Genomic DNA, 120039 nt, shown 5'->3' with positions numbered 1-120039 from the left:
TTCATTTGCATTTTGTTTTCTTTATCGCACTTACGTTTATTTGAGCTTTTAGTTGATACTTCTAAGTATCAAATAATTTTAAATTGGTAACAGCTTTTGGTGGAACGTAGATAATAAGTTTCTTTGTGACAAGAAAATAAACATGTAATTTATAGAAGCAAATGATAGAGATATCAAAAGGCCCGGCCTGGCCAGGTGGGTTAAGGCATTGGACCCGTAATCTGAGGGAGGCGGGTTTGAATCCCGGTCGCACCAAACATGCTCGCCCTTTCAGTTGTGTTGTCGTTATAATGTGTTGGTCAATCCCATTATTTGTTGGTAAAAGAGTAACTCAAAAGTTGGCGGTAGATCGTGATGACTAGCTGCCTTCCCTCCATCTAGTCTTACACTGCTAAATTAGGGATGGGTAACACAAATAGCCCTCGTGTAGCTTTACGCGAAATTCAAAAACATCAGACAACGTCTTACTTTGTGAGTAATGTGTATCAATTTATGATACTAATTTTCTTCCTTGAATATTATGAAAACTACGCTAAAACTGTGCAGGGAAGTTATGATTAAACTTTTTGTGTTATTATTTATCAAAAGTATGTAAATTTTCTTCGTTTCTTCTCTTACACTAAAATACAAACAGCCCTCCGTTTGTAGACTTTCTTTAAAGTTGTTTTCAATCGGCTTTACCGGTTATATATCATTTTCAAAACGCTCCATTTTGAAGTTGTCAGTTTTAAAAAGGTTGTTCCTACCTCGTTATTTTGAATGCCTAAGATTTCCGAAGGAACGAGGTTGCTAGCTTAGCATACGTTTGTTTGTTTGTTTGTTTTGAATTGCGTGTATAGCGAAGAGTATTATTTAGGAAAAAAAGAATCTAAGTGTTCCAGTTGATTAGTTTCTTGAGCCATCCAAACAGTAGGCAGTTGCTATTGTCATGAGAAATACGAGTTTAAGTTGTGTCGACAGAAATATAGAATATAGTATAAAGACACTATAATTTCATTGCAGAGATTACTGCTTAGGCCACGTTTGAATAATTGTGTTCAGTTTGGATGCCTTATCCGAGGAAGGACTTTGATTTGTTGGAAAAAAGTTCAAAGGAGGGCTCCTAGGATGATACTTGTGATAGAAATGTTGCTAAAGGAGGAAACTTTCTCTTGAAAAAAAAGGTTATAGGGAGTCTGAGTGAAAATTTGCTACGGATATTTATAGTATTGATGCATCATTTATTTTTGTACTAAATAAATTTCTCTGTAGGCCAATATACATGTTGCAACTGAACCATCCACTGTCTTGGGGTTTTCTTCTTCCATTTTGAGCAAACAGTTATCTAACTAATCTTTTTTTTTTTTAATCTTTTATCAGAGAGTTTCGATGTTTCTCGCTATTTGATCTAAAAATACCATAATTCTTAAACTGCGCTTTTAGTATTTTATATGCAGCTTTAAGTTCCGCCGTCAAAGAAACTCATTCCTATAATTTCCGTCACTTCGGCAAATTTAGTAAATGTTTTGTCTTTACCCGGCTCTTACATTTTACTTTAGAAACTTCCATCTAATGCGATACTCCAAATGTGTTTGATAAAGAAAACCAATACCTGGTAGTTCTCAAATGGAAAGTTGCTTAATTACGTTAAGAGTGGTACTTTTAAATGAGCAGCAAAATGAATAGACTGTTGTCGTACTTCAATCCATTTACTTTGAAATTATTTTACACTGTGCCTGATATGTTTTCTATGGAACCTCTCTGTCATAATTTGTTCATTTTTTTCTACTGGTCGATGTTGTGAACTGGTTTATTAAATTTCGTAACTTGTTGGAGTAATGGTGTGAAGAATTTTCATCGTTATAACATTAGAGATAGCACTGTTAACGGTGTTAAAGTTTAAATTCTTGAGTGCATGTAGAGATAGGCGAGGTTAGTTGATTCTTGTCTGTTAAAATTGTTATAAATTTACTGTACTTTGAACGTATAGCTCTTTTCAACATTAAGCTGTACACTTTCTGTTCTGTCTCTACTGTAATGTATACTTTTATCACAATTCTTCTGTACATTTTCTTTCACTTTCTTGTCATCTCTCTTAAATTTCAGTATTTCTTCTTTATCTTTCTTCAGTATCCTTTCGTTTCGAGTTTGGTTATTTTTCTATCTCTCACTTTGATATTCTGTTTTATTTTTATCTTCTTTTAAGTTTCTACGTATTTCTTCATGTTTTCCATTCCATTATTTTATGAATTCAATAAAATTTTTATTTTTTTCTAAACGTTTTTAACGATATTGTTCTTTTTTCGCTTCGATACGAACTTGTTCTCTTTCTGTTTCTGCTTCGATACGAGCTTATTCAAGCTCTATTTGTTTGAGTTTTAGCTGAATTGGTTAGTGGGGATAATTGAGTATTCTCTTAATACTTCCTCAGACAAACAATCATGATTGACTAGTATTTCAATAATACCATTCTTTCGTTCGTTTTTCCTCACCAATTTCTTAACCTCTAGTTTTAAAACTTTAGAAATTTCTAGTAATTCACTTTTGTTATATATTTTTCCAGTTGTTTGAGGAAGGGTGATTTGAGAAACACATGATAATCAGACACAATTATCTCTTGTTGGCACTAATAAATATGAATTGAATTATGATTTAATTTCCATTGAATTTTGTCTCTGATTCAGGTTTCAGACACAAGAACCCAATTTATTGTTTTGTATTATAATTTTAAATAGACTGAAACTGAGAGAGAATGTAATTTAGACCTAGAAATTAAATACATGTCGATATGTTTCCAATTTATGATAGTTGTTAACATACGGCTTTTTATCTTCAATACAAATATATTTCAACATACAAAAAAATAACAGTTATTTATTATAATGGTGATTATAAGTAATGATTTATATTCAAGACTTTCACAGCCTTACAAACTGAATCTTCTTTCTGGTTTGGAACTTCCATGATGTCTTATGGAGGGTTCACAGTGAGTGAGTTAATTTGGAATTGATGCCGGTACGACTCACTTTACAGACTAGCTCAGAGTTCTTCGTTTATCACACTTTGAATTGTCCATCAATGAAGGTATAGAATGTCTTCGTAAATGTACTAGTGTCTGGTGTGAATTCACTGAAATTAAACAGTTTGTAATTTTCGAAATTTATAAATGTTCTTGGTCGAATATCGGAAGGTTTCGATTAAGAGGCATTAATCACAGTTATAGCTCCCGAGTATATCGACTATAGCAAACCGGAAGTATATACTGTCTTTTGGCTCATCACTTTGGTTATATACATATATAGGCGTGAAAAGAGTTTCTCGAAATATTAGTCTGTACAACAATATTGACGATTCACCAGTGTTACGTATACACATATACTGTTGATTCTCAAACTTGAAGCAGGTAGCTTGGTATCTTTTAGCCTCCAGTAGGCCCTAACTGACTACTTTAGGATGTGTGTGTGTGTTTTCTATAGCAAAGCAACATCAGGTTATCCGCTTAGTCCACCGATGGGAATCGTACACCTGGTTTTAGCGTTGTAAATCCATAGATTTACCGCTGTACAAGCGGGATACTACTCAAAGTTAAATCCACCGATCACGATTATTTGTTCGTTCAAACAAACGATGTCAAAGGTGCACAGAGCAATTTACAACCAACTCAGAAACCTTGTGGTTCAGGCATAGCTATACTTAATTTCGAAAGTGCAGACAAGGAGGCTGTACTAGCTGCAAAATCAAATAAACTTAACTTAAGTGAGGGATTCACTATAACTCTTAACACTCCATCATTTGACATTGCGATGCGCGATTGGTAACAATACGTCTGGAGCCTACAAGTACGATTCCCATTGGTGAACTCGTAGGATAACCTGATGTGGCTTTGCTATAGAAAACACATACACACCTCCAAGAGTTGTCAGTTAGGGCCTAATGTTGGTCATCAGGCCACTCCCATGTCCATTTTTGAAACAAAATGAAAACGTTTAAAGTTGAATTTAAATTTAAAGTTGAAGATAGATATTTAAAGTATGTACAAAATAAAACATGAAATCGTACATAATATAGCAGTGAAAGATTAGAGGGAAGGTAGCTAGTCAGCAACAACTGCTACCAACTCTGGAGCTACTCTTTTAACAATGAAAAATTTGTTTGATCGTCACATTATGGTATTCCCATGACTGAAAGAGCAAGCTTGTTTGGAAGGATAGGGATTTGAATCTGCAACTGTCAGATTGCGAATCGAGCATTCTGACCATCTGGCCATGGCTGACTAAAGAAAATAACTGAAACTCAAATAAAAACTACTCAAGAACACACAAAACTATTTGAAATCAGAGAATGCCTAAACTTAGATAAAAAAAACTATTTAAAAACGGTATGTGTTTAAGGTCTTAATATATAACGTAAAATTAATGAATATGCACATCATTATACTGTGTTGTAAATCATTACATAGATGTTTTTCAGGTGCCTGGAATTTGTGTTAAAGAACGCATCATTAACGATCGGTACAACCCTGATTTGAGAAAAAAGAAAACTGCAAAAGGAAATATAATAGCTAATAAACTGTATCATTCACTATAACTTTAAGCTGGAACGTTTTCTATTTTGTCACACCCAACAGCAAAATAGATGGTGCATCATATTTGAACAGGTTTCATGTTGCTCAAAAAGGCGAGTAAGTGCTCCATTTGTTGGAAGAATTTTGTTTGTTTTTGAATTTAGTGCAAAGCTGCAAGAGGATTATCCCTAATTTAGCAGTGAAAGATTACAGGAAAGGCAGCAAGTCATCACCACCCACTGCCAAATCTTGGGCTACTCTTTTACCAATGAATAGTGGGATTGACCATTACTTTATAATGTCCTCACAGCTGAAAGGGGGAGCATTTTAGAAAACATTTTAGAAAAGGCTTTTTATTTAGTCACAAAGACTCAGCTAGCATTTTGTTCTAATTCTTGTAGCCCTTTGTGGGGGTCTTAAGTTCCCCGAAAAACAAATCAGCAAAAATAGCAAAACATTAAGAGCACACTTTTCAACTGATTATAAAAATATAATTGAACTACCATAAATATATTTTATTTTTTGATAACGTTGTGTTCCGGTCCAACTGGAAAACGTGTGATATTTTCTGTCCCCCTGTCTGTAATGACGAGAATGTCATGTTCTCGATAGCCTCCAGCTTCAGGTTGTCCTTCTGGAATTGTTATCATCGGCTCCATGGAAATCACCATTCCTGGTTCTAGGACGGTATCAATGTCCTCACGTATTTCTAATTCTGAAATAGAAAAAATATAAATACACACATACATATAACTCACAAGTTACACTGAGTTAAACACTTATTCCTCTTACTAAACTTAATTGAAGTTTCAAACGATATATTATTAACTCCATTTTGTACAATTTCATTCTGTTAATTTTTAGTTGTTCGAATGTGAATTAAACACCTATTTTTTCCAGTTTTAATTAGCATTTCTTAATTAGAAACTGAGGCGCCTTCATACGAATATCTCTTGAACGATAAATATTATAATTGAAACATGTACAGAAATATTGTAAATGCATAATTAGAAAGTGATCAATTATCGAAAGAAGAGGAATATATTTATATCTTTAGCGAATAAAATAATTTCAATCGTGTATTCCTTTCGTCTGGTATCTCTGCTGATGACGTCTTAAGTTCAGTAACAGAGCTAGTCATGTCAGCTAGAATATGTCATACAAGACAGTTACAAAACTATTTATATCAGTTATTACTAATAGCCCATTCTATAATTCTGTCCTTAACTACAAACATACTTACAAGAATATATGACCAGCAAAGAAAAACTTATCAAAGAAATATCGCCAGGCTTATTATGACGTAATGTTACACAAACTACAGATCAATAGGACATATACCTAGGATGTTGAATTGCTGGTCACCTGTGTGTGTGTGATTTTTCATAACAAAGCCACATCGGGCCACCTGCTGAGCCTACCAAGGAGAATCGATCCCCTGATCTAAGCGTTGTAAATTCGTTGACTCACCTGACGAATTTTGGTATTTGACAAAAGGCCTTGTCGACAGCGAGAATGTAACTTGCTTCACTTCAATATTTGATTTGAATTTGTTCTCTTTCAGTTCATTTACTAATTATTCTTACCACTTTGTTAACCTGTAAAGGTTGTTCCATATATACATTCTATTTATACAGTATTACTATTAACCTTCAAAGAAGAATTAATTAAATTAGAAGAAGGTCTTTGGTACTGGAAAAGGGGTATTGATGTTAACAATGAATTTACCTCACGAAACGTTCGAAGCATTTTGTAAAATGTATAGATTTGTTGTGCACAAAAAAACATATGTCTTACGAAAGTATCTGTACTCGTCTGTCTCATTCAGACTCTTAACACGTCGAAATGCAAGAAGATCGGGAGTAGTATGAAAACACTTCTGTTCATTATACATTTTATACGTTATACATGCATAACTTTTAGAATTTCTAAAGTAAATACATACAGCTTTTTCGAGTATCCCTACTATATCTGGTATTTACTTTTCTCCGCTTCCAAATGAGCAGTGTGGGGTAAAATGAATATTTTATAACTGGCGTCTAACACATAACACTGTGTCGAATCGTACTCTTTTCATGAAAGATCGTGGCATGCTCAGTTTATTCATGCTATTTAACAGTATGTTACCTTTAACTAAACAAGTCACTTGGGCGTTTTCAGACACGACGCCGTCTTTGGGATTCATCAGCTTTCACAGTAATCTAAGAGGATAAATGTTTTAGTTGAGAATAAAACGACATTAATCTAAGTAAAATAACAATCGTACTTCAGAAGCTTATATTTCAGTATTCTATGTGCGTAATCAAACTTCTACGCTATCTATTGAATGGCACTACAAGCAAAAATACAAGAAATTCACACTTTGTGTATTCAAGATTTAGGCACTTAGGACAACAACTAATCTGTTAGTATAACTTCTTTACCACAGAACATAATGTTAATTAACAGTACTCTTTCCACAACAAAAACACGATTTTCACCAGGACTGTTTGTTTGTTTTGAATTTCGCGGGCTGTCTGCGCTAATCGGTTCTAAATCAACAATGACTAGAGCGAAGGCTGCTAGTCATCCTCACCCACCGCCAATTCATGGGCTACTCGTTTACGAACCAATAGCGGAATTGACCGTCACTTTATAACGCCCCACGGCTGAAGATGAGCGCCCTAACTACCTGCCAATGCCGGACCCATTAGAACTTTACGTTAAGATTTGATTATATTTCTATTGATGTAATTTTTAAGCGTTGTACTGAGAAACCAGATTTCTTAAGAAAACAAATAAAACTAAAACAATTATTTTTTTCAAAAACGGTATCAGTTTTAATATATAAATATATTACGGTTTATATTTGTAAAACTTATGAAAATTTTGGATTCTGTGAATTAATTATTTTAGTCTAATAAATTTTCTATGACTAACAAGCATCATCTGGAAACTCACGTGCAATAATTCGTCGCAAAATTCTTTATTAGATAATATTAATATTTTCTGATGATTATTTTTCAGTTCAATATGAATACCACAATTGGAAATTAGTAACATAAACAGCAGCCCGTAAGATGGCGTATCTGTTAGCAACAATAATCAATAAATAACGCTTTTAGAATGCCCCTTCTTCGTTTCTAATTTCGTTGTGGGGATTCTAAAACATGGATTTAGTGGCATGGTTAGCAACTTCGTATTCTGGGACTCCTTCACCCAGAGCATCGACTACTGCAGCTCCCCCTAGATCCGTAATGCGAGCACCATGCTGAAATGGTATGGTTTTAACAAACCATTTTTAAAATTATCTTTAATTATGTTACAAAAATGTTACGTCTATGCGTTATTTAGGAACGTTATGTATAATTAACATTAATGTGATAGAATAGTATTGCAAGTGGGAATGTAATAATAAGAAAACTAAAATCGCAACTTTTTACAGAAGCAGAGCTATTTGTCTTCAGTCCCCACCTTTATAACTTTTATTTCTTCCGGAGACTTTATCATAAGCATCCTTTCTGTGGATTCTCCAATATCCACCAACTTGTTTAGAGGCAAAGCACTCAATAGCTTCCCATAGTTCTGAACAGAGAGATGGTCAGCCTCGTATCCAATGGTTCCTTCAACATCTTTCAGAAGATCCTTTACAGCATGAAAAGATGGATGCAGAGAAAGTTAGAGAAATAAGCCACGTTCTTAATTGACGTAAAAACAACTCCTCCAATACTCTCAGTCTCCATTTTGTTCCTCAAAAGTGTAAGTTGTCTTTGAAACTCGTTATTAGAGAAGATTGGTGTTACCTGAAAATTTAACATTAAAATTACGACATTGGAAAAATGTAAAGAATGGGTTTTACAGTACAAAATAAATACACCTGAACCGTCTCAAATTCTCGGAATCAGTTATTTGGAGACGGTATTTAAAATGTAATTCACTGCAGGCCAGTACTTTTTCTTCTCTGATTTATTCTGCTTAGTTTATAGAACTATTGTATTTGTATCGAGTTAGATATGGACCAGATTTTCTACAGTTGATGTCTGTGACTTGTCAGCGACAAATTTCAACAATAAACAATCAGCAACACAGTCACTTTTAAAAATAATATTAAAAATAGTCACAAATATATATACATGTTTGGTACACTGTATCTTTCGTCAAAGTCATTACAGACTGGTTTAATTACATTAAAGCACAATTAACAAGACGAACTATTCTTTACTTTGTTATTACAAAACAATATGAGATAATCTTACTTTGAAAATCGCAACTAACACTTTTTATGGCTAAATTTACAACTATCGTGGAGTCGTTAAATGCTATCTAATAGACAAAAGAACTGATGTTGTGGAATGGCCTGTTCAGTCACCTGATATAAATATGTTTGAAAATTTATGGACTAAGTCAAACAGATTAACGAAAGATCACAAGCCAAACACGGAAGATGAATTTTTGAAGTACTCAAAAAAGAGTGGTAGTCAACCACTCAAGAATATCTGCACCAACTCATAGAAAGCAAGTAACGGCGATGTTAAGCAGTACTGAAATTCAAGGAAGTCCCGAATAAATATTAAGTTGTGAAACTGGTTTATGCTATTTTGAGTTTCATTTCTTTGTTCGAGTATTGCAGAGAATCTTGTTTGATAAATTTGTAGGCTATTTGGAATAAAAAGATTTTAGAAACTACACCAGGTGTACAACACTTTTTATGAGAAAAATGTAACGAAAATCATGAAAAGTTCCAGGTATTTTCGAAAGCTTGTGTTAAATTAGGATTTTATTTCGTCGAGTGCGTTTTAAAAACATTTGGTTTACACGAAGTCACATTATAATTGTCCATCAGTTTTAAAATTATATATTAAAACAATTAAAATGGATATACAAAAGGTCGATATTCTGTTGATAATGAAAACTTTATCTAGAGCATTATCTATTTTTCCCTTTCTCGTCAATGTTCAGTGAGGTTAATCAGTTACTTTAGGATACAACTGATGAAAAAAATTATTTTTGTACTGTGTTATTACAATACAATCTGAGATAATGTCACTTTAACAACCACCACTTCGCACTAAACTAACAACTATTGTAATTTTGGAACTTGACAAACTGAAGATATTCGAAGTCCTGATCGCCAGTGTTAATCAATATATAATTAACCTTATTTAAGTCGGATCCTCTGAAAATTGGCCATTCCTTTAAACCTGGTACAAGACGGATTTCTCTGTTATACAGAATTAGTTCATTATCTAAATAATCAGTGTATCTAAAAAATCGGGCACGTTTTTACAATTCGGTTACTTTATCTTTTCAAATTCTCAGATGTTTCATAGAATTTTCTATTCAGTGAAAATACTCTGTCTTAGCACCAGTTTTCCCAAGTGAAATGAACAAGTTTTCTCATATTCATGTGATCCAGCTTGTTATCAGTCACATAGAGAGAGAGAATGAACTGTGAAATATTTTTTCCATTTCAAGTAAGATTCGTTTCTAACTTTCAGGGAGATGTCCAGCGCTACAAGAAACCTGAGAACTGTTTTGTCTCGAGGTCAGGTTTCCACAGGGAATGGAAGCAGCCGTTCTAAATCTGTGGTTCTGGAGAGGTTACCTAATTATGGAACGGCAGCAGAAGTGTATAAATTTCACAATGATCCTCCGAAATCAAAACCTGAAACTCAGATGGTCCAAAACCTATTGGTTTGAAATATACTGATCAAGGTTCATCAGAGACTATTCACTTATTGTGTATTACTTCTACGTGTTAAGATAATCACGAGATGAAGAAGTATTTTCGGTTAGCAAGTCGTGGATCACGAACTTAAAACAAAAATGTTTTTATCATAATTCATGAAATCAAAAAAAATATTGATTATTAGACCTACTGTACTTGTTTTAGACAAGTACATCTCTTACAGAAAGACTTAAATTTGTATGATTAGTTTTATTCATATTTAAAAAAGTATATTTAATTTATAATTTCAATGATTAGAGATTCGTTTTATATTTCGTTATAGAACCTTTACTATGATTCTAGAAAATTGATGTAAGTTCTGTACGATATACACAGCTAAGAGAAAACTATTTATTTCAGTTAAAGCTACCACAGAAAAAGTTATTGATTAGTTTTTGTGGTGATTATTGTTGGATCTTTCAAAGCAATCATACATTATAAAAATTAACATCTTGGAGATAACTGACTGGCTCACAATAAGAGTCAAAGGTTATGTATTAGCTGATACATCGAGTCATACAAGATTTTAACTCCCTTATTTAGTAAACATCCGTAAGTTGTTTGTTTGTTTTTTGGAATTTCGCACAAAGCTACTCGAGGGCTATCTGTGCTAGCCGTTCCTAATTTAGCAGTGTAAGACTAGAGGGAAGGCAGCTAGTCATCACCACCCACCGCCAACTCTTGGGCTACTCTTTTACCAACGAATAGTGGGATTGACCGTCACATTATACACCCCCACGGCTGGGAGGGCGAGCATGTTTAGCGCGGCGCGGGCGCGAAGCCGCTACCCTCGGATCACGAGTCGCACGCCTTACGCGCTCGGCCATGCCAGGCCGCCGTAAGTTCAAAAAAGAAATGGCCGAGGAAAAATCAAAGATGCTTTCGTTCCATTTATCTTGCTTACTTGGTTTTTCCACAATTATATCACGCGGATTTTTCTGAGAAAGAGGTTTTTGTAAAATAGAATACTCTGTTGAAAGGCTTGCACCAAGGATGGGTAGATCATCATTTGGCCAATCAAATCGATATTGCATCATATACAGTTTGCACTGTTGGGTCCCTTCTACAGCAGTTTACTTGTAAACGACAGTCGGTTAGTTGTATTTATAATTTTTCTCCTTGTTTTTTTTTTTAAATTATGTATAAACTAAGGTGAAGGTAACAAACTAAAAGCATATTTTCATTATACAAGGTAAATGTCATTTAGATATATGGAGAACAACACCCAGCTACTAAACATGGGTGCATATTAACAAATAGTGAGGTTAGTATTAAATTTTATTGAGCTATAAGAGCCCACATCTGCTGTTGCAGGAGGAGCACTTCTGCCTTTTAGAGAATCAATATGGATTTCTACAATTGACTTTACTTTTTAGAACATAATCTTCTAGAATTTACTTTACCTTTCAAAATGTAAATGTTAATCTCTACCACTATTTTGTTTTTACAATTTCGACGAGTTACTGAGTGCAGCTGGGTCTACGTACCCTCATTTTCCACCCTATTATATATCACAATACACACAAGCCAATATCACCCACAGTACATTTCCAAGCCAATCTTAATTTTTAAATAAAATAATAGAAGAAAGGCAGCTCGTCAACAACACACGCTGTCCAATCTAGGGGCACATTAATGTATAGAGGGATTTGACTATTACTCCTATTGCACACCCGTGGCTCCTTGTAGTTGCGAGATTAAAGGTAAGGTAATAAACATATTCGACAATTTCTTTCTAACCACGACCATATTCCTTCATTGAGATAACTCCAATTCGTATGTTTTACTACTAACGATCTTTGTGTTTTGTTTAACTGTTTCTGCAGAAGACAAGGCTGAAGAGAAGATTTTGAAAAAGCCGAGTAGTTAACTGGCTTCTGAATCTTTTCCAAAATTATTAAGGTAAATATTATATCATGTAGTCTTTGCACTGATGATCTAGGCTCTTGTTATAAGTTGATTCCTTACATTCGATATCACAGTCATTAATATCAATGGTTGGCGGAGGAATGTTAAAGATAAAACACGAAATCGAAATAAGAGTAGCCTTCAAAGAGACTATAATTTAAAGAAGCAAACAAAAAAGTACATTGAAAGGAAATATCACCCAAGAAGTTTTAAAGTAATTCTGTTAAAATTCATGATTGGTTGGAAGATTCATCAAACACCCATCAATAGTCCATGTTTCATCAGTTGAGGTATCATAAACCAATAGGTATGATGTCTCATAAACAAATTAAATAAATGGCGTTTTAAATTTTCTGTGTATTTATTAGAGTGTAACTAGTTAGGTCTAGAATGATGTCATATATCTGATCACTTTTGAACTTTAGACACATACGCGAAAACCAATAATTAGTAGCTACAAGTCTAAACTTGAGTGCATTTTTACAGCATACTTTACTTCATACTATCCTGTAATCTGTAACTCAAGTTTAACTATCCTAATAATAAAAAAGGTTTTAATTTATTTCACTTGGGAAAACTGGTGCTAAGACAGAGTATTTTCACTGGAAAGAAAATTCTATGAAACATCTGAAAATTTGAAAAGATAAAAGTAACCGAATTGTAAAGAGGTGTACTTTATTTATTATTTATTTATCACTATAAATGTTAGCGTTAAAAAATATGGGAAAAAACCCATAAACGTCGTTGAAATTTTAGGATTGGTTAATATTATCTAATCTGTTAAAACTGTCTTTAGTTTTCAAAAATTATGCTATGGTATCCTTTACTTTCTTTCTAGCGTGGACATGGTTTCGATCTGGAATCAATACAGATGGTGCTCATAACCCTGTGACATCGCGAAGAGTACAGAAGGACGACATCTTAAGTCTTAATTGTTTTCCAATGATAAATGGGTAAATATAAAATTTATAACAGGAAACCTTAAGATATTTTGTTAATGAATCGCAGTATTGTTTCTAAATTATTTTCGCCATTATACTAGAGATGTAATATATATATATATATATAACTTCTCATGGTGCTCGCATTGCGGATGTAGGTGGAGCTGCAGCGGTCGATGCTCTGGCTGAAGGGTCTCAGACAGAGACATATCGCATAAAAAGAGAAATGTAAAGACCAGCCCCACAACGAAATTAAAACGAAGAAGGGGCATTCTAAAAGCGTTATTTATTGATTATTGTTACTATCAGATACGCCATTTTACAGGCTGCTGTTTATGTTACTAATTTTCAATTGTGGTATTCATATTGAACTGAAAAATAAACATCAGAAAATATTAATATTATCTAATAAAGAATTTTGCGACGAATTATTGCACATGAAAGTTTCCGGATGATGATTGTTAGTCATAGAAAATTTATTCGACTAAAATAATTAATTTACATAATCCAAAATTTCCATAAGTTTTACAAATATAAACCGTAATGTATTTATATATTAAAACTGATACCGTTTTTAAAAAAAATAATTGTTTTAGTTTTGTTTGTTTTCTTAAGAAATCTGGTTTCTCAGTACAACGTTTAAAAATTACATCAATAGAAATATAATCAAATCTTAACGTAAAGTTCTAATGGGTCCGGCATTGGCAGGAAGTTAGGGCGCTCATCTTCAGCCGTGGGGCGTTATAAAGTGACGGTCAATTCCGCTATTGGTTCGTAAACGAGTAGCCCATGAATTGGCGGTGGGTGAGGATGACTAGCAGCCTTCGCTCTAGTCATCGCTGAATTAAAACCGATTAGCGCAGACAACCCGCGAAATTCAAAACAAACAGTCCTGGTGAAAATCGCCTTTTTGTTGTGGAAAGAGTACTGTTAATTAACATTATGTTCTGTGGTAAAGAATTAATTCTAACAGAGCAGTTATTGTCCTAAGTACCTAAATATTGAATAAACAAAGTGTGAATTTTTTGGATTTTTGCTTGTAGTGCCATTCAATAGATAGCGTTTGATTACGCACACAGAATACTGAAATATAAGCTTCTGGAATACGATTGTTATTTTACTTAGATAAGCTTTTAACGATTTTTTGCTATGTTTTTTTAAACGCATTACAGTAACATAAAGGTTGCCACGTTGTGGTAAAATATGTAATTGTACAACATACTGCCTGTCAGGTATTATACAGCGTTAGAGAGAACCTTGTTCTTTGAACATGTTTCGAATGAACACCTGAAATACTGGGAAGGTAACATGCGAGTTTACAGGAAAGGACTGGAACTGATCAAAGCTGGAAAAAGATGTTGTGACATTGCGCTTGAACTAAATAATGTATTTGCAGAAGAGGGACTGTTGGATAAAAGAACATTCGGTTACGGACACTCTTTTGGTGTTATATGTCATTACTACGGACGAGAGGAAGGTGGTAACATTTCATGTTGTGTGATACTATCGGTGAAGACAATACGAGTTTATATAAGTCATTTGTAATTCATAAAGATCTGTATATATAAATATAAATGCGATGTTCCTAAACATGATTTGACATTAGAGAAGGGGGTAGAAAAACTGAAATGTAATTAAAATATTTATTTGTTTTCACACACTTTTATTAATGTCGTTTTATTCTCAACTGAACCATTTTACCTTTTAGGTTACGTCAATCATTATGTAGATTTCAAAAGACCAAAAACTCTAACAAGTTTGAACACTTTACCAATTACATTCTTAATGACATAAAAAAAATTTGGATTTTAAATTTTAAAAACGTGTACACGTCGTGTGAGCTGTTTGTCTAGGTGACTGTGAAAGCTGATGAACCCCGAAGACGGCGTCGTATTTGGAAACGCCCAAGTGACTTGTTTAGTTAAAAGTAACATACTGTTAAATAGTATGAATAAACTGAGCATGCCACGATCTTTCATGAAAAGAGTACCATTCGACACAGTGTTATGTGTTAGACGCCAGTTATAAAATATTCATTTTACCCCACACTGCCCATTTGGTAGCGGAGAAAAGTAAATACCAGATATAGTAGGGATACTCGAGAAAACTGTATGTATTTACTTTAGAAATTCTAGAAGTTATGCATGTATAACGTAATAAATGTATAATGAACAAAAGTGTTTTCATTCTACTCCCGATCTTCTTGCATTTCGACGTGTTAAGAGTCTGAATCAGACAGATAGACGAGTACAGATACTTTCGTAAGACATCTGTTTTTTTTTTGTGCACAACAAATCTATACATTTACAAAATGCTTCGAACGTTTCGTGAGGTAAATTCATTGTTAACATGAATACCCCTTTTCCAGTACCAAAGACCTTCTTCTAATTTAATTAATTCTTCTTTGAAGGTTAATAGTAATACAGTATAAATAGAATGTATATATGGAACAACCTTTACAGGTTAACAAAGTGGTAAGAATAATTAGTAGATGAACTGAAAGAGAACAAATTCAAATAAAATATGGAAGTGAAGCAAGTTACATTCTCGCTGTCGACAAGGCCTTTTGTCAAATACCAAAATTTGTCAGATGAGCTGGGCCCACCTTTAATACAGCGGTTAAGTCTACGAATTTACAACGCTAAAATTAGGGGATCGATTCTCCTCGGTGGGCTTAGCAGGTGGCCCGATGTGGCTTTGTTATGAAAAATCACACACACACAGGTGACCCGCAATTCAACAAATAAGGTATTTGTCCTATTGATCTGTAGTTTGTGTAACATTACGTCATAATAAGACTGGCGATATTTTTTTTATAAGTCTTTCTTTGTTGGTCATATATTCTTGTAAGTATGTTTGTAGTTAAGACAGAATTATAGAATAGGCTATTAGTAATAACTGATATAAATAGTTTTGTAAGTGTCTTGTATGATATTCTAGCCGACATGACAAGCTCTGTTACTGAACTTAAGACGTCGTCAGCAGAGATACGAAACGAAAGGAACACACGATTGAAATTATTTTATTCGCAAAAGATATAAATATATTCCTCTTCTTTCGTTAATTGATCATTTTCTAATTATGCTTTCACAATATTTCTGTACATGTTTCAATTATAATATTTATCGTTCAAGAGATATTCGTATGAAGGCGCCTCAGTTTCTGATTAAGAAATGCTAATTAAAACTGGAAAAAAATAGGTGTTTAATTCACATTCGAACAACTAAAAATTAACAGAATAAAATTGTACAAAATGGAGTTAATAAATTATCGTTTGAAACTTCAATTAAGTTTAGTAAGAGGAATAAGTGTTTAACTCAGTGTAACTTGTGAGTTATATGTATGTGTGTATATATATTTTTTCTATTTCATAATTAGAAATACGTGAGGACATTGATACCGTCCTAGAACCAGGAAAGGTGATTTCCATGGAGCCGATGATAACAATTCCAGAAGGAATTAATGTTTTGCTATTTTTGCTGATTTGTTTTTCGGGGAGCTTAAGACCCCCACAAAGGGCTACAAGAATTAGAACAAAATGCTAGCTGAGTCTTTGTGACTAAATAAAAAGCCTTTTCTAAAATGTTTTCTAAAATGCTCCCCCTTTCAGCTGTGAGGACATTATAAAGTAATGGTCAATCCCACTATTCATTGGTAAAAGAGTAGCCCAAGATTTGGCAGTGGGTGGTGATGACTTGCTGCCTTCCCTCTAATCTTTCACTGCTAAATTAGGGATAATCCTCTTGCAGCTTTGCACTAAATTCAAAAACAAACAAAATTCTTCCAACAAATAGAGCACTTACTCGCCTTTTTGAGCAACATGAAACCTGTTCAAATATGATGCACCATCTATTTTGCTGTTGGGTGTGACAAAATAGAAAACGTTCCAGCTTAAAGTTATAGTGAATGATACAGTTTATTAGCTATTATATTTCCTTTTGCAGTTTTTTTTTTCTCAAATCAGGGTTGTACCGATCGTTAATGATGCGTTCTTTAACACAAATTCCAGGCACCTGAAAAACATCTATGTAATGATTTACAACACAGTATAATGATGTGCATATTCATTAATTTTACGTTATATATTAAGGCCAAAACTGGAAAAAATAGGTGTTTAATTCACATCCGAACAACTAAAAATTAACAGAATAAAATTGTTCAAAACTGAGTTGATAAAATATCGTTTGAAACTTCAATTAAGTTTAGTAAGAGGAATAAGTGTTTAACTCAGTGTAACTTGTGAGTTATATGTATGTGTGTATTTATATTTTTTCTATTTCAGCATTAGAACTACGTGAGGACCTAGAACCAGGAATGGTGATTTCCATGGAGCCGATGATAACAATTCTAGAAGGACAACCTGGAGCTGGAGGCTACCGAGAACATGACATTCTCGTCATTACACACAGGTGGACAATAAAAATATCACACATTTTCCAGTTGGACCGGAACACAACGTTATCAAAAATGATATATATTTATGGTAGTTCAATTATATTTTTATAATCAGTTGAAAAGTGTGCTCCTAATGTTTTGCTATTTTTGCTGATTTGTTTTTCGGGGAGCTGAAGACCTCCGAAAAAGGGCTACAAGATCGAAAACAAAATGCTAGCTGAGTTTTTGTGACTAAATAAAAGGTCTTTTCTAAAATGTTTTGCCTTCATAAAAGAGAAGTTTTTCCAACTTATTATGACGAAGGGTCCAGCATGGCCAGGTGGTTGAGGCACTCGACACGTAATATGAGGGTGACGGGTTCGAATCCCCGTTGTACCAAACATGCTCGCTAAATTAGGGATAATCATCTTGCAGCTTTGCACTAAATTCAAAAATAAACAAAATTCTTCCCTGAAATAGCTGGCCTGGCATGGCCAAACGCGTAAGGCGTGCGACTCGTATTTTGAGAGTCGCGGGTTCGCGCCCGCGTTGCGCTAAACATGCTCGCCCTCCCAGCCGTGGGGGTGTCTAATGTAACGGTCAATCCCACTATTCGTTGGTAAAAGAGTAGCCCAAGATTTGGCGGTGGGTGGTGATGACTAGCTGCCTTCCCTCTAGTCTTACACTGCTAAATTAGGGACGGCTAGCACAGATAGCCCTCGAGTAGCTTTGTGCGAAATTCCAAAAACAAAAAAACAAAACAAACCCTGAAATAGAGCACTTACTCGCCTTTTTCAGCAACATGAAACCTGTTCAAATATTATGCACCATCTATTTTGCTCTTGGGTGTGACAAAATAGAAAACGTTCCAGCTTAAAGTTATAGTGAATGATACAGTTTATTAGCTATTATATTTCCTTTTGCAGTTTTCTTTCTTCTCAAATCAGGGTTGTACCGATCGTTAATGATGCGCTCTTTAACACAAATTCCAGGCACCTGAAAAACATCTATGTAATGATTTACAACACAGTATAATGATGTGCATTTTCATTAATTTTACGTTATATATTAAGACCTTAAACACATACCGTTTTTAAATAGTTTTTTTTTAGTTTAGGCATTCTCTGATTTCAAATAGTTTTGTGTGTTCTTGAGTAGTTTTTATTTGAGTTTCAATTATTCTCTCTAGTCAGCCATGGCCAGGTGGTTAGGGTGCTCGACTCGCAATCTGCCAGTTGCAGATTCAAATCCCCATCCTTCCAAACAAGCTTGCTCTTTCAGTCATGGGAATACCATAATGTGACGATCAAACAAATTTTTCATTGTTAAAAGAGTAGCTCCAGAGTTGGTAGCAGTTGTTGCTGACTAGCTACCTTCCCTCTAATCTTTCACTGCTATATTATGTACGAGTGAGATAGTTTATCCTCGTGTAGGTTTGCGTGAAATTGAAAACAAACTACTATTCATTGTTTACAAGTAATTTTGTTCAGCACAAAATAATAGCACACTAATAGCACAAAAAGTTTAATCATAACTTCCCTGCACAGTTTTAGCGTAGTTTTCATAATATTCAAGTGGGAAAATTAGTATCATAAATTGATACACATTACTCACGAAGTAAGACGTTGTCTGTTGTTTTTGGATTTCGCGTAAAGCTACACGAGGGCTATCTGTTCTACCCATCGCTAATTTAGCAGTGTAAGACTAGATGGAGGGAAGGCAGCTAGTCATCACGATCTACCGCCAACTTTTGAGTTACTCTTTTACCAACAAATAATGAGATTGACCGACACATTATAACGAAATCACGGCTGAAAGGGCAAGCATGTTTGGTGCAACCGAGATTCAAATCCGCCTCCCTCAGATTACGAGTCCAATGCCTTAACCCACTTGGCCAGACCGGGCCTTCTGATATCTCTATCATTTGCTTCTATAAATTACATGTTTATTTTCTTGTCACAAAGAAACTTATTATCTACGTTCCACCAAAAGCTGTTACCAATTAAAATTATTTGATACTTAGAAGTATCAACTAAAAGTTCAAATAAACGTAAGTGCGATAAAGAAAACAAAATGCAAATGAAATACAAAAACTATCACGTTCATATTTTCTATCAACTTTTGTATATGTCACACACAGAAGAAACTAGAGGAATTTGTCACAAGTCCAAACCTCATTTTAGGACATGGCTTAACCTCCAGTTTGAGACATAATTAAGCTCCAGTTTTCAATGAGACTAAGCTCCCTTTTGTGAGGCCTGGCCTGCCCTCGTGAACAAGGCATTTGACTTGTAACCTGAGTTCGAATCCACGTCACACCAAACATGCTTATTCTTTAAGTAGTGGGGGAGTGAAAATGCGACAGTCAATCCCATTATTCGTTGGTAAAAAGAGTAGCTTAAGAGTTGGCGATAGGTGGTGATGACTAGCTGCCTTTCCTCTAGTCTTACACTGCTATGTTGAGGACGACTAGTGCAGATAGCCCTCGAGTAGGTTGGAGCGAAATTCAAAACAAAATAAAAGCAAACCCTTTCGTGAAATGTATAGCCTCTACTATGGCACAGAGCCGAGCCCCATTTTGCAGCATGCAAAATCTTTCTCAGACAGGTTACCATAGAGCAAATTGTCCAATCTTAGGGTGTTCATAACAGGGAGTAGGAGAGACGCACGTCATTTTTTTCACTAGAGGACTTTACAGTTTCTTGAAGAAACGTAATCTTGTTCTCCCAGCTGCAATCCATTCACTAACTTTAATAATTCACAAGTATGATAATTAGTTACCGGGCCTAATGTAGTTAAACATATCGCAGGTACCCGTAAGGAACTGGATTCACTAAAATACGTAGTTTGTTTACAGAAATTGCTATCGTTTTATCTAGAAACTCGATGTTTCTTTTTGTGATTCTCGTTCCAGTGCAGGCAGATTATCAACATACATAGCTGATTGCAACACTTCAACAATTTTCATCACATTATATTCAAGGTGATAACTCCCTTTATATGATCACTAAATAAGATAACATTTTACTTAACGACTCAATTCACGAAAATTATTACTGGTAACAAAACTAATCACTGAAAACACTTCGAATTTGCGCTTCTTAATTAGGTACTTTTTTTTTTTTATAAAAATTATAAATACAGACGACAAAAGCATCAACCTTTTCACAGACATCCTCTAGAGCATACAAAGCAATAGCGAATGTAGTGCCACTTTCTTGGGGAAGCCAAGGGGCTCTCAATATGTTTTGTAAAGATCGGGTAGGCTTCCGTTTTATATTGTAGGTCAGTCTGTTGAAGCTAGAAACGCCACTTAGCTTTGGCTTCATTGTGATCTTGAAGAGGCTAAGTCTAGAATTTCATATGCTCCAGAGAAAGATTATCAAGTAACGTAAGTAAATTATCTCTATTTTGGTGGTGATGACGGCACTTGTTATTCATCGTCTGCACTATGTATCCCAGCAACAATCTGTGGATGGCCTTGCACGTAGAAAACAAGTGTCTGTACTTGAACACCACCTATGAAAACATGAGTAAAGTTCGTAGCCTTGCTCATGCATTTGCCTAATGCAACATAACTGTACAGTTTCTTGTTTGTTTGTCGTTTTTCAACAAGAAGACAACCTTGTAGGCTTAAACATTTCCTCCATTCCAGGTAAAGACAGTACCTTTAAACAGTCTTTAATATTTATAAATACATAACCGTACAACTAATACACAATGAACAATTAGAACGTAGAAACCTGTATACTTTAGCAGGTGAAAAAAAAAAGGCGTATAATGAAAAAACCACATCAGACCAGAAGCATCAATTAAACTACAGTTACAAGGAAAGAAGCGACTACGTAAGTCTGCATATTGTGGAAGAATAAAAGTAAACTACATAAAATTCACGAATGTTCCTCCAGTAAAGGAAGACAACTCGTCTACAGCCTCGTCTAACATTGAAACATTTTTAACAAATGATTTTTCTATCTGCAACTAGAAACCTAGGCTTAGGATGTAAAATCTCAATTCCAGTTGGTAGCCATTTATACTCGGCTTATTATTTAGACTAACATTTAACTGTAGTTTCTATTAGTGTCCATTCTGGAATAATTCTTCTCGGCATCTTTTATATAGCTTGGGCACAGAATAAATTCCTGAACATAGATCCGTGGTTATTTTGAAACCGGTAACCTAAATTGTTTCCGTGAAAAAAAACATAAATTTAACAAAATCCTCGAATTAACTAAAACTACTTTCAAACCACACGCCCACACAAGTTTATTTCACAAGTTTCTAACATTTTTCCTTTTTGGCTATTCTTATCATACGCTTGATGACCTTAGTGTTATTTCCCCAAAGTATTACGAGATTCGTTTTCAGCCCGGTCTCTCTTTTATCGCCCATTATTAAAACACGATTCTTCTTGTCTTTCATAGAGTCCAACATCTCTCCACAACAGTCCGTCATGTTAGGGTGCTCGAATGTTGGGGCAACCAACTCCTCTTTTGCCATCAAATCTTCGTTAAAAGTCAGAATTCGTTATCTCTCACACTTCATCTTACCCTGTTGAATCCCTCGAATTCTGGTCTTGATCACTAAAGGTAAGATAACAAAGCCACGTTTTAGAAATTACCCTGAATAATTACGTACTATTAAGTACTTAGAAATGATTACAACGCGCACTAAATACGACAGCAATTTATATTCAAACAGCGAGGACCCCTTTCGTGCATGATGACAGCTTGTTCCTACTCATTATTTTAATAGTAATATTCCACATTTTTAATGTTCTCATGTACGCGCAATATAAAGTGCTATGTTATTGCTAATAATCCTAATTTTTAGGCATTCCCTAAACATGAAAATCATACGTTTCTTGTTCAATACCACGGATTTAAATTTTGTCACTGAGAAACCACTCCACTCGTTGAAATTTTTCGTTAGAAACTATTTATCCAAATTTTCACGACGTTCCATCCTCGAACTGTTGTTGTCAATGTATAAACCGAAACCGGTAGCAGTGATGATCCAACTGTTAACAAGTGCGAGACAAGTTAATAACTAACAAACACACCTTCCATAAGATCTCTTTCCCACCCTAATACATGTAAAACAACTCTTTCTATAATACTGTTAACTACACTTTTTTTTTACACTTCCACCTCCAAGGTTGACTGATCGAGAACCGAATTTTTCGTATCAAATTTATCACACAAGTGAGAGCTCGCAAGATGCGTTACTTTTAGAGAAAGACGATAGCACGTGTTTTAAGGAAACTGGTCCACTTAATTTTCTTGCTCCATAAAACTTACATATTTCATTAGTTTCGAACTTCAACTACCAAATCCAACTAGCCAGCCTCAACCGTTCAACTTATGCCAAATATTTTCTACTTTCACTGAAAAGTAACATTACCTACTGGTTTAATTTGTATTTAATGACAACATTATTAAACATATCTGAAACCGTAAATACATTTGGACTACTGACCCAATGGTGGGCAGCAGACACGAGCGCCTTAAGAACCATCATCCACTCCAAGTGGTCGGTTGTCACTCTTATAACACAACTACAATTAAAAGTGATAAGAATGTTTCGAACGCTACTTTTCAGTTAAAAAGTCCAGGACTCTCCGTGCACCTTCTTACTAAATAACAATATCTCAAGCCTCACATACTTACAGGATTAAAAAGTAAAGCTGTTGGAGTCATCTTAAAATTGTACCGCCAGTAACAAAATTTTATGAGCTACAACATTAGACGAGTATCACAAAATTGGGGATAAAAGACACGAGATTTTTGTTAAAGTGCTTTGGCTCAACTATACGTTTCCTAATACGTCAGAAGTATTTATCAAATTGAAGTCGAGGTCTTAGTTACTTCAGTTTTTGCATACGCTTATACTTGCTCTGTATTCAAGGAATACAACAATGTAAGTTCAGTTCACTGTTGTCCTCGGTTCACGATAATAGTAGACCAATGATATGAGAACTATGTCGATATTATTATTTTAATTCTTCTCTGTTTGTTTTTTGAATTTCTCACAAAGCTACTCGAGGGCTATCTGTGTTAGCCGTTCCTAATTTAGCAGTGTAAGACTTAACGGAAGGCAGCTAGTCATCACCACTCACCGCCTACTCTTGAATTACTGTTTTATCAACGAATATTGGAATTGACCCTCACGTTATAACGCCCCCACGCCTGAAAGGGCCATGCCAGGCCTAATTCTTTTCTTCCACATTTAATTCACCACTTGTTTTACAGATAGAATGGACATACAAGAGATGTATTAATCAAAACTTTAGTTTTAACTTGGTTTCAAAATATAGAAACACAAATCCTGAGAACAACATTACGTAGAAATACTGCTGATATCATAAGTACTTACCGTAGTCTGCTGCACAAAACTTGCTTAGCAGGTTTTCTAGGGTCAGAGGTTGCTTGCATCCAGCGCACCACACTGAGAGAAACAATAAATAAAACAATAATAAAGACATGCGTTTATTAAGATACTCACAACTCCAATGTCATAAACTGACATTAAGAATACTTTTTAAAATTATAAATCAAATATTACTCAACCGTTACTCATTACCAAACTTCCTGTGTTACTGTAAACGTTTATCAAGTTTTACGCCACCTGCAAATAAAATATTTTTTTAAAGTTACTTCGACGTTCAAGGTAATAAATATTTTTTACTTTTCCGAACTTTGCTTCTTTATTGAACTTAAATAATTTGTTAGACCTGGTTAATAACAATAGTATTGTACCTAGAACCAGGGATTTTCAACCAGTATTATATGAAGACTTTGGAAACGATACTGCAGGTTGTTTTTTTTAAACAATAGTAATAACAATTGCATTTAATAATTTTTCTTTCTTTCCTTTATAAAAACTACCGTAAGAGTGTTTTGTTAATTATCGCGTCAACACTGAGTGGCAATTCTCCGATTTAAAATAGGTTTTGCCGAAGGAATCTGAAACTGGTTTGTACGCAATAATTTGGTTTAGTTATGAAGCATACAAGAAGAATAGATTAAAAATCGACGATTTTGAAGAGTTCTTTTTACACTTATCAAAATTTCTTTATTTCAATTTTTCTGAACCAATGAAAATATCCTGAAATAACATTTACTTATCTCTACAATGTTTTGCTAGCAAATTCATGTAATGATGTCACGGGAAACCAAATGTTAAAATACGTTAAAAATTTGCCTTAGCTTAAGTGTGTGTGTGTGTGGAAGAAACTTTTTAGTGAGCAGCGCCACCTACCAGGAGCACTTCGCTTTGCGTCTCTTGTCTCCTTCCTTCCTCTTCTTTTGTGTCCCGGTCGTTTGGTCCTTTTCTTTTTCCTTGAACGTCGCAACGGGATCTTACTTCTAGTTAACATAATTTTGAAAAAGCTTTGAGATTCGAGAAGTCAAATTTTTTCATGGTCTTTCTGATTTTTCGAATAGCTTTATTTGCCTTATTTCATGGTGTGATCATAGTCGGAAGCAAACTGCCCTAATTTTTAAGCCCCATTGCAAGAACTCGCCCTCTAGTGTCAAGTTTTTCAATCAGTTCACCACAGCATCTAGACATGTTAGGATGTTTGAAGACAGGTGCTTTCAAATCAATTTTTGATACTGTTCCTTCTTTCATTTTGAAGATTTTCGTTTTTCTAAACCCCAACTCTTCGTTTCGTAATTTTTGAACACTTGTTTTAAAAACTAAACCGGAAAACCATTTTTAGAAAACACGTATATATAACTTTAAATTAATAAAGCTTACACTTTGTTAGAAACGACTGTAAGATACCAAGGAAACTCAAACTACAAGTTTCTTAACAAAATAACGTTGGTTAAAAAATTATTAATTTCCAAGGCATGATTTAATACAAGTTTATCACACAGGAAATTACCATAATAAAGTATATAAAATTTGGTACACAAAGAAAAAAACATTATATTTTAAGGATGAAACATTTTTCGCACAATTTAGAGATGGAACTAGACGTAGAAATAACACGAAAGGTTACCTTAACTTTATTCCATCTGTTTCTTATGAGAGAGAAATATATTTGAGCCTAATCTTAAATCTGCGTCCCTACACTGAAGGATACAATTAGGGTTTGATACACAAAAATAAATTAGCAATCGAAATGGTTTGGTTTGTTGTGAATTGAATTCGAACCTGCGACCCTCGAATTACGATTCCACGTGACCATGCCGATCGAAAATGAAAATAACTTTTAGCAAAGTTTTTAAGGAAACAGAAAACACCTTCATGGCCAGCAGATGGCAGTATATTGGGTGTGCACTCTGTGTTTTTAGCAGGAAAAAATAATAATAACAACAATGTTCGGGGAGATATTTTGTCAGTTAAAAAGGCATATTTTTACTGCATGTTCATTTGCTAAATTTCAGTAATTTCAGCCATTGTTGTTTTCTCAAGTTGGCTGTAAATTAAATATTTTCTGGAAAGTCTTGGAAAGTGACACTTTGTAAAATACAGCAATCTGTATTTAATTTGTTACACACAGCCAAGATAGAAGAATAAAATATACACGTTTATAGCTAAGACAAGAAATGTAATTTCTTGATGACGAGAAACCAACTCAAAATAAAAATGCATCTCAGAACGGCTTGTATGGGTATTAACAATTTTACCAATAAAGCAGAGAACAACGATTGACCTTTCTAGGTCATCTTCAGAAAGGTCGAAACGTTGTTCTCCGCTTTATTAATAAAAGTGGAAATTTATTTTGCAATGAGTCTGATCGGTATAATCTAATAACACGACTTTGTAATCAGTATTATAGAAACTGTATCTGATACTATCTTTTTTCAGGGTAACAAATTAACTTGCATCACAAGACAGTGGGAATCTTTTGTGGAGAAACAAAGAAGCAAATATTACAGTATCACTGGAGCAGTAGCTGGAAGGTCCACGGTAGAAGTAGTATGGGTGTTCAATTTCCCCCTCCCCAAATCAGTTTCCGCAATATTACTCCAAGTATTACACTGCAGAATATTTATAGCATTTTAGGTACACCATAAAATCTACTGATGTAAATTGCCCTTAATTCCCACCAGTTAATCAAGCAAATAATTATCATCCATTATGTAATTTGAAAGGGCAATATCCAGCGTCATTTTTTCAACCTGATGTCGTTTCACGGGAGGAAAAAAACCTCTGTCACATGATCCCCTAAAATTCAAGGAGACTGAAGGACAATGAATGTGTAAGACATCCTTTTCAGTTAATCCACTCTTCTTTAAGAAATGTGTCGACCTGTCGGAATGAAGAGAAAACAGTGGAGAACAAGAGGCACCATCCGTTAGACCAAAGTCATGACCCAATGCTAAAACATAACGCAAAGAGATGTAGTTTGTAACTTCCAAAGTTTGTGTCATTAATAGGTATATTCCATGAGGCATTAACGTTAAAAAGATGTTTACTCCTACCAACACCATCTTTTCATCACCATCATGCGATTCATATTCCAGATTGTCTTCAATTGAAGAACTACCTGTTAACTGTCAAACTCAAGGTGACCTAAGATTTTTTTTGCTTGTTTGTTTTTTCCAAAGAATACTGTCGTACATAGCATTTGTTCATTCGTTGTGTTCTTGTCACCAACTCATTTGAACTGCTGTACTCTGGGACGTTAAGAGTCCAATCTCTGTACAACGATATATCGTACAGTTGTGGCTGAAAACACAAAGTTCAGTTTCGGAAGACGGTAAACTATGAATGTAGCTGGTCTGAAACGACAAAGTTGCCATCTGTTTGTGTTACAGATAACTGTCCGTTTTGTTCAGATGTCCAATCTTTAGGGTCATTGATTTAGAAGGAGATCCACAATATGATTAATGAACTTCTGGATGAAAAAACAAGTACATTCTTCTTTAACTCATTATGTACTTTCACTTACAAATGTTACGCTTTGTAAAGACAGTCAATAAGCAGCCATTATTTTCAATCACATGACTGGTTATCAAAAATGTAAAACAATGGATCGAGGTTAGTAAGGGGTATTACGTTACGAGTATGATTCTTTTTAGATTTTTTACCCAACCGGTTTTAACCAATTTGAGCCAAGAGTTAGTTTTAATTGACTCTGGTCCTTCTGGCACTCGAGATCGGTAGTAGTGATGCAAGGTTTTGACTTTGTTTCGTTTTCCTAATGTAATAAGAGTACTCCCGGCTCCGACATTTGATAAGATCGAATAAGACTAATAAAAGGGTGTGACGACTAACAAGTCGTTTAATGAGAAAGAGAAAGGTTCGGTTAATTTCGAGGATATTTCTTTTAAATTTAAAATGTATTCTGGGAGGTAAACATTATTAAAATGAGAATAAATAAGACCTATTTTAATTTTATTTTCATTTCAAAAACCTACAGAAAATCTGGGGAAGTTCTAAAATTAAATACAAAATCCCCAAAATCTATCAGACATGAGGGTGTGGGGGGGAGGTCTTTATCTTATAGTTATAATTTCAGAAATTTAAATTTTTTTTAATCGTTTCATGCATTATAGAACGTTCAGTTTTTGACCTGCGTTTTCTTGCAACAATAAAGCCTCATAAATAGCGTGGTCATACTGTAAATCTGAGGATTCAAAGTTCGCGACCCGTTACCGCAAAGATGCGATCGGAACTTTAGGGTAGCGGGTGCGCCACAAGATTGACAGTCAAATCCTACTATTCGATTAGATACGAAATACAAGAGTTGACGACGAGTGTTGTTTACACGCTACTTTCGCTATTATCTTTCAGTTCCAAATAAAGATTTTCTATACCCGATAGCCGTTGTTTGGTTTTTTGAATTTCGCGCAAACCTGCTCGAGCTATATGCGTTAATTGTCTCTAACACAGAAATGACAGATCAAAGGGAAAGTGGCTAGTCAACATCACTCGCCACCAACTCGTAGTATACTCTCTACTAAAAATAATAGGATTTATTGTGCATTATAAAATCCCCAAGGCTGAAAGAGCGAGAATATTCGACGATGGATTTCAATCTCGCGACCGGTAGGATGACAGTCAAATCCCCTAAGTCCACTAGTCCCTGTAGCCCTTGTTTAACCGAAATAAACAAAACTCTTCACTATGCCATACAATATCATGTTATTCGACGCACATTAATTTAAAGTCTCAATCATAAAACAATAAAATATTTGACGTTATTTCATACACGAATGAAAACTTTCCTTCTATAAAATTTAACGTACGTCATTTAAAACGAATTTTAACTTAACAATAAAAGTACGTAGTCCAGCACAGGAAAAGTATATCATTAGTGTTTTACACTCCTTTTGACAAAACAACTCAAAACAATAAAAAGTCTAAACCGTTTCCCAACTTGTAACTTGGGGTCGCTACATTTTAAATGCCTATTATTTGCTCCTGTTGCTGCCCAAACCAACTTAATTTTTAAGAATTGCGTATAACATGGCAAAAATATGTTAATAATGTAAAATCTGCGAATGCATTATAAACTGCATTAGTATTAAATATAGACATGAATAAAGAAGAGCGAATCCTCAATAGCCGCGGGACTTGAAATTCTTTTGGGCAGAATTAGAGTAAAGTAGATTTTTTGGTAGCTACATTTTTTAGTCGCCAACAATACAAAACGTGGAACACATGTATGCTCAATTCAGGTTTATTACTCATCGAAATTTCTGCCAGAACACCCTCAAACTGAAAGTATTTTAGTCAGAATTAGACTAAGTTTATCTTAGAGCCATTGGGCGTGGTCACATACATGAATCGAAATATGAAATTAAATATGAAATCGGTCAGGAGTTGCCAGCTAAAAGTTTGTACTTAGAAAAATAAGATAAAAACCGTTTTACGAGTCGCTATGCCGCGGCTAAACTTCACGTTAGCGTCTTCCAATAAATAGATGAGATGTGCGTCTATACAAGTTTAAACTGTCTGATAAGGATCTGTTCTACACCGGCAGGCTTATGTTATATAGTGACACATAAGAGCATGTGAAGAAGAATTTATAACAACAAAACAAAAGTACGAAATAGTGGGCAAGAGCTTAATTCTCCGAAAGGGGACTAAAGGCCCCTTGTTTTAACTATGTGTGTTGTCGGTCAGTCAGTCAGTAAATGCTGAAGTGACGTCGCATAACATGTATTGTCGTGGGACGTTGTAAAATGTGCGCATTCTGTTAATTACAAGAATTATGCACTCTATTGGTCATAACGGCGAGACACACTAAAAGCAAGAAGTATTTTATTTTTTCTTTTATTTACTCGTAAAATAGAACACTTTCGAGGGCCCTGCGCAAGTATATCAAATGGGCACGTTCGGGATGAGTAGTGGAATAATATGGGTATGAACAAAAGTGAAGTGGAATGAGTAGTAGTGACCGAAGGAGGTAGATTATAAAAGTAAGGATTGGGCTGTCCAAAAGTTCACTAGTACTGTAATACAAAAGAAAACAAACAAAAAGATGGAAAAATGTTAATAATTAAAAAGCAAGAGAATAAAATCTGTATACTTACAAATTTGTCTCCAGTCGAAATATACTTACCAAAATCTGCTCGACAAAAATTATCAATCATGTTTTCATACGTATCTGGCTGGTTACAAGCAATACAGGGTACCGGTTCTAGATGAACAAACAAAAACATATTACATCAACTTACTTAATGCCTTCAGTACGGTTCTATTCAATACCTAACTAGTTAATACAGAAAAAAAGTTATACAGTTAAATAAAAAGTTACAAATGCCCTCAGCAGGTTAAGTGTGCGACTGTTTTCAATTTTGTTTTCCCTTATATCTTTCCTTTTATATTTTTACATAGAATCATCGCACGTGTTCTTTAACTATCAGAAATGTAATGTATCCGTTATAAACCATAAAATAAAGATTGGAACTTTGAAAGTTACCACGTCCTGTTCCTAGTTTATCACTAGCTCATTTAGCTTCTACTGAAAGGAGATCACTCATTCACTCTTCCTGAAATAATTTCGTAATGATGAAAATCTACTTAATAAACTAAATACATTAGAATCACAATAATATTCACGTCTGATTTCATTCACATAATGACGGCCGGAAGTAATATACACTAAAATCGGTAGAATCAACCATTATCAACATCTTCGGATCAAAGCAAAATACTTAAGATATTTTGTAGCTAACTTAATATACAAAAACTTGAAATGACTGGAACGCATCGATTTAGCAAGTGGAAACCATTTATCTATGACGACATTTTTAGCCGAAATCCGAGAGGTGTGCCAGCATTCGAAAAAAAGTCAATTCGCTCTTCTTCCACATATACAAAAGTCAAAGGTTTGCTAATAAACTGAACACACCGAACTAAAAAATTCGACGTTCTGAATTTTAACCTAAAGTTGTGGCTATTAGACTCTGTCTTTCAACTTGGACGTAAAGGGCAGTGTGGGTACTTTAAAACTTGGGCAATCGTCAGGTTTTAAATGACCCGAATTGAATCTCAATTACTAATCTTAGAATTTAAAGAAAGTGTGACAACAATGCAGTCTTGAGAATGGGTATCTGGTCAGTGAAGTGAAGTTGTTTTCAGTATAGAATAACGCAACTCTACAGATTTGAAGAGATGAAACTTATGCTTATTTTATACATACATACACAGAAACACACAGATACATACATATAGCATTTAATTATGTATTGTGCACCTAAAATATTAATATTTAGAACCACTTGTCGATTTTACCCAAACAGAACCTGGATTCTCGGGCGTTGTTGTTGTTGTTGTTTTTTTTAACAGCAATTTCAGATTTTCTACTCGTAGCGACCTCTACTGAGTGCTGGATATACAATATATTTAGCGTTAGCGTTTTTATTTAGTTTATTCAGAAATTTAATTATTTAATGATTTAGTTTTCATAATAGTAATGTTAAAAATTAATTATTTTTAAGTCGATGGTTATGACATTTCGTTACGTAACTCTGTTAGAGCCGCACGTTATGTATGTAGTTCAATTGTAATTTGACGTCACATTACTCGAACCTTCTGTATTTTTCTCCTTGACTTCAAGTGAGTATTGTTACATCAACGTCTAGTAGTTTGTAGAAATAAATGCTCTATTCCTTAATTGGGTGGTGTATACAGACCTAGTGAACGCAAGTCGGAAACAGTTAAGTCAGTGAGAGTAAAGGTATACTTTGTGATTGTTAGTTTAGTCGTAAAGGAGGTATTTTAAAGCAAGTTTAACACAGCTAAAGAGAATAATTTGTTTTTTCAAACGGTGTTCTAAACTAACTGTACACGCCTGTGAGGGAGTTAACAAAAATGAGAATAGAAACTTTATCGCTACTCTGTTTCTTACTATACAATCCGCCTTAACTGGATTCTAAAATAATTTTAATCAGTCTGTAATAACTTTTGACAAGAAATATCGAATCATTTAATTTTAAATACAACTGTGATGCCCTACAGTGAAAGATTTTGTACGTACGTTTGAGTTGTTTTGAACATTATTTTAAAGCAAGTTAATTGTGTGTCATCCGTTTTTTGTTCATTTCCACCAAGTCACAGGCACCTAGTTAAAAACAATCGGTTCCTACATACATTTAAAAACACACCAGACACTTGTATTAGATTAGAAAAATATTTTTAGCCAATATTTTTATGACACAAGTTGAAACACAAGCAATTAACACAGCATTACATCCACCACTATACTGGTACAGATATGTAGATGACACGGTTGCCGGATTCAAATCTACAGAACACATACTTAATTTTTTCAATCACATTAACTCTATATATCCCAACATTAACTTCACATGTGAACAGGAAGAAAGCAATCAAATATCATTTCTTAACCTCAAAATTACAAGAACTGACACACAATTCAAAACAGAAAATCACCCATACTGGACTATACATTCCTTGGGACTCAGCACATGAAACAAAACAAAAATTCAACATACTAAGAAACCAAATAAACACAGCCATAAAACTATGCTCACCAGATAAAATTAACGATGAATTAGACAAAATAAAACAATACTTCACCAACATCAATAAGTTTCCTCCACAAACCGTAGAAAACATTATACGCACACACCTAGACAGAAAGCAAAATCAACCAACTAAAGTCAATACAGCTCACGAATCAAAGAACCACGAAACCATATACTGCTGTATGCCATATATTCCTGACATCAGCAAACAAATAACCAACATTTGGCAAAAATTAGTAACAAAATATGACATTCCAGTTAATACCAAATTTTTTCAAAAACCAGGCACAAAACTGAGGTCTATACTATGTAAAAACTACACTGACAAACACCACACCAACATTATTTATAAAATACAATGTGATAACTGCCACGACATCTATATTGAGAAACAAGTAGAAAATGGAAACCAGATTCAAAGAACATAAAAAGTCACCTTCACACGTTTTCGAACACTGCAAGTCAAATAAACACAACATAACCATAGAAAACACTCAAATACTAAATAAAGAAACAAACATAAACAAACGCAAAATTAAAGAAGCCTTACTTAAACAACAACTTAAACCCAAAATAAACCAATATAAAGGAACGCCTTTATACCTATATTAATATAATAAAATAAATAAAGTTATATATTCAAACATCTAACACCGCCCTCTACATTTCGACACATAGTTACACAACCCCTTTCAAACATGTGGTCAGCTTCCGGCCAGTTACCTCTTTCTTTGTGAACCTGACGATGACCGAAGAAGGTCGAAACGTTGTTCGCTCTTCTATGTAAAATATTTTCTCAACCCAAACGAGCCGTTTTTGCATATAAATTGTGATATTTTGATGATTGTGTGTTTTTAAACTGCACATGATAGAACATTCGTCATGAACACTTGTGGTTCTACATCCCGTCTTCATTACGATTTTTTCGGAACATGTTTGTTTTACTCTGTCAACCAGCACACTATGCATGCCATGCCTTCACCCAAGATAATTTGGTTTGTTATTCATTTGGCGAAAATCTAGTAGAAGGTATCTTCGCTAGTCATCTCTAATTTAGCAGTATAAGAGAAAGCAAGAAAGGAAGCTAGTCAACCTCACTCACCGTCAACTCTTAGGATACTTTTTCTTTAACCAACGAATGCTGAATTAACACTACCGTCATCTCGGACAGTATTTGCTTGCTAGGACAAGATTTTCCAAATCCTAAGGCTGTCTCTCTGGGTAATTTTAAATTATTACCTTGTCCGACGTTTACAATAACAAAAGGTTAAAATAAGTTTTTGTTGTTGTTTTTTTAATGTCGCGCAAAACTACACGAGGGCTATTTGCGCTAGCCGTGTCTAATTTAGTAGTGTAATACTAGAGTGAAGGCAGCTAGTCAACACCACCCACCGCCAACTCTTGGGGTGCTTGTTTACCAACGAATAGTGGAGATTGACCATCACGTTATAAGCCCCCACGGCTGAAAGGGTGAGCATATTTGGTGCGATGGGAATTCGAACCTGCGACCCTCAGGTCACCTGGCCATGCCGGGTCGTAATACAAGAGTTACACTTAGTTTTACTAAAAAATGAGATAAAGACACGTACATGATTTTATATCTGGAATTAAACACGCAGTGGTGAAATAGCGTAATCAGCGTGTCAAACATTAAATTCACACCACAAACCTTACTCTTATTAAAAACCAGATTATTTCATTTCATCCTGAGTCGCTATTTTTAAAGTTAAGTAAAGCAAGAAGCTAATTGAAGCTGATGTTTGTTGTTTATTAGGAAGCTATGAATTACAGAGACGCAAAGTCATGCGATAAAAGTTAACGAAACCGAAGCAGACAGTACCGTGACTAAAAGATTTCGACACCCACAAAGTACATACACACATAGCACATAGCCCGCTTTGTTCAACAACAAACGATATATTTAATATAATTAACGTTCTGGTTAATAATTTATGATGAAACGCAGTCTGTTTGTTTTATTTTCATTCGAGCGTGTGCATTTATCCAAAATCATACTTTAACGTCAATGATAAAATATATGAAGTTACAAATCTTTCTTCTTGTAATCAAAATACATTTTAAATGTTAATTATTACCAAAATACATGGCCCAGCTGAAATCACACGACTCGTATTTCATGCTCGGTGATTAAACTTAGTTTTTTAAAGAAGTGGAACTCCGTTTTGTTGTAATAGCATAACGCTACAGAATTTTATATATGTAAAAACGGCTGGTATGGGTTGAGAATTTTTTTTTTTTATGTAGAGGAACGAACAACGTTTCCACTTTCTTCGGTCATCGTCAGGTTCACAAAGAAAGAAAGGTAACTGATCGATAGCTGACCACATGTTTGAAGGAGATTGTATAATTGAGTGTAGGAATGTAGAAGGCGTGCTTAGATGTTTCATTATATTTATTAATATAGGTATAAAGGTATAAACAAACGCAAAAGTAAAGAAGCCTTACTTATACAATAATTCAAGCCCAAAATAAACCAATACAAAAGAACACATTTATACCTATATTAATAAATACAATGAAACATCTAAGCACGCCTTCTACATTCCTACACTCAATTATACAACCCCCTTCAAACATGTGGTCAGCTATCGTTAGTTACCTCTTTCTTATTGAACCTGACGATGACCGAAGAAGGTGAAAACGTTGTTCTATCCTGTACATAAAAAATTTTTCTCAACCCATACCAGCCGTTTTTATACATGTATTTTTCTCTACAAGTGGGTTTTCTCATAATCACGGTTACAGAATTTTGTTTTCCTTTCAAACAGAAGATCAGGAAGACCGATAGTTTGAATCCACAAAAGGCAGAACGTCGTTCCGGAACGTTCTAACATGAGTTAACCCCTTTTAAGGACAAGACCCTCTTTTAAACAGTAAGTGTACATGATCGTTGTTCTTCCAACAGAAGTGCTAGCACTGTATGGGTGAGCACTCTCTCCATCCTGTGGTATAAGCTTCCTGTTAATCAACGTAGTTCGGCTCGCATCAAATAACTTTCTAGTGCGATGGATTTCAAACACGGTCACTGTCAAAAGATACAGCCGAGGGGCAAGAAACGATCGAAAAGACGTAGCTAACTTGAGACGTACGTTGTGCGAGCTATAAACACACCCATCTTACCAATGGTCGCCGAGTAGAAATCTCTGGAAAGTGGAACTTTCTATACCCCAAACCAAACAGTCTGGAATGTCACTAACCTTACAACAACACGTGCAAGTCGTCTGTATAAATTACATTTTGATCAACTGTAAGAGCATGACATACGAAAATTGTAATGGTATTTTACATTTGACTACCCCCTTCCCCGCCTTCTTCCCAGTAATATTACGTGGCTATGAACTCACCCTCAAGTAACAGCAGTGCTTCGTTCGGCTCTAAAATATACTACAAACTATTTATGACTACAGGGTTACAAAACTTGAACGAAAATATCATCAATACTGATTAATCCCGCTAAGTGTAACTGAGATTCCCCATGCAAGTCTTACAGTCTCACCGGTTAAAACTGGAATTTTTCAACCTGGATGACATCGTGTATACACATGGGCTAAGCGATTAGTTCAGAAACCTTCTTGAATTTAAGGTACAAACTGTCCCCAATTATTCAATAACTGACCAGAAACCGACAGCCAAAGGCATTCTCTCCATTTAGATTAAAATAATGGAGCTTAAATGTCACAGCTAAGAGCGTAAAGTTTATTAGCAGCATTACGTCTCGAACTCTGCACCCTCAGTTCGCAATTTGACGCTAGACCATAGTCGGCCCTCACACTCTCGTCAAAATTAGTCCTTATAGAACAGACCAGTGTTAAGATCGTACACCAGGAGAAAATACCAAGAAAAAGGAAACCATTGCAATTAAAAACAAAATCTGTGGGACTCCTGCAGGCTAAACAGTAATACATGAAGAATGCAATCAACAGTGACGGATTATCTCTCCCACCACAACGAAACAACCGCAACCAACATTGTTTGTAATTTTATTTCATCTATGAATTACCCCGAACTTTGGTTAAATACAAATTTTATAAAAAAATTCTTATTTTTGTATTAAAATTCCATGAACGTTTAATCAATGGCATAATTCAAGATTAGAATTATAGCTCTAGTTTAATTTTTCAATTAATTGAAGGAAAAAAATTTCGTTTTACAATATTTTTCACTTTTTTGGGGGTGGAGGTAGGGGATTACCAGGCAAAGATACGAATTCTCATAATTAAATAATAACTAGTTATACATGGTTATCTACAATTATGTTTCACATTTTAAAATTTAGTAATTTAATACATAAAAACTACCACTATGCAGTTTTCAGTATTTTACAGCCTTACTTAAACAGAAACTTGACATGCAAATAAGAAGAATTATAGCTGTTGGGATTTAAACCCACGATGTCCAGGTTTTTACAACCATTTAGTCCATCATGGTCGTAATGTTTAACTTTAGAACTGGTTAGAGGGCGGTTTTGTTTGCTTGTTTGTTTGTTTGTTTGGAAATTTCGCACAAAGCTACTCGAGGGCTATCTGTGCTAGCCGTCCCTAATTTAGCAGTGTAAGACTAGAGGGAAGGCAGCTAGTCATCACCACCCACCGCCAACTCTTGGGCTACTCTTTACCAACGAATAGTGGGATTGACCGTCACATTATACACCCCCACGGCTGGGAGGGCGAGCATGTTTAGCGCGCCGCGGGCGCGAACCCGCGACCCTCGGATTACGAGTTGCACGCCTTACGCGCTAGGCCATGCCGGGCCCGGTTTTGTTTGCAATAAGTTTTTTGTCTCCAACAATACTTATGTTTTATTTGTAAGTTAATACGCAATGTGTTTTAGACGAAGTAAATTTCTAACTTTATAAATTTCACGTTATTAGAGTAGCCTACTAAAATCAATTTACCTCATTATTAGAGGTACTTTATGACGTTACTATGCTAAAATCCGGGATCCGATCTCCGCAGTAGTGGAGAGAGTTTAAGCAGCCTTCAGTGGGATAAGAAAACGACAGAAAACAATACAGTAATGTCTTGAACGTTTTCGCTCCAGAACGTTATTTCTGTTTTACAGTGGGCGTGTTACATGAACATATATTAATACAACATTTCTTTAGCGGAATTTATTCAATACCTGCCGAGGCACGCCATCGGACATAGGGTATCTACCACTGTCACACCTGTCTGTCTGTCCCTGTGTGTGTGTGTGTGTGGTTTTATCTATTACTAAGATGTGCACAGTGTGTTGTAATTTTATTGTTTTGAAGAATGATTTATTAAGATTCACATGGCTCGGCATGGCCATGTGGTTAAGATGTTCGACTCGTAATCCGAGGGCAAAGGGTTCAAATTCCCCTCACACCAAACATGTTCGCCATTTCAACCGTGGGAGTGTTATAATGTGACGGTCAGCTTGTAAGATAGTAGCCCAAGTTTTGGCGTTGGGTGGTGATGTAGAAGAGTAGAAGCATAGTAGAAGAATTGGAACAGAGATGTTCCGTAGACCGTAAAATTATAATGCTCCCACGGCTGAAAAGGCAAGCATGTTTGGTGCGATGGGGATGCGAACCCGCAACCCTCAGATAACGAGTCGCACGCCTTAACACGCTTGGCCATAACGGGCTGTATACGAAAGATAAAAACTACACTATAATTGCATTTAAACACTTGGTTTGACACGTTATCTTCTGAGAACGACAGTCGCTTTCAGTTTACTGATTTAAAATTCGCTTGTCTTTCATAGCGTGATTTAACTATAGTTCGTTCGTCTCCCTTAGTTCATTAAAAATTGATCCGGTGTTTAAGACGTTCGACTCGCAGTCTGAGGGTAACCGGTTCCAATTTTCGTCACACCGAACTTCTTCGCACTATCAGCTGTTGAGATATTGTAATATGACGATTAATCCAACAAATCGTCAGTAAAGGAGCAACCCAAGGTTTTGTTTGTTTTTTGAATTTCGCGAAAAGCTACACGAGGGCTATCTCGTGTAATTTAGCAGTGTAAGACTAGAGGAAAGGTAGCTAGTCATCCCCACCCTCTGCCATCTCTTGGGCCACTCTCATACCAACGAATAGTGGGATTGACCGTGATCTTATAACGTCCCCAGGGCTGAAAGGGCGAGTATATTTGGTGAGACAGGGAATCAAACCCAAGACCCTCAGATTACGAGTCGAATGCCTTAACTGCCTGGCCACGCTGGGCCACTATATTAAGGATGGCTAGCACAGATATCGATCATGTAGTTTTGGGTGAAATTCAAAAGAAATCAAACCATGATGATTACTTGTGATTTGTGACTAATCCGTCTCACCAACTTTAAATTATAATAAAAAAATTATGATAAGAAGTAAATCCCAGGAGTTGACTTAGACCTGTTGAGATCCTATGCCAAATAGACCTCTATGCACATAAAGCAAAAATTTCAATAACCTTGTTTCAAAGTCCCTCGTAATGTAAGGTTCGGCATGGTCAGGTGGTTAAGGCACTCGACTCGTAATACGAGGGTCGCGAGTTCGAATCCCCGTCACACCAAACATGCTCGCCCTTTCAGCCGTGGTGGCGTTAAAAAGTAACGGTCAATCCCACTATACCTAGGCAGTAGGTGGTGGTGACAAGCTGCCTTTCCTCTAGCCTTACATTGCTAAATTAGGGACGGCCAGCGCAGATGGCCCTCGTGTAGCTTTGTCGCGAAATTCATAAAACAAACAAACATAATATAAGCCTGAAGTTATAGCTTATGTAGCTCGAGGGGAAGTCCCGCCATTGGTGAAGCGTGATTATAGGTTAAAACCATTATCTTATTGTAGAGATAAAGTACGTTCAAGATTTTCGTAGTATTGCTTTTTGGTATATAAATCTATATTACTTTGTAAAGTATACATTATCTTGCAGGCTGCTCAGGTTAACTTGGGAATACTTAATATACTTTGGATTGAAGAAGATGAAGGAATAAGAAAAGGATTTTCTGCGATACCGTGAACAAATTCGAAAACAACAAGTAAATTATCTCTTTATACTTTAAATAAGGAAAACTCACAAAATTCCTTTTTTTATATTAATCTTCGAATTATTCTGTTTAATTGTGTTTTGTTTTAGTGTTATTTTACTTGGAGCTGTGTGGAAAAGCTTCGAATTACAATTATAAATTAAATGTAAAATATAAATTATATCTTTGTGTTTTACTATTGTGTTTAAAGCAGCGTTACTTTCAATTTTAATACTCGTCCAATTTCTATTTTTGATAATTTAATCTCTGTTTGCATTTTAATATGTCATTAAAAATTAAAGCATGTTTCTTAATGTTGTCTTTGTTAAGCTTGGGTCATAAATTTTTAATGGAGTTCTGAATAAATAAAATATACTTTTTTCATGTATTAGGTATTCCTACCATTTTTTAAACTGTTTGTTTGTTTTGAAATTCGAATAAAGCTTCTTGAGGACTATCTCTGGTAGCCGTCCCTAATTTATATATATCCAAATATATTGGATATATAGATATTTAATTTCAAGTTCAACAATAGTGACAGATTATAGGAATGTAACTAAACAATTAAAACGTAAGAAAAGACTTTTCAAGATGTTCTGTACATGTAATTCTACAAAAATTGAAATTAAATTAAATATCTATATATCCAAAAATGTTACAAAAATACATAGGCTTTCATAGGTTGTCCTAACTTTTTAACATGACTGTATGTACTTCAAAAACAAATATTAAAACTATCTGTGACTATCTGTTTTAGTTTTATTTACTCTTGAAGCAGAACACTTTCAGAGACGCTGTGCAATACATCTACTCATATAGAAAATACATAATCTGTAAAACTCTTCTCTCAACAAATAAATCACATGCAGAAAACCGATTTCTAGCCAACATCATTGTAAACGACTCTACATTTTATTAATAATGGAAACTGTTATTAAATAGTTTTATGTCTTAATTAATACTATAAAACTGAAACTCCAAATGTTAAGAATGAGTTATAAAACCTGGTAAATCTCTACATCGACTTGTAGAAGGCTACGTATTCCAAAACCGGACCACAAAGCTTAGAAATTGACTACAAAACCTAAGAACCATTTACTTTGGCTAGCAAAGAGGCTATGTACTCCAGAAATGAACCATAAGGTCTGAAGCTATAAGTAAGTTACATGGTTTAGAAATAGCCTATATAATATAATACTGGTCTACGTAGCCTAAACGAGAATTATATATGATCTAGGAATGAGCTAAAAAATCTAGTAATGTGGATACAAAGTTTCTTTGCTTAAGATATGTATCCTAAACCACTTTTGAAAGAGAAAAATTTAGAAAAAAATTTTAGCTGACTCTTTGTGGTTAAATAAAATACCTTTTTTTAAGAGTTTTTTTTCTTCCGTTATGTCATATTATTTTAGATTTTGTCGTAAGATACGAAGAGTAGAGTTGTATCCAACTTATTATGATGATAAGCTGTTAATAAGTCTTTTTGTTAGTTTAGTAAACGCTTAGATAGATCGCACTAAAAATAAAAGAGTTACAGAAACATACTTAAATTTTAACCTTCTGTAGTCTTTGAAATTAAAATCTTTATAGCTACAAGATAAAACTTGTTGAAATATTTCAACATTAAATGTCGTTCTTTGTCCCTGTATATTTCTATTTTATTTCATATTTGTCATATAACTATTTATCTCTACTTATTTAATATATGAACATGAAACTATTAAAAGTAACAAAAATAAACATGACAATAGGTGTTACGTAAATCAGTTTAATTTGTTACTTCGTCTGTCTATCCGCTTTGTCACTTTCACTGTATTGTATAAACGAAGCATCGAAACCAATAGTTGTAATGTTAAAGATCACACGAAATCCCAGATCTTCTCCTCTTGTTTTTTCTTTTTCATGCTCTTTTTCGTTAGTCCGCTATGGAATTTATATCAAAGTTGTGTAAAAACAGTGGTTTATATCTGTTCATCGTCTTTACGAGTAGTTGCTTACGAGGGCTTACGTACAATGCTAAAACTCATCAGCTGAGTTGGTCATAATGGCTGACAGACATCTATCCAAAGTGTAACATTATATGTAGTATGAAACATTTTATTACGCGTTGATAAACATTTTTGTCCAAACAATAGGTGTAACAAGTAGTTTTTGATTTGGGTTTTGTTTAAAATTTAGCGCAAAACCAGACGAAGGCTATCTGTGCTATCTGTCAATAATTTAGCAGTGATAGATTTGAGAAGGCAGATAGTCAATACTATCCACAGTCTCTGTTTCTAATTTTTAACTACTGAATAAAGCACCCTACTTCCCTCGCCAATAAACTGACTGTAACGCTTATAACCTGTCGATGTGTTAGGGTGTGTGGAGTATTTGTGGTAAAGCACAGATTCGAACCTTTGTCCAAAGTTCCAAAATGTATAACTCTACCACAGGGTCAAGAAGAAATCAAGAAGACGAGTGTTAGAAATATAGATAATTATTGGTATGTGAATTAGAAGTATTGGTGTTGTTATCAGTTGAGAAACAGATGTAGAGATAAACTTGAGCATTAAAATACAGGATATTGTGTTTGTTAAAAAACATATAATTGCACGTTTTAGAATTAGGAATTCAGTTAAACCATCGGAACTGTAAATGGAAATATTGATAATTAATGTGGAAAACGTTCCTATGCATATATCGAAAATGATATTCATTTTTTTTCTATTACATAAGAATTGTTTACAAATCAGGAAGAAAAACAAACTCTTATTTAGACTGATTTATTGTTTCGTTTACCACAATGAACATTTGTTTATTATTATTATGTTTGAGTTCTAGAGCAATTGTAAGGTTCTCTAATCGCGATCGGTCGAGAGAAACCTAACGCGAGTGGTTGTCAATATTTTGACAAAATGTGACCTGATATCGATGAAAATAATTCACTTTAATAAAGTACATATGACGTTTTGTGAAAACCTGTATGCGATGAAGAAAATATGATATGATATTCGGAGTCAGCGTATAGGAATTAGTATATAACATGTTCAAAATTCGATACAATAATACCATCGCAGGTCTGTGTTACTATATTATAAACATTTTATGGATTGCGAAGTAGCTTTAAAACTCAATGTAAGCACTGATACAAAGAAAAATTATCAGACGAAAGAGAGGAACAAATTTACACTTTATTTAACAATTTCCCACCAATAGTATTACATTGTTGGAAGTCACTTCAAACTTGAAAATTAAAAAAAGGAAATAGGCTTATAGTTATTTTTTTAGAGCAGGTAGTCCAACCAATTTTTGACGATCATCAATATTGGCGTCACTTGATAACTCTGCATGAGATAATTTTAGTTATTGTGGTTTTACGTTGAAACGTTTTACCTTTAGATATATGACTCCAAGATAAACCTGAAAAAAATCACTTTTTTCCTTGAAATGTATTTGCTCACTTTAATCACTAAGCCCTTAAGGCACAGAACACTTTAGTTGGTAGAAGATGGCATCTATTTAAATAAATGTCAATATGTCTGTTTATCTGTTCCTTATATGTTACCACATTTCTTGACCAATCAACACCAAACTTGACACATTGATACCGGATGGCATGAGGAAGACCGTGAGAGGGGTAACCCCATTCTAATTTCATATTGATAGGATTATTGAAAACAGTATATCTTTCTTTTCACTATTGGCACCCTTTCGTATTTTTGTTGCATCTTAAGTACTTATTATGTTAAGAAAAAATAAAAGCATAATTTTCTATCTTTTGTTACAAATGAAGTTTTATTTCACCTGTCCAATGAACGTGTACTCCAGCTAGTGTTATAATAAGACTTATTATACTATTTTAAATCCCATCATTCTTGACGAAGACAATATAATTTTTCAGTAAGTAAAAGAAACATAATTACATTTGATCGTAGGTATGATTGAAATGTTATTACATTCACTTTTATTACTACACATTTGCACTCGAACAAAATAAAATCAAATCAGGTAGTTTGTTGCGTATTACTGCTGGTATTACTTGGCACTGTTAGTGTCACGTCACAGTAATACGTTATAGTGTTCTGCAAAGGCCGCAAGACTTCCAATAATCCATAAACAGAACTGGGGCCGTGAGACTCACAGAGACACGTGGTATCACTGTTGGAAAGATATATCGGAAATTGATTAATGCTATGTAGCGCATTAGAGAAATAATTATTCGTCTTCTGCTATCAAATTAACATTTATGTTAACGTGTTGTGTTAATTTTACCGATAATTATGCACATCGAAAGGAATGATTTATTTCATAATATTTCCATTGAAGATGTTATTTCTCATCTTGTGAAGAATTCCTTTTTAAACTTATTAATCGTGTGAACTATGTATCACTACTGTTTTAACATTTTGTTACATGTACTTCTTAAGTATATATTTTTATTAATTTACGACAAATCTTTCGGCCCTTCTATTTTTCTTTTTAATAGACTTTCTGCGTCCAGTTCCTCCCATGAAATAGAGTACTTGTACACCCTTTTCAACTACATGAAACCAGTTCAAATGGGATGCATCAACTACTTTGTGTGTGGGAAAACAGAAACAGTTCTAGCTCAAAGTTATAGTGAATGATGCAGCTCATTAGCTTCTATATTTTATTTTGCATCTTTCTATTATCTGAGTTTCAGTTTTCTTTCTTCTTAAATTCCAGGCACCTGATTAAAAAAATCTATCAAATGATTTAGAAGATAATAAAATGATTTATATTTTTGTTAATTATACGTTATATATTGAGACCATAAACTCATACCGTTAGCTAATCTGCGGCAACCTATTGTCGCCCTCACGGGTCGACCCTTTGGGCAGTTACACGCTTGATCTATCCTTAATATGCTGTGTTCCTAAGTAGTTTATTTTATTTAAGTTTCGGTATTCTCTGTTTTCATACAGTTTCCTTCTACCGTTTTTAGATCTCTTTGTTCTAATGTAGTTTTTATTTAAGTATAAGTTAACAGCCAGGTGGTTAGGGTGCTCAATTCGCAATCTGACAATCACGGATTCGAATACCCGTCATGCCAAACATGCTTTCCCTTTCAGTCGTGGGAATGCCATAATGTGACGACCAATTTCATTATCTGTTGTTAAAAGAGTAGCTTAAGAGTTGGAGGCAGCTGTTGATGACTGACTACCTTCCCTCCAATCTTACGCTGCTAAATTAGGTACGGGTATGACAAATAATCCTCGAGTAGCATTTCTCGAAAGTGAAAACAAAATATTATTCACTGTTTTCAAGTAGTTTTGTTCACCTGAGTTTTAATTTTCTTTGTTCTTAAGTAGCTTCTATTATCCGAGTTTCAGCTTTATTTTGTACATACTTCTTCAAATATTTATCTTCAACTTTAAATGTTTTCATTTTGTTTCAAAAATGGACCTTAACGTGGCCTTAATGACCAACATATCACAATGAGGGCCCAACTGTTTTGGGCTCGTGACGTATTGTCACTAATTGTACTTCGTAATATCAGATTTGGGAGTGTTACGAGTTATAGTGAATCCTCCAGTTTGGTGAAGTTTATTTGATTTATGTAGCTGATGCTGCCTCCTGGTCTGCACTTTCGAAATTAGGTATGACTATGCCTGAACCACAAGGTTTCTGATTTGGTTGTTAAGTGCTCTGTGCACATTCGACATCGTTCGATTAAACGAACAAATAATTGTGATAGGTGGATTCACCAAGAGTAGTCTTCCGCATATACAGCGGTAAGTCTACGGATTTACAACGCTAAAACCAGGGGTATGATTCTCCACGGTGGACTCAGCGGATAACCTGATGTGGCTTTGTTATAAGAAAACATACATAAAATCCTAGAATAGCCAGTTAAAGCCACGATGTAGCATTGCTATAAGAAAACACACATACAATCATAGAACAGCCAGTTAAAGCCCAGTGGTAGCTAAAAGATATTGAGCTACCTGCCTCGAGTGTAAGAATCAACAATATATGTGTGTACGTAAACACTAGTGTATCGTCAATATTGTTGTGCAGACTAATATTTCCAGAAACTCTCCTCAGGTCTATATATAAGTGTAACCAATGTGATGCGCCAAAAGACAGTATGTACTTCCAGTTTGCTATAGTCGATATACTCGGGAGCTTTAACTGTGATTAACGCCCCTTAATCGAAACCTTCGGATATTCGACCAAGAACATTTATAAATTTCGAAAATTACCAGCTGTTTAATTTCAGTGAATTCACACCAGACACTAGTACGTTTACAAAGACATTCTATACCTTCATTGATGGACAACTCGAAGTGTGATAAACAAAGAACTCTGATCTAGTTATCTCCGTGTAAAGTGAATCGTATCTGCATGTATTCCAAATCAACTCACGCATTGTGAATTTTCGATAAGACATCAAAAAAGTTCCAAACCAGACAGAAGATTCAGTTTGTAAGTTCCTGAAACTCTTGAACATAAATCATAACTTATAATCACCATTATAATAAATAACTGTTATTGTTGGTATGTTGAAATGTGCCACGTTAGTACAGCAGTAAGTCTACAGAGTTACGACGCTAAAATCAGCGGTTCGATTCCCCTCGGTGGGCTCAGAAAATAGCCCGATGTGGCTTTGCTATAAGAAAACTTACACTCATCTGTTGAAGTACACTTTTATTGAGAAAAAGGAAACTGTACGTATTACTCCTGTTGACAAGTATCATGAATTGGATTCATATTGACATGTATTCAATTTTTAAATTTAAATTACAATTTAACTCAGTTTCAGTATGTTTAAAATTGGAATGCATAAAATAATAAATTGGGGGCTTGTGTCTGAGATTTGAGTCAGAAACAAAATTCTTCAGAAAAGAAATCACAATTCAATTTGTATTTATCAGTGCCAACAAGATTTAATCATGCCTAATTATCATGATTTTCTCGAATCACCCTACCTAGAACAACTACAAACATATAACAAAAGTGAATTGCTAGAAATGTCTAAAGTTTTAGTACTAGAGATTAAGAAATAGATGAGAAAAAATGAACTAAAGAATGGTATTATTGAAATACTAGTTTATCATGATTTCTTGTCCCCACTAACCAATCAGGGTTGAGTGATAAAAATAACTTATAGATACAGCTAAAACTAAACAAATTGAGCTTGAGCAAGCTCGTATCGAAGCCTAAAAGAAAAAAAGAACGAGCTCGTATCGAAGCTGAAAAGAAGCTCTGATCAAAGCCAAAAAAACAAAACAATATCGTCAGAAAGTTTCAAAACATGGTGGAAACAAAATTAAAAATTTAATGAAATACATAAAATAGTGGAAAGAAGGACTGGAAGAAGTAGATAGAAATTTAAAAGAGGAAAAGAAATTCAGACAGAATATCAAAGCGAGAGATAGAAAAATAACCAAAATCAAAACGAAAGAATACTGAAGGAAAATAAAGAAGAAATACAGAAATTTAAGAGAGATGAAAAGAAAGTGAAAGAAAATGTACAGAAGAATTGTGATAAAAATATACATTACAGTAGAGACAGAACAGAAAGTGTACAGCTTAATGTTATAAAGAGCTATACCTTCAAAGTACAGCCCTTTAGATTACGAGTCGAACGCTATAATCACCTGGCCATGCTAGGGCTTGAAGATTTCTATTTGTTTCATGGTGGACCCGAGCTTGATTGGTTAAAGAATAAAGTTGTAGTGGAGAAAGAATGTAGGTGGGTTATAAGCTGTCTGTGTACCATTATCGCGCCGTGATGACGCTGGGCAGCACAGTTGAGGTTTGCGTAAAGCCTAGGATCCAAGGATAACAATATCATTTGTTGGCTGCAGGTATTAAAGACCATGTTCTAAAGGACTGATAAGAATGAACAGAAATTAGCTTCTAAACATTGAGCTTGAATACATGACTATTTTCGATATTTCAACTTTTATTTCTCACAAGTGTCTAAGATTAATATATTTATGTAAGTGTTAATCAACACTTTTGACCAAGTTTTATGACCAATCAGAATTACTTTTTCTCTGTGTTTCTAATCATGACGATTTCCTTTGAACATTAAGTTTAGAACCCTTCTGGCTATTTTTATAGTTTGATCCGGACTATTTGAGGTTACAATGATTTTGGTGTTGCATAAAAATGAGCCTGTCCACTGATTAAGTTGGAAGGATCTAATAGTCAATCATTTTGTTTCATTTTTAAAAAGCTTTAGAGCTTCTGCCACTACCTACCATACCTAAAGGTGGACCTAACTTTAATGTTATCAGAGTTCAAGGATGGACACGTGTGAGATCTGTAGGCTGTAATTGTGAAATCAATACTCTAAAACTTGGAGAATCAAGAAACAACAACTGTTGTGTTCTATTAATGGCCTTAATTACCACACCCGGAGAGAGAGGGATATTAGGTTCAAATGATTGCAATATTTCAGAATTGTCAGTTCTCCAGCATGTTCAAATTACACCAGAACCAGACCTCTTTCGAGAGGAGGAACAGATCAAGTCAAAGGAGTCCAAAAGCTCTATATCCATGGACGAAGCAACAATGTGCTGGGCAAAAAAAAATACCAGTACCCCTTCAGATCATGTTATTTAGAGAAAACAACAGGCACGAAATGTGTGCTAGCCTACAGTGGGATCATTGCATCATTTATCATGGTAAAAAGGTTCATATCTTTGGTGCCATAGGGGAATTAACAAATTGGAATGACTAACCATGGATCTGGCTTCCTTTGCCCATGTCCAAAGGGAACATCACTCAAATAGCAGCTGCTACTCTAGCACAATTGGTGATATTACAATCAGCTGCAATGGCAAATTGTACTGTTTACATCCAGTCTTCAGCCTTTGACATCACTGAAAGTTTTGTTCGAGAGACAGAGATGGAGAAATTAAATGGAAGAAAAGATTTTGCTCCATCAAATCATGGTGTGAAAGTGTTACTACCATAAGTAGACAGACAAATGAATGGAGGTTTATTTGGGCATTGTAGAACGATGTGGATCAATTATTGTTGTACTAAGTAACTTTGTCTGTGGCCAAATATATGTAAGGAGTTGCGGCTGAAACATCCACTGTCCTGGGGTTTTCTTCTTCCATTTGAGCAAACAGTTGTCTAACTGATCTTTTTTTTTTTCAAACTTTCATCAGAGAGTTTCGATGTTTCTCGCTATTTGATCTAAAATACCATAATACTTAAACTGCGCTTTTAGTATTTTATATGCAACTTTAAGTTCCGCCGTCAAAGAAACTCCTTCCTATAATTTCAGTCGCTTCGACAAGTTTAGTAAACGTTTTGTCTTTACCCGGCTCTTACATTTTACTTTAGAAACTTCCATCTAATGCGATACTCCAAATGTGTTTGATAAAGAAAACCAATACCTGGTACAGTTCTCAAATGGAAAGTTGCTTAATTATGTTAAAAGTGGTACTTTTAAATGAGCAGCAAAATGAATAGGATGTTGTCGTACTTCAATCCATTTACTTTGAAATTATTTTACACTGTGCCTGATATGTTTTCTATGGAACCTCTCTGTCATAATTTGTTCATTTTTTTCTACTTGGCGATGTTAATGAACTGGTTTACATGCAGATACAATTCGCTTTACACGGAATTAACTAGCTTACAGTTCTTTTTTTGTTACACTTCGAGTTGTCCATCAATGAAGGTATAGAATGTCTTTGTAAACGTACTAGCTGAATTGGTTAGTGGGTATACTTGAGTATTTCCCTAAAACTTCCTCAGACAAACAATCATGATTGACTAGTATTTCAATAATACCATTCTTTCGTTCGTTTTTCCTCACCAATTTCTTAACCTCTAGTTTTAAAACTTTAAAAACTTCTAGTAATTCACTTTTGTTATATAATTTATCAGTTGTTTGAGGTAGGGTGATTTGAAAAACACATGATAATCAGATACGATTATCTCTTGTTGGCACTAATAAATATGAATTGAATTATGATCTAATTTCCATTGAATTTTGTTTCTGATTCAGGTTTCATACACAAGAACCCAATTTATTGCTTTGCATTATAATTTTAAATAGACTGAAACTGAGAGATTGTAATTTAGACCTAGAAATTAAATACATGTCGATATGTTTCCAATTTATGATAGTTGTTAACATACGGCTTTTTATCTTCAATACAAATATATTTCAACATACAAAAAAATAACAGTTATTTATTATAATGGTGATTATAAGTAATGATTTATGTTCAAGAGTTTCAGGAACTTACAAACTGAATCTTCTTTCTGGTTTGGAACTTTCTTGATGTCTTTTCGAGGATTCACAATGAGTGAGTTGATTTGGAATACATGCAGATACAATTCGCTTTACACGGAATTAACTAGCTTACAGTTCTTTTTTTGTTACACTTCGAGTTGTCCATCAATGAAGGTATAGAATGTCTTTGTAAACGTACTAGTGTCTGGTGTGAATTCACTGAAATTAAACAGTTTGTAATTTTCAAAATTTATAAATATTCTTGGTCGAATATCGGAAGGTTTCGATTAAGGGGCATTAATCACAGTTATAACTCCCGAGTATATCGACTATAGCAAACCGGAAGTATATACTGTCTTTTGGCTCATCACTTTGGTTATATACATATATAGGCGTGAAAAGAGTTTCTCAAAATATTAGTCTGCACAACAATATTGACGATTCACCAGTGTTTACGTATACACATATATTCTGTTGATTCTCAAACTTGAAGCAGGTAGCGTGGTATCTTTTAGCCTCCAGTAGGCCCTAACTGTCTACTTTAGGATGTGTGTGTGTGTGTTTCTATAGCAAAGCAACATCATGTTATCCGCTGTGTCCACCGATGGGAATCGTACTCCTGGTTTTAGCGTTGTAAATCCGTAGACTTACCGTTGTACAAGCGGGAGACTACTCAAAGATGAATCCACCGATCACGATTATTTGTTCGTTCAAACGAACGATGTCAAAGGTGCACAGAGCGCTTAACAACCGACTCAGTAACCTTGTGGTTCAGGCAAAGCTATACCTAATTTCGAAAGTGCAGACAAGGAGGCTGCACCAGCTGCAAAATCAAATAAACTTAACTTAAGTGAGGGATTCACTATAACTCTTAACACTCCATTATCTGACATTGCGATGCGCGATTGGTAACAATACGTCTCGAGCTCAGAAGTACGATTCCCATCGGTGGACTCAGCGGATAACCTGATGCGGCTTTGCTATAAAAAACCAATACACATATCCTAGAGTAGTCAGTTAAGGCCTAATGTTGGTCATTTGGGCACGCCCATGTCCATTTTTTAAATCAAATGAAAACGTTTAAAGAACAAAGAAAATTTAAACTCAGGTGAAAAAAATTAATTGTAAACAGTGAATAGTAGTTTGTTTTCAATTTCACGCAAACCTACACGAGGATAAACTATCTCACTCGTACATAATATAGCAGTGAAAGATTATTTTATGAAGGCAAAACATTTTAGAAAAGACTTTTTATTTAGTCACAAAGACTCAGCTAACATTTTGTTCTAGATCTTGTCACCCTTTTTCGGAGGTCTTCAGCTGCCTGAAAAACAAATCAGCAAAAACCTCAAAACATTAGGAGCACACTTTCCAACTGATTATAAAAATATAATTGAACTTACGTAAATATATTTCATTTTTTGATAACGTTGTGTTCCGGTCCAACTGGAAAACGTGTGATATTTTCTGTCCCCCTGTCCGTAATGACGAGAATGTCATGTTCTCGGAAGCCGCCAGCTCCAGGTTGTCCTTCTGGAATTGTTATCATCGGCTCCATGGAAATCACCATTCCTGGTTCCAGGATGGTATCTATGTCCTCACGTAGTTCTAATGCTGAAATAGAAAATATATATATATATACACATAACTCGGGCTAACTTGTGCAGCAGACAAACAAACATCACTTTTGTTTTGTATTTTATTTAAACACTTATTCCTCTTACTAAACTTAATTGAAGTTTTCAAACGATATATTATTAACTCAATTTTGAACAATTTTATTCTCTTAATTTTTAGTTGTTCAGATGTGAATTAAATAAAGTTTTAATTAGCATTTCTTAATTAGAAACTGAGGCGCCTTCATACGAATATCTCTTGAACAATAAATATTATAATTGAAACATGTACAGAAATATTGTGAAAGCATAATTAGAAAGTGATCAATTAACGAAAGAAGAGGAATATATTTATATCTTTAGCGAATAAAATAATTTCAATCGTGTGTTCCTTTCGTTTCGTATCTCTGCTGACGACGTCTTAAGTTCAGTAACAGAGCTTGTCATGTCGGCTACAATATGTCATACAAGACACTTACAAAACTATTTATATCAGTTATTACTAATAGCCCATTCTATAATTCTGTCTTAACTACAAACATACTTACTAGAATATATGACCAGCAAAAAAGAACTTAAAAAAATATTGCCAGTCTTATTATGACGTAATGTTACACAAACTACAGATCAATAGGACATATACCTAGGATGTGTGTGTGTGATTTTTACAACAAAGCCATATCGGGCCAGCTGCTAAGCCCACCGAGGAGATCGATCCCCTAATTTTAGCGTTGTAAATTCGTAGACTTATCGCTCTGCTAGCGGGAGGCCCAGCTCACCTGACGAATTTTGTTCTTTGACAAAAGGTCTTGTCGACAGCGAGAATGTAACTTGCTTCACTTCCATATTTAATTTGAATTTGTTCTCTTTCAGTTCATTTACTAATTATTCTTACCACTTTGTTAACCTGTAAAGGTTGTTCCATATATACATTCTATTTATACTGTATTACTATTAACCTTCAAAGAAGAATTAATTAAATTACAAGAAGGTTTTTGGTACTGGAAGAGGAGTATTGATGTTAACAATGAATTTACCTCACGAAACGTTCGAAGCATTTTGTAAATGTATAGATTTGTTGTGCACAAAAAAAAAACAGATGTCTTACGAAAGTATCTGTACTCGTCTATCTGTCTGATTCAGACTCTTAACACGTCGAAATGCAAGAAGATCGGGAGTAGAATGAAAACACTTCTGTTCATAATACATTTTATACGTTATACATGCATAACTTTTAGAATTTCTAAAGTAAATACATACAGTTTTCTCGAGTATTCCGACTGTTCTGTTATTTACTTTTTTCCGCTTCCAAATGGGCAGTGTAGGGTAAAATGAATATTTTATAACTGGCGTCTAACACATAACACTGTGTCGAATGGTACTCTTTTCATGAAAGTTCGTGGCATGCTCAGTATATTCATACTATTTAACAGTATGTTACTTTTAACTAAACAAGTCACTTGGGCGTTTTCAAATACGACGCCGTCTTCGGGATTCATCAGCTTTCACAGCCACCTAGACAAACAGCTCACACGACGTGTGCACGTTTTAAACATTCAAAATCCCAATTTTTTTATGTCATTAAGAATATAATTGGCAAAGTGTTCAAAATCGTTAGAGTTGTTCGGTCTTTTGAAATCTACATAATGATTGACGTAACCTGAAAGGATAAATGTTTCAGTTGAGAATAAAACGACATTAATAAAAGTGTGTGAAAACAAATAAATATTTTAATTACGTTTCAGTTTTTCTACCCCCTTCTCTAATGTCAAATCATGTTTAGAAATATCGCATTTATATTTATATATACAGATCTTTATGAATTACAAATGACCTATATAAACTCGTATTGCCTTCACCGATAGTATCACACAACATGAAATGTTACCAACCTGCCTCTCGTCCGTAGTAATGACATATAACACCAAAAGAGTGTCCGTAACCGAATGTTCTTTTATCCAACAGTCCCTCTTCTGCAAATACATTATTTAGTTCAAGCGCAATGTCACAACATCTTTTTCCAGCTTTGATCAGTTCCAGTCCTTTCCTGTAAACTCGCATGTTACCTTCCCAGTATTTCAGGTGTTCATCGGAAACATGGTCAAAGAACAAGGTTCTCTCTAACGCTGTATAATACCTACAGGCATTATGTTGTACAATTACATACTTTACCACAACTTGGCAACCTTTATGTTACTGTAATGCGTTTAAAAAACATAGAAAAAAATCGTTAAAAGCTTATCTAAGTAAAATAACAATCGTATTCCAGAAGCTTATATTTCAGTATTCTATGTGCGTAATAAAACGCTATCTATTGAATGGCACAACAAGCATAAATCCAAAAAAATCACACTTTGTTTATTCAATATTTAGGCACTTAGGACAATAACTACTCTGTTAGAATAACTTCATTACCACAGAACATAATGTTAATTAACTGTACTCTTTCCACAACAAAAACACGATTTTCACCAGGAATGTTTGTTTGTTTCGAATTTTGCGGGTTGTCTGCGCTAATCGGCCCTAAATCAGCGATGACTAGAGCAAAGGCTGCTAGTCATCCTCACCCACCGCCAATTCATGGGCTACTCGTTTACGAAAGAATAGCGGGTTTGACAGTCACTTTAGAACGCCCCACGGCTGAAGTTGAGCGCCCTAACTACCTGCCAATGCCGGACGCATTAGGACTTTACGTGAAGATTTGATTATATTTCTATTAATGTAATTTTTAAACGTAGTACAGAGAAACCAGATTTCTTAAGAAAACAAACAAAACTAAAACAATTATTTTTTTTTTTAAAACGGTATCAGTTTTAATATATAAATCTATTGCGGTTTATATTAGTAAAACTTATGAAAATTTTGGATTATGTAGATTAATTATTTTAGTGGAATACATTTTCTATGACTAACAAGCATCATCTGGAAACTTTCACGTGAAATAATTCGCAGCAAAAAAAAATCTTTATTATATTATATTAATTTTTTCTAATGTATATTTTTCAGTTCAATATGAATACCAAAGTTGGAAATTAGTAACATAAACAGCAGCCCGAAAGATGGCGTATCTTTTAGGAACAATAATCAATAAATAACGCTTTCAGAATGTCCCTTTTTCGTTTTATTTTCGCTGTGGGGCTGGTCATTCTTGTGCGATATGTCTCTGTCTGGGACCCCTCAGCCAGAGCATCGACTTCTGCAGCTTCACCCAGATCCGCAATGCGAGCACTATGAAAAGTTATATGTATATATATTGTTTTGATCATAACATAAAATGGTTAAAAGACAAAAATGTTAGGTCACTCTAAATCTCTAATACAGTGGCGAATATAATTTAGAAACAATATTGCGATTCATCAACAAAATATCTTAAGTTTTCCTGTTATAAATTTTATATTTACCCATTTATCATTGGAAAACAATTAAGACTTAAGATGTCGCCCTTCTTTACTCTTCGCGACGTCACAGGGTTATGAGCACCATCTGTATTGATTCCAGATTGAAACAATGTCCACGCTAGAAAGAAATTAAAGGATACCATAGCATAATTTTTGAAAACTAAACACAGTTTTAAAAGAGTAGATAATATTAACCAATCCTAAAATTTCAACGACGTTTACGTTCTTTTTCCCCATATTTTCTAATGCTAACACTTATAGGGATAAATAAACAACAAATAAAGTACACTTAACTGTCTCTAATATCTGTAGACGGAAATGTCTTTGTAATTTCTTCAATCATGGTTTTAGTGGCATGGTTAGCAACCTCGTATTCTGGGACCCCCTCAGCCAGAGCATCGACTACTGCAGCTCCCCCTAGATCCGCAATGCGAGCACCATGCTGAAATGGTATGGTTTTAACAAACCATTTTTAAAATTATCTTTAATTATTTTACAAAAATGTTACGTCTACGCGTTATTTCGGAACGTTATGTATAATTAGCATCAATTAATTAAAATAGCATTTTAATCGTAATGGTAATGTAATAATAAGAAAACTAAAATCCCAACTTTTTACAAAAGCAGAACTATTTGTCTTCAGTCCCCACCTTTATTAATTTTATTTCTTCCGGAGACTTTATCATACGCATCCTTTCTGTGGATTCTCCAATATCCACCAACTTGTTTAGAGGCAAAGCACTCAATAGCTTCCCATAGTTCTGAACAGAGAGATGGTCAGCCTCGTATCCAATGGTTCCTTCAACATCTTTTAGAAGATCCTTTACAGCATGAAAAAAATTATCTCGTTTCCAGTCTGTGTAAATCACGTTTTCATCGTAGCTTACCCTCCACGGTTGAGAATAGTCTACTAGGGCGGACACTGTGACGTTACGCTGTGGAGTGACTACAAGGCCATATGGTCTTCCAAAGGGGGTGTACAGAAAGTTAGAGAAATAAGCCACGTTCTGGATGGACGTAAAAACAACTCCTCCAATACCTTCAGTCTCCATTTTGTTCCTCAAAAGTGTAAGTCGTCTTTGAAACTCGTCATTAGAGAAGATTGGTGTTACCTGAAAATTTAACATTAAAATTACAACATTGGAAAAATCTGAAGAATGGGTTTTACAGTCCAAAATAAATACACCTGAACCGTCTCATATCCTCGGAATCAGTTGTTTGGAGACGGTATTTAAAATGTAATTCACTACAGGCTAGTACTTTTTATTCTCTGAATTATTCTGTTAAGTTTATTGAACTATTGTATTTGTATAGAGTTAGATATGGACCAGATTTTCTACATTTGATGTATGTGACTTATCAGCGACAAATTTCAACAATAAACAATCATCAACACAGTCACTTTTAAAAATAATATTAAAACTAGTCACAGGTATATATGTTCGATGCACTGTCTCTTTCGTCAAAGTCATTACAGACTGGTTTAATTACGTTAAAGCACAATTAGCAAGACGAACTATTCTTTACTTTGTTATTACAAAACAATCTGAGATAATCTTACTTTGAAAATCGCCACTAACACTTTTTATGTCTAAATTTACAACTACTGTGGAGTCGTTAAAAGCTATCTTATAGACAAAAGAACTGATGTTGTAAAATGGCATGGTCAGTCACCTGATATAAATATGTTTGAAAATTTATGGACTAAGTTAAACAGATTAACGAAAGATCACAAGCCAAACACGGAGGATGAATTTTGAAGTACTCAAAAAAAAAGTGGCAGTCAATCACTCAAGAATATTTGCACCAACTCATTGAATGCAAGTAACGGCGATGTTAAGCAGTACTGAAATTCAAGGGAAACGTAAATAAATATTAAGTTGTGAAACTGGTTTATGCTATTTTTAGTTTCACTTCTATGTTCGAGTATTGCAGAGAAACTTGTTTGATAAACTGGTAGGCTATTTGGAATAAAAAGATCTTAGAAAATACACCAAGTGTACAATACTTTTTATGAAAAAATGTAACTAAAATCGTGAAAGTTCCAGGTATTTTCGAAAGCTAGTTTTAAATTAGGATTTTATTTCGTCGAGTGCGTTTTAAAAACATTTAGTTTACATGAACACGCATTATAACAGTCCACCCGTTTTAAAATTATATATTAAAACAATTGAAACGGATATACAAAAGTTCGATATACTGTTGATAATGAAAACTTTATCTAGAGCATTATCTATTTTTCCCTTTCTCGTCAATGTTCAGTGAGGTTAATCAGTTACTTTAGGATACAACTGATGAAAAAAATTATTTTTGTACTGTGTTATTACAATACAATCTGAGATAATGTCACTTTAACAACCACCACTTCGCACTAAACTAACAACTATTGTAATTTTGGAACTTGACAAACTGAAGATATTCGAAGTCCTGATCGCCAGTGTTAATCAATATATAATTAACCTTATTTAAGTCGGACCCTCTGAAAATTGGCCATTCCTTTAAATCTGGTACAGGACAAATTTCTCTGTTGTACAGAATTAGTTCATTATCTAAATAATCAGTGTATCTAAAAACTCGGGCACCTTTTTTACAATTCGGTTACTTATATCTTTTCAAATTTTCAGATGTTTCATAGAATTTTCTATCCAGTGAAAATACTCTGTCTTAGCACCAGTTTTCCAAAGTGAAATAAACTAAAACCTTTTTTATTATTAGGATAGATTTTCGCAAATACACAAGTCCCACTTCAACTGCATGAACGAATTATTTGCAGAAAAAATAAAACCAAGAGAACTACATTTTCTTGGGCATATTTTTTTAAAAATAAGGGCAATTTATTTTTGAAATAAATTTACTTCATGATCACAAAAATCTAATTTGTTTGAAGCATCTTCAGTTATTCCACTTTAACAAAATATACGTCGAAAAGCAAAAGAAATGATCTTTTCTTCAGCAAAAAAACTAACAAGCATATTTTGAAGAATACATTTCTAACTTATTAATAATATTATAAAAGTTGAGTTTTTTCACACAGACACACATATGTCCGTGAATTACTAACCTTTTTCCATTTTGAATCTGTAGTGTTTGAACACTTAAAAACTTTTCTATATTCGATGAAGAACTAGAAACTCCCAAAGTGAAAAACCTGTGAAGAAAGTTTAAACGTAGTTTCTGGCAACTAGTGACAGCAACTCGTTTTAGGTTCTGCATGGTGCCTTTTTTTCTCACACACCTGGTTCCTGTGGAAAGTTATTTTATGTAATACCAACATGTATGAAATTTATCTATGGTTCTAACTAAGATACATATTAATCTATTGTAAATAATCTATTAATTTATTTCTTGTTGTTTCCGTGTATAACATGGATCTAACAAAACCGTTACCTACTGTTGCATAAGATAATTGTACTGCATCCAGTATCATGGATGTGTCCAGCGCTACAAGAAACCTCAGAACTGTTTTGTCTCGAGGTCAGATTTCCACAGGGAACGGAAGCAGCCGTTCTAAATCTGTGGTTCTGGAGAGGTTGCCTAATTATGGAACGGCAGCAGAAGTGTATAAATTTCACAATGATCCTCCGAAATCAAAACCTGAAACTCAGATGGTCCAAAACCTATTGGTTTGAAATATACTGATCAAGGTTCATCAGAGACTATTCACTTATTGTGTATTACTTCTACGTGTTAAGATAATCACGAGATGAAGAAGTATTTTCGGTTAAGAAGTCGTGGATCACGAACTTAAAACAAAAATGTTTTTATCATAATTCATGAAATCAAAAAAATATTGATTATTAGACCTTCTGTACTTGTTTTAGACAAGTACATCTCTTACAGAAAGACTTAAATTTGTATGATTAGTTTTATTCATATTTAGAAAAGTATATTTAACTTATAATTTCAATGATTAGAGATTCATTTTATAATTCGTTACAGAACCTTTACTATGATTCTAGAAAATTGATGTAAGTTCTGTACGATATACACAGCTAAGAGAAAACTATTTATTCCAGTTAAAGCTACCACAAAAAAAGTTATTGATTAGTTTTTGTGGTGATTATTGTTGGATCTTTCAAAACAATCATACATGATAAAAATTAACATCTTGGAGATAACTGACTGGCTCACAATGAGAGTCAAAGATTATGTATTAGCTGATACATCGAGTCATAAAAGATTTTAACTCCCTTATTTAGTAAACATCCGTAAGTTGTTTGTTTGTTTGTTTGTTTTTTGGAATTTCGCACAAAGCTACTCGAGGGCTATCTGTGCTAGTCGTTCCTAATTTAGCAGTGTAAGACTAGAGGGAAGGCAGCTAGTCATCACCACCCACCGCCAACTCTTGGGCTACTCTTTTACCAACGAATAGTGGGATTGACCGTCACATTATACACCCCCACGGCTGGGAGGGCGAGCATGTTTAGCACGACGCGGGCGCGAACCCGCGACCCTCGGATTACGAGTCGCACGCCTTACGCGCTCGGCCATGCCAGGCCGCCGTAAGTTCAAAAAAGAAATGGCCGAGGAAAAATCAAAGATGCTTTCGTTCCATTTATCTTGCTTACTTGGTTTTTCCACAATTATATCACGCGGATTTTTCTGAGAAAGAGGTTTTTGTAAAATAGTATACTCTGTTGAAAGGCTTGCACCACTACAAGGATGGGTAGATCATCATTTGGCCAATCAAATCGATATTGCATCATATACAGTTTGCACTGTTGGGTCCCTTCTACAGCAGTTTACTTGTAAACGACAGTCGGTTAGTTCTATTTATAATTTTTCTCCTTGTTTTTTTTTTTAAATTATGTATAAACTAAGGTAAAAGTAACAAACTAAAAGCATATTTTCATTATACAAGGTAAATGTCATTTAGATATATGGAGAACAACACCCAGCTACTAAACATGGGTCCATATTAACAAATAGCGAGGCTAGGATTAAATTTTATTGGGCTATAAGAGCTCACATCTGCTGTTGCAGGAGGAGCACTTCTGCCTTTTAGAGAATGAATATGGATTTCTACAATTGACTTTATGCCATTGGTCATAGTGCACATATTGTACAGGATTATATCGTCAAAGTTACAAACTTATTAAGAGCTATTGTGCAGAGCTGAGCAGAAAATGGTTATCCATGATCGTAAACCAGTTAGTCAGAACTCTCCAGATAGTTAATGTGCTTGAATCGCTATCTGAGGGTTGCAGATTCGGATCCCTGTCTCAAACATGCTTGCACTTTCATCCGTGAGAACGTCATAATGTGATAATAAATCCAATTCTTCGTTCGTAAAAGAATAGCCCAAGAGTTGGCAGTGGAGGATTATGACTAGCTGCTTTCCTTCTAATCGTTCACTACTAAATTAGGAATGTCTAGCGCAGATATCCCTCGGGTAATTTTGCATGAAATTCAAAACAATCCAATTCAATCAGTTACTGTAGATAAGTTGCAGCACTCTGAAGGAAAAAATAGGATGACATCACGGTAAATTGCATCAATAACCTCATCGACAACATGCTACGTCGTTTTGCGCAGGGTTTTGAAATACAACGAGGACCAATCAAGTTCTGAGTGTTGAATGTGAACCGGTAATAATGACGTTCTTTGTTTAGAAGCATGCAAACATTTTGACTTAGATTGAAATTCAAAATTAAGGACGACTATGTTCAGATAGTATTTTGTGCAGCTCTGCGCGAAAAATCCAGAACTGATAAAGGCATATCATAATTTATCTAGAATTACTGGCAGAGAGCATTTATTTCAATACATGTACATCTTTTGTCTTTATCCATCTATCCTTTCAAATATTGACTTATGATACATCTAAAGCCTTGTTTTATGTAAACAACTGATTTTTGTGAGGATGCATTTCTTAGAGTTTATAAAAGTTAGTACCTTATAATATATTGAATTATTCAACGGTAGTAAATTTTATCTAATAAAACAGAATGTTCTTGTAATGGAGATCAAGACGAGCTTGCAAGGTGTAATGACTTTAACAATGCATTGCTACGTTACTATTTGCAGCACTTACTACTATTGTCTTGTGTAAATGATTCAGTAATGTTACACATAAACAAAACTATTTTAAAGAGAAACTCACAGTTATAAGAACCTTGAAATATTAGTAATATATGTTTTGTTTAAGCCGACATAATTTACATAATTTCATTACACTTTTCTTATCTCCACCACTGCAGTTGTAGGGATGTTTACGCCCCTCTTGGTAAGTGTGTTTGTCAGAAAGCTTTTGCAAGAATGGCGAAATGTATTTTGACGAAAATTCTTATAAATTTGAATTATCATCCAACTTAGAAGAGATTAGTTTTGAAAGGTATATGCCATGAAATGCAATAAAAAATCTGTTACTACGGGGAATAAATTAACACACTTTTTTTGCTCTAAAACTCAATTAAAAAGGTTTGAATTTTGATGAAACTTGTTGAACGTATGTCAAATATTTTTCCTTATTATTCTCTCTGAAATCACCCGTGTTTGTTGATTATGACAAACACAGGGAAAGATTTCAGTATGTTTTGAGGGCCGAATATAATGAACGCTGCATGCCTTAGTTTCTCTCTTTACTGAGTACCCTTTAATGAAAGAAATTGTAGGAATACTTAATACATGAAAAAAGTATATTTTATCCCCCATTGAGAAATGTATGACCCAAGCTTAACAAAAGACAATATTAAGGACAATGCTTTAAATTCTTTAATGACATTAAAATGCAAACACAGATTAAATTATAAAAATTTAAATTGAACGAGTATTAAAATTGGAAGACTAACAGTAACGCTGTTTTAAACACAATAGTAAAACACAAAGATATAATTTATATTTTACATTTAATTTATAATTGTAATTCGAAGCTTTTCTACACAGCTCCAAGTAAAATAACAAGTAAAAATAACACTAAAATAAAACACAATTAAACAGAATAATTCGAAGATTAATGTAAAAAAAGGAATTTTTTTGAGTTTTTCTCAAAAGATAATTTACTTGTTGTTTTCGAATTTCTTCACCGGTATCGCAGAAAATCCTTTTCTTATTCCTTCAACTTCTTCAATCCAAAGTATATTAAGTATTCCCAAGTTAGCCTGAGCAGCCTGCAAGATAATGTATACTTTACAAAGCAATATAGATTTATATACCAAAAAGCTATACTACGAAAACCTTGAACGAACAACGCCTCTTCTGTCAGATAATGGCTCCAGCCTACAATCACGTTTCACCAATGGCGGACTTCGCCTCGAGCTGCATAAGTTGTAACCTTAGGCTTTTCGTTATGAAGGACTTTGAAACAAGGTTAAGATATTTGTGCTTTATGTACAGAGAAGTCTGTTAGGCATAGGATCTCAACAGGTCTAAGTCCACTCCTAGGATGTACTTGTAATCATAATTTTTTTATTATAATTTAAAGTTGGTGAGAGGGATTAGTCACAAATGTCGAGTTATCGTCATGGTTTGATTTCTTCTGAATTTCAACCAAAGCTACACAAAAGATATCTGCGATATCCACCCCTAATATAGTAAACAAACATGTTTAGGTGTTAAGGCGCTCGACTCGTTATTTGAGGGGTGCGGGTTCGAATCCCTGTCACACCAAAAATGCTATCGCTTTCGGCCGTGGGGACATTATAATGTTATGGTTAATCCCAATATTCGTTGGTATAAGAGTGGCCCAAGAGATGGCAGAGTCTGGTGATGACTAGCTACCTTTCCTCGTATAGTTTCATGTGAATTTGAAAAACAATCAAACCCAAATTTAGTGATGATAAACTAGTGGGAAGGCGGACAGCCAAACCACCTACATCGAACCTTGGGTTGCATTTGTACCAACTATTTATCGGATTAACCGTTATATATTAGAATACCTCAACGGCTGAAAGTGAAAACAAGTTCGGTGTGGCAAGAATTGGAACCCGTGACCCTCAGATTAGGAATAAAGCGCTTTAAACACCAGATCGTTTTGTAATGGACTAAAGAAGACGAACGAACTATAGTTAAATTACACTATGAAAGACTAGCGAATTTTTAATCACTAAACTGAAAGCGACCGTTGTTCTCAGAAGATAACATGTCAAACCAAGTGTGTTAAATGAAATGATAGTGCAGTTTTTATCTTTTTTATACACATTTTATCCCATTTAATTTCGAAAACAGAATTAGAGTTAGAATAGAAATTAATAAAACATTTTATTGTAAATAAAGAGTTTAGATAAAACCCTTTAAACTTGTGATTAACAATCATTTTATGAAAGACGGATAACAACACAAAAAGATAAGATATATGTGTTCCTACACCAGCTTATTATACTCCATTCTCAGTGCTTAGGATGTGTCAACCTTGCGTTAGTCCAGAATATTTGGGTGAGAGATTCGTGTCCAGATTTCAAGTAGCTGTTGTACAGGATAAACTGATCATACAATTGACATTTAAAGTTACGTTAAAGCAGAACCCGAACTATTTCTTTGAAGCACTTCTGGCCTGGAATGTCAGGACACACAAACAGGTGATAAAATGTCTGGCACTAAGTTTGGGTGGACTAGACGTCAATACTACTGAGCACTTGAACAACCCACACTATGGGACTGGAATATAATTTCAGCCAAATTTTGTAAATGTACTTATCCAATGGAGAATTGTGTTGTTTATTGTTTTAATTTCAAGGCTCAAAAGAGGGAAACTTCCAAAAACTGAGATGCCTTGGTGGATGAGCCAATTGTTAAGATATTCTTATAGGAATTCGAGAAAGATGTGAAAAGTATTTTCCTCTTAATAGAAGTACTTCATTTAAAATGATGTTCCAGATTTACAGGAATAACATCTAATAATAAGGAACTACAACAGGTTCACAACACATTTTATGAGAAAATGTGACTAAAATCATGATAAGTTTCGATATTTACAAAAACCTGTGTTAAAATCAGGATTTAATATCATATTTGAACTGATATGGTCGAATGCATTTTAAAGGATATAATTTTACACATATTTCTGTTTTTCAATAAGAGATATAACAAATTAATAACATTTCCAAGAGGAGCCGCTTCTTTTTTGCTCACTACAAAACGTTTCTCACACAATTATTACCTTTTGTACAGATTCAAGGGAGACACTTGCTCTTTTATTGTGTTTTGACGTTGGTTTTGTCGTGAATAAATAATTTTGTAATCTGTGTATTTACTTCATTTTCTATCTTTCTGCACAAAGAATGGCTTGAGATTGGGAATGAATGTATTCTTTATTTTCATTTTCCTGAACCTTCTGTTTCCAAGCCCTAACTGACTACCCTTATGTTTATACAGTACCAGGGAACGCTGCCTATGTTTTCACTGTTGTGATGCCTGCTAACACAAGTGGATTGACTATTCCATCGTTGATGAACATTCAGAACAGTTAATTCCCATTTGCTGTAGACAATTGGATCTAGTCATAATTTAATTTAAGAATTGAAGGTGTATTGATGTGGAAGGTAATGGCCGAACGATTGTTAATTATGGTATAAGAAACTTTGATTGAATTGTCTTGTTAAATTCTACCATGAATTATTTATTTGTAAAATTATTTTAAATTTCAGAACTTTCAGATGGCAGCACGCTACCAAACCTTGAGAAATGTCTGGCAGTTAACAAAAGTTGTCTGCGTAAGTTATATGATATCAAGGCATATCTCTGAGGCGATATGTGAAAAATACTACCAGTGTATATGATAATGCGGAAGTTTAAATCTTACTTATATGTAATGCACATTTCTAAGTATTTTATGTGTGAGGTTCCCCACACATACGCGTGTATATGTGTATACGAATCTTTTCAAAATAATTCATAAGTATTGAACATGAAAACGAATAAATCACAGAGAACACAACAGTTTGGTAAACTATGAATGAGAATATATAACTTTTATGAGGAAGTTAAGCCTTTGAAACGTGAAATTAACTGTGGTTAACAGCCTGTCAGTCATCATTTGAAAAACAATGAAGCTGTTAGTTTCATAATCCAGTTATGAGAATGTTTCAATTTCTACACTGAAACATTTCACAAGAATGAATTTTACAGGAAGAGGTGACAGTAGCAGAAAAACTCACGTCACACTTTAAAGAAAACACAGATTAAACAGTGTTTTGCTATATCTTGCTGGTCACATTGAAACATAAGTTGTTGGGGTGAAATGATCTCTAAGAAGTGAACTTCATAAACAGTGTAATTAAACATAACAAATGTGAAATTGTTTTATCCATTGTTTTATTAGTTATGGGAAATACTTCTTGAAAGTCAGAATATCTATTTAAAAGACACAGTTATCTGAACAAATTCTTAATATTTTTGGTACAAGACTAGTTAGAACTGAGAAAGTGCAGACTGTAGATGGAATGCTGGAAGTAAAATGTAACATCTTCATGTACGTTGTGGCTATTGTCCCTGGTGATGAACTTTTAGCTATATAAATTCACATTGGAATTGAGATAAGGTTTTTAATAGGTGGTACTCAGTCTACATTGGTTAATAATGTATCCTTGTTTGTTTCTGAATTTTACGCATAACTACACGAGGGCTTTTTGCTCACCAACCACCACAAACACTTGGACTACTGATTTACCAACGAACAGTGGGATTTGCCTAACGTTATAACCCTTCCACGGTTTAAAGGGCAAGTATGTTTCGTTTGACAGGGATTTGAGCCCGCAACCCTTTAGATTACGAGTCGAACGCTCTAATCACCTGGCCATGCTAGGGCTTCAAGATTTCTATTTGTTTCATGGTGGACACGAGCTTGATTGGTTAAAGAATAAAGTTGTAGTGGAGAAAGAATGTAGGTGGGTTATAAACTGTCTGTGTACCATTATCACGCCGTGATGACGCTGGGCAGCACAGTTGAGGTTTGCGTAAAGCCTAGGATCCAAGGATAACAATATCATTTGTTAGCTGCAGGTATTAAAGACCATGTTCTAAAGGACTGATAAGAATGAACAGAAATTAGCTTTTAAACATTGAGCTTGAATACATGACTATTTTCGATATTTCCACTTTTATTTCTCACAAGTGTCTAAGATTAATATATTTATGTAAGTGTTAATCAACACTTTTGACCAAGTTTTATGACCAATCAGAATTACTTTTTCTCTGTGTTTCTAATCATGACGATTTCCTTTGAACATTAAGTTTAGAACCCTTCTGGCTATTTTTATAGCTTGATTCGGACTATTAGAGGTTACAATGATTTTGGTGTTGCATAAAAATGAGCCTGTCCACTGATTAAGTTGGAAGGATCTAATAGTCAATCATTTTGTTTCATTTTTAAAAAGCTTTAGAGCTTCTGCAACTACCTACCATACCTAAAGGTGGACCTAACTTTAATGTTATCAGAGTTCAAGGATGGACACGTGTGAGATCTGTAGGCTGTAATTGTGAAATCAATACTCGAAAATTTGGAGAATCAAGAAACAACAACTGTTGTATTCTATTAATGGCCTTAATTACCACACCCGGAGAGAGAGGGATATTAGGTTCAAATGATTGCAATATCTAAGAGTTGCCAGTTCTCCAGCATGTTCAAATTACACCAGAACCAGACCTCTTTCGAGAGGAGGAACAGATCAAGTCAAAGGAGTCCAAAAGCTCTATATCCATGGACGAAGCAACAATGTGCTGGGCAAAAAAAAATACCAGTACCCCTTCAGATCATGTTATTTAGAGAAAACAACAGGCACGAAATGTGTGCTAGCCTACAGTGGGATCATTGCATCATTTATCATGGTAAAAAGGTTCATATCTTTGGTGCCATAGGGGAATTATCAAATTGGAATGACTAACCATGGATCTGGCTTCCTTTGCCCATGTCCAAAGGGAACATCACTCAAATAGCAGCTGCTACTCTAGCACAATTGGTGATATTACAATCAGCTGCAATGGCAAATTGTATTGATTACATCCAGTCTTCAGCCTTTGACATCATTGAAAGTTTTGTTCGAGAGACAGAGATGGAGAAATTAAATGGAAGAAAAGATCTTGCTCTATCAGATAATGATATGAAAGTGTTACTACCATAAATAGACAGACAGGTGAATGGAGGTTTATTTGGGCATTGTATAACGATGTGGAAGGCTATTTGTTGAAGTGCAGAGGGGAAATGTTGCCAAACAAGAAAATGTTCTCTTGGAAAAAAAAAGTGTAAGAATGAGTTTGAGTGAAAAAATGTTGAGGACATTTATAATATTGGTGCATTAATTATTGTTGTACTAAGTGACTTTGTCTGTGGTCAAACATACGTCTTTAAGTTGCGGCTAAAACATCCACTGTCCTAAGGTTTTCTTCTTCCATTTGAGCAAACAGTTGTCTCACTAATTTTTTTTTCAAAATTTCATCAGAGAGTTTCAATGTTTCTCGCTATTTGATCTAAAATACCATAATTCTTAAATTGCGCTTTTAGTATTTTATATGCAACTTTAAGTTCCGCCGTCAAAGAAACTCATTCCTATAATTTCCGTCGCTTCGGCAAGTTTAGTAAACGTTTTGTCTTTACCCGGCTCTTACATTTTGCTTTAGAAACTTCCATCTAATGCGATACTCCAAATGTGTTTGATAAAGAAAACCAATACCTGGTACAGTTCTCAAATGGAAGGTTGCTTAATTACATTAAGAGTGGTACATTTAAATGAGCAGCAAAATGAATAGACTGTTGTCGTACTTCAATCCATTTACTTTGAAATTATTTTACACTGTGCCTGATATGTTTCCTATGGAACCTCTCCGTCATAATTTGTTCATTTTTTTCTACTGGGCGATGTTACTGAAGTGGTTTACTAAATTCCGTAACATGTTGGAGTAATGGTGTGAAGAATTTACATCGTTATAACATTAGAGGTAGCACAGTAAATGGTGTTAGAGTTGAAATTCTTGAGTGCATGTAGAGATAGGCGAGGTTAGTTGATTCTTGTCTGTTCCAGTTCCCATGTATGTTAGTCTGATATTGATGTTCTTTTGTACTTCGTTGATCATATTTTAACTCCTCTGATCTCCGATCTTGTTGTTATAAATTCACTGTACTTTGAACGTATAGCTCTTTCAACATTAAGCTGTACACTTTCTGTTCTTTCTCTACTGTAATGTATATTTTTATCACAATTCTTCTTACATTTTCTTTCACTTTCTTGTCATCTCCGTTAAATTTCTGTATTTCTTCTTTATATTCCTTCAGTATTCTTTCGTTTCGAGTTTGGTTATTTTTCTATTTTTTGCTTTGATATTCTGTTATATTTTTTATCTTCTTTTAAGTTTCTATGTATTTCTTCATGTTCTCCATTCCACTATTTTACGAATTTAATAATTTTTTTTTATTTTTGTTTCGAAACGTTTTTAACGATATTGTTCTTTTTTTGCTTCGATACAAACCTGTTCTCTTTCTTTTTCTGCTTCGATACGAGCTTATTCAAACTCAATTTGTTTGAGTTTTAGCTGAATTGGTTAGTAGGGATACTACTAAGTATTCTCTTAATACTTCCTCAGACAAACAATCATGATTGACTAGTATTTCAATAATACCATTCTTCCGTTCGTTTTTCCTCATCAATTTCTTAACCTCTAGTTTTAAAACTTTAGAAATTTCTAGTAATTCACTTTTGTTCTATATTTTTCCAGTTGTTTGAGGTAGGGTGATTTGAAAAACACATGATAATCAGACACGATTATCTCTTGTTGGCACTAATAAATATGAATTGAATTATGATTTAATTTCCCATTGAATTTTGTCTCTGATTCAGATTTCAGACACAAGAACCCAATTTATTGCTTTGTATTATAATTTTAAATAGACTGAAACTGAGAGAGATTGTAATTTAGACCTAGAAATTAAATACATGTCGATATGTTTCCAATTTATGATAGTTGTTAACATACGGCTTTTTATTTTCAATACAAATATATTTCAACATACAAAAAAATAACAGTTATTTATTATAATGGTGATTATAAGTTATGATTTATATTCAAGAGTTTCACAGCCTTACAAACTGAATCTTCTTTCTGGTTTGGAACTTTCTTGATGTTTTTTCGAGGATTCACAATGAGTGAGTTGATTTGGAATACATGCAGATACAATTCACTTTACACGGAATTAACTAGCTTACAGTTCTTTTTTTATCACACTTCGAGTTGTCCATCAATGAAGGTATAGAATGTCTTTGTAAATGTACTAGTGTCTGGTGTGAATTCACTGAAATTAAACAGTTTGTAATTTTTGAAATTTATAAATGTTCTTGGTCGAATATTGGAAGGTTTCGATTAAGAGGCATTAATCATAGTTACAGCTCCCGAGTATATCGACTATAGCAAACCGGAAGTATATACTGTCTTTTGGCTCATCACTTTGGTTATATACATATATAGGCGTGAAAAGAGTTTCTCAAAATATTAGTCTGCACAACAATATTGACGATTCACCAGTGTTTACGTATACACATATATTCTGTTGATTCTCAAACTTGAAGCAGGTAGCGTGGTATCTTTTAGCCTCCAGTAGGCCCTAACTGTCTACTTTAGGATGTGTGTGTGTGTGTTTCTATAGCAAAGCAACATCATGTTATCCGCTGTGTCCACCGATGGGAATCGTACTCCTGGTTTTAGCGTTGTAAATCCGTAGACTTACCGTTGTACAAGCGGGAGACTACTCAAAGATGAATCCACCGATCACGATTATTTGTTCGTTCAAACGAACGATATCAAAGGTGCACAGAGCGCTTAACAACCGACTCAGTAACCTTGTGGTTCAGGCAAAGCTATACCTAATTTCGAAAGTGCAGACAAGGAGGCTGCACCAGCTGCAAAATCAAATAAACTTAACTTATGTGAGGGATTCACTATAACTCTTAACACTCCATTATCTGACATTGCGATGCGCGATTGGTAACAATACGTCTCGAGCTTAGAAGTACGATTCCCATCGGTGGACTCAGCGGATAACCTGATGCGGCTTTGCTATAGAAAACAAATACACATATCCTAGAGTAGTCAGTTAGGGCCTAATGTTGGTCATTTGGGCACGCCCATGTCCATTTTTTAAATCAAATGAAAACGTTTAAAGAACAAAGAAAATTTAAACTCAGGTGAAAAAAATTAATTGAAAACAGTGAATAGCAGTTTGTTTTCAATTTCACGCAAACCTACACGAGGATAAACTATCTCACTCGTACATAATATAGCAGTGAAAGATTAGAGGGAAGGTAGCTAGTCATCAACAGCTGCTACCAACTCTTGATCTACTCTTTTAAGAATGAAAAATGTGTTTTATCGTCACATTATAGCATTTCCATGACTGAAATAGAAAGTTTGTTTGGCAGGATGGGGATTCAATCCTGCGACTGTCAGATTGCGAATCGAGCACCCTAACCATCTGGCCATGGATGACTAGAAAAAATAACTGAAACTCAAATAAAAATTACTTAAGAACAAAGAAAACCATTTAAAATCAGAGAATGCCTAAACTTAGATAAAAGAAACTATTTAAGAACGGTATGTTTTTACGGTCTTAATATATAACGTAAAATTAATGAAAATGCACATCATTATACTGTGTTGTAAATCATTACATAGATGTTTTTAAGGTCCCTGGAATTTCTCTTAAAGAGCTCATCGTTAGCGATCGGTACAACCCTGATTTGAGAAAAAAGAAAACTGAAACTCGGATAATAGAAAGATGCAAAAGGAAATGTAAGAGCTAATAAACTATATCATTCACTATAACTTTAAGCTAGAACGTTTTCCAGTTTGTCACACCCAACAGCAAAATAGATGGTGCATCATATTTGAACAGGTTTCATGTTGCTGAAAAAGGCGCGTAAGTGCTCTATTTGAGGGAAGAATTTTGTTTGTTTATGAATATAGTGCAAAGCTGCAATAGTATTATCTGCGCTAGCCGTCCCTAATTTAGCAGTGAAAGATTAGAGGGAAAGCAGCAAGTCATCACCACCCACCGCCAAAACTTGGGCTACTCTTTTACCAACGAATAGTGGGATTGACCATTACATTATAATGTCGTCACAGCTGAAAGGGCGAGCATATTTGGTGCAACGGGAATTCGAATCTGTGACCATCATATTACGTGTCAAGGCCTCAACCACCTGGCCATGCTGGACCCTTCGTCATAATAAGTTGGAAAAACTCCTCTTTTATGAAGGCAAAACATTTTAGAAAATACTTTTTATTTAGTCACAAAGACTCAGCTAACATTTTGTTCTAGATCTTGTAGCCCCTTTTTGGAGGTCTTCAGCTCCCCGAAAAACAAATCAGCAAAAATAGCAAAACATTAGGAGCACACTTTCTAACTGATTATAAAAATATAATTGAACTACTATAAATATGTTTCATTTTTTGATAACGTTGTGTTCCGGTCCAATTAGAAAACGTGTGATATTTTCTGTCCACCTGTGTGTAATGACGAGAATGTCATGTTCTCGGTAGCCTCCAGCTCCAGGTTGTCCTTCTAGAATTGTTATCATCGGCTCCATGGAAATTACCATTCCTGGTTCTAGGATGGTATCTATGTCCTCACGTAGTTCTAATGCTGAAATAGAAAAAATATAAATACACACACACATATAACTCACAAGTTACACTGAGTTAAACACTTATTCCTCTTACTAAACTTAATTGAAGTTTCAAACGATAATTTATTAACTCCATTTTGTACAATTTTATTCTGTTAATTTTTAGTTGTTCGAATGTGAATTAAACACCTATTTTTTTCCAGTTTTAATTAGCATTTCTTGATTAGAAACTGAGGCGCCTTCATGCGAATATCTCTTGAACAATAAATATTATAATTGAAACATGTACAGAAATATTGTGAAAGCATAATTAGAAAGTGATCAATTAACGAAAGAAGAGGAATATATTTATATCTTTAGCGAATAAAATAATTTCAATCGTGTGTTCCTTTCGTCTGGTATCTCTGCTGACGACGTCTTAAGTTCAGTAACAGAGCTTGTCATGTCGGCTAGAATATGTCATACAAGACACTTACAAAACTATTTATATCAGTTATTACTAATAGCCAATTCTATAATTCTGTCCTTAACTACAAACATACTTACAAGAATATATGACCAACAAAGAAAGACTTATAAAAAAATATCGCCAGGCTTATTATGATGTAATGTTACACAAAGTACAGATCAAAAGGACATATACCTCGGATGTTGAATTGCGGGTCACCTGTGTGTGTGTGATTTTTCATAACAAAGCCACATCGGGCCACCTGCTAAGCCCACCGAGGAGAATCGATCCCCTAATTTTAGCGTTGTAAATTCGTAGACTTACCCGCTGTATTAAAGGTGGGCCCAGCTCATCTGACGAATTTTCGTATTTGACAAAAGGCCTTGTCGACAGCGAGAATGTAAGTTGCTTCACTTCCATATTTGATTTGAATATGTTCTCTTTCAGTTCATTTACTAATTATTCTTACCACTTTGTTAACCTGTAAAGGTTGTTCTATATATACATTCTATTTATACTGTATTACTATTAACCTTCAAAGAAGAATTAATTAAATTACAAGAAGGTTTTTAGTACTGGAAAGGGGGTATTGATGTTAACAATGAATTTACCTCACGAAACGTTCGAAGCATTTTGTAAAATGTATAGATTTGTTGTGCACAAAAAAACATATGTCTTACGAAAGTATCTGTACTCGTCTGTCTGTCTAATTCAGACTCTTAACACGTCGAAATGCAAGAAGATCGGGAGTAAAATAAAAACACTTCTGTTCATTATACATTTTATACGTTATACATGCATAACTTCTAGAATTTCTAAAGTAAATACATACAGTTTTCTCGAGTATCCCTACTATATCTGGTATTTACTTTTCTCCGCTTCCAGTGTTATGTGTTAAATGGTACTCTTTTCATGAAAGATCGTGGCATGCTCAGTTTATTCATGCTATTTAACAGTATGTTACCGTCTTCTGGATTCATCAGCTTTCACAGCCACCTAGACAAACAGCTCACACGACGTGTACACGTTTCTAACATTCAAAATCCCATTTTTTTTATGTCATTAAGAATATAATTGGCAAAGTGTTCAAAATTGTTAGAGTTGTTGGGTCTTTTGAAATTTACATAATGATTGACGTAACCTAAAAGGATAAATGTTTCAGTTGAGAATAAAACGACATTAATGAAAGTGTGTGAAAACAAATAAATATTTTCATTACATTTCAGTTTTTCTACCCTCTTCTCTAATGTCAAATCATGTTTAGGAACATCGCATTTATATTTATATATACAGATCTTTATGAATTACAAATGACCTATATAAACTCGTATTGTCTTCACCGATAGTATCACACAACATGAAATGTTACCAACCTGCCTCTCGTCCGTTGTAATGACACATAACACCAAAAGAGTGTCCGTAACCGAATGTTCTTTTATCCAACAGTCCCTCTTCTGCAGATACATTATTTAGTTCAAGCGCAATGTCACAACATCTTTTTCCAGCTTTGATCAGTTCCAGTCCTTTCCTGTAAACTCGCATGTTACCTTCCCAGTATTTCAGGTGTTCATCGGAAACATGGTCAAAGAACAAGGTTCTCTCCACCGATACATAATACCTGAAAGGCAGTATGTTGTACAATTACATACTTTACCACAACTTGGCAACCTTTATGTTCTTGTAATGCGTTTAAAAAACATAGCAAAAAATCGTTAAAAGCTTATCTAAGTAAAATAACAATCGTACTCCAGAAGCTTATATTTCAGTATTCTGTGTGCGAAATCAAACGCTATCTATTGAATGGCACTACAAGCAAAAATACAAAAAATTCACACTTTGTTTATTCAAGATTTAGGCACTTAGAACAATAACTACTCTGTTAGAATTAATTCTTTACCACAGAACATAATGTTAATTAACAGTACTCTTTCCACAACAAAAACACGATTTTCACCAGGACTGTTTGTTTGTTTCAAATTTCGTGAGTTGTCTGCGCTAATCGGTCCTAATTCAGCGATGACTAGAGCGAAGGCTGCTAGTCATCCTCACCCACCGCCAATTCATGGGCTACTTGTTTACGAACGAATAGCGGGTTTGACAGTCACTTTAGAACGCCCCACGGCTGAAGTTGAGCGCCCTAACTACCTGCCAATGCCGGACGCATTAGGACTTCACGTGAAGATTTGATTATATTTCTATTGATGTAATTTTTAAACGTAGTACTGAGAAACCAGATTTCTTAAGAAAACAAACAAAACTAAAACAATTATTTTTTCAAAACGGTATCAGTTTTAATATATAAATCTATTACGGTTTATATTTGTAAAACTTATGAAAATTTTGGATTATGTGCATTAATTATTTTAGTGGAGTACATTTTCTATGACTAACAAGCATCATCTGGAAACTTTCACGTGCAATAATTCGTAGCAAAAATCTTAGATAATATTAATCTTTTCTAATGTTTATTTTTAGTTCAATATGAATATTACAGTTGGAAATTAGTAATATAAACAGCAGCCCGAAAGATAGCGTATCTTTCAGTAACAATAATCAATAACTAACGCTTTCAGAATGTCTCTTCTTCGTTTTATTTTCGCTGTGGGACTGGTCTTTCTTGTGCGATATGTCTCTGTCTGGAACCCTCAGCTAGAGCATCGACTGCTGCAGCTCCACCTAGATCCGCAAAGCGAGCACTATGAAAAGTTATATGTATATATATTGTTTTGATTATAACATAAAATGGCTAAAAACTATGGCGTTAAGTCGCATTAGATCTCTAGTATAATGGCGAAAATAATTTAGAAACAATATTGCGATTCATCAACAAAATATCTTAAGTTTTCCTGTTATAAATTTTATATTTAACCATTTATCATTGAAAAACAATTAAGATTTAAGATGTCGCCCTTCCCTACTCTTCGCTATGTCACAGGGTTATGAGCACCATCTGTATTGATTCCACATTGAAACCATGTCCACGCTAGAAAGAAATTAAAGGATACCATAGCATAATTTTGAAAACTAAACACAGTTTTAAAAGAGTAGATAATATTAACTAATCCTAAAATTTCTACGACGTTTACGTTATTTTTCTCCATATTTTCTAATTCTAACACTTATAGGGATAAATAAACAACAAATAAAGTACACTTAACTGTCTCTAATATCTGTAGACGGAAATGTCTTTGTAATTTCTTCAATCATGGTTTTAGTGGCGTGGTTAGCAACCTCGTATTCTGGGACTCCCTCACCCAGAGCATCGACTACTGCAGCTCCCCATAGATCCGCAATGCGAGCACCATGTTGAAATGGTATGGTTTTAACAAACCATTTTAAAATTATTTTTAATTATTTTACAAAATGTTACGTCTATGCGTTATTTAGGAACGTTATGTATAATTAACATCAATTAATTAAAATAGCATTTTAATGGTAATGGTAATGTAATAATAAGAAAACTAAAATCCCAACTTTTTACAAAAGCAGAACTATTTGTCTTCAGTCCCCACCTTTATTAATTTTATTTCTTCCGGAGACTTTATCATACGCATCCTTTCTGTGGATTCTCCAATATCCACCAACTTGTTTAGAGGCAAAGCACTCAATAGCTTCCCATAGTTCTGAACAGAGAGATGGTCAGCCTCGTATCCAATGGTTCCTTCAACATCTTTTAGAAGATCCTTTACAGCATGAAAAAAAATTATCTCGTTTCCAGTCTGTGTAAATCACGTTTTCATCGCAGCTTACCCTCCACGGTTGAGAATAGTCTACTAGAACGGACACTGTGACGTTACGCTGTGGAGTGACCACAAGGCCATATGGTCTTTCAAAGGGGATGTACAGAAAGCTAGAGAAATAAGCCACGTTCTGAATGGACGTAAAAACAACTCCTCCCATACCTTCAGTCTCCATTTTGTTCCTCAAAAGTGTAAGTCGTCTTTGAAATTCGTCATTAGAGAAGATTTATGTTACCTGAAAATTTAACATTAAAATTACAACATTGGAAAAATCTGAAGAATGGGTTTTACAGTCCAAAATAAATACACCTGAACCGTCTGAAATCCTCGGAATTTATTTGGAGACGGTATTTAAAATGTAATTCACTGCAGGCTAGTACTTTTTATTCTCTGAATTATTCTGTTAAGTTTATTGAACTATTGTATTTGTATAGAGTTAGATATGGACCAGATTTTTTACAGTTGATGTCTATGACTTGTCAGCGACAAATTTCAACAATAAACAATGATCATTACAGTCACTTTTAAAAAATAATATTAAAACTAGTCACAGGTATATATATATATATATGTTCGATGCACTGTCTCTTTCGTCAAAGTCATTACAGACTGGATTAATTACGTTAAAGCACAATTAACAAGACGAACTATTCTTTACTTTGTTATTACAAAACAATCTGAGATAATCTTACTTTGAAAATCGCCACTAACATTTTTTATGGCTAAATTTACAACTATTGTGGAGTCGTTAAAAGCTATCTTATAGACAAAAGAACTGATGTTGTGGAATAGCCTGGTCAGTCTCCTGATATAAATATGTTTAAAAATTTATGGACTAAGTTAAACAGATTAACAAGCCAAACACGGAAGATGAATTTTGAAGTACTCAAAAAAAAGTGGCAGTCAATCACTCAAGAATATCTGCACCAACTCATTGAACGCAAGTGACGGCGATGTTATAAATAAATATTAAGTTGTGAAACTGGTTTATGCTATTTTGAGTTTCATTCTATGTTCGAGTATTGCAGGAAAACTTGTTTAATGAATTTGTAGGCTATTTGGAATAAAAGGATCTTAGAAACTACAGCAGGTGTACAATACTTTTTATGAGAAAAATGTAACGAAAATCATGAAAAGTTCCAGGTATTTTCGAAAGCTTGTGTTGAATTAGGATTTTATTTCGTCGAGTGCGTTTTAAAAACATTTAGTTTACATGAACACACATTATAATAGTCAACCAGTTTTAAAATTATATATTAAAACAATTGAAACGGATATACAAAAGTTCGATATACTGTTGATAATGAAAACTTTAACTAGAGCATTATCTATTTTTCCCTTTCTCGTCAATGTTCAGTGAGGTTAATCAGTTACTTCAGGATACAACTTATAAGAAAAATTATTTTTTGTACTCTGTTATTACAATACAATCTGAGATAATGTCCACACCCGGAGAGAGGGATATTGCAATTATTTATTGCAATATCTCAGAGTTGCCAATTCTCCAGCATGATCAAATTACATCAGAACCAGCACCTTTGGAGAGAAAGAACAGATCAAGCCAGAAGAGTTCAAAAGCTCTATATTCATGGACAAAACAACAAAATTTTGGGCAAAGCAAAATACCAGTACCTCTTCAAAGCATGTTATTTAGGGAAAACAACAGGCACGAAATGTGTGATAGCTTACAGTGGGATTATTGCATCATTCATCGTGGTAAAAAGGTTCTTATATGAATGTGAGTTTTCTTATAGCAAAGCCACATCGGGCTATTTGCTGAGCCCACCGAGGGTAATCTAACCTTTTGTTTTAGCGTTGTAACTCTGTAGACTTACTGCTGTACTAACGGGGCACATTTCAATACATCAACAATAACAGAGTTTATTATAATGGTGATTATAAGTTATGATTTATGTTCAAGAGTTTCAGAAACTTACAAACTGAATCTTCTGTCTGGTTTGGAACTTTCTTGATGTCTTATCGAGGATTCACAATGAGTGAGTTGATTTGGAATACATGCAGATACGATTCACTTTACACGAAGCAAACTAGATCAGAGTTTATTACACTTCGAGTTGTCCATCAATGAAGGTATAGAATGTCTTCGTAAATGTACTAGCGTCTGGTGTGAATTCACTGATATTAAACAGTTTGTAATTTTCGAAATTTATAAATGTTCTTGGTCAAATATCCGAAGGTTTCGATTAAGAGGCGTTAATCACAGTTATAACTCCCGAGTATATCGACTACAGCAAACTAGAAACATATACTGTCTTTCGGTGCTTTACATTGGTTACACGTATATATAGGTCTGATGATAGTTTCTCGAAATGTTAGTCTGTACAACAATATTGACGATACACTAGTGTTTACGTACACACATATATTGTTGATTCTTACTCTCGAGGCAGGTAGCTCAATACCTAGTGGTAGCTAGGCTTTAACTGGCTGTTATAGGATTGTATGTGTGTTTTCTTATAGCAAAGCCACATCGTGGATTTAACAGCTGTAACTGGCTGTTCTACGATTGTATGTGTGTATTCTTATAGCAAAGCCACATTAGGTTATCCGCTGAGTCCACTTTGAAGAATCGTATCCCTTGTTTTAGCGTCGCTGTATAATCGGAGGACTACTCTAGGTGAATCCACCGATCACAATTATTTGTTCGTTTAATTGAACGTTGTCGAATATACACAGAGTTCTTAACAACCAACTCAGAAACCTTGTGGTTCAAGCATAGTCATACCTTATTTCGAAAGTGCAGACCAGGAGGTAGTATCAGCTACATAAATTAAATAAACTTCACCAAACTGGAGGATTCACTATAACTCGTAACACTCCCAAATCTGATATTACGAAGTACAATTAGTGACAATACGTCACGAGCCCAAAACAGTTGAGCCCTCATTGTGATATGTTGGTCATCAAGGCCACGCCCAGGTACATTTTTGAAACAAAATGAAAACATTTAAAGTTGAAGATAAATATTTGAAGAAGTATGTACAAAATAAAACTGAAACTCGGATAAAAGAAACTAATTAAAAACAAAGAAAATTAAAGCTCAGGTGAACAAAACTACTTGAAAACAGTGAATAATATTTTGTTTTCACTTTCGAGAAATGCTACTCGAGGATTATTTGTCATATCCGTACCTAATTTAACAGCGAAAGATTAGACGGAAGGTAGTCAGTCATCAACAGCTGCCTCCAACTCTTAAGCAGCTACTCTTTTAACAACAGATAATGAAATTGGTCGTCACATTATGGCATTCCCACGACTGAAAGGGAAAGCATGTTTGGCATGACGGGGATTCGAATCCGTGATTGTCAGATTGCGAATTGAGCACCCTAACCACCTGGCTGTTAACTGATACTCAAATACAAACTACATAAGAACAAAGAAAACTAAAAACGAATGAAGAAAATTATATGAAAACAGAGAATACCGAAACTTAAATAAAATAAACTATTTAAGAACACAGCATATCAAGGATAGATCAAGCGTGTAACTGCCCAAAGCGTCGACCCGTGAGGGCGACAATAGGTTGCCGCAGATTAGCTAACGGTATGAGTTTATGGTATTAATATAAAACGTATAATTAACAAAAATATAAATAATTTTATTATCTTCTAAATCATTTGATAGATTTTTTAATCAGGTGCCTGGAATTTAAGAAGAAAGAAAACTGAAACTCAGATAACAAAAAGGTGCAAAATAAAATATAGAAGCTAATGAGCTGCATCATTCACTATAACTTTGAGCTAGAACTGTTTCTGTTTTCTCACACCCAAATTAGATGATGTATCCCATTTGAACTGGTTTCATGTAGTTGAAAAGGGTGTACAAGTACTCTATTTCATGGGAGGAACTGGACGCAGAAAGTCTATTAAAAGAAAAATAGAAGGGCCGAAAGATTTGTCGTAAATTAATAAAATATATACTTAAGAAGTATATGTAACCAAATGTTAAAACAGTAGTCATACATAGTTCACACGATTAATAAGTTTAAAAAGAAATTCTTCACAAGATAAGAAATAACATCTTCAATGGAAATATTATGAAATAAATCATTCCTTTTGATGTGCATAATTATCGGTAAATTAACACAACACGTTAACATAAATGTTAATTTGATAGCAGAAGACGAATAATTATTTCTCTAATGCGCTACATAGCATTAATCTATTTCCGATATATCTTGCTTTACCACAAATACTCCACACACCTAACACATCGACAGGTTATAAGCGTTACAGTCAATTTATTGGCGAGGGAAGTAGGGTGCTTTATTCAGTAGTTAAAATTAGAAACAGAGACTGTGGATAGTATTGACTATCTGCCTTCTCAAATCTATCACTGCTAAATTATTGACGGATAGCACAGATAGCCTTCGTCTAGTTTTGCGCTAAATTTTAAACAAACCCAAATCAAAAACTACTTGTTACACCTATTGTTTGGACAAAAATGTTTATCAACATGTAATAAAATGTTTCATTCTACATATAATGTTACACTTTGGATAGATGTCTGTCAGCCATTATGACCAACTCAGCTGATGAGTTTTAGCATTGTACGTAAGCCCTCGTAAGCAACTACTCGTAAAGACGATGAACAGATATAAACCACTGTTTTTACACAGCTTTGATATAAATTCCATAGCGGACTAACGAAAAAGAGCATGAAAAAAAAAAACAAGAGGAGAAGATCTGGGATTTCGTGTGATCTTTAACATTACAACTATTGGTTTCGATGCTTCGTTTATACAATACAGTGAAAGTGAGAAAGCGGATAGACAGACGAAATAACAAATTAAACTGATTTATGTGACAGTCCCCCGCTGGTACAGTAGTAAGTCTACGGATTTACAACGCTAAAATGAGGGGTTCGATTCCTCTCGGTGGACTCAGCAGATAGCCCAATGTGGCTTTGCTACAAGAAAACACACAAACACACATTTATGTGACACCTATTGGCATGTTCATTTTTGTCACTTTTAATAGTTTCGTGTTCATATATAAAATAAGTAGAGATAAATAGTTATATGACAAATATGAAATAAAATAGAAATATACAGGTACAAAGAACGACATTTAATGTTGAAATATTTCAACAAGTTTTATCTTGTAGCTATAAAGATTTTAATTTCAAAGACTACAGAAGGTTAAAATTTAAGTATGTTTCTGTAACTCTTTTATTTTTAGTGCGATCTATCTAAGCGTTTACTAAACTAACAAAAAGACTTATTAACAGCTTATCATCATAATAAGTTGGATACAACTCTACTCTTCGTATCTTACGACAAAATCTAAAATAATACAACATAACGGAAGAAAAAAAAACTCTTAAAAAAGGTATTTTATTTAACCACAAAGAGTCAGCTAAAATTTTTTTTCTAAATTTTTCTCTTTCAAAAGTGGTTTAGGATATATATCTTAAGCAAAGAAACTTTGTATCCACATTACTAGATTTTTTAGCTCATTCCTAGATCATATATAATTCTCGTTTAGGCTACGTAGACCAGTATTATATTATATAGGCTATTTTTAGACCATGTAACTTACTTGTAGCTTCAGACCTTATGGTTCATTTCTGGAGTACATAGCCTCTTTGCTAGCCAAAGTAAATGGTTCTTAGATTTTGTAGTCAATTTCTAAGCTTTTTGGTCCGGTTTTGGAATACGTAGCCTTCTACAAGTCGATGTAGAGATTTACCAGGTTTTATAACTCATTCTTAACTTTTGGAGCTTCAGTTTTATAGTATTAATTAAGACATAAAACTATTTAATAACAGTTTCCATTATTAATAAAATGTAGAGTCGTTTACAATGATGTTGGCTAGAAATCGGTTTTCTGCATGTGATTTATTTGTTGAGAGAAGAGTTTTACAGATTATGTATTTTCTATATGAGTAGATGTATTGCACAGCGTCTCTGAAAGTGTTCTGTTTCAAGAGTAAATAAAACTAAAACAGATAGTAACAGATAGTTTTAATATTTGTTTTTGAAGTACATACAGTCATGTTAAAAAGTTAGGACAACCTATGAAAGCCTATGTATTTTTGTAACATTTTTGGATATATAGATATTTAATTTAATTTCAATTTTTGTAGAATTACATGTACAGAACATCTTGAAAAGTCTTTTCTTCAGTTTCAATTGTTTAGTTATATTCCTATAATCTCTCAGTATTGTTAAAATTGGGATTAAATATCTATATATCCAAAAATGTTACAAAAATACACAGGCTTTCATAGGGTGTCCTGATTTTTGCACATGACTATGTTGTGCTGTGATGTAGCCTGCAGAGTGCATTCTTCTTCTTGTGATTCATGGCATGCGCACGCTTCAGTGATGTAAAAACAGTACCAACTGCAACGTTAAGCATTATTTATGTGACATCATTTTAGTCCGACAGACAATACACTACTGCACACTTTCTAACTGATTATAAAAATATAATTGAACTACCACAAATATGTTTCATTTTTTGATAACGTTGTATTCCGGTCCAACTGGAAAACGTGTGATATTTTCTGTCCCCCTGTCTGTAATGACGAGAATGTCATGTTCTCGGTAGCCTCCAGCTCCAGGTTGTCCTTCTGGAATTGTTATCATCGGCTCCATGGAAATCACCATTCCTGGTTCTAGGATGGTATCTATGTCCTCACGTAGTTCTAATGCTGAAATAGAAAAAATATAAATACACACATACATATAACTCACAAGTTACACTGAGTTAAACACTTATTCCTCTTACTAAACTTAATTGAAGTTTCAAACGATAATTTATTAACTCCATTTTGTACAATTTTATTCTGTTAATTTTTAGTTGTTCGAATGTGAATTAAACACCTATTTTTTTCCAGTTTTAATTAGCATTTCTTGATTAGAAACTGAGGCGCCTTCATGCGAATATCTCTTGAACAATAAATATTATAATTGAAACATGTACAGAAATATTGTGAAAGCATAATTAGAAAGTGATCAATTAACGAAAGAAGAGGAATATATTTATATCTTTAGCGAATAAAATAATTTCAATCGTGTGTTCCTTTCGTCTGGTATCTCTGCTGACGACGTCTTAAGTTCAGTAACAGAGCTTGTCATGTCGGCTAGAATATGTCATACAAGACACTTACAAAACTATTTATATCAGTTATTACTAATAGCCAATTCTATAATTCTGTCCTTAAGTACAAACATACTTACAAGAATATATGACCAACAAAGAAAGACTTATAAAAAAATATCGCCAGGCTTATTATGATGTAATGTTACACAAAGTACAGATCAAAGGACATATACCTCGGATGTTGAATTGCGGGTCACCTGTGTGTGTGTGATTTTTCATAACAAAGCCACATCAGGCCACCTGCTAAGCCCACCGAGGAGAATCGATCCCCTAATTTTAGCGTTGTAAATTCGTAGACTTACCCGCTGTATTAAAGGTGGGCCCAGCTCATCTGACGAATTTTCGTATTTGACAAAAGGCCTTGTCGACAGCGAGAATGTAAGTTGCTTCACTTCCATATTTGATTTGAATATGTTCTCTTTCAGTTCATTTACTAATTATTCTTACCACTTTATTAACCTGTAAAGGTTGTTCTATATATACATTCTATTTATACTGTATTACTATTAACCTTCAAAGAAGAATTAATTAAATTACAAGAAGGTTTTTAGTACTGGAAAGGGGGTATTGATGTTAACAATGAATTTACCTCACGAAACGTTCGAAGCATTTTGTAAAATGTATAGATTTGTTGTGCACAAAAAACATATGTCTTACGAAAGTATCTGTACTCGTCTGTCTGTCTAATTCAGACTCTTAACACGTCGAAATGCAAGAAGATCGGGAGTAAAATAAAAACACTTCTGTTCATTATACATTTTATACGTTATACATGCATAACTTCTAGAATTTCTAAAGTAAATACATACAGTTTTCTCGAGTATCCCTACTATATCTGGTATTTACTTTTCTCCGCTTCCAGTGTTATGTGTTAAATGGTACTCTTTTCATGAAAGATCGTGGCATGCTCAGTTTATTCATGCTATTTAACAGTATGTTACCGTCTTCTGGATTCATCAGCTTTCACAGCCACCTAGACAAACAGCTCACACGACGTGTACACGTTTCTAACATTCAAAATCCCATTTTTTTTATGTCATTAAGAATATAATTGGCAAAGTGTTCAAAATTGTTAGAGTTGTTGGGTCTTTTGAAATTTACATAATGATTGACGTAACCTAAAAGGATAAATGTTTCAGTTGAGAATAAAACGACATTAATGAAAGTGTGTGAAAACAAATAAATATTTTAATTACATTTCAGTTTTCTACCCCTTCTCTAATGTCAAATCATGTTTAGGAACATCGCATTTATATTTATATATACAGATCTTTATGAATTACAAATGACCTATATAAACTCGTATTGTCTTCACCGATAGTATCACACAACATGAAATGTTACCAACCTGCCTCTCGTCCGTTGTAATGACACATAACACCAAAAGAGTGTCCGTAACCGAATGTTCTTTTATCCAACAGTCTCTCTTCTGCAGATACATTATTTAGTTCAAGCGCAATGTCACAACATCTTTTTCCAGCTTTGATCAGTTCCAGTCCTTTCCTGTAAACTCGTATGTTACCTTCCCAGTATTTCAGGTGTTCATCGGAAACATGGTCAAAGAACAAGGTTCTCTCCACCGATACATAATACCTGAAAGGCAGTATGTTGTACAATTACATACTTTACCACAACTTGGCAACCTTTATGTTCTTGTAATGCGTTTAAAAAAACATAGCAAAAAATCGTTAAAAGCTTATCTAAGTAAAATAACAATCGTACTCCAGAAGCTTATATTTCAGTATTCTGTGTGCGAAATCAAACGCTATCTATTGAATGGCACTACAAGCAAAAATACAAAAAATTCACACTTTGTTTATTCAAGATTTAGGCACTTAGAACAATAACTACTCTGTTAGAATTAATTCTTTACCACAGAACATAATGTTAATTAACAGTACTCTTTCCACAACAAAAACACGATGTTCACCAGGACTGTTTGTTTGTTTCAAATTTCGTGAGTTGTCTGCGCTAATCGGTCCTAATTCAGCGATGACTAGAGCGAAGGCTGCTAGTCATCCTCACCCACCGCCAATTCATGGGCTACTTGTTTACGAACGAATAGCGGGTTTGACAGTCACTTTAGAACGCCCCACGGCTGAAGTTGAGCGCCCTAACTACCTGCCAATGCCGGACGCATTAGGACTTCACGTGAAGATTTGATTATATTTCTATTGATGTAATTTTTAAACGTAGTACTGAGAAACCAGATTTCTTAAGAAAACAAACAAAACTAAAACAATTATTTTTTTCAAAACGGTATCAGTTTTAATATATAAATCTATTACGGTTTATATTTGTAAAACTTATGAAAATTTTGGATTATGTGCATTAATTATTTTAGTGGAGTACATTTTCTATGACTAACAAGCATCATCTGGAAACTTTCACGTGCAATAATTCGTAGCAAAATCTTAGATAATATTAATCTTTTCTAATGTTTATTTTTTAGTTCAATATGAATATTACAGTTGGAAATTAGTAATATAAACAGCAGCCCGAAAGATAGCGTATCTTTCAGTAACAATAATCAATAACTAACGCTTTCAGAATGTCTCTTCTTCGTTTTATTTTCGCTGTGGGACTGGTCTTTCTTGTGCGATATGTCTCTGTCTGGAACCCTCAGCTAGAGCATCGACTGCTGCAGCTCCACCTAGATCCGCAAAGCGAGCACTATGAAAAGTTATATGTATATATATTGTTTTGATTATAACATAAAATGGCGTTAAGTCGCATTAGATCTCTAGTATAATGGCGAAAATAATTTAGAAACAATATTGCGATTCATCAACAAAATATCTTAAGTTTTCCTGTTATAAATTTTATATTTAACCATTTATCATTGAAAAACAATTAAGATTTAAGATGTCGCCCTTCCCTACTCTTCGCTATGTCACAGGGTTATGAGCACCATCTGTATTGATTCCACATTGAAACCATGTCCACGCTAGAAAGAAATTAAAGGATACCATAGCATAATTTTTGAAAACTAAACACAGTTTTAAAAGAGTAGATAATATTAACTAATCCTAAAATTTCTACGACGTTTACGTTATTTTTCTCCATATTTTCTAATTCTAACACTTATAGGGATAAATAAACAACAAATAAAGTACACTTAACTGTCTCTAATATCTGTAGACGGAAATGTCTTTGTAATTTCTTCAATCATGGTTTTAGTGGCGTGGTTAGCAACCTCGTATTCTGGGACTCCCTCACCCAGAGCATCGACTACTGCAGCTCCCCATAGATCCGCAATGCGAGCACCATGTTGAAATGGTATGGTTTTAACAAACCATTTTTAAAATTATTTTTAATTATTTTACAAAAATGTTACGTCTATGCGTTATTTAGGAACGTTATGTATAATTAACATCAATTAATTAAAATAGCATTTTAATGGTAATGGTAATGTAATAATAAGAAAACTAAAATCCCAACTTTTTACAAAAGCAGAACTATTTGTCTTCAGTCCCCACCTTTATTAATTTTATTTCTTCCGGAGACTTTATCATACGCATCCTTTCTGTGGATTCTCCAATATCCACCAACTTGTTTAGAGGCAAAGCACTCAATAGCTTCCCATAGTTCTGAACAGAGAGATGGTCAGCCTCGTATCCAATGGTTCCTTCAACATCTTTTAGAAGATCCTTTACAGCATGAAAAAAATTATCTCGTTTCCAGTCTGTGTAAATCACGTTTTCATCGCAGCTTACCCTCCACGGTTGAGAATAGTCTACTAGAACGGACACTGTGACGTTACGCTGTGGAGTGACCACAAGGCCATATGGTCTTTCAAAGGGGATGTACAGAAAGCTAGAGAAATAAGCCACGTTCTGAATGGACGTAAAAACAACTCCTCCCATACCTTCAGTCTCCATTTTGTTCCTCAAAAGTGTAAGTCGTCTTTGAAATTCGTCATTAGAGAAGATTTATGTTACCTGAAAATTTAACATTAAAATTACAACATTGGAAAAATCTGAAGAATGGGTTTTACAGTCCAAAATAAATACACCTGAACCGTCTGAAATCCTCGGAATTTATTTGGAGACGGTATTTAAAATGTAATTCACTGCAGGCTAGTACTTTTTATTCTCTGAATTATTCTGTTAAGTTTATTGAACTATTGTATTTGTATAGAGTTAGATATGGACCAGATTTTTTACAGTTGATGTCTATGACTTGTCAGCGACAAATTTCAACAATAAACAATGATCATTACAGTCACTTTTAAAAATAATATTAAAACTAGTCACAGGTATATATATATATATATGTTCGATGCACTGTCTCTTTCGTCAAAGTCATTACAGACTGGATTAATTACGTTAAAGCACAATTAACAAGACGAACTATTCTTTACTTTGTTATTACAAAACAATCTGAGATAATCTTACTTTGAAAATCGCCACTAACATTTTTTATGGCTAAATTTACAACTATTGTGGAGTCGTTAAAAGCTATCTTATAGACAAAAGAACTGATGTTGTGGAATAGCCTGGTCAGTCTCCTGATATAAATATGTTTAAAATTTATGGACTAAGTTAAACAGATTAACAAGCCAAACACGGAAGATGAATTTTGAAGTACTCAAAAAAAAGTGGCAGTCAATCACTCAAGAATATCTGCACCAACTCATTGAACGCAAGTGACGGCGATGTTATAAATAAATATTAAGTTGTGAAACTGGTTTATGCTATTTTGAGTTTCATTCTATGTTCGAGTATTGCAGGAAAACTTGTTTAATGAATTTGTAGGCTATTTGGAATAAAAGGATCTTAGAAACTACAGCAGGTGTACAATACTTTTATGAGAAAATGTAACGAAAATCATGAAAAGTTCCAGGTATTTTCGAAAGCTTGTGTTGAATTAGGATTTTATTTCGTCGAGTGCGTTTTAAAAACATTTAGTTTACATGAACACACATTATAATAGTCAACCAGTTTTAAAATTATATATTAAAACAATTGAAACGGATATACAAAAGTTCGATATACTGTTGATAATGAAAACTTTAACTAGAGCATTATCTATTTTTCCCTTTCTCGTCAATGTTCAGTGAGGTTAATCAGTTACTTCAGGATACAACTTATAAGAAAAATTATTTTTTGTACTCTGTTATTACAATACAATCTGAGATAATGTCCACACCCGAGAGAGAGGGATATTGCAATTATTTATTGCAATATCTCAGAGTTGCCAATTCTCCAGCATGATCAAATTACATCAGAACCAGCACCTTTGGAGAGAAAGAACAGATCAAGCCAGAAGAGTTCAAAAGCTCTATATTCATGGACAAAACAACAAAATTTTGGGCAAAGCAAAATACCAGTACCTCTTCAAAGCATGTTATTTAGGGAAAACAACAGGCACGAAATGTGTGATAGCCTACAGTGGGATTATTGCATCATTCATCGTGGTAAAAAGGTTCTTATATGAATGTGAGTTTTCTTATAGCAAAGCCACATCGGGCTATTTGCTGAGCCCACCGAGGGTAATCTAACCTTTTGTTTTAGCGTTGTAACTCTGTAGACTTACTGCTGTACTAACGGGGCACATTTCAATACATCAACAATAACAGAGTTTATTATAATGGTGATTATAAGTTATGATTTATGTTCAAGAGTTTCAGAAACTTACAAACTGAATCTTCTGTCTGGTTTGGAACTTTCTTGATGTCTTATCGAGGATTCACAATGAGTGAGTTGATTTGGAATACATGCAGATACGATTCACTTTACACGAAGCAAACTAGATCAGAGTTTATTACACTTCGAGTTGTCCATCAATGAAGGTATAGAATGTCTTCGTAAATGTACTAGCGTCTGGTGTGAATTCACTGATATTAAACAGTTTGTAATTTTCGAAATTTATAAATGTTCTTGGTCAAATATCCGAAGGTTTCGATTAAGAGGCGTTAATCACAGTTATAACTCCCGAGTATATCGACTACAGCAAACTAGAAACATATACTGTCTTTCGGTGCTTTACATTGGTTACACGTATATATAGGTCTGATGATAGTTTCTCGAAATGTTAGTCTGTACAACAATATTGACGATACACTAGTGTTTACGTACACACATATATTGTTGATTCTTACTCTCGAGGCAGGTAGCTCAATACCTAGTGGTAGCTAGGCTTTAACTGGCTGTTATAGGATTGTATGTGTGTTTTCTTATAGCAAAGCCACATCGTGGATTTAACAGCTGTAACTGGCTGTTCTACGATTGTATGTGTGTATTCTTATAGCAAAGCCACATTAGGTTATCCGCTGAGTCCACTTTGAAGAATCGTATCCCTTGTTTTAGCGTCGCTGTATAATCGGAGGACTACTCTAGGTGAATCCACCGATCACAATTATTTGTTCGTTTAATTGAACGTTGTCGAATATACACAGAGTTCTTAACAACCAACTCAGAAACCTTGTGGTTCAAGCATAGTCATACCTTATTTCGAAAGTGCAGACCAGGAGGTAGTATCAGCTACATAAATTAAATAAACTTCACCAAACTGGAGGATTCACTATAACTCGTAACACTCCCAAATCTGATATTACGAAGTACAATTAGTGACAATACGTCACGAGCCCAAAACAGTTGAGCCCTCATTGTGATATGTTGGTCATCAAGGCCACGCCCAGGTACATTTTTGAAACAAAATGAAAACATTTAAAGTTGAAGATAAATATTTGAAGAAGTATGTACAAAATAAAACTGAAACTCGGATAAAAGAAACTAATTAAAAACAAAGAAAATTAAAGCTCAGGTGAACAAAACTACTTGAAAACAGTGAATAATATTTTGTTTTCACTTTCGAGAAATGCTACTCGAGGATTATTTGTCATATCCGTACCTAATTTAACAGCGAAAGATTAGACGGAAGGTAGTCAGTCATCAACAGCTGCCTCCAACTCTTAAGCAGCTACTCTTTTAACAACAGATAATGAAATTGGTCGTCACATTATGGCATTCCCACGACTGAAAGGGAAAGCATGTTTGGCATGACGGGGATTCGAATCCGTGATTGTCAGATTGCGAATTGAGCACCCTAACCACCTGGCTGTTAACTGATACTCAAATACAAACTACATAAGAACAAAGAAAACTAAAAACGAATGAAGAAAATTATATGAAAACAGAGAATACCGAAACTTAAATAAAATAAACTATTTAAGAACACAGCATATCAAGGATAGATCAAGCGTGTAACTGCCCAAAGCGTCGACCCGTGAGGGCGACAATAGGTTGCCGCAGATTAGCTAACGGTATGAGTTTATGGTATTAATATAAAACGTATAATTAACAAAAATATAAATAATTTTATTATCTTCTAAATCATTTGATAGATTTTTTTAATCAGGTGCCTGGAATTTAAGAAGAAAGAAAACTGAAACTCAGATAACAAAAAGGTGCAAAATAAAATATAGAAGCTAATGAGCTGCATCATTCACTATAACTTTGAGCTAGAACTGTTTCTGTTTTCTCACACCCAAATTAGATGATGTATCCCATTTGAACTGGTTTCATGTAGTTGAAAAGGGTGTACAAGTACTCTATTTCATGGGAGGAACTGGACGCAGAAAGTCTATTAAAAAGAAAAATAGAAGGGCCGAAAGATTTGTCGTAAATTAATAAAAATATATACTTAAGAAGTATATGTAACCAAATGTTAAAACAGTAGTCATACATAGTTCACACGATTAATAAGTTTAAAAAGAAATTCTTCACAAGATAAGAAATAACATCTTCAATGGAAATATTATGAAATAAATCATTCCTTTTGATGTGCATAATTATCGGTAAATTAACACAACACGTTAACATAAATGTTAATTTGATAGCAGAAGACGAATAATTATTTCTCTAATGCGCTACATAGCATTAATCTATTTCCGATATATCTTGCTTTACCACAAATACTCCACACACCCTAACACATCGACAGGTTATAAGCGTTACAGTCAATTTATTGGCGAGGGAAGTAGGGTGCTTTATTCAGTAGTTAAAAATTAGAAACAGAGACTGTGGATAGTATTGACTATCTGCCTTCTCAAATCTATCACTGCTAAATTATTGACGGATAGCACAGATAGCCTTCGTCTAGTTTTGCGCTAAATTTTAAACAAACCCAAATCAAAAACTACTTGTTACACCTATTGTTTGGACAAAAATGTTTATCAACATGTAATAAAATGTTTCATTCTACATATAATGTTACACTTTGGATAGATGTCTGTCAGCCATTATGACCAACTCAGCTGATGAGTTTTAGCATTGTACGTAAGCCCTCGTAAGCAACTACTCGTAAAGACGATGAACAGATATAAACCACTGTTTTTACACAGCTTTGATATAAATTCCATAGCGGACTAACGAAAAAGAGCATGAAAAAAAAACAAAACAAGAGGAGAAGATCTGGGATTTCGTGTGATCTTTAACATTACAACTATTGGTTTCGATGCTTCGTTTATACAATACAGTGAAAGTGAGAAAGCGGATAGACAGACGAAATAACAAATTAAACTGATTTATGTGACAGTCCCCCGCTGGTACAGTAGTAAGTCTACGGATTTACAACGCTAAAATGAGGGGTTCGATTCCTCTCGGTGGACTCAGCAGATAGCCCAATGTGGCTTTGCTACAAGAAAACACACAAACACACATTTATGTGACACCTATTGGCATGTTCATTTTTGTCACTTTTAATAGTTTCGTGTTCATATATAAAATAAGTAGAGATAAATAGTTATATGACAAATATGAAATAAAATAGAAATATACAGGTACAAAGAACGACATTTAATGTTGAAATATTTCAACAAGTTTTATCTTGTAGCTATAAAGATTTTAATTTCAAAGACTACAGAAGGTTAAAATTTAAGTATGTTTCTGTAACTCTTTTATTTTTAGTGCGATCTATCTAAGCGTTTACTAAACTAACAAAAAGACTTATTAACAGCTTATCATCATAATAAGTTGGATACAACTCTACTCTTCGTATCTTACGACAAAATCTAAAATAATACAACATAACGGAAGAAAAAAAAACTCTTAAAAAAGGTATTTTATTTAACCACAAAGAGTCAGCTAAAATTTTTTTTCTAAATTTTTCTCTTTCAAAAGTGGTTTAGGATATATATCTTAAGCAAAGAAACTTTGTATCCACATTACTAGATTTTTTAGCTCATTCCTAGATCATATATAATTCTCGTTTAGGCTACGTAGACCAGTATTATATTATATAGGCTATTTTAGACCATGTAACTTACTTGTAGCTTCAGACCTTATGGTTCATTTCTGAGTACATAGCCTCTTTGCTAGCCAAAGTAAATGGTTCTTAGATTTTGTAGTCAATTTCTAAGCTTTTTGGTCCGGTTTTGGAATACGTAGCCTTCTACAAGTCGATGTAGAGATTTACCAGGTTTTATAACTCATTCTTAACTTTTGGAGCTTCAGTTTTATAGTATTAATTAAGACATAAAACTATTTAATAACAGTTTCCATTATTAATAAAATGTAGAGTCGTTTACAATGATGTTGGCTAGAAATCGGTTTTCTGCATGTGATTTATTTGTTGAGAGAAGAGTTTTACAGATTATGTATTTTCTATATGAGTAGATGTATTGCACAGCGTCTCTGAAAGTGTTCTGTTTCAAGAGTAAATAAAACTAAAACAGATAGTAACAGATAGTTTTAATATTTGTTTTTGAAGTACATACAGTCATGTTAAAAAGTTAGGACAACCTATGAAAGCCTATGTATTTTTGTAACATTTTTGGATATATAGATATTTAATTTAATTTCAATTTTGTAGAATTACATGTACAGAACATCTTGAAAAGTCTTTTCTTCAGTTTCAATTGTTTAGTTATATTCCTATAATCTCTCAGTATTGTTAAAATTGGGATTAAATATCTATATATCCAAAAATGTTACAAAAATACACAGGCTTTCATAGGGTGTCCTGATTTTTGCACATGACTATGTTGTGCTGTGATGTAGCCTGCAGAGTGCATTCTTCTTCTTGTGATTCATGGCATGCGCACGCTTCAGTGATGTAAAACAGTACCAACTGCAACGTTAAGCATTATTTATGTGACATCATTTTAGTCCGACAGACAATACACTACTGCACACTTTCTAACTGATTATAAAAATATAATTGAACTACCACAAATATGTTTCATTTTTTGATAACGTTGTATTCCGGTCCAACTGGAAAACGTGTGATATTTTCTGTCCCCCTGTCTGTAATGACGAGAATGTCATGTTCTCGGTAGCCTCCAGCTCCAGGTTGTCCTTCTGGAATTGTTATCATCGGCTCCATGGAAATCACCATTCCTGGTTCTAGGATGGTATCTATGTCCTCACGTAGTTCTAATGCTGAAATAGAAAAAATATAAATACACACATACATATAACTCACAAGTTACACTGAGTTAAACACTTATTCCTCTTACTAAACTTAATTGAAGTTTCAAACGATAATTTATTAACTCCATTTTGTACAATTTTATTCTGTTAATTTTTAGTTGTTCGAATGTGAATTAAACACCTATTTTTTTCCAGTTTTAATTAGCATTTCTTGATTAGAAACTGAGGCGCCTTCATGCGAATATCTCTTGAACAATAAATATTATAATTGAAACATGTACAGAAATATTGTGAAAGCATAATTAGAAAGTGATCAATTAACGAAAGAAGAGGAATATATTTATATCTTTAGCGAATAAAATAATTTCAATCGTGTGTTCCTTTCGTCTGGTATCTCTGCTGACGACGTCTTAAGTTCAGTAACAGAGCTTGTCATGTCGGCTAGAATATGTCATACAAGACACTTACAAAACTATTTATATCAGTTATTACTAATAGCCAATTCTATAATTCTGTCCTTAAGTACAAACATACTTACAAGAATATATGACCAACAAAGAAAGACTTATAAAAAAATATCGCCAGGCTTATTATGATGTAATGTTACACAAAGTACAGATCAAAAGGACATATACCTCGGATGTTGAATTGCGGGTCACCTGTGTGTGTGTGATTTTTCATAACAAAGCCACATCGGGCCACCTGCTAAGCCCACCGAGGAGAATCGATCCCCTAATTTTAGCGTTGTAAATTCGTAGACTTACCCGCTGTATTAAAGGTGGGCCCAGCTCATCTGACGAATTTTCGTATTTGACAAAAGGCCTTGTCGACAGCGAGAATGTAAGTTGCTTCACTTCCATATTTGATTTGAATATGTTCTCTTTCAGTTCATTTACTAATTATTCTTACCACTTTATTAACCTGTAAAGGTTGTTCTATATATACATTCTATTTATACTGTATTACTATTAACCTTCAAAGAAGAATTAATTAAATTACAAGAAGGTTTTTAGTACTGGAAAGGGGGTATTGATGTTAACAATGAATTTACCTCACGAAACGTTCGAAGCATTTTGTAAAATGTATAGATTTGTTGTGCACAAAAAAACATATGTCTTACGAAAGTATCTGTACTCGTCTGTCTGTCTAATTCAGACTCTTAACACGTCGAAATGCAAGAAGATCGGGAGTAAAATAAAAACACTTCTGTTCATTATACATTTTATACGTTATACATGCATAACTTCTAGAATTTCTAAAGTAAATACATACAGTTTTCTCGAGTATCCCTACTATATCTGGTATTTACTTTTCTCCGCTTCCAGTGTTATGTGTTAAATGGTACTCTTTTCATGAAAGATCGTGGCATGCTCAGTTTATTCATGCTATTTAACAGTATGTTACCGTCTTCTGGATTCATCAGCTTTCACAGCCACCTAGACAAACAGCTCACACGACGTGTACACGTTTCTAACATTCAAAATCCCATTTTTTTTATGTCATTAAGAATATAATTGGCAAAGTGTTCAAAATTGTTAGAGTTGTTGGGTCTTTTGAAATTTACATAATGATTGACGTAACCTAAAAGGATAAATGTTTCAGTTGAGAATAAAACGACATTAATGAAAGTGTGTGAAAACAAATAAATATTTTAATTACATTTCAGTTTTTCTACCCCCCTTCTCTAATGTCAAATCATGTTTAGGAACATCGCATTTATATTTATATATACAGATCTTTATGAATTACAAATGACCTATATAAACTCGTATTGTCTTCACCGATAGTATCACACAACATGAAATGTTACCAACCTGCCTCTCGTCCGTTGTAATGACACATAACACCAAAAGAGTGTCCGTAACCGAATGTTCTTTTATCCAACAGTCTCTCTTCTGCAGATACATTATTTAGTTCAAGCGCAATGTCACAACATCTTTTTCCAGCTTTGATCAGTTCCAGTCCTTTCCTGTAAACTCGTATGTTACCTTCCCAGTATTTCAGGTGTTCATCGGAAACATGGTCAAAGAACAAGGTTCTCTCCACCGATACATAATACCTGAAAGGCAGTATGTTGTACAATTACATACTTTACCACAACTTGGCAACCTTTATGTTCTTGTAATGCGTTTAAAAAAACATAGCAAAAAATCGTTAAAAGCTTATCTAAGTAAAATAACAATCGTACTCCAGAAGCTTATATTTCAGTATTCTGTGTGCGAAATCAAACGCTATCTATTGAATGGCACTACAAGCAAAAATACAAAAAATTCACACTTTGTTTATTCAAGATTTAGGCACTTAGAACAATAACTACTCTGTTAGAATTAATTCTTTACCACAGAACATAATGTTAATTAACAGTACTCTTTCCACAACAAAAAACACGATGTTCACCAGGACTGTTTGTTTGTTTCAAATTTCGTGAGTTGTCTGCGCTAATCGGTCCTAATTCAGCGATGACTAGAGCGAAGGCTGCTAGTCATCCTCACCCACCGCCAATTCATGGGCTACTTGTTTACGAACGAATAGCGGGTTTGACAGTCACTTTAGAACGCCCCACGGCTGAAGTTGAGCGCCCTAACTACCTGCCAATGCCGGACGCATTAGGACTTCACGTGAAGATTTGATTATATTTCTATTGATGTAATTTTTAAACGTAGTACTGAGAAACCAGATTTCTTAAGAAAACAAACAAAACTAAAACAATTATTTTTTTTCCAAAACGGTATCAGTTTTAATATATAAATCTATTACGGTTTATATTTGTAAAACTTATGAAAATTTTGGATTATGTGCATTAATTATTTTAGTGGAGTACATTTTCTATGACTAACAAGCATCATCTGGAAACTTTCACGTGCAATAATTCGTAGCAAAAATCTTAGATAATATTAATCTTTTCTAATGTTTATTTTTTAGTTCAATATGAATATTACAGTTGGAAATTAGTAATATAAACAGCAGCCCGAAAGATAGCGTATCTTTCAGTAACAATAATCAATAACTAACGCTTTCAGAATGTCTCTTCTTCGTTTTATTTTCGCTGTGGGACTGGTCTTTCTTGTGCGATATGTCTCTGTCTGGAACCCTCAGCTAGAGCATCGACTGCTGCAGCTCCACCTAGATCCGCAAAGCGAGCACTATGAAAAGTTATATGTATATATATTGTTTTGATTATAACATAAAATGGCTAAAAAACTATGGCGTTAAGTCGCATTAGATCTCTAGTATAATGGCGAAAATAATTTAGAAACAATATTGCGATTCATCAACAAAATATCTTAAGTTTTCCTGTTATAAATTTTATATTTAACCATTTATCATTGAAAAACAATTAAGATTTAAGATGTCGCCCTTCCCTACTCTTCGCTATGTCACAGGGTTATGAGCACCATCTGTATTGATTCCACATTGAAACCATGTCCACGCTAGAAAGAAATTAAAGGATACCATAGCATAATTTTTGAAAACTAAACACAGTTTTAAAAGAGTAGATAATATTAACTAATCCTAAAATTTCTACGACGTTTACGTTATTTTTCTCCATATTTTCTAATTCTAACACTTATAGGGATAAATAAACAACAAATAAAGTACACTTAACTGTCTCTAATATCTGTAGACGGAAATGTCTTTGTAATTTCTTCAATCATGGTTTTAGTGGCGTGGTTAGCAACCTCGTATTCTGGGACTCCCTCACCCAGAGCATCGACTACTGCAGCTCCCCATAGATCCGCAATGCGAGCACCATGTTGAAATGGTATGGTTTTAACAAACCATTTTTAAAATTATTTTTAATTATTTTACAAAAATGTTACGTCTATGCGTTATTTAGGAACGTTATGTATAATTAACATCAATTAATTAAAATAGCATTTTAATGGTAATGGTAATGTAATAATAAGAAAACTAAAATCCCAACTTTTTACAAAAGCAGAACTATTTGTCTTCAGTCCCCACCTTTATTAATTTTATTTCTTCCGGAGACTTTATCATACGCATCCTTTCTGTGGATTCTCCAATATCCACCAACTTGTTTAGAGGCAAAGCACTCAATAGCTTCCCATAGTTCTGAACAGAGAGATGGTCAGCCTCGTATCCAATGGTTCCTTCAACATCTTTTAGAAGATCCTTTACAGCATGAAAAAAATTATCTCGTTTCCAGTCTGTGTAAATCACGTTTTCATCGCAGCTTACCCTCCACGGTTGAGAATAGTCTACTAGAGCGGACACTGTGACGTTACGCTGTGGAGTGACCACAAGGCCATATGGTCTTTCAAAGGGGATGTACAGAAAGCTAGAGAAATAAGCCACGTTCTGAATGGACGTAAAAACAACTCCTCCCATACCTTCAGTCTCCATTTTGTTCCTCAAAAGTGTAAGTCGTCTTTGAAATTCGTCATTAGAGAAGATTTATGTTACCTGAAAATTTAACATTAAAATTACAACATTGGAAAAATCTGAAGAATGGGTTTTACAGTCCAAAATAAATACACCTGAACCGTCTGAAATCCTCGGAATTTATTTGGAGACGGTATTTAAAATGTAATTCACTGCAGGCTAGTACTTTTTATTCTCTGAATTATTCTGTTAAGTTTATTGAACTATTGTATTTGTATACAGTTAGATATGGACCAGATTTTTTACAGTTGATGTCTATGACTTGTCAGCGACAAATTTCAACAATAAACAATGATCATTACAGTCACTTTTAAAAATAATATTAAAACTAGTCACAGGTATATATATATATATATGTTCGATGCACTGTCTCTTTCGTCAAAGTCATTACAGACTGGATTAATTACGTTAAAGCACAATTAACAAGACGAACTATTCTTTACTTTGTTATTACAAAACAATCTGAGATAATCTTACTTTGAAAATCGCCACTAACATTTTTTATGGCTAAATTTACAACTATTGTGGAGTCGTTAAAAGCTATCTTATAGACAAAAGAACTGATGTTGTGGAATAGCCTGGTCAGTCTCCTGATATAAATATGTTTAAAAATTTATGGACTAAGTTAAACAGATTAACAAGCCAAACACGGAAGATGAATTTTGAAGTACTCAAAAAAAAGTGGCAGTCAATCACTCAAGAATATCTGCACCAACTCATTGAACGCAAGTGACGGCGATGTTAAGCAGTACTGAAATTCAAGGGAAACGTAAATAAATATTAAGTTGTGAAACTGGTTTATGCTATTTTGAGTTTCATTCTATGTTCGAGTATTGCAGGAAAACTTGTTTAATGAATTTGTAGGCTATTTGGAATAAAAGGATCTTAGAAACTACAGCAGGTGTACAATACTTTTTATGAGAAAAATGTAACGAAAATCATGAAAAGTTCCAGGTATTTTCGAAAGCTTGTGTTGAATTAGGATTTTATTTCGTCGAGTGCGTTTTAAAAACATTTAGTTTACATGAACACACATTATAATAGTCAACCAGTTTTAAAATTATATATTAAAACAATTGAAACGGATATACAAAAGTTCGATATACTGTTGATAATGAAAACTTTAACTAGAGCATTATCTATTTTTCCCTTTCTCGTCAATGTTCAGTGAGGTTAATCAGTTACTTCAGGATACAACTTATAAGAAAAATTATTTTTTGTACTCTGTTATTACAATACAATCTGAGATAATGTCCACACCCGGAGAGAGAGGGATATTGCAATTATTTATTGCAATATCTCAGAGTTGCCAATTCTCCAGCATGATCAAATTACATCAGAACCAGCACCTTTGGAGAGAAAGAACAGATCAAGCCAGAAGAGTTCAAAAGCTCTATATTCATGGACAAAACAACAAAATTTTGGGCAAAGCAAAATACCAGTACCCCTTCAAAGCATGTTATTTAGGGAAAACAACAGGCACGAAATGTGTGATAGCCTACAGTGGGATTATTGCATCATTCATCGTGGTAAAAAGGTTCTTATATGAATGTGAGTTTTCTTATAGCAAAGCCACATCGGGCTATTTGCTGAGCCCACCGAGGGTAATCTAACCTTTTGTTTTAGCGTTGTAACTCTGTAGACTTACTGCTGTACTAACGGGGCACATTTCAATACATCAACAATAACAGAGTTTATTATAATGGTGATTATAAGTTATGATTTATGTTCAAGAGTTTCAGAAACTTACAAACTGAATCTTCTGTCTGGTTTGGAACTTTCTTGATGTCTTATCGAGGATTCACAATGAGTGAGTTGATTTGGAATACATGCAGATACGATTCACTTTACACGAAGCAAACTAGATCAGAGTTTATTACACTTCGAGTTGTCCATCAATGAAGGTATAGAATGTCTTCGTAAATGTACTAGCGTCTGGTGTGAATTCACTGATATTAAACAGTTTGTAATTTTCGAAATTTATAAATGTTCTTGGTCAAATATCCGAAGGTTTCGATTAAGAGGCGTTAATCACAGTTATAACTCCCGAGTATATCGACTACAGCAAACTAGAAACATATACTGTCTTTCGGTGCTTTACATTGGTTACACGTATATATAGGTCTGATGATAGTTTCTCGAAATGTTAGTCTGTACAACAATATTGACGATACACTAGTGTTTACGTACACACATATATTGTTGATTCTTACTCTCGAGGCAGGTAGCTCAATACCTAGTGGTAGCTAGGCTTTAACTGGCTGTTATAGGATTGTATGTGTGTTTTCTTATAGCAAAGCCACATCGTGGATTTAACAGCTGTAACTGGCTGTTCTACGATTGTATGTGTGTATTCTTATAGCAAAGCCACATTAGGTTATCCGCTGAGTCCACTTTGAAGAATCGTATCCCTTGTTTTAGCGTCGCTGTATAATCGGAGGACTACTCTAGGTGAATCCACCGATCACAATTATTTGTTCGTTTAATTGAACGTTGTCGAATATACACAGAGTTCTTAACAACCAACTCAGAAACCTTGTGGTTCAAGCATAGTCATACCTTATTTCGAAAGTGCAGACCAGGAGGTAGTATCAGCTACATAAATTAAATAAACTTCACCAAACTGGAGGATTCACTATAACTCGTAACACTCCCAAATCTGATATTACGAAGTACAATTAGTGACAATACGTCACGAGCCCAAAACAGTTGAGCCCTCATTGTGATATGTTGGTCATCAAGGCCACGCCCAGGTACATTTTTGAAACAAAATGAAAACATTTAAAGTTGAAGATAAATATTTGAAGAAGTATGTACAAAATAAAACTGAAACTCGGATAAAAGAAACTAATTAAAACAAAGAAAATTAAAGCTCAGGTGAACAAAACTACTTGAAAACAGTGAATAATATTTTGTTTTCACTTTCGAGAAATGCTACTCGAGGATTATTTGTCATATCCGTACCTAATTTAACAGCGAAAGATTAGACGGAAGGTAGTCAGTCATCAACAGCTGCCTCCAACTCTTAAGCAGCTACTCTTTTAACAACAGATAATGAAATTGGTCGTCACATTATGGCATTCCCACGACTGAAAGGGAAAGCATGTTTGGCATGACGGGGATTCGAATCCGTGATTGTCAGATTGCGAATTGAGCACCCTAACCACCTGGCTGTTAACTGATACTCAAATACAAACTACATAAGAACAAAGAAAACTAAAAAACGAATGAAGAAAATTATATGAAAACAGAGAATACCGAAACTTAAATAAAATAAACTATTTAAGAACACAGCATATCAAGGATAGATCAAGCGTGTAACTGCCCAAAGCGTCGACCCGTGAGGGCGACAATAGGTTGCCGCAGATTAGCTAACGGTATGAGTTTATGGTATTAATATAAAACGTATAATTAACAAAAATATAAATAATTTTATTATCTTCTAAATCATTTGATAGATTTTTTTAATCAGGTGCCTGGAATTTAAGAAGAAAGAAAACTGAAACTCAGATAACAAAAAGGTGCAAAATAAAATATAGAAGCTAATGAGCTGCATCATTCACTATAACTTTGAGCTAGAACTGTTTCTGTTTTCTCACACCCAAATTAGATGATGTATCCCATTTGAACTGGTTTCATGTAGTTGAAAAGGGTGTACAAGTACTCTATTTCATGGGAGGAACTGGACGCAGAAAGTCTATTAAAAAGAAAAATAGAAGGGCCGAAAGATTTGTCGTAAATTAATAAAAATATATACTTAAGAAGTATATGTAACCAAATGTTAAAACAGTAGTCATACATAGTTCACACGATTAATAAGTTTAAAAAAGAAATTCTTCACAAGATAAGAAATAACATCTTCAATGGAAATATTATGAAATAAATCATTCCTTTTGATGTGCATAATTATCGGTAAATTAACACAACACGTTAACATAAATGTTAATTTGATAGCAGAAGACGAATAATTATTTCTCTAATGCGCTACATAGCATTAATCTATTTCCGATATATCTTGCTTTACCACAAATACTCCACACACCCTAACACATCGACAGGTTATAAGCGTTACAGTCAATTTATTGGCGAGGGAAGTAGGGTGCTTTATTCAGTAGTTAAAAATTAGAAACAGAGACTGTGGATAGTATTGACTATCTGCCTTCTCAAATCTATCACTGCTAAATTATTGACGGATAGCACAGATAGCCTTCGTCTAGTTTTGCGCTAAATTTTAAACAAACCCAAATCAAAACTACTTGTTACACCTATTGTTTGGACAAAATGTTTATCAACACGTAATAAAATGTTTCATTCTACATATAATGTTACACTTTGGATAGATGTCTGTCAGCCATTATGACCAACTCAGCTGATGAGTTTTAGCATTGTACGTAAGCCCTCGTAAGCAACTACTCGTAAAGACGATGAACAGATATAAACCACTGTTTTTACACAGCTTTGATATAAATTCCATAGCGGACTAACGAAAAAGAGCATGAAAAAAAAAAACAAGAGGAGAAGATCTGGGATTTCGTGTGATCTTTAACATTACAACTATTGGTTTCGATGCTTCGTTTATACAATACAGTGAAAGTGAGAAAGCGGATAGACAGACGAAATAACAAATTAAACTGATTTATGTGACAGTCCCCCGCTGGTACAGTAGTAAGTCTACGGATTTACAACGCTAAAATGAGGGGTTCGATTCCTCTCGGTGGACTCAGCAGATAGCCCAATGTGGCTTTGCTACAAGAAAACACACAAACACACATTTATGTGACACCTATTGGCATGTTCATTTTTGTCACTTTTAATAGTTTCGTGTTCATATATAAAATAAGTAGAGATAAATAGTTATATGACAAATATGAAATAAAATAGAAATATACAGGTACAAAGAACGACATTTAATGTTGAAATATTTCAACAAGTTTTATCTTGTAGCTATAAAGATTTTAATTTCAAAGACTACAGAAGGTTAAAATTTAAGTATGTTTCTGTAACTCTTTTATTTTTAGTGCGATCTATCTAAGCGTTTACTAAACTAACAAAAAGACTTATTAACAGCTTATCATCATAATAAGTTGGATACAACTCTACTCTTCGTATCTTACGACAAAATCTAAAATAATACAACATAACGGAAGAAAAAAAACTCTTAAAAGGTATTTTATTTAACCACAAAGAGTCAGCTAAAATTTTTTTTCTAAATTTTTCTCTTTCAAAAGTGGTTTAGGATATATATCTTAAGCAAAGAAACTTTGTATCCACATTACTAGATTTTTTAGCTCATTCCTAGATCATATATAATTCTCGTTTAGGCTACGTAGACCAGTATTATATTATATAGGCTATTTTAGACCATGTAACTTACTTGTAGCTTCAGACCTTATGGTTCATTTCTGAGTACATAGCCTCTTTGCTAGCCAAAGTAAATGGTTCTTAGATTTTGTAGTCAATTTCTAAGCTTTTTGGTCCGGTTTTGGAATACGTAGCCTTCTACAAGTCGATGTAGAGATTTACCAGGTTTTATAACTCATTCTTAACTTTTGGAGCTTCAGTTTTATAGTATTAATTAAGACATAAAACTATTTAATAACAGTTTCCATTATTAATAAAATGTAGAGTCGTTTACAATGATGTTGGCTAGAAATCGGTTTTCTGCATGTGATTTATTTGTTGAGAGAAGAGTTTTACAGATTATGTATTTTCTATATGAGTAGATGTATTGCACAGCGTCTCTGAAAGTGTTCTGTTTCAAGAGTAAATAAAACTAAAACAGATAGTAACAGATAGTTTTAATATTTGTTTTTGAAGTACATACAGTCATGTTAAAAAGTTAGGACAACCTATGAAAGCCTATGTATTTTTGTAACATTTTGGATATATAGATATTTAATTTAATTTCAATTTTGTAGAATTACATGTACAGAACATCTTGAAAAGTCTTTTCTTCAGTTTCAATTGTTTAGTTATATTCCTATAATCTCTCAGTATTGTTAAAATTGGGATTAAATATCTATATATCCAAAAATGTTATAAAAATACACAGGCTTTCATAGGGTGTCCTGATTTTTGCACATGACTATGTTGTGCTGTGATGTAGCCTGCAGAGTGCATTCTTCTTCTTGTGATTCATGGCATGCGCACGCTTCAGTGATGTAAAAACAGTACCAACTGCAACGTTAAGCATTATTTATGTGACATCATTTTAGTCCGACAGACAATACACTACTGCACACTTTCTAACTGATTATAAAAATATAATTGAACTACCACAAATATGTTTCATTTTTTGATAACGTTGTATTCCGGTCCAACTGGAAAACGTGTGATATTTTCTGTCCCCCTGTCTGTAATGACGAGAATGTCATGTTCTCGGTAGCCTCCAGCTCCAGGTTGTCCTTCTGGAATTGTTATCATCGGCTCCATGGAAATCACCATTCCTGGTTCTAGGACGGTATCTATGTCCTCACGTAGTTCTAATGCTGAAATAGAAAATATATATATATACACACATACATATAACTCAGTGTAACTTATGCAGCAGGATATTTACAAACAAATATCATTTTGTTTTGTATTTTATTTAAACACTTATTCCTCTTACTAAACTTAATTGAAGTTTTCTAAACGATAATTTATTAACTCAATTTTGAACAATTTTATTCTGTTAATTTTTATTTATTCGGATGTGAATTGAATATTTGTTTTTTTCCAGTTTTAATTGGTACTTCTCACTCAAGAAGCGAGAGGCCCCCATACGAAATGTTTAGTGAACGATGGCTATTGTAATTGAAACATAATTAAAAAGTGAGCAATTAACGAAAAAAGAGAAATATATTTATATCTTTAGCGAATAAAATAATTTCAATCGTATGTTCCTTTCGTCTCGTATCTCTGCTGATGACGTCTTAAGTTCAGTAACAGAGCTGGTCATGTCGGCTAGAATATATCATTCAAGACACTTTCAAAACTATTTATATCAGCTATTACTAATAGCCCATTCTAGAACTTTGTGCATAAGTACAAACAATCATACTTACTAGAATATATGACCAGCAAAGAAAGACTTATAAAAAAATCGCCAGTCTGATTATGACGTAATGTTATACAAACTACAGATCAATAGGACATATACCTAAGATGTTATGTTCTGTCAAGTCATCCCATAAGTAATGTCCGATTATTTAATACAGAAAGTGCATCATCATTTCTGTCTTTGTAGAAAGCTTTAATGTCTAAAATATACAGTAGGACGTGTATAAAAATGTTCAAACAAATAAAAGAAACTAACCCAACTCCACTTTTTCAGATCATTAATCACATAAACCCTAATGATGGATGTGTTTGAGGAGCACATTAAGCACATAATACTTTACGTGTTTAAAAAAGGCAATAGTGCAGCAGAAACTACACAAAACATTCAAGACGTTTATGGTGCGGAGTCTCTTAATGAAAAAAATGTCGAATGTAGTTTTCAGAAATTCAGATCAAGTGACTACAGCTTAAGTGATGCGTCACGTTCAGGTCGTCCTGTTAAGTTTAATGGTGACTTGCTTCTGGCTGAACTTGAGGGATATTGTGCTGTAACAGTTCAAGAATTAGCACATAAGCTTAATTCAATCCTATTCAACAGTTCACCGTCATCTGCAACAGCTTGGAAAGGTGTCAAAACTTGGAGAATGGGTCCCCCGTGATTTGACAGAAGCCAACCTTAGAGCAAGAGTGGACATTTGCACTTCTTTGCACTTTCATGAACGTAACTTACCTTTCTTGGACAGGTTAGTGATTGGAGAAGAAAATGGATATTTTATAAAAATGTTAAGTGCCGCAGTTAACGGCTCAGTGTAGGTAAACTGGCTAAAGCACAGCTCAAAATGGACCTTCACCATAGGAAAGTCTTGTTAAGCGTTTGGTGGAGCATTATTGTAATGTTTACATCAGACTTCTATTGTCAACAGTTAGGGTGCTTGAATGTTCCATTGAAAGAAAAGAGGCCTGCTTTGATCAGTTGTAAAGGTGTTGTCTTACATCAGGATAATGCACGGCCCCATACAGAAACTTTCACATCCGCAAAGATTGAAGAGCTAGACTGGGAAAAACATCCACATCTTCCTTATTTTCCAGACCTTGCCACATCTAATTGTCATCTATTCTGAAGTTTGCAGAACTATCTTGATGGAAAAGAGCTTGGAACGCATGAAGACGTCAAATCTACCTTCCCTAGATTCTTTTCCTCCAAATCCCAAATATTGTATAGAAGTGACGTTCAGAAGCTTTTGAATTGTTGACAGGAAGTAATTAATAATAATGGAACATGCATTGTTTACTATATAACATTAAAAGCGTTTGAAATCCTTTCTCTTTCTCTGAGTTTAAGATCGGACATTACTTAAGGGATGACCTGATAGATTACCAACCGACTTTTGGTATTTGGCGAAATGTCTTGTTGACACCGAGATTGTAACTTGTTTCATTTCCATATTTAATCTAAATCTGATTACGTTCATTTCATCTATTAATTATTGTTACCACTTTGTTAACCTGTAAAGTATTTTTACACTGTTTTAATACTTTATTATTGTCACTCCTCAAAGACGAATTAAGTAAATTACAAGAAGGTTTTTCATACTGGAGAAGGGACATTAAAGTTAACACTGAATTTACCTCACAAAACGTTCGAAGCATTTAGTAAAATGTACAGGTTTGTTGTACACAAAACATCAGATGCGTGACAAAAATATCTGCACTCTGCTCACATGACGTGCACACGTTATTGATATTCATCACCCTGTATTATTTATGTCGTTAAGAATAAAATTAGTGAAGTATTAAAAATTGTTAGAGTTGTTGGGTCTTTTGAAATCTACATAATGATTGACGTAACCGAAAAGGAAAAATATTTTAGTTGAGAATAAAACGACATTAATAAAAGTGTGTGAAAACAAATAAATATTTTAATTACATTTCAGTTTTTCTACCCCCTTCTTTAATGTTAAATCATGTTTAGGAACATCGCATTTATATTTATATATACAGAGTTTAATGAATTACAATTGATTTATATAAACTTGTATTGTCTTCATCGATCGTATCACAACATGAAATGTTACCAACCTGCCTCTCGTCCGTAGTAATGACACATAACACCAAAAGAGTGGCCGTAACCGAATGTTCTTTTATCCAACAGTCCCTCTTCTGCAAATACATTATTTAGTTCAAGCGCAATGTCACAACATCTTTTTCCAGCTTTGATCAGTTCCAGTCCTTTCCTGTAAACTCGTATGTTACCTTCCCAGTATTTCAGGTGTTCATCGGAAACATGGTCAAAGAACAAGGTTCTCTCCACCGATACATAATACCTGACAGGCAGTATGTTGTACAATTACATACTTTCCCACAATTTGGCAAATACATTTATATTATTGTAACGCGTTTTAAAACTACAGAAATAAAATTCGTTAAAAGATTATTTAAGTAAAATTACAATCTTTCTCTAGTAGCGCGTACATCCACACCTATGTATCTAATCAAACTTATGTGCCTTTTATTGTATAGCACCACAAACAAAAATAAAAAAATCTCATTTGTGTATTCAAGATTTAGACACTTAGAACAATAACTAGTGTGTTAGATCACTTCTTTACCACAGAACACAATTTTAATTAACAGTGCTCTTTTTCACAAAAAGAACACGATTTTTCACCACGGCTGTTTATTTGTTTTGAATTTCGCGCTTAGCTACATGAGAGCTATCTGCGCTTACTGCTTCTAATTCAGTAATGTGAGATTATAGGGAAGGCAGCTAGTCGTCACCACCCACCGCGAACTCTTGGTCTACTCTTTTACCAATGAATAGATAGATTGACTGTAACATTATAACGCCCCCAAAGCTGAAAGGGCAAGCAGGTGTGGTGTGACTGAGATTCGAACTCGTGACTCTCGGACCCATTAGGATTGTACGTGGAGGTTTCTATTGATGTAATTTTAAAAGTACTATTGAGAAACCAGAGTTCTTGAGAATTGTTTTGTTTGTTTGTTTTTGAATTTCGCACAGAGCTACTCGAGGGCTATCTGTGCTAGCCGTCCCTAATTTAGCAGTGTAAAACTAGAGGGAAGGCAGCTAGTTATCACCACCCACCGCCAACTCTTGGGCTACTCTTTTACCAACGGATAGTGGGATTGACCGTCACATTATAATGCCCCCACGGCTGAAAGGGCGAGCATGTTTGGCGCAACGGGGATGCAAACCCGTGACCCTCAGATTACGAGTCGCACGCCTTAACGCGCTTGGCCATGCCGGGCCAAGTTCTTGAGAAAACAAACAAAACTAAAATTATTATTTTTTCAATAAACGGTATCAGTTTTAATATATAAAATATTACGTTTTATATTACTGAAATGTAAGAAAATTTTGAAATCTGTGCATTAGTCATTTTGTTGCGATAAATTTTCTGTGACAAACAAGCATGATCCGAAAACTTTCACGTGAAATAATTCGTAGCAAAAATCTTTATCAGAAATTGTTAATATTTTCTAATTTTTGTTTTTCAGTTCAGCACGAATACTAAAATTAATAATCAGTAGTACAAACAGCAGCCCGTAAGATGATGATTCTGTTAGTAACAATAATCAATAAATAATGCTTTTTGATTGTCACTTCTTCGTTTTCTTTTCGCTGCGGGGCTGGTTCTTCTTGTGCGATATGTCTCTGTCCAAGTTATATTTACGAGAACTATATGGAAGCTAAATCGTACCCTTAAAACACACTTTGAGACATCGAAAAAAATTAAAAAGTTATATACATATATTTGAGTTTTGATCATAACATAAAATGGTTAAAAGACAAAAATGTTAGGTCACTCTAAATCTATAATACAGTGGCAAAAATAATTTAGAAACAATACTGTGATTCATAGACAAAATATCTTAAGTTTTCCTGTTAGAAATTCTATATTTACCCATTTATCATTGGAAAACAACTGAAACTTAAGATGTCGCCCTTTTGTATTCTTCGCGATGTCACAGGGTTATGAGCACCATCTGTATTGATTCCAGATTGGAAATATGCCCATACTATAAAAAATAAAAGATACCACACCATATTTCTTAGAAAACTAAACACAGTTTTAAAAGAGTAGATAATATTAATACATCCTAAAATTTCAACGACGTTTATGTTTTTTTTACCATATTTTTTAATGCTAACACTTATAGGGATAAATAAACAATAAATAAAGTACACTTAACTGTCTCTTAATTCTGTAGACGGAAATGTCTTTGCAATTTCTACAACCATAGTTTTAATGGCATGGTTAGCAACCTCGTATTCTGGGACTCCCTCATCCACAGCATCGACTACTGCAGCTCCACCTAGATCCGCAATGCGAGCACCATGCTGAAATGGTATAGTTTTAACAAACCATTTTTAAAATTATTCAACTATTTTATAAAAATGTTAAGTGTATGCGTTATTTAGGAACGTTATGTATAATTAACACCAATTTATTAAAATAGTATTACAAGTAGTAATGTAATAATAAGAAAACTAAAATCGCAACTTTTTACAGAAGCAGAGCTATTTGTCTTCAGTCCCCACCTTTGTTAATTTTATTTCTTCTGGAGACTTTATCATACGCATCCTTTCTGTGGATTCTCCAATATCCACCAACTTGTTTAGAGGCAAAGCACTCAATAGCTTCCCATAGTTCTGAACAGAGAGATGGTCAGCCTCGTATCCAATGGTTCCTTTAACATCTTTTAGAAGATCCTTTACAGCATGAAAAAAATTATCTCGTTTCCAGTCTGTGTAAATCACGTTTTCATCGTAGCTTACCCTCCACGGTTGAGAATAGTCTACTAGGGCGGACACTGTGACGTTACGCTGTGGAGTGACCACAAGGCCATATGGTCTTCCAAAGGGGATGTACAGAAAGTTTGAGAAATAAGCCACGTTCTGAATGGACGTAAAAACAACTCCTCCAATACCTTCAGTCTCCATTTTGTTCCTCAAAAGTGTAAGTCGTCTTTGAAATTCGTCATTAGAGAAGATTGGTGTTATCTGAAAATTTAACATTAAAATTACAACATTGGAAAAATCTGAAGAATGGGTTTTACAGTCCAAAATAAATACACCTGAACCGTCTGAAATCCTCGGAATCAGTTATTTGGAGACGGTATTTAAAATGTAATTCACTGCAGGCTAGTACTTTTTATTCTCTGAATTATTCTGTTAAGTTTATTGAACTATTGTATTTGTATACAGTTAGATATGGACCAGATTTTCTACAGTTGATGTCTGTCACTTGTTAGCGGCAAATTTCAACAAGAAACAAACATCAACACAATTAATTTTAAAAATAATATATTAAAACTTGTAAACATATATATAAACATCGGCACACTCTCTCTTATGCCAAAGTAGACACAGACTGGTTCAATTACTTTAAGCACAATTAACAAGACAAATTATTCTTCTTTACTTTGTTATTAGAATACAATCTATGATAATTTTACTTTGAAAATCGTCACCTACATTTTTATAGCTAAATTCACAACTATTGTGGAGCCGTAAAAAGATATCTTATAGACAAGAGAACTGATGTTATGCAATGACCAGGTCAATCACAGATTAACGAAAGATCACAAGCCAAACACGGAGGATGAATTTTTGAAGTACTAAAAAAAAAGTGGCAGTCAATCACTCAGGAACATCTGCACAAACTCATTGAATGCAAGTGACGGCGATGTTAAGCAGTACTGAAATTCAAGGGAATTCCGAATAAATATTAAATTGTGAAACTGGTTTATGCTATTTTGAGTTTCATTTCTATGTTCGAGTATTGCAGAGAAACTTGTTTGATAAATTTGTAGGCTATTTGGAATAAAAAGATCTTAGAAAATACACCAGGTGTACAACACTTTTTATGAAAAAAATGTAACTAAAATCGTGAAAGTTCCAGGTATTTTTAAAAGCTAGTTTTAAATTAGGACTTTATTTCGTCGAGTGCGTTTTAAAAACATTTAGTTTACATGAACACATATTATAAGAGTCCACCAGTTTTAAAATTATATATTAAAACAATTAAAATGGATATACAAAAGGTCGATATTCTGTTGATAATGAAAAGTTTATGGAGAGCATTATCTATTTTTACCTTTTTCGTCAAAGTGGTTCGACTGAGCCACTAAAGAGTACCAACAACGACCCTCGTCGAGGCTTTATTAGAAAAAAATGATAGCACTTATAAAATCAAGTATTTTATTTTTTATGGAAAAAAGCGTCATTAAGTTAAATTTAACAATTAATTTTTCTCGACTTTTTCCATGTTTGTTTAGAATAAATAATAAACTCATGCAGATTCAAAAATCGGGCACCTCTTTACAATTCGGTTACTTTTATCTTTTCAAATTTTCAGATGTTTCAAAGAATTTTCTATCCAGTGAAAATATTCTGTCTTAGCACCAGTTTTCCCAAGTGAAATAAACTAAAACCTTTTTTATTATTAGGATAGATTTTCGCAAATACACAAGTCCCACATCAACTGGATGAACGAATTATTTGCAGGAAAAAATAAAACCAAGAGAACTACATTTTTTGGGCATCTTCTTTTTAAAAATAAGGGCAATTTATTTTTGAAATAAATTTACTTCATGATCACAAGAATCTAATTTGTTTGAAGCATCTTCAGTTATTCCACTTTAACAAAATATACGTCGAAAAGCAAAAGAAATGATCTTTTCTTCAGCAAAAAAACTAACAAGCATATTTTGAAGAATAAATTTCTAACTTATTAATAATATTATAAAAGTTGAGTTTTATACACACAGACACTCATATGTCCGTGAATTACTAACCTTTTTTCCATTTTGAATCTGTAGTGTTTGAACACTTAAAAACTTTTCTATATTCGATGAAGAACTAGAAACTCCCAAAGTGAAAAACCTGTGAAGAAAGTTTAAACGTAGTTTCTGGCAACTAGCGACAGCAACTCGTTTTAGGTTCTGCATGGTGCCTTTTTTTCTCACACACCTGGTTCCTGTGGAAAGTTATTTTATGTAATACCAACATTTATGAAATTTATCTAGGGTTCTAAATAAGATACATATGAATCTATTATAAATAATCTATTAATTTATTTCTTGTTGTTTCTGTGTATAACATGGATCTAGCAAGACCGTTACCTACTGTTGCATTAGATAATTGTACTGCATCCAGTATCATCTTGAATGCACAAGTTTTCTCATATTCATGTGATCCAGAGAGAGAGTGAACTGTGAAATATTTTTTTACATTTCAAGTAAGATTCGTTTCTAACTTTCATGGATGTGTCCAGCGCTATAAGAAACCTCAGAACTGTTTTGTCTCGAGGTCAGGTTTCCACAGGGAAGCAGCGTTTTTAATATGTGGTTCTGGAGTGGTTGCCTAATTATGGAACGGCAGCAGAAGTGTATAAATTTCACAATGATCCAACGAAATCAAAACCTGAAACTCAGATGGTCCAAAACCAATAAGTTTGAAATATACTGATCAAGGTTCATCAGAGACTATTCACTTATTGTGTATTACTTCTACGTGTTAAGATAATCACGACATGAAGAAGTATTTTTGGTTATCAAGTCGTAGATCACGAACTTAAAATAAAAATGTTATTTGTTTTCATCATAAATCACGAAATTAGAAAGAACCGGCATGGCCAGGTAGTTAGGACGTTCGACTCATAATCTGGTGGTTGCAGGTTCGAATCCCCTTCGTACGAAACATACTCGCTCTTTCAGCTTTGAGGGCGTTATAGTGTAGCAGTCAATCCATTTATTCTTTGGTGAAAGACTAATGCAAGAGGTGGTGGTGGGTGGTGATGACCAGTTGCCTTCCCTTTAGTCTTACACTGCTAAATTAGGAATGGTTAGTGCAGATAGCCCTTGGTTAGCTTTGAACGAAAGTCGAAAAGAAACAAACGAGCCTAAAATAAAAATGTGCTTTGTGTTTATCAAAAATCACTAAATTAACAAAATATATTGATTGTTAAACCTCACGTACATGTTTTACACAAGTACATGTCTTCCAATACGGTGATGTGAAGAAAAATTCTAAATTTGTATGGCTAGTTTTATTCATATTAAAAAAAAAAAGAGTAGTTCTAACTCATAATTTCAAAAATAAGAGGTTCGTTTTATAATCCGTAATAAAACCTTTCCAAGGTTTTTACGAAATTATTATAAGCTCTGTGCAATATAAACAGCTAAGAGAAAACGGTTTATTCCAGTAAATGTTACAACAAAAAAGTTTTCCATTGTATTTTATGGAAAACAACCCTGATCATTGTAGGAACTTTCCAAGGAATCATTCAATTTAATAATTACATCCTGGAGGTAACTGACCGACTCACAATACGAGTCAAAGGTTATGTATTAGCTGATACATCAAGTGATACAAGATTGTTATTTCCCTTATTAAGTAAGAGTCTGATAATACAGATTACAGGCTAGTATGAAATAAATTTGTCAGTGAACTTTAGATCCTAGAATTCATGGTTCATGTCTGGTTGCTGTAAAAATGCACTCTTCACTTTAGAACCATCATTGTATTATAAGAACGATAAAATCGTACTATTCAATTAGATTAGCTCCCAAGTTGGTAGTGGATTTTATTAACTCACTACCATCCCTCTAGCCTAGTAGAGTCTTGAACAAAATGTTTGCACACTGTTCCATATTGATTTTATTGTGTACATTCATGGAGTAGTTACTGAGTAAATAGCCTGGAGTAGCAGAGAAGGTAGCATGTAATTGTGAAATCATGTACGAGTTGTTATTCTGGTCAATATAAGTTGTACTGACCATTTGTTTGTCAAAACACACATAAAAACCTGTTTTATACAAAAGGATGTGCTTTTAGTATCTTTTCCCAAACAGATCAATGCTTTGTTCTGACAAACTTTCTTTATTTGATGTACATTGATGCCTTGTCACCTTGCAGAAGCTTTTTAGGCGTCAAATTATTTGACTGTCCTGGAATGAATTGATGCAAACAAACATTGGTAGAACAGTGAAGTACTCTCAGTGAACTGTATACGGAACCCTAAAACGCCATAAGACTACAGGAAAGTCTACTGGTATACATCGAAAAATTTCTGCCTGAGTTGGCTGTCTTTTGGTCAAGTTAACGTGTCAAAGTTTAAAGATATCTTGAAGCATCTTACGACGGGAATGGCGCGAACACATTCATTCTGGAACATTCAGAAGAACAGTGAATAAAAGAGAGTGGCTAAACAACGCTATTATATAAGAAGGGTTACCTGTAAAGTAATGTTAACAAGAATTCACCACCGACACTCTGTCACTTGAATAAAAAAAGCATGCCATTTGTAGCATGTTATACTTTCATTTGTTCTCTGTTTCAACCTTTGTAAAGTTGATTGTAGGATTCATGCTGATCGTTTACTTCGAGAACAGATACAGAAAGACTGTCTTTTCCATCGGGAGTACACAGGAGGTGATACAGTACATGCTTCAGTAGTTATTTGTCATGGTGGAGAACCTGCTCTCTATATACTTCATAGAAACGTCAATATCGCCTCCAATAGGCATCACATGGTGACGACATTTTTGTAATATGCAAGAATAAGGTTTGGCAATAACGTTGTGTTCCAGGATAAAAATGCCATTGGTCATAGTGTACATATTGTACAGGATTATATCGTCAAAGTCACAAACTTATTGAGAGCTATTGTGCAGAACTGAGCAGTAAAATGGTTAAGCATGATCGTAAACCAGTTAGTCCAAACTCTCCAGATAGTTAATGTGCTTGAATCGCTATCTGAGGGTCGCGGATTCGGATCCCCGTCTCAAACATGCTTGCACTTTCATCCGTGAGAACGTCATAATGTGATAACAAATCCAGCTCTTCGTTCGTAAAAGAATAGCCCAAGAGGTGGCAGTGGGTGGTTATGACTAGCTGCTATCCTTCTAATCGTTCACTGTGCTAACTTAGGAATGTCTAGCGCAGATATCTCCCGGATAATTTTGCGTGAAATTCAAAACAATCGAATTCAATCTGAACCAGCTATTGTAGATAAGTTGCAGCACTCTGAAGGAACAAAATAGGATGACATCACGGTGGATTACATCAATTACCTCATCGACAACATGCTACGTCGTTTTGCGCAGGGTTTTGGAATACAACGATGACCAACCAAGTACTGAATGTTGAATGTGAACCGATAATAATGACGTTATTTGTTTAGAAGCATGCAAACATTTTGACTTAGATTGAAATTCAAAATTAAGGACGACTATGTTCAGATAGTATTTTGTGCAGCTCTGCGCGAAAAATCCAGAACTGATAAAGGCATATCATAATTTATCTAGAATTACTGGCAGAGAGCATTTATTTCAATACATGTATATCTTTTGTCTTTATTTATCTATCTTTTCAAATATTGACTTATGATACATCTAAAGCCTTGTTTTATGTAAACAACTGATTTTTGTGAGGATGCATTTCTTGGAGTTTATAAAAGTTAGTACCTTATAATAAATTGAATTATTCAACGGTAGTAAATTTTATCTAATAAAACAGAATGTTCTTGTAATGGAGATCAAGACGAGCTTGCAAGGTGTAATGACTTTAACAATGCATTGCTACGTTACTATTTGCAGCACTTACTACTATTGTCTTGTGTAAATGATTCAGTAATGTTACACATAAACAAAACTATTTTAAAGAGAAACTCACAGTTATAAGAACCTTGAAATATTAGTAATATATGTTTTGTTTAAGCCGACATAATTTACATAATTTCATTACACTTTTCTTATCTCCACCACTGCAGTTGTAGGGATGTTTACGCCCCTCTTGGTAAGTGTGTTTGTCAGAAAGCTTTTGCAAGAATGGCGAAATGTATTTTGACGAAAATTCTTATAAATTTGAATTATCATCCAACTTAGAAGAGATTAGTTTTGAAAGGTATATGCCATGAAATGCAATAAAAAATCTGTTACTACGGGGAATAAATTAACACACTATATTTGCTCTAAAACTCAATTAAAAAGGTTTGAATTTTGATGAAACTTGTTGAACGTATGTCAAATATCTTTCCTTATTATTTTACCAAAAATCATCCGTGTTTGTTGATTATGACAGACACACGGAAAGATTTCAGTAAGTTTTGAGGGCTGAATATAACGAACGCTGCAGGCCTAAGTTTCTCTCTTTACTAACTACCTGTTAGTTTAAGAACGGCACGGCATGGCCAAGCGTGTTAAGACGTGCGACTCGTAATCTGACGGTCGCGGGTTCGCATCCCCATCGCACTAAACATGCTCGCCCTCCCAGCCGTGGGGGCGTATAATGTGACGGTCAATCCCACTATTCCTTGGTCAAAGAGTAGCCCAAGAGTTGGCGGTGGGAGGTAATGACTAGCTTCCTTCCGTCTTGTCTTACACTACTAAATTAGGGACGGTTGCCCTCTAGTATCTTTGTGCGAAATTCAAAAGAAACAAACAGTTTAAGAAATTGTAGGAATTCATGAAAAAAAATATATTTTATTTTTTCAGAACCCCATCAAGAAATTTATGATCCAAGCTTAACAAAAACAATATAAGAAATATGCTTTAATTTTTTAATGACATATTAAAATGCAAACACAGATTAAATTATAAAAAATAGACATTGGACGAGTATTAAAATTGAAAGACAAACAATATCGCTGCTTAAACACAATAGTAAAACACAAGATATAATTTTTATTTTACATTTAATTTATAATAGTAATTCGAAGCTTTTCTACACAGCTCCAAGTAAAATAACAAGTTAAAATAACACTAAAATAAATTTGTTTGTTTGTTTTGGAATTTCGCATAAAGCTACTCGAGGGCTATCTGTGCTAGCCGTCCCTAATTTAGCAGTGTAAGACTAGAGGGAAGGCAGCTAGTCATCACCACCCACCGCCAACTCTTGGGCTACTCTTTTACCAACGAATAGTGGGATTGACCGTTACATTATACACCCCCACGGCTAGGAGGGCGAGCATGTTTAGCGCGACGCGGGCGCGAACCCGCGACCCTCGGATTACGAGTCGCACGCCTTACGCGCTTGGCCATGCCAGGCCACACTAAAATAAAACACAATTAAACAGAATAATTCGGAGATTAATATAAAATAAAGGAATTTTGTGAGTTTTTCTCATTTAAAGTATAAAGAGATAATTTACTTGTTGTTTTCGAATTTGTTCACCGGTATCGCAGAAAATCCTTTTCTTATTCCTTCAACTTCTTCAATCCAAAGTATATTAAGTATTCCCAAGTTAACCTGAGCAGCCTGCAAGATAATGTATACTTCACAAAGCAATATAGATTTATATACCAAAAAGCAATACTATGAAAATCTTGGACGTACTTTATCTCTACAATAAGATAATGGTTCTAGCCTACAATCACGCTCCACCAATGGCGGGACTTCCCCTCGAGCTACATAAGCTATAACTTCAGCCTTATATTATGATTGTTTTATGTATTTTAGGAAAAGCTACACGAGGGCTATATGCGCTAGCCGTCCCTAATTTAGAAGTGTAAGACTAGAGGGAAGGGAGCTAGTCATTACCACCCACTGTCAACTCTTGGGTTACTCTCTTACCAACGAATAGTGGGATTGACCTTTACTTTTTTAACGCCACCACGGCTTAAAGGGCGATCATGATTGATGCGACAGGGATTCGAACTCGCGACTTTCGGATTACGAGTTCGAGTGCCTTAACCAACTGACCATGTCGAGCCTTACATTACGAGGGGCTTTGAAACAAGGTTATTGAAATTTTTGCTTTATGTGCATAGAGGTCTATTTGGCATAGGATCTCAACAGGTCTAAGTCAACTCCTGGGATGTACTTCTAATTATAATTTTTTTATTATAATTTAAAGTTGGTGAGACGAATTAGTCACAAATCTCAAGTAATCATCATGGTTTGATTTCTTTCGAATTTCACCCAAAACTACATGAGTGATATCTGTGCTAGCCGTCCTTAATATAGTGGCCCAGCGTGGCCAGGCAGTTAAGGCACTCGACTCGTAATATGAGGGTCACGGGTTCGATTCCCTGTCATACCAAATATACTCGCCCCTTTCAGCCCATGGGATATTATAAGTCGCACTGCTTAACCCACCTGGTCATGCCGGGCCTTTGAATGAACAAATGAAAATACATTATTTTCATGTTTCTTTATATTATACTTTAAACACTTACTATATGTGGATATTTGAGTACACATGGATGTTATGCCTCTTCCATTGTATACTTTAATCAAACTTAGGCACATATCTTACACATTGAACTCATCTAGCTGGATAGAATGTATATTCTTCAGGGTTAAAGTACATGCTTATTTGTGAAGTCACTGTTTTTTTTTAGTAACGTCAACGCTAAGTATTGTCTTATTTTCAAGTGGTGGACTCTAGATATAAGGTTACGTGTTTTCGGCATATTCAACAAGATAGTTATTATTTTCTAATTTGACTAATATAAAATTATCACTCTGTTTTTCTTTTTAACTTTATTCACCTACTATTTCGTTTATACGATCACGTTTCCAACTGAGGAATACTGGTTCTAGTATGTATAGAAAATTAATAGGCAATTTTTGTGGAAATGACCTCAAACTACAGACATTTTGCTATTGACACATGAAACCTACAAATCACACTCATCAAAATTATTAAGAAATATTATAAAACCAGAAAATTATTATTCGTTTTAAAGTATTTTCTGAAGGTTCTATGAAACATCTGAAAACCTGCAATCATTGTAATGTTTTATTAGATAATTGTGAAATGGGCTTCTCTTTTCATTACATTCATTAGATGATGAGATATTAATGCATCCAGCGATTAGTGTGCCTTACATTCATCTGTGGGTCCAACATTCCTGTCTCGTTATCGTAAAAAAAAATAGAAATGATTAAATATCACTCTGCAATTTGAAGTTGTAGGTGCATTGTAAGACTACTGGTCAAATCCTATTATTGGACCAAACAAGACACATAAAGGTTTGCTGTGAATTCGGCTTTTTAGCTCCTTTTTCTTTAGTCTGTTCGTTCAAAACTGAGAATAAATATAAGTAAAAAAATAATCAACAAAATCCTTTTTGTAGCTTTTCGTGAAATTATGAGTAACGGTTTCCAGGTTGTATTGAATGAGAACTCTCGGCTAAGAACAAAACAAATGTTATTTAAGTGTCTTTACTACAGATTTCCAATTGCAAATATCATACTGAAAGCGCTAACAGTGCAGTTTCGAACACCAATCTTATAAAAATAAACGTTTTTAACCATAAAATGCTTCTTGTCGATGTTGTTCATTGTTTGTTACGTGGAATCTTACTTTGGTTTTGTTACTTTGATCAGTCGATAAACCAATTTATTTTGTTTGATTAATCTTTCTCCGAAGTGAAAAGGTATCTCAGACCGGCTGGTGTGAGTTATAATACTTTTACTGATAAGCAGAGAACAACAAGCTGTTCTGAGATACCTTGTCATTTCAAGTGGGTTTCTCCTTATCAAGAATTGAGATTAAATATCTCTGTTCCAATTCTTCTACTATGCTCTGACTTTTCAAAGACCTTTGAGAGAAGGAGCAAAATAAAAAAAAAATTGTGATAATCAGATTGATTGAAAATCAAAAATAAATTCATACAAAACAGATAACAACATAAAATATAATATGGTTGGAGAAAAAGTTGTTTTTTGTCAGGAAATGAGGCCCCCCAGTAGCTCAGCAATATGTCTTCGGACTTACAACGCTAAAAACCGGGTTTCGATACCCGTGGTAGGCAGAGCGCAGATTGCCCATTGTGTAGCTTTGTGCTTAATTCAAAACAGCAAAACAGCAAACAGCAGCAGTCAGGAAATGGGATAATAGTTAGAGATAGCCATATACTTTAAAGCATCAACTATTTGCTTACGTGGGACTGGAAGCAGATTTGGCTTTGTGTGCATTAATTGCTTTCCCATATTTTCTTAGACAACATTTGTTGATATGTATTTATTCATTGAGTAAACATGTACAAAAAAATTATTCCTAACTACAGAGGGCAGCACTTATATTCTTAACAATATTCTTAACACTCCCACTTAATTTTAAGTTTTACACAAACTTACAATTACTGTCAATAACCTTACAGTTATTCTGAATGTTTAACAATTACTTTCAATCTGTTATTATAATCGTCACTTTATCTGGTTCATTTATCTGTTGGTGCCATTCCAACATTATCTCTGAACCTTTCAAATGCATTTCCAGGAAGTGGCTTTGTAAGAATGTCAGCAGTCATACTGTTTGTGGGACACAATTCCAGTTTTACTGATCCGTTCTGCACACATTGGCGAATGAAGTGGTAACGGATATCAATGTGTTTTGTTCTTGCATGACCCACTGGATTCTGTGTTATTGCGATTGTTCCTTGGTTATCTTCCACGATACGAACAGGGTCATCAACTTCGGAACCTATTTCTTGCAGTAGTCTTCTTAACCATACTGTTTCCTGTGCTGTAAGACTCAAGGCTATATACTCTGCCTCTGAGGTGGGCAGGGCCACCGTGGATTGCTTTTTGCTAATCCAACTTATAGCTGCTCCTGCTTGAATGAAGATATTTCCTGATGTGGACTTCCTATCATTCAGGTCTCCAGCAAAATCTGCATCTGAGTAACCAGTAATGACGTCTCCTGGTACCTTTTAAAACTTAAGACT

The 120039-nt window shown here is 34.2% G+C and overlaps 5 protein-coding genes and 1 long non-coding RNA gene across 10 annotated transcripts; all 6 read right to left on the bottom strand.

The window, feature by feature from the left end:
• Positions 1-21054: 21054 nt before the first annotated feature.
• Positions 21055-30237, bottom strand: LOC143258197 (uncharacterized). The gene is made up of 4 exons (XR_013032184.1): positions 30000-30237; positions 24734-25173; positions 23849-23920; positions 21055-22056 (listed from the first exon to the last, which is right to left on the bottom strand). It is a non-coding gene; the product is annotated as an uncharacterized LOC143258197 (long non-coding RNA).
• A 12340-nt stretch (positions 30238-42577) lies between these two features.
• Positions 42578-61940, bottom strand: LOC143257046 (creatinase-like). 3 transcript variants are annotated; one of them, XM_076515147.1, is made up of 8 exons: positions 61654-61934; positions 57714-57893; positions 55302-55765; positions 54946-55093; positions 54655-54769; positions 53146-53390; positions 51041-51251; positions 42578-43564 (listed from the first exon to the last, which is right to left on the bottom strand). In XM_076515147.1, exons 2-7 carry the CDS (start codon positions 57862-57864, stop codon positions 51052-51054), a joined length of 1323 nt encoding a protein of 440 aa, XP_076371262.1. In that variant the 5' UTR covers positions 57865-57893; positions 61654-61934; the 3' UTR covers positions 42578-43564; positions 51041-51051. The 3 variants fall into 3 exon arrangements, with proteins under 3 accessions (XP_076371262.1, XP_076371263.1, XP_076371264.1); XM_076515148.1 differs by lacking the exon at positions 42578-43564 and adding an exon at positions 43974-44117 and having other exon boundaries at positions 61654-61935; XM_076515149.1 differs by lacking the exons at positions 42578-43564; positions 51041-51251 and adding an exon at positions 52426-52913 and having other exon boundaries at positions 61654-61940.
• An 8875-nt stretch (positions 61941-70815) lies between these two features.
• Positions 70816-74646, bottom strand: LOC143257050 (creatinase-like). Its single transcript, XM_076515155.1, has 3 exons — positions 74212-74646; positions 73020-73264; positions 70816-71215 (listed from the first exon to the last, which is right to left on the bottom strand). Exons 2-3 carry the CDS (start codon positions 73186-73188, stop codon positions 71016-71018), a joined length of 369 nt encoding a protein of 122 aa, XP_076371270.1. The 5' UTR covers positions 73189-73264; positions 74212-74646; the 3' UTR covers positions 70816-71015.
• Positions 74647-80455: 5809 nt separating this feature from the next.
• LOC143257048 (creatinase-like) lies at positions 80456-96012 on the bottom strand. 2 transcript variants are annotated; one of them, XR_013031666.1, is made up of 7 exons: positions 95905-96012; positions 94707-94951; positions 92690-92901; positions 85996-86457; positions 85059-85169; positions 83865-84109; positions 80456-82064 (listed from the first exon to the last, which is right to left on the bottom strand). XR_013031666.1 is itself a non-coding variant. In XM_076515153.1 (3 exons), exons 2-3 carry the CDS (start codon positions 94732-94734, stop codon positions 92702-92704), a joined length of 228 nt encoding a protein of 75 aa, XP_076371268.1. In that variant the 5' UTR covers positions 94735-94951; positions 95905-96012; the 3' UTR covers positions 91297-92701. The 2 variants fall into 2 exon arrangements, 1 of the variants encoding a protein (XP_076371268.1); XM_076515153.1 differs by lacking the exons at positions 80456-82064; positions 83865-84109; positions 85059-85169; positions 85996-86457 and having other exon boundaries at positions 91297-92901.
• LOC143257049 (creatinase-like) lies at positions 95903-97257 on the bottom strand. Its single transcript, XM_076515154.1, has 2 exons — positions 96856-97257; positions 95903-96015 (listed from the first exon to the last, which is right to left on the bottom strand). The coding sequence occupies exons 1-2, from the start codon at positions 97255-97257 to the stop codon at positions 95989-95991; spliced, it is 429 nt and encodes a 142-aa protein (XP_076371269.1). The 3' UTR covers positions 95903-95988.
• Positions 97182-116657, bottom strand: LOC143257047 (creatinase-like). 2 transcript variants are annotated; one of them, XM_076515152.1, is made up of 8 exons: positions 116514-116657; positions 111157-111338; positions 108899-109360; positions 108550-108697; positions 108261-108375; positions 106417-106661; positions 103573-103784; positions 97182-97317 (listed from the first exon to the last, which is right to left on the bottom strand). In XM_076515152.1, the coding sequence occupies exons 2-7, from the start codon at positions 111307-111309 to the stop codon at positions 103585-103587; spliced, it is 1323 nt and encodes a 440-aa protein (XP_076371267.1). In that variant the 5' UTR covers positions 111310-111338; positions 116514-116657; the 3' UTR covers positions 97182-97317; positions 103573-103584. The 2 variants fall into 2 exon arrangements, with proteins under 2 accessions (XP_076371267.1, XP_076371266.1); XM_076515151.1 differs by lacking the exon at positions 97182-97317 and having other exon boundaries at positions 103478-103784.
• Between the last annotated feature and the right edge of the window lie 3382 nt (positions 116658-120039).

The sequence above is a fragment of the Tachypleus tridentatus genome, chromosome 7, assembly GCF_004210375.1.
Source record: "Tachypleus tridentatus isolate NWPU-2018 chromosome 7, ASM421037v1, whole genome shotgun sequence".
In the NCBI taxonomy this organism is placed as follows: domain Eukaryota; kingdom Metazoa; phylum Arthropoda; class Merostomata; order Xiphosura; family Limulidae; genus Tachypleus; species Tachypleus tridentatus.
Note: the sequence above shows the minus strand (reverse complement) of the source record. Positions and strands in the feature narration are given on the sequence as shown.

What these genes read in the sequence shown, in the direction of transcription:
- LOC143257046 (XM_076515148.1), bottom strand. Translation starts at nt 57,864, where the DNA reads ATGCAGAACCTAAAACGAGTTGCTGTCACTAGTTGCCAGAAACTACGT. An exon ending in GTCTACAGATATTAGAGACA is followed by an intron (nt 54,770 to 54,945) that starts GTTAAGTGTACT and finishes ATTTCTTTCTAG; the next exon opens with CGTGGACATTGTTTCAATCT. An exon ending in TTACTACGGACGAGAGGCAG is followed by an intron (nt 51,252 to 53,145) that starts GTTGGTAACATT and finishes TTTCTATTTCAG; the next exon opens with CATTAGAACTACGTGAGGAC.
- LOC143257050 (XM_076515155.1), bottom strand. Translation starts at nt 73,188, where the DNA reads ATGCGAGTTTACAGGAAAGGACTGGAACTGATCAAAGCTGGAAAAAGA. An exon ending in TTACAACGGACGAGAGGCAG is followed by an intron (nt 71,216 to 73,019) that starts GTTGGTAACATT and finishes TTTCTATTTCAG; the next exon opens with CATTAGAACTACGTGAGGAC.
- LOC143257048 (XM_076515153.1), bottom strand. Translation starts at nt 94,734, where the DNA reads ATGTGTCATTACAACGGACGAGAGGCAG. An exon ending in TTACAACGGACGAGAGGCAG is followed by an intron (nt 92,902 to 94,706) that starts GTTGGTAACATT and finishes TTTCTATTTCAG; the next exon opens with CATTAGAACTACGTGAGGAC.
- LOC143257049 (XM_076515154.1), bottom strand. Translation starts at nt 97,257, where the DNA reads ATGGAGACTGAAGGTATGGGAGGAGTTGTTTTTACGTCCATTCAGAAC. An exon ending in AAGAAATAAAATTAATAAAG is followed by an intron (nt 96,016 to 96,855) that starts GTGGGGACTGAA and finishes TTGCGGATCTAG; the next exon opens with GTGGAGCTGCAGCAGTCGAT.
- LOC143257047 (XM_076515152.1), bottom strand. Translation starts at nt 111,309, where the DNA reads ATGCAGAACCTAAAACGAGTTGCTGTCGCTAGTTGCCAGAAACTACGT. An exon ending in TGTTTTCCAATGATAAATGG is followed by an intron (nt 106,662 to 108,260) that starts GTAAATATAGAA and finishes ACTGCCTGTCAG; the next exon opens with GTATTATGTATCGGTGGAGA. An exon ending in TTACTACGGACGAGAGGCAG is followed by an intron (nt 103,785 to 106,416) that starts GTTGGTAACATT and finishes TTTCTATTTCAG; the next exon opens with CATTAGAACTACGTGAGGAC.